Source organism: Rattus norvegicus, chromosome 10 (assembly GCF_021556685.1).
Source record: "Rattus norvegicus strain SHRSP/BbbUtx chromosome 10, alternate assembly SHRSP_T2T, whole genome shotgun sequence".
NCBI classification, from domain to species: Eukaryota; Metazoa; Chordata; class Mammalia; order Rodentia; family Muridae; genus Rattus; species Rattus norvegicus.
The window spans coordinates 102,268,629-102,412,807 of NC_141543.1; the positions used below are offsets into that span (position 1 = coordinate 102,268,629).

At 42.1% G+C, this 144,179-nt stretch overlaps 2 protein-coding genes and 1 long non-coding RNA gene across 8 annotated transcripts; 2 read left to right on the forward strand and 1 right to left on the reverse strand.

Annotated features, from left to right (window-relative positions):
* The first annotated feature begins 10,089 nt into the window (after positions 1–10,089).
* Positions 10,090–70,835, forward strand: Kcnj16 (potassium inwardly-rectifying channel, subfamily J, member 16). Of its 5 annotated transcripts, XM_087571236.1 has the most exons (4): positions 10,260–10,329; positions 28,986–29,783; positions 34,754–34,918; positions 67,042–70,544. In XM_087571236.1, the coding sequence occupies exon 4, from the start codon at positions 67,151–67,153 to the stop codon at positions 68,408–68,410; it is 1,260 nt and encodes a 419-aa protein (XP_087427362.1). In that variant the 5' UTR covers positions 10,260–10,329; positions 28,986–29,783; positions 34,754–34,918; positions 67,042–67,150; the 3' UTR covers positions 68,411–70,544.
* On the reverse strand, positions 56,662–67,654 carry LOC120095205 (uncharacterized). Its single transcript, XR_015631323.1, has 2 exons — positions 67,559–67,654; positions 56,662–57,451 (listed from the first exon to the last, which is right to left on the reverse strand). It is a non-coding gene; the product is annotated as an uncharacterized LOC120095205 (long non-coding RNA).
* Positions 70,836–89,807: 18,972 nt separating the features above from the next.
* On the forward strand, positions 89,808–119,840 carry Kcnj2 (potassium inwardly-rectifying channel, subfamily J, member 2). Of its 2 annotated transcripts, none has more exons than XM_087571215.1 (2): positions 89,808–89,959; positions 114,464–119,840. In XM_087571215.1, exon 2 carries the CDS (start codon positions 114,688–114,690, stop codon positions 115,969–115,971), a length of 1,284 nt encoding a protein of 427 aa, XP_087427341.1. In that variant the 5' UTR covers positions 89,808–89,959; positions 114,464–114,687; the 3' UTR covers positions 115,972–119,840.
* The last annotated feature ends 24,339 nt before the right edge of the window (positions 119,841–144,179 follow it).

The window sequence follows — 144,179 nt, forward strand, 5'->3', positions numbered from 1 at the left end:
AGTCCTAAATATTCATATATTGGCTTACATGTAAATGACACAAAAATATTGAAATTAACTTGCCCACTTTGTTTTTAAGCGCTCTGAGAGGACACTTTTGGAAGAGACTTTAATATTCTAATGTTACTTAAAACTGCATACATTGTATGTCTATTGCTTACTCAACCTACAATTTATTCAATACCAGTAGTCCTGTGTGTGTCTGTGAAAAAGATGGGGGGGGGGAGAGAGAAAGAGACAGAGAGAGAGACAGAGATGGAGAGACAGAGAGAGAAAGAGAGAGACAGAGAGAGAGACAGAGATGGAGAGACAGAGAGAAAGAGAGAGACAGAGAGAGACAGAGATGGAGAGACAGAGAGAGAAAGAGAGAGACAGAGAGACAGAGACACAGACACAGAGAAAGGAGAGACAGAGAGAGAGATACAGAGATGGGGAGACAGAGAGACAGAGAGAGAAAGAGAGAGACAGAGACAGACACAGAGAGAGGAGAGACAGAGAGACAGAGAGAGATACAGAGATGGAGAGACAGAGAGACAGAGAAAGAAAGAGAGAGACAGAGATACAGACACAGACACAGAGAGAGAGGAGAGACAGAGAGAGAGAGAGACAGAGACAGAGACAGAGACAGAGAGACAGAGAGAGAACACCCTAGGTCGAACTGCTTTGAAGATACCTTTTTCTGGATTTAGCAGTCTGGATTTGACCACACACAACAGAGTCCTGGAAATCATGGATACAGAGTAAACTTCTGGACAAACCGTATGTCATACTTTGTACTTTAAACTTTGGATCGCTTATTACTGTGTGCTTCATGTAAATCAAAACACACAGTTCAAGCGCACAATGAGTTGCTTCCTAAACTGGACTGTATACAAGAGAGCGAAACAACTGGCCATTATAAATAGAGAAATAAAATCCATCAGTTTGTTGGGGGCGATAAAAGGGAGGGGAGAAAAAAGGAAACAATCTTAAAATAGCTCTACACAGATCTACAATGAAATGCAAGAATTCTGAGCTTGCAAATTTTCAGAGGAAATTCCTTGGCTTGAGCCTGGCTAGAGATCTATGGTTTCTGCAATTAGATGTGTATTGATAACTTGCAGAGATAGAGATGAGAGTAATAGATGTGTATCACTATATATAACACTATATATCTGTTATTCTGAAGAAAGAATAACTGAAGTCTGGCTGAAGTGGGAGCTCAGTGGGTAAAGTATTTGTTGTGCTAACGTGGAGACCTCAGTGTGGATTCCATGAACACACACACAAACACACACACAAACACACACACACAGACACTCACACATTTACATTTTTCTTAGCATAGTAATATATATCTGTAACTACAACACTGGTTGGGAATGGGGAATGGGGGATGGGGGGATGGGGGATGGGGAATGGGGGTCAAGGTCATGCTTGTCCCAGGTGTTTCCTGAATCCACAAAGGTAAGCTCTAAGTTCAGTCGGAGACCCTGTCTTATAATATGAGATAGAAAATGACTGAAAAAGACACACATTTAATTTTTGGCTTCCACGTACACATGGACTACACAAATTCATTGCATCTCCCCTGAATATATACAAGCTTGGAACACACACACACACACACACACACACACACACACACCTCATACACACACATACACACAAAATTATAGAGCTATATAAGTGAGACTACAAAGAAACAATCAGTATTCTATTGATTTTCTACCTTAATCAAGCCTTGTGACCTGCAAGAAATATTATCCTCAAGGGCATGAATAGTTAATTCAGCAACACTAGAAAGGACAACCTAAGAACTCGTACTTTAATATACATATATCATAAACATAGATTTACTGAGTACACATTCTGCATTAGGCACTATCCTAATTTTTGAGCGTGTGTGGACACAATCCTTGTTCTTCATTAATAAATTATTTGTAAAGATAACAGAGATTATCCAAGCCTCACAGTTTCCATTTTGGAAAAAATAGATCCTCAGACATACAATGTCTTGACAGAGACCACACCTCTCTTTACTCCTCTTCCCTAATGGAAATTCTACTTTCTAATGTTTCCTGAGACTGCTGTCCCTATACCTGATTGTTTCCAAGGAGAGGACACTATTGAGGCATTTTCTCATGAAGAAGTGAAAGATCTTTAGAACAATTCATCCCATATATTCAAATAACAAAACCCCATAGTTATTTTTGACTTCCTATTTGTGTCCTGCTGCTAAATATCGTAAAACCTTTTTTGTTTCCTTTGCTTTTACCTACTTTTTTTTTAACCCTCTAACTTTAGCGCCCTCCTTGACTGTTAGGTAATGAGATACAAAGAGCTGGTATAAAGAAAAGGTTGGGGAAGGGAGCTGAGAGGAAATAGAGTAAGGCAGTCAAGCTGTGAAGTGATGTTTGAGCAGTGACTTATAGCAGGAGTCAAGGTTGTGGTTCTTGTTACCATCAGGGGACAGTTTGATCTGTGATCTGATGGACTGGCTGTGTGAACGCTGTCTTTACAAAAGGAGAAAAAAATATTCCATTTGCATAAGCCCAGGCATCTCAGTGCAGCTGTACTCCCCTTGGAGATTCCGAGGTTCTCATGTTCTCCCTCCTCCAAATGCAAACAGAAACCCGGTCAGCTTCTCATCAGTGCAGGAGTTAAAGGGCACGTGACTCTGCTAGACAAAACAAGAAGACTTACAGACTCACTGGAAACGTCTAGGTTTTGAAAAGTACCTGATGTGGAAAAAAATTGAAAGAGACAGGAATGGAAAATTCCTTTGCTGGCTTCCTGTTCTCCCTCCTGCTAAAGCAGGATTAGTTACCAGCTGTCAAAAGAAATATCATTTCTGATTCTTATTTTGGGGAAAGGAAAGCACTAGAAAAAAAATCTTGGAAGGGGAGTGAGTCGACATGGTCTTGCCTTTTTTTCTTTTTTACAGTTCATTCTCGAAGTTTGAAACAGCAGCAGAAGGTTCTAAATTAGGAAACAAAGAGTGCCACCTCTGTACGAGAAAGGGAAGATAAAGGAGGTGATGTCAGCCATTTTCTTTCCTTCAAATGGTACCTAATGAAAATCGTAATAAGGTCAGGGACTCAGGACTAGAAATGTTGAAGTGGTAATTAGAATTCATCTCTCACAGAGAGGAAGACAGGGCGAATACATACAAAATCGTCCCCAAGATAAGGAAGGCATTTATTGAGACTATGACTGATGAATGCTCAGACCTAAATAGAACAGGTACGTCACTGCCTTCAAGGCCTGGCGAGTGTCACAGAAGAAGATACAGAAAGATTAAAAGAGGCATAGGTGGAGAGGGAGAGGGGAATGGTGTGAACCGGTCTTCTGCATGTGGTACGTCCCTGGCACGCACAGGCAAGATTTAGAGCTACCTGCAAAAGACATGCACTCACACACAAAAGAAACCTGCAAGTTGCAGGAGAACACGTGGGGAGGAACGGAAGAGGGGTCAAAGAGGCAACAAGGGAGACTGTGGTCATAATACCGTAAATATGAATAAAACCAAAAGTAAAACTTGAGAGCAGTAGGGTTGGAGAAACGGCTCCGTGATTAAAAGTGAGCGTTGGTTATGTAGAGGAACTGGAGTTTACTTTCCCGGTACCCAAGTCCCAAACACCTCTAACTTTAGCTCTGAGGATCTGGATACCCTAGTCTGACTCCCAGTGAAAGCTGCACTTCCTTACGCGTGTACACCCCCACACAGACATTCACATAATGAGAAATAGTGAAGAAAGGGTATTTGCCTTTAAAAACTGAGGTCATCTTTGTCATAATGGTCATATAGATACATAGATAATTTTAACATCCAGCAGATATTTTAGATATTTTCATTTTAATCTCCTGGGAAAAGGTAACTTGTCTTACACTGAGTTCATTATGGTTTAGGTATAAGAGGCTCCCCAATGCGTTAATGCTTGAACACTTGATCCCTAGGCGATGGTACTTTCTGGAGGATGAAGAACCTTGAAGGAAATAGTCTACAGGTTGAAGCGCTTTGAGGGCTGCATGCCAGCTCTGATTGCACCGGGCTTTGTTTTGCTTTGTGGCTCACCCGGATATGGAGAAGCAAACAATCCTAGCCAGATGCTTATACCGCCATGCGCACTGATGCCGCCATGGGCACTGATGCCCTCGTGCTTTTCCCGAGGGCAGACTCTACTCCTTTGAACTGTGATGCGAAATAAGTTACTTTGTCAGATACTCAGTCACAGAGATGAGAAAAGAGGCGAATGAAGCATAACTCAACCTCTCAGACACTTCTAATAATGTAGGGATGTCATGACCTTGGTTCGGCCACAGATGAAGTACTATGTTTCATTTCAGCAGAAGTGTGGACAGAGTAGATTGTTCTCTGATGAGGAAAATATAAAATGGGTCTTTTGTTTTCTTTCTTTCTTTCTTTCTTTCTTTCTTTCTTTCTTTCTTTCTTTCTTTTTCTTTTAATGGATTTTTTATTTACATTTCAAATGTTATTCCCTTTCCAGGTTTCCCGGACATAAGCCCCCTATCCCATCCCCCTCCCCTTCTTCTATAAGGGTGTTCCCTCCCCCCACCCCCCACATTCCCTTAAACTGGGGGTCCAACCTTGGCAGGACCAAGGGCTTCTCCTTCCTTTAGTGCCCAACAAGGCCATCCTCTGCGACATATGCAGCTGGAACTATGGGGTAAAGTCCCTGGAAGCTCTGGTTGGTTGGCATTGTTGTTCTTATGGGGTCTCGAGCCCCTTCAGCTCTTTCAGTCCTTTCTCTAATTCCTCCAACAGGGGTCCCGTTCTCAGTTCAGTGGTTTGCTGCGAGCATTCGCCTCTGTATTTGACATGCTCCAGCTGTGTCTCTCAGGAAACAGCTATATCCAGTTCCTGTCAGCATGCACTTCTTAGCTTCATCCATCTTACTTAGTTTTGGTGGCCGTAAATATTTGGGCCACATGTGGGGCAGGCTCTGAATGACTGTTCCTTCAGTCTCTGCTCCAAACTTGGCCTCCATATCCCCTCCTATGAATATTTTTGTTCCCCCTTTTAAGAAGGACTGAAGCGTCTGCACTTTGGGTCATCCTTCTTGAGCTTCATGTGGTCTGTGGATTGTATCTTGGGTAATTCAAGCTTTTGGGCTAATATCCACTTATCAAAGTGAGTGCATATCATGTATGTTTTTCTGTGATTGGGTTACCTCACTCAGGTATATCAGATGATATTTTCTAGTTCAATTCATTTGCCTATGAATTTCATGAAGTCATTGGTTTTAATAGCTGAGTAATATTCCACTGTGTAGATGTACCACATTTTCTGTATCCATTCCTCTGTTGAAGGACATCTGGACTCTTTCCAGCTTCCAGCTATTATAAATGAGGCTGCTATGAACATAGTGGATCATATGTCTTTGTTATATGTTGGAGCATCTTTTGAGTATATGGCCAGGAGAGGTATAGCTGGGTCCTCAGATAGTGCAGTGTCCAGTTTTCTGAGGAACCTCCAGACTGATTTCCCGATTGGTTATACCAGCTTGCAATCCCACCAACAATGGAGGAGTGTTCCTCTTCCTCCACGTCCTCGCCAACATCTGTTATCACCTGAGTATTTTTATCTTAGCCATTCTGACTGGTGTGAGGTGGACTCTCTGGGGTCTTTTGTTTTCTTGTCCCTCTGACTCTTGCTTACTGCATTTTAGATGGTTTGGGGCACAATCAAATGCTGACTGTCATGTGGAAAGGAGACAGGAAGAAATTTCACCAGCCAGGTTGACTGTGGAAGCAGCCTAGGCACTGTGTACTCAGTGTGATACTGGGTGAGCGAGCATCTGTGCAGTGAGAGGGGCTGAGGCTCGAAGAAAGACTCACTAGTTGATATTTACGATGAACAAGTAAGCACTTATCAATCAAGAGTATATCTAGAGGGGCAGTCACCCTGGTTCCTGTGACTGTGACATACATGCGATAGAAATCTGTTAAAGAGAGAAATGGTTTGGGCTCATATGTGGGAGGTCCCGGTGTGTGCGATGTCAGTATCTTCATGGTTTAGCAGCTGTGAAGAGGAGAAGAGCATGATGGGAGGTCTTGGTGGAACAAAGCTGTTCGCTCCTGGCAACCAGGAAGCAGACATAAAAAGAACCATGTGGGTGCCCCAGCTTCCCTTTATAGTCATGATCCCAGTAACCTAGCCCAACTTACTTCCCAAGAATCCCTGTCTTGAAGGTTCCACTATGGATAACCACAGAGGAACACATGACTTTTGACAGATATTTCAAAAACCATCACCCATAACAATAGGACTCTGTGATACAGAAAGGTAAGGCATTTACATTCAACCAGAGGAAGAAATTAATTAACCAGAGAACTGTAGCTTTGCTTTTGGAGAACAAGGACGTAGGTGCTGTGGCTACATCAAAGGTTGGTAAACGTTTTCGTTTGCAAAGGATATTTTAGGAGTCAAGATCACACAGTCTCCATGAGTCCCTGCAAGCTCCTGAATCATGACCATAGAGCGTAAAAGTTATCCATCATGGTTGTGCTCCAATAAGCTTTGTTTATGGACAGCAAGATTGAAATTTTATATCATTTCCACATACCCTAGAATGTTCTTTATATAATTTTTTTCTTTATGGTCATTTGAAAAGTAAGAACTGTTCTAAGCTCATAGCTACTAGCAACATTGGGGCAGGTAATTGCTAGTGCCAGGGATTGGAGAACTCTAATCTCTCTCTCTCTCTCTCTCTCTCTCTCTCTCTCTCTCTCTCTCTCTCTCTCTGTGTGTGTGTGTGTGTGTGTGAGTGTGTGTGTGTGAGTGTGTGTGTGTATGTGTGTGTGTGTTTTTATGGGTGTGTGTTTGCTGGTATATGTATGTGGGTGTATGTATGTACATGTTCAAAAGAGTGTAGAAGTCAGAGTTGATGTCTTTTTTACTCTTTATTATTTTGAGCCGAGCTCTTCACTTTGGCTAGGCTGCCAGGCCAATGAGCTCTGCAGGCTTCCAGGTCACCCCCATGCCCAGCTTTGACCTGAGTGTTCAGGATCCGAACTCAGTCCTCAGGCTCGCAGGGAAGGCATTTTACTGACCCCATTACCTCCCCAGCCTCTAAAGTCCCTGTGAATGGTACAACCTTCTCTCATGATGCCACCAAAGCTCCACCAAGAAATGACTACAGAAAGAAAATCTTTTCTCAATGGCAGCCTATACATTCAAATTGCAAGTACGTTCACCATTTTGCAGTGTAATAAATTCTAAAGAAGACCCTTTGCTTCCATTTACCTGTTCCTCCTTCTGTTTCGGGGAGAACTGCAGATCTCAGAGGTTAAAGTTCAGTTAAACTCATGTTCAGGGGCTGTGAATGGAAGGAGCAGGGCAGGACATCACAAAAAAAAAAAAAACGATTTAAATATCATTTGGCTTTACCGTGTGATTTTGAACTTCCTGGTCAGCTAGGGAACATCTGACATTCCCAGGATCTACTTCAAATGAAGCAATGACATCACAGGTGTACTGGCTGGTTCTGTGTGTCAACTTGACACAAGCTGGAGTTATCACAGAGGAAGGAACCTCCCTTGAAGAAATGCCTCCATGAGACCCAGCTGTAAGCCATTTTCTCAATTAGTAATCAATGGGGAGGGCCCAGCCCATTGTGGGTGGTGCCCTCCCTGGGCTGGTAATTTTGGGTTCTATAAGAGAGCAGGCTGAGCAAGCCAGGGGAAGCAAGCCAGTAAGCAGCACCCCTCCATGGCCTCTGCATCAGCTTCTGCTTCCTGACCTGCTTGAGTTCCAGTCCTGACTTCCTTTGGTGATGAACAGCTATGTGGAAGTGTGAGCTGAATAAACCTTTTCCTCCCCATCTTGCTTCATGATGTTTTGTTCAGGAATAGAAACCCTGACTAAGACAACAGGTCATGGGGTGACTGTTGGGATCAAGAAGCTATCAACGCCCATCTTCCCTCCTGTCCTGCTTTTCTAGATGCTGTGTTACCACATCCTTCATCGTCTCATTCCAATCCAAGCACTCACACACAGTCAGCTTCCCTGAAATAAGTGAATTACTGTCTTCATACTTGCTTAAAAGTCCCTCAAGGACTTCAGAGGTGACTTGTAAATAAAGAAAGGTCAGACCATCTGGGAGAAGGCAGTGAAACCCCCCAGAGCCTAGAAGGTTCTGGTGTGGAAGGAAGGGTTTGCCAGGTATAACCTGTAACATGTAACAGGTGAAGAATGCTGGGAGAACCTGGAAGCCAGCTTGACTTTAACATATTAAATACGCACTGTAGTCATTTGTTCTGGGGTTTGAGACTTAACAGCTTGGACACTATATAAACAGGAGGACTTGAGCTTGAATCCCCAGACCCTCTGTGAAGCAGAAAAAACAAACAAACAAACAAACAAACCAACAAACAAACAAAAAAAACAAAAACAAAAACAAACAAACAAACAAACAAAAACAAGACAACAGCAAACTGGTATTATCAATCCCCAAAACTAGGTAATCCTACCTCCACTCTGAGGTGGCAATAGGTGAGGTGTTCCCTGTGGCTTGCCAGAGGTGAGTTCTAGGCTAGTGAGAGAAACTTTCTCAAGGCTGAGAATAAAAGAAAAGGTTCACAGAACCTGAGGAACCACATCCAAGTTTACTCTCTGACATTCATACACATGCACACACACGTTTTTATGCCACAAGAACACTCATAGAGACAGGTACGTACATGAGCCCAAACTCAAAGTCTGAGGCAGCATAAAGAAGGAAACTCCACTTTTGATCAGTGTAAGGAATAATAACCACTAGACAATGAGGCTGGACTAATTTCCTACACATTACAAATGAAAGTTGTGGCTTTGGTTATACTGAGATGAAGGTCCCCAGGAACCCAAGTCTAGTTTTCAAATTGCTTTGCAGAGAAAGCAAGCTTCGGGCGCACTGTTTGCCAGATATTGATGTGTAGGTGAAAAGTTCTATCTTTTGGAAGGGTGAGATTCTTCTGAGGTATTGTGTTACAGTTTGCCTAGCAGTTGTTTATATTAGAATGTCAAGACCTTGAGCTAGCTTAGAGTCTGGCACAATGTTTGTCTACCTGAGGGAGGTGTTGCTGCCGCTGTTGGTCACTGTCCCTCCCCCACTTTTACAAATGAGGATGTTTGAGATAAAAATTGAGATTAAAAATAAAAGCATCAGAAACTCCCAGAGGGGCTGACAACACCCATGTTCAATTTCCCCAAGCACTGGAGCCTTTGAAAATAGAATTGAAAACCAAAGAGCAACCAGGCTGCAAACAGGGGTGGAAATCTAGAAAACGTCCCCAAAGTTTGGAGTGTGAACCAAGCTTTAGGGTTCCTTTATGCTCTCTGCCTATTCTTGCCCCTTGGAGCAAAATAAAGTCAAATTCCTAGCTAGGAAAAGAGCCCCATTGACCTCTCCTGAAAACAGCTCTCCTGGGGCAAGGAGGACTTCAGAAGCTTGGGGGGTGATTTCTTTAGTTCCTCATGGCTGCCTTTCATAGTCCTTAGCATTTTAATCCATGTGTTCCCTTTTGAGGCTGTGTTTTGTCTTCTAGAGAGCCGCACTGACTGTATGGGTCCGTCAACATTTTATTTGCCTTCTAGGAAACACGTCCATGAACAGTAACTGGCTATCAGAAATTGTTTTCAGATCCTAGACTCCAATCTGAGCTCTAATTACCCATCTCGCTGTTCGGGATCCTGCAAAGAAGCAGTCCCCAGCCCCTATCCACTGTCTTCCACCTTATCAGGGCTAGTCTACTGCATTGCCCAGGATGAGCTACCTTTGATTTAAGTGGCATAGTGGAATGACAACTTGGGTATCTCTAGTTGTCTTGTCCTGTCCATTGGCATGCAATCCCAGTCCTCACTTGCTGAACTATGGGCAAACAGTTCTTCTGAAAAGGGTTCTGTTGTATGGCACTGTCCAAAGCCATAGGACAGACAGGAGCGTTTCTGTAGGTCATGTCTCAGTAAACCTGTCATCTGAGTCCTTTACTGGCATGGTTGAGCATACTTCTGGCCCAAGAGCTCTTCCTCCTCCTCTGTATCCATGACTTAAAAAAATAATAAAATAAACTTGTCAGGGTACACTTGAGTGACCTTCAGAGAAAGAGAACCAGTGAGGTCATCGCCGTCTCAGCTGACCGGTTATTGCTTGCATTAGAAGATGCCAGCGGCTGCTGATGTAGATTCCAGGGTGGAACCAGAGGAGCAAACGGGTGTCAATGGTTAACCTGGGTTCTTGATATGGGAGACTTTTCTTTCCTTTATTATTAACTAAAGAACATTCTTAACCATCACAAGCTGAGAGCAAGCAGCTCATACCTCCCTGTGGAAGAGTCTGAATGAAGGTAAGCATTCCTTTACAATTTGTTTTTATACAATTTTTGCTACATTGATGGTTTACACAGACTGATTTCCCCCCCGTGGGGGTGGGTCTTTAAGACTCCATGACCATCAGTACAAATGTTTAGGCTGAATTAAATGCAATTAAAGTGATTTAATAAGGGTATGTCATATTCCTGCCTTTCTCTTGAGGCTTTAGGTAAAAGCAGTCTCCAGCTGGCATTTATAGAGTCTGTGAAACAGGTCTCATCTATCATTATATAGGTGGCTATTTAAAGTCACTTACCATGTTGATTCCATCTGGGGTATTCTGATATTTCTTTCAAGATCAGAGTATTGGAACCTAAATGTATATATGCATATTTATCAGTGTGTATGCCTCAAAATTATATATTTTATAACATCCAAAAAGCTTTAAGAATTTTTTTCTTCTAAGTATTAAGAATGAGACAAGAGGAAATAAAATATCTATTTCTCTAGACTTGTCTTAACATGATTTCGTACCAGGAACTTACACTTTCATTCCTGTAAAGCACTAGTTCTCAATCTGAGGGTTGTGACCTTTTGGGGGATTGCATATCAGATATCCTGCACATTGGATATTTACATTACAATTCAGCACAATATAAGGAACCATATTAAAGGGGCATAGGACTAGGAAGTTTGAAAATTGCTGCTTAAAGTTGAGTCTGTTTGTTAACGGTCTGTGAAAAATCTTAGAAATTTTACTTTTTAAAAATTTATTCAGAAAATTGTGGACATAATGGTCTATCCTCTGACTTCCAGGAGTTCAAACATATAAAATTGAATTGGTGTTTGTAGGTTTATGTGGCCACCAAGAAGGACATTTCTATAACGTAGTTGATGTTTGCTGAGTGGATTATATCCCTGTGAGGTATATGTTAGAAGAGTGAATGTCCCAGGAGCTGTAGCATGACATTTTAATCTTTTCCTTTACCACTCAGTGAGAGCCAGGACTTTAAAAAGAAAATAATATATTTGTGTACTCTTGCTAGTTACAATGGGAAATGTAAACCATATACTCTCTGTGCACAATTTTAACCCTTCCAAAATAAAAATGAAAATAAAATAATATGAGGTGTTTGAATTGCAGCTGATTTGTAGCACATATGTGAAGGTATTCTGAATTTAAGCCAAAAAAGGAAGGCTAAAAATAAACAAGACTCAGAGTTCAATTCAAGTTAGGAGAGAACAGTGGAGGAGCTGAGAGGCTTGAGAAAGAAAGGGGGGAGGGAGGGAAAGGGAGAGGAAGAGGGAGAAGAAGACAGAGATACATAGAGAAAGAGACACACAGAGATACAGAGAGAAAGAGAAGCAAAGAGAGAGAAAGAAAGAGAGAGAGAGAGAGAGAGGTACACAGAGACACAGAGACAGAGAAAGAGGGAAAGAACTAACTTGATAAGTATCTGATGGACATCATCTTTTATATGAACAGGAAAATTATGATAAACCCAAGACTTCTGTCTCATACAAAAATGCTTGCATGGTGTGAAAGCCTTAAATCTCAGCAGTCAGGAGGCAGAGGCTGGCGAGTTCTATAAATTCAAAGCCAGCCTGGTTTATATTGCCAGTTCATGGCAAGCCAGGACTACACAGAGACACTGTTTCCAAAAGGCAAGCGAATAGGCAAACAAAACCAAATCAGAACAAAGTTGGACATTTGAAAGCATAAAACATCTCAGTATATAAAATATATGAAATGTATTTTATAAAAATATATAAAAGGTACTCAGTATGCTGTTCTGATGCATTAGTTAATTCATTAATTTTGTGTGTATAAGTGCTTTCCCTGAATAAATAAAGATGCAAAAATATATTAAAATAAATAAAATACATGTCTATGCACATGCATATGCTTGGGACCTACTAGTTGTAGAGGGCATTGGATCCCCTGGAACTGGAGTTACAGATGGTTGTTAGCGACCTTAAGGATGTTGGGAACCAAACCTGGGTGTTCTGTGAGAGCAACAATTGCTCTTAATTGACGAACCATCTTTCCAGAACTATTGATGTATTAGTTGAATTAGTAATTTGACTCAGGCAAGAAGTTTTCAAGGTCACTGGGAATTTTTTCTTTCTTTCTCACACAATGCGTACATATGTTAGTGGTGAGGACTTGACTTCAAAATGAATTAAGATATAATTAAGAGATAATTAAAATGGTTGCTTTGGCAAAGTAAGGATGGGCACACAAAGGTCAAATACAGTATACATGTGGTAGTCAAATAATCTGTGCAATTTCTTGGTTTGGTTTGTAAAACCTACCACTTGGAAACTGTTCAGCTTTTGCCCAATGTGAGACACTTGAGTATCTTATGGTGATTTCTAGTACTAAGGGTAAGTGACTACAAGCCTAGCTTTAAAAATTTGGTAAATAATTTGGTTATTCCCCTCACCGTATGGACTACAAATATGCTCAGGGAAAAGTGGGGATGAAAAACTTGGGGTGATTGCTGTGTTCCCGGTGCTGAAGTGCTCTGGTCAGAGACTTCTTAGAGAGGACCTGCTCTGTTATATCCATCCAATGCATGAAGCTTGAGTTTTCTACTCAGGATGGACCAGTTGCTTAACCTCTTCACCTCTCTAAGATGCAAACTGATTGCTGACTGAATTTTGGCATGCCTATGCTTCCTCACCCCTCCCTTCTGACTCATTGTCCCCCAAAGGAAGAGGGTTGACTAAAGAGAACAAGGAAGGTATTCACCAAGGTCTCTGACATTGGTTATTGTGTTCTGATGTGTCTGGTAATTCAACTGGACCACTAATTCATTCTCTCTCTCTCTCTCTCTCTCTCTCTCTCTCTCTCTCTCTCTCTCTCTGTCTCTCTCTGTCTCTCTTTCTCTCTCTCTTTCTCTCTCTTTGTTTCTCTTTCTCTCTCTCTTTCTCTCTCTCTCTCTCTCTCTCTCTCTCTCTCTCTCTCTCTCTCTCTTCCTTTCTCCCCTCTCTCCCCCCTCTCTCCCGCCCCCTCTCAGCTTAGCAGTGACTTTTCTCCACACATAAAGGTTTTAACAATTGATTTAGTGCCTACTACTTAGGAAGTCCCATCACTTCCCATGTCTAAAGCCTTAGGTTTCAAGACTTGTCCCTAATTTCTTTCATTGTTTTTTGTTTTTTTTTTTACCATACCCTTAATTTTAACTCCTAATGATGAAAATAACTTTTCTAATAATATCATAGGTTGTGTATTTTTTCTCCACTACTACAATTTTTGTGAGAGGGAAGATGATTGATTTTTACTTCTTCCTTGACAGCTTCATGCATGGATAGGATATAGTTTGATCTTATCTGCTCAATTTGCTGCCACGCTGCCACAACTTTTCTTTTCTTCATTTCTTCTTGGTTTTTCAGTGCAGGGTTTCTCTGTGTAACCCTGTCTGTCCTTTATTCTCTTTGTAGACCAGGGAGGCCTTGAACTCACAGAAGTCCACCTGCATCTGCCTCTACTTCCTGAGTGCTGGAATTAAAGGCGTGTGTCACCAAACCCAGTGCTACCACATCTTTTAAGGAAAATAATACTTGTATTATTATGCCTTTGAAGAAATAAACACTAAAATTCTAGGGTTTTAAAACATTTACCACAGTCTCAAGTTCTTGTTCAAAATAAACCTTAAAATTGATACCATGGGTTACGGGGTTATTTCCCTGGGCTTGGCTGATACAGTACTTAATAGTACATTTTACCCCCAACAATTTATTTGCATATTGAACTTCTGTACAGACTCAACAGCCTCAAGGTATGAAAGGCTGAATGGAATATTGTCTATTAAAATTAAGCCATTGCCTTGATGAATGCATGGTTAATGAAGGAGAAATATATGTCATAGAGAAATAATTCCATGTCTGCAACAGATATTTATTACTTCCCTATTCTGTGATAAACATTTATCAATTATAACAATATACTAACAAATAAAAAGAGATAGACAATCCCTGCCTTGCTGAACCTCAAATTTTAGTAGGGTTTTGAAAACCTCTCGGTGAGAAAAGTATACAATTAAATAATTATATAATTATTTTAATTAATATGAATAATATAATAATAAATAACACTTTCGATAGTGATAAGTTGTATGAAAGAAAACCGGATAAGAGTGGGGATCATATGGAAAAGACAAAGAACCGAGAATAATTTATTATCCTCTAATGATGTGTAGTAAATGATTTCGAAACAGTGGTTAAGAAGAACAAACATTTTTCTATCCCATGATATTTGTTAGTCAGGAGGTTTGGCTTCTGCAGAACTTCTGGGTCATGCCCAGTGTTTTTTATGTACTAAAGGCAAGATGACTACCGGAGCATTTTACCTGGGATAATCTTTATTTCAAGTCATCATCTGGAATTTAGCAGGCCTCTTCATGCAACTGGATGGGTAAACTATCTCTCCTCTTTGGCTAGAACATGCCTTCAGTTGCTTACAAAATGGGCTTCCCTGAAAGCTGGCTAACAGCACAGCCATGGGTTTCAATTGTAGCAACTAGATTAAAAGTTAGCTAGGAGGCCGAGTCCTTTTCCACATAATTATGAAAGTATAACCCCTATTTTTGGCCATGTTTTATTCATTAAAAGTGGATCACATGGAGCTAAAGAGATGTCTCAGTGGTTAACAGGGCTTGTTGCTTTGGTGGCAGGCATAGGTTCAATTCCCAGCACCATACGGTTGCTCATAATGATCTGCAACTGTGCTAGGGGATCTGACATCCTTTTCTGATCTGTGAATGGGAACCAAGCACACACATTGGTACAATACAAACATGAAGGCAAAACATGCAGACACATAAACTAAGTGCATTAAAACACACTAAAATGAGTCTCTTAATGTAGATCACACCGAAGGAGTAGTTGTGAAATAGAAACATGGATGGGGCAACATTTTCAATGCTTCTGATTATGGCTCGGAATTTGTAGATTCCACTAACAATGAGATTCACTAAGAACAGTGATACCTGAGTGAATACTTGGGGGTTGTAAGAAGTCATGCAGGAATCAATGCAGATTCCTTAAAGAAGAACCTTTCTGGTCCATGGAAACTCCCTGAGGCAACAGGATCCACATCATGGCCAAGAAATAGGAAGGAAGTGGATGGGGCAAAAGCAAAGTTGAAAGGGTATAAATCTGAGTTTCTCTTAAGCCAGATGTTTCAGAGTGAGGTTTTGAGGTGGGTAGAAAGGCCGTGAGAGATAAAATGTGTGGATGAGCAAAGTAATAAGTGGAATTAGTGTAGGCAGTACAAGAGCTGAAGGTGTAACTCTTCTAGCTTGCCCAGTATAGTAAACCAATGACATCATGGAACCAAGACCATGCTGAAGGTAATGCTGCAGACACCACAAAGAGGCTACTATGCATGTACATTGTCTTAGTCAGGGTTTCTATTCCTGCACAAAACATCATGACCAAGAAGCAAGTTGGGGAGGAAAGGGTTTATTCAGCTTACACTTCTACATTGCTGTTCACTGCCAAAAGAAGTCAGGACTGGAACTCAAGTAGGTCAGGAAGCAAGAGCTGGTGGAAAGGCCGTGGAGGGATGTTACTTACTGGCTTGCTTCTCCTGGCTTGCTCAGCTTGCTTTCTTATGGAACCCAAGATTACCAGCCCAGGGATGGCACCACCCACAATGGGCTGGACCCTCCTCCCTTGACCACTAGTGAGAAAAGGACTTACAGCTGGATCTGATGGAGGCATTTCCTCAAGGGAGGCTCCTTTCTCTGTAATACCTCCAGACTGTGTCAAGTTGACACACAAAACCAGCCTTTGCATACATCTAATCAGCAGAGAAGCCAGGCGCTCTCTGGCTTGTCTCAGATGTTGGTCACAGAAGATAATGCAAGTGAATATGGATTTCCCAGATACTAAGCAGAATTAGGAGATCTTCTTCCAATGCCTTCCTGATGGAGACACACTGTGCTCTCATGGGATAATTTGTGACCAGTCAGCATATCCATCAGCTGCAGCACCTCCAAATCATCTCTGTTGGAAACTATGATGATGACTTTTGAAAAGAAGTTCTTTGGGGACTTCAGTCAAAGGTAAAATAAACTAATAGTGGGGGTGGGCTAAAGTTCTTAATTCCAAGTCAAGCTTTGGGCATACGATGGTTTACACTTGGAAAAGTACTCCATGGAATCTCTCTCATCAAGGAGGGTTCCATCCTGCCTTTAGAACTGGCTCTTCTCTACGGACTCCTTTCTCCATCATCCTTCAGATTCTATGTTCCCAGGCTCATGAGTTTTACTTCACTTAACAATGGGAAGGTGGCTGAATTCCATGTAACTGCATTTAAGTGAAAGGAAAAAGATGAAGCCAACTTTTTCCTCTACTTGTTCCAAGGTTTCAGTGTTCCAAAATCAAGTATTCTATACGAAATATATATAACACTCAGTAGAAGCATTTGTCACTGAGTACAACTTCCCCAAGTTCCTTCTACACGAGTTGTCCTAAAAATATACCTGAAACTATCCATAGTAGTTATCTGGAGGGAGAAATACCCTCAAAATAGATTTCCTAGAAGCTCAAAGCAAGATAATGTTAACGTTAGCATGTTGCAGAAATATAATCTTAATTTCAAGTTTTAAAATTCTCACTACATCTATTCTCAGTGAGTCCCATTTTTCCTAATATTTGACACTAAGAATAACTGCATTCTAGTCTCTGCCCTGAACAAGGGCAGGAAAGGCTAATTTGCCAATGGTTAAAGGGAAGACAGTGTTTGAGCATTGTTCAGCAGGAAAACACGAGTCTGTGGCCTTCTAGGTTAATCCAAGTGTACTTTTGGAACTCAGAGCACTTTGAAAAACTGGGAGGGTCTTCTCTGAACCACACTCTTCTCCATCATCACAGGATCACTCAGACAACTCCCTTCCACTTAATTTCAGTCATAGCTTACCAAATGGGGTTTCCTAGAAAACATACCCAGTAGGGTGTATAGAAAGATGAGAAGGAGGAGGGGGAGTTGGAGGAGGAGAGGAGAAGGGATGGAGGAAAGGAGGAGAAGGAAGAAGGAAGATGGTCATGGGGGTGTGGTTTTTAAGGAATTGGATCACAGACTTCTAAGGCATGGCAAGCCTGAAATCTGTTGAGTTAATTGGGAACTGTAATAAGGGTTGATGAATGGAAGCAGACAGGAGACTCATACGTTTCCAAATTGCAGTTTTGAGGATGAATTGGCTGATGCTTCCTCTGGAAGACTGCTCCTGCCCCCGGAGTCTTCATGTGATCTCATGAAATCCACCCACAGTTTGGAGTATGATCTGCTCACCCCAGATCCTCTGATCAGTAGTATTCAAAACAAAAATCCAATTTACAACTTCATGGTGATATCCAGATTGTTCTTTCAATAAAGTAGGCATGACTGCCTAGCTAAGTTGACACATGAGTTAGCCATGATGGTAACTTGGGCTTTTATTATTTCTCTTAAGGTATTTTGAAATCTGGCTACGAAATATAATGCATTTTAAAGCTTCAGATGCTGTTAAAGAAAGAGAGATCCATACTCTACTATGTTTTATGTATATGTTTAAATTGTATGACACGGATGTACCTCCCCAATAATATTTGAATGTAGGAGTGTCCATTGCTCATTTAAAAGCTTCCTGTGATATCTATCTATCTATCTATCTATCTATCTATCTATCTATCTATCTATCTATCTATCTATCTCTATATCTATCTATAGATATAGTTTCCCTTCTTTCTTTCCTTTAAGTGTCTCCACCATCTCCCCCTCCCCTCCCCCATCCACTCCTCCTCCTTTTCTCTTCAGAAAAGGACAGGATTCCCATAGATGTCACCCAGCCATGGCATATCAAGCTGCAGTGAAATTAGTCACCTCCTCTCCTATTAAGGGTGGGCAAGGCAATCCAGTAGGATGAAAGTGTCCCGAAAGTAGGCAACACAATCAGAGATAGCCACTGCTCCCACTGTTAGGAGACCCACATAAGACCAAGCTACACAACTGTAATGTATGTGCAAAGGGATTAGGTCAGCCTCATGTAGGTTCCCTGGCTGGCCATTCAGTCTCTGTGAGCATCTATAGGCCCAGGTTAGTTGATTCTGTGAAATTTCTTGTGCTCTCCCTGACTCCTCTGGTGTCTACAACCCTTCCTCCCCTTCTTTTGCAGGATTCCCCAAGCTTTGCCTAATGTCTGGCTGTGTGTTTCTGCAACGGTTTTCATCAGTTGCTGGATGAAGCCTCTCTGGTGACAGCTGGGCTAGGCACCAATCTATGAGCACAGCAGAATATCATTAGGAATCATTTCATTAACTGTTTTGGTTTTTGTTTGGTTCTATCCTAAGTTTCTGGGCTATCCAGCCTCTGGTTTCAGGCCCTCCAGGCAGTGTCAGTAGACTCCCTTTCATGGTAGTTATCAAGCTGGAACAGTCATTGATTGACCGCCACTCTCACAATTTCTGTGCCATTTATATAGTAGCACATCTTGTAGGCAGGACTAATTGTAGGTTTGTGGCTGGGTTTAGCTTTTGATAATGTAACTTGATCAAGAGAAAGTAATTTTTCTTAAGGGAGGTAGAGGGCAAGTTAATGTAAAAGACATTTCTGGTCCTGCTCTTTAACAGCACTATTGAAGTTTATTATATATTTTAACTGCCATTCTCTCCACTGTACCTTTATGTACTGTATTATTCATACATAGGAATCTTATCTTTGTAGAAGGATCAGTCTACAAAGAATCCTATCAGTGGTAGAAGACTAAAGAGCTATGAGCACTACAGTGTACATACAATACATTATTCATTAAATTACAGAATGGATTTGAAATAAGGAAATATGCTTAATGAAACAATTAGTTTTATAATAAATATGCTATTACATGTCTTATTGCATATTTTACATATTTTATACAACATAATTTATATTCTATATTTATTATATTATGTATATTGCATTAATATTATACATATTATATTATATAACATATATACTGTTTAACACAGACATGCATTAAAAACCTCTAAGACTGGAATATTTTGAGTCTCTCATGTTTTGATAATCTCTAGGGTTTGGGGTTGGAATAAGAGTAATGTATTTAATTTTCTTCCTCTGTATCAAGTCATGTTTCTTTTATGGAAAAGTTTAAGGCACATCAGTAGAGGGAGAAGTTGGTGTGATTTAGCGTGGGGGTAGAGGTAGGGAGGTTGTTCATGTAAGGAAGATGCTGGGTCTCTTGCATGTTCAACTCCTTATGTTATTCCCTTGAGACAGTGTTAACCCTGGACCAGGATGTAGGCAAGTGATCAAGTGTCAGGGATCCTCCTGCGTCTGCCCCATCTCTCAGTGCTAATTTCAATACCTACCAGCAACCATGCGCTGCTTTTCCTATGTGTTCTAACAGCCTGAGCATAGATCCTCATGTATATGAACCCATCTTCCCAACACAGGATGGATTTTATGACACAAAGTTCTTGAGCTCAATTAGTAATTAATTAATTAGCCTGTTTTGCCTACAAAAAAAAGTAACCACTCATCCAAGAGCTTGTCCACTCTTTTTACAAGTGTATTTTTATTTTATCTGCAATGAGACTGGCCCAGGCAATGGGTCCTTTGGGATATTCTGTCTTTGCTCTGGGAAAAGAATCTGAAATGACATTATAAAATGATGTTTGCGATTCAGCCCTTTATCAATGAAGGAAGGACAGTGCTTTGCCTTAGAACTCAATAGCTGGCTACCACCTAAGGGACACAGTGTGCCATTTCTAGGTAGCTCATTTAGTAGGGAATGCAATTTTTAACTTTCATCTCTCTAGAATTGTATTTTGGGTTATAGTTATAGGTTACACCACAAAAGGCTTCCTGGATTTGCAACTGGAACTTGAAAAGTTTCCACACTATTAGCTCAACTTTTGTTTGGACCAGAGATGATTCAACGTGCAAGTTGGTGCGAGGAGAACATGGTGGTGAATGGGCACAAATGATCTAAGACTTATGAGTTACTCATTTTTCAATTTAGGGTTTCTGGGAAGAGCAGATTGTTTCATTCGCTCATGACTGAAATTTAATCAGTAATGATATTGGGGTGAAGATAAGATTGTATAGTCTGTTCTAGGGTTTTACATGCTAAAGACTATACAGTGCAACAAATAGGAGCATAGTTAATGGTCTAGACAGGACACCCAGACCCAAAGAAAACCAGGAAGACTCAAAATACAGTGTGCCTTATACTCATGAACATTAATAGCCTTGGGATACTGTTTCCTGACTTTAAGTTGATGCAGACAGAACATGTGCCTAGACTTTGGCTGTCATCCACTGGGCCAGCTTGTGAAAAGGGAACAGGAACACTGAATAAGCAGAGCTAGCATGCTAGGAGTAGCGCATTGTGTCCTCAGGATACTGTTGTTCAATTACAATGTCTTGCATGCGAGAGAGTATATATAAAATCGGTGTCTGTTTAATGTATGAAGTTCTATCGTGATAATTGCTACATAGTGAGTGCAATTTTGTGGGCCTGGCTATTTATACATCAAAATAATGAAGGCAAAATGCTATTTTCCAGAGGTGAGCAAGTGTCACTTCCTTTTCTTCTAAATTGATGCACAGTGACTCATTCTGTTGGTTACTGGAAGGATTTTAGATTACCCTTTCAGTTCCTAGCTTCGGTAGGGTCAAATGCTTGTAAATATTCTGCAGAAAGCACGGTGCTCGGTATGATAGAAAACTTTATAAGGGATATAATTTTTTGTTACAAATTGAGAGAATTATCTGCCTAACTGTGAGAATTAACAGCCTATTTGGTTCTGTGAAATATTCAGCATGGCTGGAGTGTAGGAGAGAAGCAGAGTTAAAAGAGTGTGATGTACACACAGTTAAATAGTCATGTTGGCTTTCTCCACATGGATGTACAGCCTAGATGAAGCTGCTGCTTCTATCTAACACTAGACCCTGATGCTATAGGGCGAGCAGTTGGATGGACCGATGTAGTGAAGGGGAAGAAGCAATGGGTAAAGATATGATTGTCCACACCATTTTAAAGTCTACATTGTTCTCTCATGGCTTTAAAGCCTCCAACTTGATAATGCAGGTGCTTAGAAGGAGCTGGCGACACAGCAATGGAAAGCAATCGGCAGGTTCTGTTGACATGCAACAAGAGGATGCTTTGGAGAAGCAGTTACAATCTGCATAATTGTCACGGCCTCATGTCCTATGGTGGCCCATTGATGCAGAAAGAATGTAACTATTGGTTCTCTTCTACCCTGCCTACAAGAAGTAACCTATTCCGGGTAGCCTGGGCTACCTGGGAATCTTACTGTAAAGTGTGTGCAGAAAATAAAAATTCTGAGCCTTCCGAGCCTGTTGTATCAAAGTTTGCACAGGACAACTTCAGAATAAAAAAGCAAATGAGAGGTTCACAGTTTTTGCCACCAAGTAGTTGACTGGGGGATAGCAGTGTCACCCTGCTCTTGGCTTTCAATGAGAGAAACGCAAACCGACAAGACTTGAAGCTATCAAACGTCTACTGAGTTTGCAGAGATCCATCCTGCCCATCTGATATTCAATTATTTCCATTTTCAAAGATGAAATGCTGGAGTATGACTCCATCTTAGATAATTTAATGAGCTTGAATTTTGTAGGACTGCCCTCTCTCTCGTCATGTTAGTTGGTGGAGTCGTGGTGCTGAACGGAGAGCAACCCAGCAGCTCCATTAGCCTCGATGCTCTGCTTTACATCAGTGTGCCCACTTTTGAAAGCCACCGTTTACTTTCCCACCACGTTTATACACTGTATATCTACTTTAAGCAATGAAAGCAACAAAGGCATATGGAAAAACGTTATCAAAATTCCTTAACAATTAATAACTGAAACGTAAGGACAGAAGGTAGGATGTGTACTCTCAAAATATGATGCCAAATCCTCATGATGTCAATGAGGTGTTATTATCCTATCCATGTTTGCCTTTCCTGTTTCTGTCCTATTTTCTTCATTTGAATTTGACCAACCTTTTCACTGAACCTTTACTCCAGTTTCCTTCATGCCAGCATTATCTGGTAGGGAAGATTTTGTGTATTTCAAAATTCTGTATTTCCTGATATTATAAAGACAGCATCCAATTAAGTAATTTACTCAAATCTATTATTTCCATATCCCAAATGCGCTTTCACTCATTCATGAAAAGACTAAATTTCTAAACTTTTTTCTGAATAATAATAATAATAATAATAATAATAATAATAATAAACAACTGTGTGTAGATGGCACAGAATTGTCACCTGCAAACAACCAAGAAGTGTATCAATTCATAGCAGAAATTATACTTTGCAATTAGCATTTACTACATTTTTAATTCACAAAACGTTTTGGAGAGTATCATAAGTGCTTTGAAATGTTTACTCTAGAATCCTAAAGGCAGACTTTATCACATGTGAGGAATCGGCATGGGTAGGAGAACAGATATTCTAAATGTCACACATGTATTTTACTTAAAGATGTAGCTAAATGTGAGTCAAACTCTCTTTCTCCCTAGTTTGCATTTCTAGTTGCTAGGCTACACGCTCTGTAGAGACTTAGTATCCGTGAATTTGTATCTGTATAGTTTGTTGGGTATTTAAGAAGCATTTTTACATCACTTTCAGCATTATCTTAGGGAGGCTTGGGCATTGGGTTTTTGAAGTACAGTAGGACGATCTAATTCATTCACTGTATTGAGAGCTCAGACTACCATTCATATTTGTTACTTTGCTGACCCTGTGATAAAATACAACTACAGAAGAGATTTTAAAAAAGGAAGAAATCATTAGTTTGGACCATAATTTCAGAGAGTGCTGATGAAATCATAGAAGAGAGTTCATTTTGTGGCAGTGGGATCATGTAGTGGGGTATGTCCCTATCACAGTAGATGAGAAAGCAGAATGTGACAGGAGCTGGGACCAGAGTAGGCTATCATCTACAAAGACCCACAGCCAGGAACCTATTTCTACCAGCTGGGCCTTTCAGACTTTCACAGCGTCCCAAAATAATGCCACCAGCTAAGAAACAATCGATCGAAACATTAGCCATTAAAGGACATTCCGTTTTCAAATCACAGCACATACCAAGCATTAATAGTTCATACCCTGTCAAGGAATTAACAACAAAACAACTGGACAATCAGGTCAGAAAGGGAGAAGGTATATCTGTATTTTACCGAACAGGTACAACCTTGGAGGCACCAGAGCTTGTCATTTACAGCAAAAGCTGATAACCACAAAAACCAACCAAACAAATAAACAAAACATTCAGTAACACAAATCAATGAGAGTTTTGACTCATTGAGCAAATATAATATCCAACCAAATGGAAGTAATATTTCATTGATGTGGAAAAATCCACTGTTCCTTGTGTTTTTAATGATGAATGCCAACCTGATGGGCCAAATATCAAATATCAAATATCAAAAAGCATGAAAGTGAAGTGCATTAGTGCTTGGTAAGTTAAGTTGCTTTCTTTAGAACCAGAAGTTCCTCCTTAATCCAACACAGTGTTAATAATGCATAAATATTACTTGAAAGTTGCTGGTTCTGGGTTTTCACTTTTCATGAGGAAATAAAGACTAAGGCTACTTTGTGTTGGCATTTCGTCTAGGCTCTGCCCCACAGTTACCTGGCAATAGCCAGGTGTGCCTGATTCGCTATGAAAGAGGCTGCTCGACCCCTCCTCGAGCTCATGCTCTCCGCTCCTGCTTCCTTACCTTCTTTGTCCTCTCTCCCCATTCCATTCCTCCTTTCTCCATATGCTCATGGCTGGCCTCTACTCTTCCTCTCTCCCTACCTCTCTCTCTGCCTTCTTCCAACTCCACTCACTATGCCTGAATAACCTCTATTCTATACTCTATTAATCTTGTCACTGGTACCTCAGGGGGAAGGGATACCTCAGCATGGGCCCACAGAGGGACCCCCTTCCCCCACACATCGTACTGTCCCTTCCACCGAACATACTCCTTCTTCCTTTTCTTGTTATAAAACACAACACTTAATACCTTTGCATGACAATTAGTTATTGGAGAGTAACCATGTGTCATACAGTCAACCTGCAAACGTTTGGCATGAATCTTATAGTCCTGTCCCAGGGTGTATTACTCAGGAGGTCATATGGATGTTTTCTCAGTGTGCTTCAGACAAAAGCCAACAGCCTACAAAAGAAGAAAGATGTTTTGGTGAAAGCCTAGCACCTAGGAAAGCAGGCAGCATGGAATCCAAACGGTTGCCAAAGCAGTCACACTTACACGATCACCTTGGGGTGTGGGAGCGAGGATGTTTATATTTTCAGTTGAAAACAAAAACGTTTTCTTGGGAGAGGCACTTTGTGGTCTACCCTGGAAACCATTAGTTAGGTCCCTTTAAAGATGGCACAACCTCTGAGGTCCTAATAAACTTCCTTGTCATTTCCTTTTACGTCATCCCGGCTTTTAAACCGAAGACCCGTTCCTTTGGTGGCATAGTGGCATTCTCTTTTGGTCCATCTTCACCTCACTGTTGTTTTGATTCCCACTAAAAATAACGAGCAGCATTTGTGGTAGCGCGTTGGAGCTTTGGAAGTTCTTTAACCCCGATGGGCATGTTTTCATGGGCTTTTAAAGTTAGCATCATGACATTTTCATACACACAGATACTTTGTTTTTTATCACAGTCATCCCCTTTAGCTCTCTTGTCCCTCTCATGCCTTCCAAGCCTCCACTAGCTCCCTTCCAATTCTCATGTGTCTCATCCAATTAAGCTAATTAATTCAATTAGGGCTGTTTACAGGACAGTGGGTGATGGGCTGCTTACAGGAGCATGAACAGCAGCTACACTACTGAAGAAAATGTCTTCATGCCGAGAAACCATTATCTGTCTCTAGATCCTCAGGTAGGGCTGTGGTCTAGTAAGCCCTGTCTCTACTAGCAATCATTAGCTTGACACGTTTCATATCAAAACAACTCTTGGTGTTAGAATTCTTTTGTTGGTGATGGAAACACTAATGATCAGATTAATTAAATGATGTGCGAACATTGCAGAGCCAGGAACCCACATTACAGTATCCACTACCCTTCCATTTACCATCTAAACAGGATAGTGCCTTTTCTCCTCTGTTAACTTTTGCACTAATGAACACTTACAGGCAAGCAGGTGCTTTTTGGTGTGGTCTATACTCTTTGCTACGTGGTCTAATTTAGTAATTCTCAGTGTGAAGCAGTATTAGCCTTCTTTAGAAGCTCATAAGAAATGCAGATCCTTAGGCCCTACAACCTGGTCATCTACATCCGGGGACAGAGGTTGGGACATCTGCTTAACAAACCCCAACAGGACAGTGGTACACACTGAACTTTGAAAAACAGGCGTGGGACAAATTACTTCTACAGAGCCTGTGCTCGCTTCAGGAATTGGGTCCATGGCAACCGTGCTGCAGAGCTCTGAGGATGAGGCCATGGTTAGGAAGAGAAACATAGCCAGCAGGTTAGAAATGGAAGCATCCCAAGGCAGCCAAGTTGATTGAAAGGATTAATTCTAATGAATTCTTTAAATTTGGTCTCTGTGGGGAAGGGAAGCAAGGCAATCACTTGGTGATCCTTCTTGGGCACAGCAGTATTTCTTTTTTTTTTTTGTTCTTTTTTTTTTTTTTCCGGAGCTGGGGACCGAACCCAGGGCCTTGTGCTTCCTAGGCGAGCGCTCTACCACTGAGCTAAATCCCCAACCCCTACAGCAGTATTTCTTAAGTTGAAGTTGATTGGTAATTCTAACATATATCTGTCTGGATTATCTATGGTCAAAGTGCTTAGTGGCTGACATTGAAAACAGAGCAAATGAAGCTCTTGGTTGATGCTTTTGTTCTCTCTCTCTTACTTTCTTTATTCCTTCCTTTTTTCTTTCTTTCTTTCTTTCTTTCTTTCTTTCTTTCTTTCTTCCTTTCTTCCTTCCTTTCTTTTTTCCTTTCTTTCTTCCTCTCTTTTCCTTTCTTTCTTTCTCTTTCTTTCTTTCTTTCTTTCTTTCTTTCTTTCTTTCTTTCTTTCTGCAACACAAGCACTTTGGTTGAGGGCAGGAGAGCATGAGTGAGAGGTGACTCTTTTTTTCAACACTTTTTCCTCACGTGCTCTTCATGTGACTGCAGGTTTTGTATTCCAATACTCTGCTCAATAGACAGATTTTAGTCTGATAATTTAAATCACCTGCAATTTATAAACCAAACTATAACCTAAAGAATTAAAGTCCTCATTTTACATAAAAACTACAGATTCAGTTCAAAAACTCTTATTTTTTTTTAAAAAAAAGGCTTTTAGTCTTATTACCCCCCCCCAAACACAAAGGGGGAATCTTTTCCCTTTCTTCAAAAAGTTACTGTGCTTGTCTACAACTCTCATCCTACACCAGCAATAGTATTAATTTTATTGGCATTTTGACACCGAGTAATAGGATAATTCAGTAAAATAGGTAATTTTGCAAATTAGAACGCAGAAACACGCATGCACACATGTTGGGGGCAGTAGACTGTGTCAGGAAACTTGGTAAGGTCAAGCGGTTTAGAAGCCCTGGAATCTCTGAGAATATGGTAGGAGCTTCACCTGCTTCTGACCAGGCCCCTGTCACATGACCACACTCCCTACTTAGGAATGTTCCTATGATCCTGTAGATCAGAACAGAATTCTCCATGCTACTGAGGTATCCAGAGGCCCTGAAGGTTTACCCAGTAAACTTCCCTTCCCAGACATTCCTTCCTGCAAAAGGTATTTAATCTCTGGCCTACCCAGAGGAGGTGGCATGCACCCATTTTTCACGATGAACAATCAATAAACAGTTTGGAACCAAGGGCTGTCTCTTTCATCAAGAATTGCCGGGGCGGGGGGCAGGGGAGCATGGAGAAAGCTTTCGTCTACAGAGCCATCTATGAGCTAAGCTGGAGTTCTCTATCCCCAGGTCCCCACCACAGAGCCCTCTGTGACTTCTAGTGGCTGCTGGATGCCCAGGAGTCAGGGAACCCCAGTTTCAGAACCCCAGCGTCGGCCTCCCACATCTTAGGCTGCATTTTCCCACCCCCTGAGCAGTCTGTTGGTGCTTCCCTTGAGCCCCGCACCTGAGAGAGGTGCACGGTGAATGCGGTCTGGCATCTTTGCGTTTTGCCTGTCCAGAAGCGTTCCCACTCCCCAGTGTTGGGGAGAAATGCATAACCACAAACACAAATAAAACTTGCCAATTTATGCTTCTGATGCTTTCTTTCTGTCTGTCCATCTGTCCATCTGTCCATCTGTCTGTCTTTCTGATTCATCTTTTTGGATGTACAAGGGCATAGAATGGCTGTTAAATGCCAACCAGACTTCAGGTTTTGTGCTGTTTGCTAAGGGCCGTGTTATATCACTTGTGTGTTCGCTTTAATGGCGGGTAGTCCGTCACGTAAGCTGGGGGTGGTGAGCTAAACCACCTGGCTGCCTCCATTTTTGTTTTGGAGTTGAGCTGTGTAAAATTTAAGTAGTCGTTTTGTGATGACAGGCAAAAGGCGGAGTTGTATGTTTTGCTTGTTGTTCCGGCTCCCTACTGTTGGACAAGAAACAACGTTCTCAGTCCCTCCTGCCACATCACTTCGGTATTCCACTCCGTAGTACTCTAAAATGACTCGGGAAGGTAGTGTCCGAATTACTGGAGCATAAAACTACAGTGCTTCCATGACTTTGGTCGTCTACAACCCGAGGGCACACTGTTAAGTACGTTCAACTTGCTTGGAATGAGGGAAAATATTTAGCCATAAACAGGCTTCCAACTGCATGTAACAATTCTTTCTAATCTCTGTTTATTACATTTTTGTGTAGATAAAGAGATGAAAACTTGCTACTCCAATATTTATAGAGAACACACAGCTCTGAATGATTTGAATCTACACTTAACATTATAATCAACACAAAGGAGAATATGACACCACTGATGTGTTAACACTAGAAACACCTGTTCCTGCCCCTCTGGGTCCACTGCTACCTTCTGCCCTGCTGCTTTAATGGAAAAGACCTTGAGAGGGAAACTGGTTGAAGCCACTTCTGCCTGACCTCGCCTGGCTGGTTCACTGTACCCAAAGAATGCTGCCCCAACAGTTGCTCGAGCATTTAGCCTTTGGACTCCACTTAGAATGTAATCCCTTACTTTTCTACCTGTCAAAGAATCTGTGCTGGCGAAATGGGGCAGGCAATCTGGACTGAGCCTGTTTTGGCTGCCTGTGTGGAAAGGGTACTTGGAGAAAGTCTGATGGCAGTGATTTTGTAACTGAATGGGGAAATTGTTCTGAGGGTGCCCCCCCCCCTTTGAAGAAAATTCTACAGGCCTGAAAGCACCAAGATAAAGGGAAAGTTTATCCCCTCACAGGCCTTCAGTGACTAGGAAAGCAGATCATCCTTGTGGCTTGTTGGCTCAATGGAATTGGACACAAACATGTGAGAAATTGAGGTCAATGAAGCGCTAAGACTTTATTTCCCTGGGTAATTCTTTGTGCTGGCTTAAGCTCTGCCTTACAGCCCTATGTGCTAACCATATCGTGTAGTGGGAATGTTCACCTAACGTTTCAAAAAAAAAAAAAAACAATTTGTCTTCATTCTTAGGATTTTATACAAATGCCAGGAAATCTTATAGCCACCCACTCTTTTGACATTCTTTGACCCTTTGTAATGTCTTCATGTGTCTCTTTTTATTATTTTATTTTTAGGACAGGATCTCTGACACTATGCAGCTCTGGCTGGCTACAACATGTTATGTGCAGCATGCTGACCTAAAATTCATAGATATCTACCTGACTGTTGGGCAAAGCACCCATTAAGCACAGAATAAAAAGAAAACAACTATCAAATATGGTCAGAGTCACAGAAGTAAAGCCCAACTTTGTGGTAAAATAATATTAAATGGAAATACTTCTTTTCCTACCTTTGACTTAATTTTTTTTGAAAGAGCATAATTTTTCAGTAATTCTCACAGCTAACTGGATCTGATTGGCAGTCAAAGAACCATCTTCATTCCAGTGATAAACAACATGGAAGGACATGGACAGATGCTTCAGTCCTTCTTACGGGGAGAACAAAATACTCACTGGAGGAAATACAGGGACAAAGACTGGAGCAGGGACTAAAGGAAGAACCATCCAGAGACTGCCCCACCTGGGGACCCATCCCATATGCAGCCACCAAACCCAGTCACTATTCCTGATGCTAAGAAGTGCTTGCAGACAGGAGCCTGATATGGATGTCTCCTGAGAGGCTCTGCCAGAGCCCTACTGGTACAAATGAGGATGCTCACAGCTAAACATTGGACTGAGCACGGGGACCCTAATGGAGGAGTTAGAGACAGGACTGAAAGAGCTGAAGGGGTTTTCAAACCCGTAGGAAGAACAACAGTATCAATCAACCAGACACCCCAGAGCTCCCAGGGACTAAACCACCAACCAATGAGTACACACAGAGGGACCCATGACTCCAGCTGCATATGTAGCCGAGGATGCCAGGGTGTTGAGGTAGGAATGGGTGGGTGGGAGGGGGAGCATCCTCATAGAAGCAGGGCGAGGGAGGATGGGAGAGGGGGAAACCAGGAAAGGGGATAACGTATAAAATGTAGATACACAAAATACCTAATAAAAATGCAAAAAAGGAAAAGAAAATGGAGAATAAAAGGAACGCAGGATCAATCACAGAGGGAACAAGAAGCTTCCTCCTACTTAGTTCTCTTATAAGCAAAGAGAAAATTGTGATTTGGGTGCTGTTTTCTTTCCGTAACTTTCCACACAGCCAGCATTATGAAGCTTCCTCTATATTTTCCATCTGCCGCCTAAGGAGAAATAGCAATAGTGATATTTGCATTTGCTTAAGGCTTTGGAAAACGTCAAACTGTGTTTCTAGGAATGCTGCATGCAATACCTCATTCAAGCAAGTTTTGTTGGTCAAGACTGTATTGGGGAACCTAATTTTCACAGATGCCAAAGTAGACAGCAAGGGGACTAGAGAGGTTAGAGTATCACCAATATTTATGCGAGAGATAGGGTTCACGGGGATTAGTGTGTAAGTCGTAAGAAATTACAGAAGTCAGAAGAACTTGAGCTGGTCAGAGTCAGTAAAGGTGACACCACCTTGATGGGAAGAAAATGAGCTTCAAAGAATTGGACTGATGACAATTATTCAGTGCACAGATTTATTAGCAAAAAATGACCCAAACCAACAGCTATCTTAAATTGGAAATGGTAAGATAGATTTTCATAACCTTTGTGATTGAAATTGTTCAGTTGATAGATTTTTATGAGCCATAAGGTTTTCATGCTATGACCCTCCACAGGTTTTAAAACTTGGGTCTGTTTTACAGAAGTATTCTTGAAAGCAGCTGCAGACCAGACAATTTAATGATGAAATGTGGACATGGGAGAGTTCAAAAGCAGGAGCTACTGACTTTTAAATTTTGCATGGAGGGGTGGTAGAATTTGTCCTCAGCATCCCAAAGTCATGGAGCCGTTTGTTATAACAGATTTCTTAGGATCAGAAGATTAGACTGGAGAGATGGCCCAGTGGATAGAGTTTGCTGTGAAAGAACCACAAACCTTTGGGCAGATTCCTCCCCGCTCCCCTCCCTCACCACGATATAAAGCTTTCCCAAGCCTCCGAATTCATTTGCAACTTTTGCCAAAGAACAATAATACCTGCTTCTTCAGGACAGCAAGCTGGACGTAAATAACCACTGCTCACCTTGATTTGCATGGTTTTTGTCTATTTTCATAGTCTTTTATGCTTCTTGCACAGCAATATGTAAATGGAAGATTAGCTCTGACCAAGTAAGGAAATAAGTGGGAGTCGACTGGATGTCGGGTGTGGCATTGATGATTTTAAAAGGTTAGATAAATGGTTGGAACTGGGCCACCTTTGGAACAAGATTCCTGTGGACTAGCTGAGATCTGTGAGTATGTGGTGTCTATAGACTCGCTTGACTTTCTAGACATCTCAGCAAAGACTGAACTTCTGTGAGTTTTCTGCATGTGATATTATTTGACAGGCTATTTGTGGAACTACTCAAGAATAATAGGAACCCCCCCTGCAAATAATAACTTGGCTCCATTTCTAGTTTTAATAATATAATATTTGTACTCTTTGAGAACTTCACCCAACCTATCCGGGTCACATCCACGTTCTACTCCTTACCCCAACCTCTCTCAGGTCCATTTCTTCCCCTCTTAACTTCCATCCTCTAGATCTTTTTTTAAAAAATTGATCAATAGGAGAGTATCTCAAAGCAGATGGCCTTGCCCTCTGTCTTTTACACTCTTTGGGACCTCTCTCCACCATGCTTCCAGATTCGTAGGGATTGTGTTGTAAATGTAGTTAAGAGAGGAAGGTATTGCATGGTCAGTTCATGACCTGTTGTCATTTTCTATAATGATCTCCATCTGCAGAAAAAGAGAAGAGGACTACATTTATCTGTACACACCGAATAAATAATTTAGCATGCAATTAGAGATTACACTGTTTTGGGACTATGACAGTATTACCTAGGTCTCATGGCCTTGACATTCATGGGTATTTGATGAAGTTTAAAGGACCAGGCATGACTTCCTTCCTACTGGGTGAGTCCTAAGTCTAATTAGACAGCACTCGGCTCCTCCCAGGATATAAATGCTACTGTTATACTTTTTAGAATCTTTCCATATTGGTCACTGTTGTGGCTCATAGGTGGCACGGCTAGGTAGGATTATTGATTTATTTCTCCATTTCTGCATATAAGTTCGTACAGCACTGTGAACTCTAGCCCACAGGGAGGAGGATTCTAGGTCAGATTTAGAAAATTCCTCCAAGTCCTATGTTTGAAGTATGCGGTGTCTAGCAGTAGGGCTTACTTTCTTTTATGGGAAGGCACAAATACAACACCAATAATCTATTTAATTTGGGGGGGGGTTTCTTATCAAAACTCTAAAGGAGATTGGCTCTATTATTTTTTTAAAGAAGGTCTGATCTTTCATTATTAACTGAGAATTTTGTGGATGGCACTTATTAGATGACTTTGATTTCAGTCAATAACTCCTCTTTCTTGCAGTGTGCTACCATGCTGAGTCTTGTGCTTCTCATGTTAAAAATCGGATCGTGACCTCAGTGGATGGTATATGAAGTTTCTAAAGAAATAGAACATAGTCCATGCAAAACAGTGACCTCTGTTCTGATATGCAACACTTATTCAAATGAATGATAGCTGTTCCTATTCATATCATTATCATCAAATCAGAAGCCGTGTTTACATGTCCAAATGCCATATTTTTGAAATGACTCATCCAGTATTCAGAGTTGAGAACTGCTAAGACCTGAAACTTTCCATTAGCTGGATAATGTGTCAGGTTTTCTAAGGTATCAGACAAGACTGCTACAAGAAAATTTAAGTATTGAATGATCTATGGAGTATAAATTTGCTGTGCACACAATTTAGGCCATGAAGACCCTCAGCTATACTCAGAATTAAGTCTTGGGACCAGCACAGTTTGAGATCATGCTCTTGGGGTTTTGTTTGACTTGTCAGGCTTCTATTATTTGAGAAAATGACAGGTAATATGACAGGTTGGGATATTTAGATATTAGCTTTACATTTGGAATGGAGGCGACACTACTTTTGAAATATACTGTTCTAGGAGAATAGACAAGCACAGGCAATCAGTATCATGCATGTCCTGATGCACAAAACATTATCTATTCTGCAGCAATTTAACAGATCATCATATTCCTCAGAATGCTCATCTTGAAGACATGACTGACGCATGCACGTTTAAGTTCTGAATAAAACAAAGGAAGCATTCTTGAGTATTTCATATGTGTTTTCTTCAACTCCAGACACAAATAGCTATTCGATCTTAAAAGAGACATGACCTCACCTGGGAGGAGGAGGTGGAGTTATTGCCTTTTTACTCAATTACAGTTTCCCCACAAAGGACAGCTTCAACCACAGTGCTTTTCTTTGATTGAGCTCATGCCTCTTCTCTAACACCAGAGGCATGCGCTTAGGGGTCTTTAGCAAGCATTTTTGGAACAGATAGTTTGTGGGAGCTTTGTCATTCTTGTCGCAAAGGCTATTTTCCGGCCAATCTGGAAAATGAAAATGGAATGAGTGAGCTATTAAAAGTCTCTAATCTGAAAGTGTTCATTTAGTCTGGGTGGGGTTTCCACAAAGTGGGAGGCACAATGGTGATGGGGAGGGGAACACCCGGAATCTGACTAAATGCAGAGCACCAAAGGAGGATCGTGGACTGGACTTTGCAACTTTCCAAAATTGTTTTCTTCAAGTGCGCTCCCTTCTCTTTAAACCTCTGCCTTTCTTACGTCTATTCGATATCCTTCCTACAATAGCATAATACTGTGTATGAACTTCCTGTTCCTCAGCCTGTGGGTCGGTTGGCCTCCTCTTCCTTTCGGACCACAGACAAACCTATATCTGAAATCTGATATTTCAGAACTACACATAGGTATAGCCAACTGAAGACAGGACAAACCCTAATTTATTCAATGTTGTTTGTTCTGCATTGAACCCGCTACGTTTCAAGACTCTCGTCTTGAAATGGCTCTGTTGTATATATGGTCAACCAGGTTTCATGGAATTATCTAGACTCTCATGACATCCTCTACTCTCTGCTTGCCCACTGCCTTTCCCTTCTGCCTCCTTTCCCTCTGGATTTCTGATTGCTGTGGAATCCATAGCTGACTTGCAAGCATCTTCAGAATTTACCCCTCTGGAGCTATGTAATATTCTCCTTACTCATATCTCCATCTCTTGTGTAGTCAGCTTAATCACTCCTCTAGACCCACGACTTTCAATGTAACGTTAATCTTTTGTACTTTACCTTTGGGGCCAGAGAGACGCTAGACTCAGTGGACTTCCTGGTGTGAAAGCATGAGAAGGGATCCCTGGGACCCACAGAAAAAGTAAATGATGAGGTCTCTAACACAGTGCTAGTTGGGGAAAATGGAGAGATAGGTGAATTCCTATTGCTCATTGGACAAGCAGCCAGGTTAACTGTCTCAGAAAATAAGGAGGAAAACAATTGAGGACGATCCCTGATGTTGACCTCTGGCGTCAGTGCACATAAGTTCTCACCACCACAGAAATGTGTACATATATCAACCTCCCTTGCTTCTTGCATATGCACGCATGCACGCGTGTGCGCACACACACACACAGATACACACACACATACACACACAAAGAGAGAGAGAGAGAGAGAGAGAGAGAGAGAGAGACTTTATCACAATGCTCTTAAGATTGCCCTAGTCTCTTGATCAAAGCCTTTCATTCCTTGTAAGACTAATCTTAGCAGTTCAAGATGATTTACCAGTGACTGCTCACCACCTCAGCTCTCTGTGATATTTCCCCCATGAACTGACCTAGAGATGAAACCAAATAGGCGTGCTTCTTTTGCCCGCTGATTCCTTTTCAGGGCTCACGCCATTTGTCTCTATCATTTCCGTTCAGGATGAAGGGTGTGAATTGCACCCTTGGGAAAGCGTGACTCAACAAGCAGCTACTGGGGAGTGGATACACGGGCAAGCAAAAGCTTCTACATCCACGGCTTTTGAGAATGGAGGAGCCTACTCCAGAGTGGAAAAGACTGGGCATAAAAAAAATAATAATAATAAGGTTAGTCATAAGGAGACATTTAAGTTCAATGTGTATGGATTTTTCATAACTCATGATAAGGGCTTGAGCATTAACTGGATTTTAGGGAGACATTTTAAGACATTACGATCAATCATGAGTCTGTGTTTGTGGTATCACTTTTTGCTAGATGAGCTTTTTGCAAGTATATCCAGTTCTTGTTAAATTTCATTTCTTCTTTTCTCCCCCAACCCTTAGTATAAACAAAACAGCCGTTTAGTTACACCTAGTGCAATAAGCCATTCTGTAGACCTGCAACTTGTCTTTGTCCCTCTTACCTTTCATTAGTATCCCAACAGCTGGGGATTCCAAGAGCGTGCTACTGTGCTCGGATTTCATTCTAGTTTAAGGCGCACCCTCAAGAATTTAAGACAAACTGAGCCCTCAGCTCACCAGACCCAATTCAGATCTCTTACCAGCACTTGCCCTAACCTGAGATCTCACATGTTTACCTTAAAACCAGCCACGATTGCAATATACACAAGACAGATACTGAAAGATTTGTGACTGGCCATGACTCGAATATTCATTCCACAGAAATTGGAAACTTTACCAATCAGCCTAGAGTTGTGTGTGGCTCAGCTGTAGAACCACCCACCATTTGGTTGGGCTGACCAAGACCTTGAGCTCTGTTGTAAATGTGGCCCTAGCCACAGCTCATGAATAAATTGACCATATAACCAACAGTTCTGGGTGGTACCCATTTCCCTAGTGACTTGGGACCATAACATATATCTTATTTAATCTCAGTAACAGATTAAATGATGACTATGGATGTCTGTGTTAGAAGGTAAGCTATGACTATGAAACTCTCGTTTTCATTCAGCCAAGGAGCCAGCTCTTGGAAGTCTCGAGAGACTTGTTTTGCAGGAATTTGGGGACACTGAATACCGGAAAGTCAGTAAAGGCTATAAGAAGTCACACTTTTTATCAGAGTCTGAGGAAGGACGTCCTCTTTAATCATGTAGAGTCATCATAAAGCAAGAATTGAACATACGTGTACCACTGAGATCCTGGTCTATGAAAACTATATAAATCAAACATGCAGAGGAGGCTCAGAGGATAAATTCTTCCATTAACATTCTCATGATTCCTATGATATTTTGAATAATCTCAGGTTACCCCTTGATCTGCCATTCTGTCCGTTCTCAGAATACTTTGCCTAATACTTTCTGTGTTTGGCAGTGAGGAATACCAGCCAGCTGTTTAGAAAAAAAATTATGTAATTTCTTAAGTAAAAGATCTAACCAGAAGTACGTGGGGGCACTTCTGTATTCTGTTCTAAAATTAAATGTTGTCCTTCATCTGAAAGGAAGTAAACATTTCGCCAATGTCCTATGCATGCTTTCAGAGGCCAAAATCTCTCAGGATAACATAGCACAGCCTGGTCAAAGGAAAGGAAATGTATCAGGAAAGAGAAACAGGCTTGAGGATCTTAAGCAGAGGGAAAGAGGTCTGGGAAGGGCGCACTGTTTACTGATGGGAACTTTAACCACTTCCTCCATATCCTAGGGTAGCCCGGAAGCTAGAATAACAGGAAGTTCTCAGGCAGGCAAAACATGGCACCTGCGCAGTTTGTTTCAGTCAGTCAGGAGGAACCTTTCAGCAAGGACTAAGACTGTGTGAACGTCAAGAACGTAAGCATTTTCGCTGGATGTTGAAATCGGGCTAAAGTTAACATTTCTGTCCATTATCCGCACAAACGTGGCACTGTGCATCAGTAGAGGGATTTTGATCTTACTCAGTTTTCTTCAAGAGGGGAGCCACTGAAAGTTTGATTATGCTCTAGACTCTCTCTTTTTTTAAAAACTTTTTAAAAATTAATTAATTAATTCCAGATTTTATTCCCCAGTCCATCCCCCACCCTCCCGGACAGCTTATACCCCCCACCCCACCTCCGTGTCTCTACAAGGATGTCCCCACCTCGCCCACTCCACTAGACCTCAAAATTTCCGGGGGTCTCCAGTCTCTCGAGGGTTAGGTGCACCTAATCCTCTGTCTCTTTCTTTTCTTCTTTCTTTTTTGAAGGAGCGTTACCAGGGTCGGAGGATGGACAAGGGAGGCCTGGGAAGTGAGTGTGATCAGGTGCATGATGTGAAATTCCCAGAAAATTAATAAGAATATTATGTTGGAGAAAATGTACCAAAATATAGGTTTGGGGTCTAGGTCAATTGGTAGACATCATGCTGGCTTACTATGAATGAAGCCCCGAGTTCTATTGCTAGGTCTACATAAACCCAGAATGGCGATGCACTAGGGCTGTGAAGGCAGGAGGATTAGAAGTGTAAGGCATTTTTTTTAAAGCAAGTTTAAGATCATCCAAGTCTCCACAGCAAGTTTGAGTCCAGCCTGCTGTGTGAGACCTTATCTCAAAGGAAGCAAAAATTGCTTTGAAAATAGAATTACTTTATACAAATTGTGTAGTTTTTGTAGCATTACCAGAGGCATAATTGGCAGTATTTTCAAGATCGATGTGTTTCATTTGCACAGCTTCAGTTACATATACCTGATACTTGTCTGCCCATTCCTTCTGCCGTGTAGGTTTTTTTGAGTTCATCCCTGTTTCCTGTCAATCTTTGCACTACAGAAAAAAATTAAACCCACTCACCCCACCACCCACACACCCACACCCACACCCACAGACCCTCTTGTAGGAATTTTTCTCCCTAGACTTTCCATTAGAATAATTTCACAATGATTCTGATAGCATTTACTTTGTCTGCTACTATTTTAACTATTTTGCAAATATTACTTCATTTACTTTTACTAAAAGCTGTATGATATATATATATATATATATATAATTGGTTTGTCATGGTAAGTTAATTAAATGTATATATTTTAATCTCATTTTTAAAAAAGGGACCAGACCACTCTCACAGTAAATAACTGCAGCTATAGATCATTTTAATGCTGTATTTATTCAGATAGTTACTCTGACCTTTGACAAATAGGCATTAAGCACCGACCTTATGTTAATGGATATTTTAAATGAGCATATGGCTTAGAAGATGATGATCAATTTGTACATCAATAATAGAATTATCTTAATGATAGTGAAAATTATGGAATTTATATTTTATCTTATTTTTACATGTATAAAAGAATCATTACTTAAGAAGTAATAATAGTATAGAAAGAATCATTGCTTCGGAAATAAGAACAGTATTTTAAGACGATATAGATCATTAAGAAAACATAGTGTGTGAGATTAATCACTAACTGCACAGTCATTTAAGCAGGTAGCTGAGAACATTAAACTCACTGGGAGATTCTAATGGTGGCTCTAATATCCATGTTGTATTTTTTCTCTAAGAATTTGCAAATGAAACCGTGAGGGTAAAACAATACCTTCTTATTTACCAAAAGATTTGGTTTTAAAACAAATGCTACACAAGAGTCAGGCCATCTACTTAATTAAGAAAGTTAGTCAATTGAAAACCTTTTCAGGCAAATCGTCACTTCTTTCCTAGGGTGGAAGGATCCTCCCCACGCCCCTAAGAAGCCATCAGCAGCGAATGTCTAGCTGGGAGAAATCGTTTTCTTTAGAGACGTCACCACTGGATGCTTATCCCTGCATCAACCCTCAATTCTAGCACATGCTCATGCACAATCCCAGTTAAACCCAGTGGGTCACAAAAACACGAAATAAGGAGGGCAGCTGATGGGAAGAAGAAAGGTTTCAGCAGGTGTGAGAGAGCAAGGCTGGGTATGTGCATTCTAACTGATAGACATGCGTCAAGTTACCAATAAATTAAAGACAAACAAATCTCTCTTTCTCAGAATAGCGAGTTACTCTCCTTTTTCCTACAGGGCTTTCTATCTTTCCCAGTTATCGACGGCGTCACACCATGTGAACACTTCTTGCCTCTTCTCGCTAATGCCTCCCACTCAGCACCCACTTGCTTGTCATTTAATCAGGGCCCTGCCTTCAGATTTATGACATTTTTCATTAAGGCCACCAATGATAAGCCTTCCTAAGAAATGCACACTGGACAGTAAGTAAGTGACTCATTCCTTCTTTTACCCCCAAAGGAAAGAAAGCAAAGAAAACAACCACAAATGAGAACAGTTTCCAGAGAACATTTAATGTCCTTGGAACTAATACAAAGGTTGTTGATAATTTCTCTAGGGTCACCTACCACCTCGGAACCCATGCGAGATGATGTTGGGCAAGAGGCTGTTTGCCTTTGGTATAGGGTTACATAGTCAGACAGGGTGTGTGTTTTCACAGAAAACTCTACTGTGACAGTGAGAGAGCCCACACATAAAAAGATCAGATTTGGATGAAGTTGTACCAGCCCTCAGATGTCAGCAGGAGAGGATTCAGCCTTCTGGGTCAATGCGATGTTTAGGGGGCAGCATGTGGCCACTTGGTAATTTGAGGGATTCTTGTCATTTAACAGGCTCCTAGAGCTGTGATCAAAGACTGTGTTGTAAATGAGCATAGAGAAAGGGTATTTCTCCTAGTTTCTTGTTTTCTGTCAGCCCCCATTGGCAGGCATCTCTACCATGAGTAGGCATGGGAACCAGTTAAAGAAAGTGTCGATTCAGTCAAGTAACGCTGAGAACTCTGGCTTTTGTCTGTACTGAATGTGGCCGGAAAGGCAAAACAGAAGGAGATTCTGCTGTGGGGTTTCTCATCTCCATGGTGGTAGGTGCTGGCAGCCTCAGAAGGGGAACTGGAAGAGCGCAGAGAAGAGATCATGAGGTGTATCTGCGCAGTCGTGTTGTAGATGAAAAGGCCCCAGGGTTGGGATCTGTAACTAAGGTAAGACCTTGCTGTCATGTACAAACTGATCTAAGCCTGGGCTGTTTGCTCATTTGTCTGTCTGTTCCTTTAAGTTTACTCTTTCAGCATAGAGGCTTTTGTTGGGTGCTTGCATCGTCCATGGCCTATGTAGTCATACTTTATTACTCCACAGTCTAATGGCTGGGATCCGTTGTTCTTTTCATATCATCACTAGGGAGGGCTGAAGCAAACACAACGAGAAAGCAAGTGCCATTTAGAGAATTCTTAAGAGAAGTAACATTCAGAGGAAGACAGAAAGGAGCGGCTTCATCAGTGGACTGCTAGTCTGGCTTATTGACGTGGCTGGTGTGGCAGAAGTGAATCTTTAATTTCCTTTGTCAGCAGGCAGGAGTAAAACAAAGCTGTGCTGTATGTCTTTGTCACCCTTCCACTGCCTCTAAGGGACAACAAAGCAAGAGGAAGGACGTGAAATTGTAAGACGGGTCACGCTTCTGCACTGCTTTGTTGTAACTACATCCCCCACCACTAAAAACGTGGGCACACATTATTATGAAATGTATGTTAAAATTAATTACCTGTAGGTCTTTAGTGAGGAGCAATGCCCCATTCCCTAAACATTGAAATATGCTTTAGAGATAAAAAAAATCACCAGGCTTTCTACTAATGTTTTTCTTCTATGAATTCTTTTATTTCAATTTTCATATCTGAGAGTTACTATGGAGTAAATGGCACTCAGGCTATCTTATGTCTATAAGTTTTCATTTCACTTGTAGAAAAGACATCCATCAGAAAGGATACAGTTTGACTGGGTGGAAATTCTAAGACCATGTAGGTTCAGGATCATGGATATGGCCATAAGTGTTTATTATTTATAGAGAACATGAGTCTTTGCCTTTCAAAAGTTCCATTTCCTTCTTCAATGCCTATGAGTCTTCAAGTCATGCTGAGAACTCACAAAAGGCTGAGACAGCATCTACAGAGCTTATGAAAGCTTACCATCCTATCATAATTGGCTGCCTATCAGCAGTGACCTTTCCAAGGTTTGCAGTTTCTAACCACCTCCTTCAGAAAAGCCTTTAACAGTATCTGTCCCTAGATAGTATATAACCTCTGTGGTATAGTACCTGGCACCTCAGGACCATAAACTACACAGAGATAACTGTTATTAGCTCCATTTTTTAGAGGAGGGAAATTCTGGTATAAAGAGTCTCTTGATTCAATGGTTAAACTCAGAGTGACATTCCAACAAATCGCTCAGGTCCGAGCAACTCCGTTTGTTATTTGAGAAAAATACCAGCCAATTGCAAATTTGTAATGGGGAAAGTGGGATAAAAGATAAAAAAACAGGAGGTAGTTCCAACAAAATGTCAACTGTGATGTGTTGCTGCCATGGATTTTGCTTTTTGATAGCTGCGTTCCACCCCTGTGCCTTACTCCGCTGATGAGCACAGTCTCTACAGTTAGTGATGCACCTAAGGTCAGAGACAGTATGGCCTGGCATGAGGAAGAAACAGGGTCAGGTGGATTTAGGGCCGGGCAAATTCTCTTCTGTGTATTGATGTAATAAAGATGAACCATTTTATATTCTGATCTCTTAAGTCGGGCCACATTAAGGCATCCATTACTGAATGAATCTAGCCGGGTGTCTTTCTCTATGCCTATCAGGTGGCTGTTTCAAATCAGCCCTTGTTCGACCCAAGTACTTAAGCTTAGTGTCTGATTTATAAACATTAAGAGGATCTCTGTTATTTCACAGATTTCATATTTTACAATTAGTTTTTTAGAGGGGCAAAATAATTAGCCTGGGTTGTAAGAAGTCAATGCTTATGATGAGATTCAGTTGGGAATCGGTCTGTTCCTTGGAACCGACTCTGAGTAAGTGAGGTGAAGACACTGTTTGGTTTGAGAAATGGCGTATTCGCTGTGTCAGATGATAAGAACACTTGGAGTCCCTCCCAGGGTATAGGTAAATAAAACAGGATTTTGCTCATTTACAAAAGGCAGTACTCCCAGCCTCGCAGGGCATCAGGGACTCCTGGAGTTCACAAGTTACTGACTGACCCAGAGTCATGTGTAGTTCTTGAGCGTTTCATATGACATTATGTTTGTTTTGTCCTGTTTAAGACAGTCTCCTTATACAACCATAGCTTAACTAGAACACTCGGTGTAGACTATACTGACCTTGAACTGTTAGCGACCTGTCTGCCTCTGTTTCCCAAGTACTGTGATAATTATTAGTATGTGCTACCAAGTATAGCATTCTAAGTTCTCCTTCATGATTGCTCAGAAGACCCCCAATCACATGCAAACTCTTTCTCATCCTACTGTTGATTTATTTTTGAGGTTTGAGCTGCAGGCAGATCACAAAATAAAAATGAATACAGCTCATCTAAGCCAAAAATGTCAGCAGTGATCAAGCACAAAGATAGCAAGCAGACACGAAAGGGGACAACTTTTCCTGTCCGTATGACAATAAAGCGCTTACTTCTCCTTTTAAATCAGAAGGTTCCAGTGCTTGGATCCTAATGAACTCATGGAGTTTTTGTGACACTGTTTCAGTTTTAATCTTCTTAGGCACCCACTCACCATTGTTCATCTCTAATACTGGAGTAAGTACCTCCTGTACTTGTTAACAAAAATGTTTAGCCTCTTACTGTTAAAAGAGAACTCCAGAGTTGTCTAGCCCAGCTCCTCACAAATGCAGGAAATTCCTCCACAAATCCTTTGATTACACAAATCTCAAACAAATAGTCCCAGCATGGTGTCTATTGTTGAAAACATTAGTGGCAAAACATTATTTGTTGATGTGGGTATTAAATCTGTAACCTTGCATACTCGGTAAGCAGTTCTTAGACTAAGCATCACGAAGCTGGGCCACCGTGTCTGTTGCATTAATATGTGGATTTGCCATTTCTATATGCAAGGTGCTGGCTGCTTGGAGCAAAGTCATGTTTTTGGTATCTCTGAAAATCTAGCTCGCCTTATATAGAGCTTAGTTGATATGTGTTAGGTAAAGTTTTCTTAGAAAACATAAGGAAAGGACTAAAGTGTCTCAATATATCATCTACAGATCAAAGAAAGACTTCCCTTCCGGTCTAGAAGGGTGAACCTATGAGGTTTCTGTAGTCACTTATAGGAACATGGGTGACTCAAAAGGCAGTTACACTACTGAGAGGTACCTTGAGCAACGGATGGTCAGCTGCTCTACCAAGAAAGCCCACCTCTTGGGTTGGGGATTTAGCTCAGTGGTAGAGCGCTTGCCTAGCAAGCGCAAGGCCCTGGGTTCGGTCCCCAGCTCCGAAAAAAAGAAAAAAGAAAAAAAAAAAAAAGAAAGCCCACCTCAGTCAATTGCCACATTGTCAACAGGGATCACTGGGGTCTGAAGGAGAGAGGCTGGTAGATGTCATGACCCTTCCTGCTCCTTCTGTAGGTTATGCCAATAACCTTGATCTTAAGAGGTATTTTGTGGGTGCCGATAGCCGCTCAACTCCAAGACAGCGATGGGCATCTCCAACCTAGAAAAAGCTGTTTTACGATGGTGCTTGACAAGGATTTTCAATACGAGAGTGTATATCTTCAGTGGTTTCTCCTTCACTAGTTCTTGTATTACTTCCTACCTTCATCTTTAAAGTCACAGAGGCCTGTCTTCAAAAACACAATACCGCCAGTATACCCTTATGTATAAAATATCTCCACCTAAACAACCTTGTAATTATTTTCACTGGAGATTCTTTGCTGATCAAAATCTATTCTTTTTCTTTCTCTGTTTGTTGAAGAGTTGCCTCGACTCTTCTGGCAAAGATGCTTCTTGTTCTCTCGATTTGCCTTTGTCTGTGTTTCACTGTTTGTTTGTTTGTTCTGTAGCTGGGTTTAATTCAGATGAGCAATTAGGGACTCTCTCCTTTAATTTCCTTGCCTGTGACCTCCAGCCCCTTCATTCGAGGCTGTTAGATCTCATGTATTGTTCTCTCAGCTCCTAGTTCTGAGCTGAGCTATTCCAAGACTCTTACCAGCAAGGCTCTGTAGCATATCTCGGGATCCAGCCAACATTCCTAGCAGTTAATTCTGTCCTGAACCTAAGCCTATGTTATAGGAATGGGTGTCTAAAGACAACTGAACAATAATTTCACCTCCAACAACTTCTTATCTTATAATAGCTTAAAGCGGTAGTGACATCACAGAAGGATGGATGTGTCTCAGTGGTAAAGTTCTTCATAGCACAAGTCTTAGGCAATGGAATGAGATGAGTTCCTTGTACTCCTTTTCTCTCCATAGTTTCTGTTGATACTGGAAAGATTACCAAGCCAGTTAAGCATCATTTCTGTATTGGAGGAAGAGGATGGTATTGATGCTGGTTCTCAGGATAATTGGGAAAAGTAAGCATATTCCTGGTCTGGTGTGCCTGACACTTTAGGTCTTCTCTGGCTGAGGATTGTGCCATTATTTCTGTATGGTCGTATGTGGAAATCCTAGACTCAACTTCATGCTTAGGACATGCGGTATGTAATGCTTGCTAGTCTTAATCTTCACCCTACGTGTAGTGAGTTCTCTAAATTCCTTAACTATAGGTTCTTCTTTCCTTGTCCATGAAGTTAATGAAAAGACCTGTCAGTTTTTGCTCCATACATTTTCCCCAAGAAGGTGCATGAATTTTCTGTCCTTCAAGATCTAAATTTTCTGTATGCCCAGTGAATATCCTTCAGTGTACAATGTCAAACTCTAGGGCATTGTCCTTCACTATGCTGGCCATTGTAACATCCATGAATTCAGATGCTTCTGATTTGTAACTCAGAAGATCATTACTCACTTCCCCTAACAAGAGAACTCCTTCCCCACTCCACTCTGCTGAGCTCTCTAGAACCACATGCAAGATTCTGTGAAGACTTTGTACCATAACCTGTGGTTGATCTGCATCAGCAGTGAATTCTTACAGACTCAGGTGGCTGTCTTCTTTCTATTCTCTTGAGAGACATTATCTTTGGAGAAGGTGGAAATGCCTGTCTTTAGGTTATAACCAAACCTCCAGTTTTATTTGTTAATTTTAATTGAGAAATAATGAACACACACACAAACTGTATACTGTAGAAAGGCAAAGTTTCCCATAAATTTTGTGATAAGAGCATTTAAAACCTATTTCTTGGCAAATTGAAACACTAAAACACATTGCTTATCATAGCCCCCACATTGTATGGTAGGTTCATAGACTAAATCCTTCTCTCTTAACTAAACTTTTGCGTGTGTATCATGTGCACATAGAGGTACATGTGTTTCTGATGGTGTTGCATATGTATGTGGAGGTCAACATCTGGTATCTCCCTCTACTGCTTTCCACATTTAACTCAAGGCAGCAGCTCTCAAGAAGCTAAGGCTTACCAAGTTGGCCAGGCTGACCAACCATGAGCTGCAGAAATCCACCTGTCTCTGGCTCCCAGGTCCTAGGGTTAGAGGTGTACACTGTTACTCCTGGCTTTTGTGTGTCAACCTTTTATGTTGGCACCAAGGAATGTATTGATTGAGACATCCAGCCAACCCCATTAAGTAATCTTTTGTGTCATTTGACCTACATAACCTCAGGAATTCTGTCTAATTTTGCCTGACACTATCTCCTCAGTTATCTGTTGTGGGGTAAATATCTTTTTATTTAAATGATGCTGGGCTGACACTGACAAAGAAGACCCTTTGATTTGGGGTCAGGCCTCAGTAACCCCATCTTTCTTGTATATAATAATTCTAAAACATTATTAAATGCCACTAGAAGGTATGCAATCACAATTTGAGAATGTCCTTGTTACAGAAAGTGGATGATCTTTTTAGTTTAGTGAAAATGGCCTTAGGCTATCCACAGAAAATCTTGAGATTATGTGGAGGAGGATTGAGTTGTTGACTGATGCTGAAACTCACAAGTAGACACCAAGGAACCAAAGGCTTGATAGCCCAGAGACCCTGGATAAAACTAAACATGACCAGCAAAGAAATGGTCAATGAAATTATTTCTAATGATATTCTGCTATGTTGATACACTGGAGCCTACCATAATCTTCATCAGAGAGGCTGAGTATAGCAATTGATCAGAGTAGCTGCAGAGATCCACAGCCATCAAAGATCCAGTGGAGCTCAGGGAACTCCAGGGAAGAAGGGGGTAAAGATTGTACGAGCCAGAGGGGTGGAGGACACACAGGAGCATGTCCCACGGAATCAACTAAGCAGGGCCCACAGAGGCTAACACAAATTGAACCAACCACCAGGGAGCCTATCCGGGTCTGAGCTAAGTACTCTGCGTATATGTTATGGTTGTTTAGCCTAGTGTTCTGGTTGGAATCCTAAGAGTGGGGGAGTGGGGCTGTCTCTGACTCTTATGTCTGCTTTTGGGACCCTTTTCCTCCTACCAGGTTGCCTCATTTAGCCTCAATGTGAGGGTACGTGCCAACTCTTAGTGTAACACGTTATGCAATGTGCCATGTAGGGTTGATTTTCCAGGAGGCCTGCTCTTTTCTGAAGGGAAATGAAGGAGTGGATCTGAAGAGAGGGGGGAAAGGAGAAGGGACTAGGAGGACTGAAGTGAGGGGAAACTGTGATTGGGATAGTGCACTACAGAAAATAAAGTGGCAAGAAAGAACCAGTTTTGCATTCTGCATACCTACACACTCACACACATACACATATCACACATCACACACGCATACACACATCATACACATACAAACACATCACATACTCATCCACATATATACATACATATAACACAAACATGCACATACATACATTCCCCACACATACACGGCTGTCCGCAGAAGGAATCGACACCGAGATAAGGCTGTATACTTGGGATGTGTGCAGGAGGAAGCTTTATCCTTGCCACTTTCCTCAGGTCATTTGATGACATCATCCCCATTGAATTGTATTTCCCATTGTGTTTCAATTGTTTTGCTTAACTCCAAAGGGTATCCAGAGGCAAGGAATCTTGCCTCTCATCTCATCACTGGATGGTTTAATCTCACACGGGAAAACACTGTCCATAACAAGGCATCAGTGGGGTAATTATCAATGATAGTGCTGTCTGGGGTCTGAGCATCCTTTGGCCTCCCCTGCCAATCTTTAGAATCTTAATGATTTGATCCACCCAGGGTTTGTGAGCTGATCGTTACTCAATGCATATGTGTACACTGGTGGTGTAGATGAAGCTTCTCACGTAAGCTGAAATAGCTTGCCACAACCTGGCACCCGGAGACAGAAGAACAGAATCGAATCCGTTTAATTCTAGGAACCAGATTCAGTCCCTATATACAAAAGACTGACAATCCCAGGGTGTCAGCATTGATCTCATTGTATCATGCAGTCTAGTTATAGAGAACTGAATTGCAATCCTAGTTTTCTTGGCATACTCTTTAGTAAACTACCTCATTTGGTTTGTAGATAGTTAATTGCCAACATATAAAAATATAACGGCCCCCATTGAAGGAATCAGAGAAAGGATTGAAAGAGCTTGAAGGGGCTTGAGACCCCATACAAACAACAATGCCAACCAACCAGAGCTTCCAGGACTAAGCCACTACCCAAAGACTATACATGGACTGACCCTGGGCTCAAACCTCATAGGTAGCAATCAATAGCCTAGTAAGAGCACCAGTGGAAGGGGAAGCCCTTGGTCCTGCCAAGACTGAACCCTCAGTGAACGGGATTGTTGGGGGAAGGGTGGTAATGGGGGGAGGATGGGGAGGGGAACACCCATATAGAAGGGGGATGTTGGCCCAGAAACTGGAAACCTTTAATCCCAACACTTGGGAGGCAGAGTCAGAGGCATCTTGCCTGGTCTACATAGTGAGCAGCCAGGGTGACATAGTGAGGTCCCCAAACCCAAACAAGAACAAGAACAAGAACAGAAAATTAAAAGGTGCTAGTGTCATAAGTGAGCCTTATTAGTGCTAGATATATCTGTGTCTTACCACAGAAATGGAATTATAAATTCTGTGCCGATTTCTGAGCAGTCTTTGTAAGGTTAGTGCATGGGCACTGGGACCAGCTTCACATGTGTTCTGTTCAACAACAGAGGAAAGAGAGGAATAAATAAAATGTACTGTAGAATTCTTGTGGCCATAAAAAAAGAAGGAAGTCATATCTTTTTGTAGGAAAATGGATACAATTAGAGATAATCATATTAAGAAAATTAAGCTAGTCTCAGACTGATATGTACTTTTTCATATGTGGTTTTTGAGAATTTATATGGGTACATAAAATCACACACACACACACACACACACACACAGCACAACAGTCTAGGGGAACAAAGAGGTGATGAAGGAAGAGAGAAGTAGGGAGGAAAGGGAATGATGGACGGTAATTCAGGGGGTTTGCTCAGTCTATGTTGTGTCTGGGTTCGGTCCCCCTTCCCGCCGTGGAACACAGTACAAGTACAGCAAACATAAAATGAAAGCGTTGTAAGTTCAAAACAATGATTTATTGAAACTCGCCTTGTATGATTATCATTAGGAAGCCAGAGTAAGTGGCTAGGCCCTGAAACCACGAGAGAGCAGCTGAAGATGTGCTGGAGGCGAGGGCTGGGGGCAGTGTCCCTAAGAGCAGAAACAGGTAATGAGGAATCTTGATTGATTTCACCAATGGTCTGCAAGGCTGTCCCACACTGCTAGGTCGTACTTTTTGACACCCTGGCCATCGTTGCTTATCCGTTGATATTTGATTAGTGCTATTATATAGAACTGAAAGAAAAAACTGCTCTGGGAAACAGAGAAGCAAGGCCACGGAGAGGCAAGGCCAAAGGTCTCAATGCGTTGCTTTTATGCAAGGGAGTCTTCGGAGAGAAGGGGACCTTCTCAGAGTGGGAGGTGAGACCTGCCTTACTCCATGGAGTCAGCAGACCCATAGTCTTGCCATGTTTTTGCAGCGCTGGGATCCAAGTGGAAATCCCAGAGGCTTAGGGGCGATAGAGTCAGCTTTATAGTTCTTGGCTTGCAAAAGTTTTTAATGCCATTTAACCAAATGTGAATGAATAAAAGCACAAATATTTTCTTACCCTGCTATGTGTCCTTTAAAAAATGTTTGTGGATGTGGGAGCTGGCATGGGGACAGTCACAGCCAGCTGGAAATCTGCCGTGGAGGGGCTGGTTTCTAATCGTGTGTGTGCATGCGTGTGAGTGTGAGTGTGTGTGTGTGTGTGTGTGTGTGTGTGTGTGTGGTCTCACACATGCTAGGCAAGCACTTTACCCCTGAGCTTTGCCTCAACCCTTCAATTTTTTTTTCCTTTCAATTATGGTCTCCACTTGCTCCTACATGAAACTTACAAGAGATGCAGGAGCCCCAAATGCTAGTCAACTTTTACATCTTAGAAACAGAAACATCAAAACAGTACTTTTCCCTCTGCTTTTAAATTATATGAATGAGAACAACAACAACAAACGAACAAAACAAGACACGAACTTACTGTACTCTTCCATTTTAAGTCTCAAAAGAATTTCTGGACATATTATTAAGTGAATTTCTTGCAAATAATATTCATCCCATGTTGATGTAAAATGGCATTTTGGCTAAGTGATAGCAAAATCAAATTTCATTTCCAAAGAAAATACTTGGTTCATCTCTGCGTCCTTCCCCAGGTAACTTCAAACCAAAAGCAGGCGGCGGTAGTGGGAGGGGAGGCACATGGACTACAGTTGAGATGGTTGTAGCTAATCTTTAATACCATTAGTAGCTAAATGTTTCTGAAGCTTCAAAACACATTAGGATTTGTTCACCAGATTGCTATGTTGTGTAAATTCTTGGCGGGAGAAAAAACCGTTTTGATTGGCACGGAGGGAAACGCATTAATTTGAGCCAAGTATCACACGGATTTTCATAGGCACACTGCCTGCTGAATGAATTAGACTTAGGCATTAAAGTTTGAATTCCTAAACTGCTTTTTTTTTTAACTCAGCAATTTACATTCAAGATCTTTATGTGATCATGGACTTTAGGGAACACAAAGCCAGTGTGAATAGCCTCCCGGGTACACGAATGGGTGTTCTGTACAAACACAATTCGATTTCTTATCATTTTCCTTTTACAGTTTATCTATGCGTGGCCATGCCTAGGGAAGCAGAGTTAGCCACACAGGCATAATGTTAAGATGTGCACCAGAGTCTTAGATGCTGGGAAGGACTCAAGCTTAGCCACCCGCCTTTTTTCTGCATGGAGCCTTACCCGCAGTCACTGTGATCCTATTCTCCCACAAAGGTCTGCCTTTTGAGAGAGCTGTTTGAACAGAACACCTCAGGTAGACTAAGACTGAAACTTCTCAGAAGCAAAAAGAATCGTCCCAATCCTTAGTCTAAAGCATCACAGATACAGTTGAGAACTGATTAAGTTGAATACATAAAACCATTTCTATGCTCTTTAAAACCACTTATAGGCATAGGGACATTGGGCTGTGACACAGACACTCCGGAGAAAATTTTGCCCCTTTACATGCTGATATAATTCAAAAGTGCCTGTCTCAACCCTTACACTGACTCTCTAGTTACCAGGATATTCTAGCCTGAGAAACACTGGGCCCAAGACATATATCACTTGCCTTTCTAAGGAAAACAGCACTGATTTGGGCTGTCACTTTGTGCAGACATTCACGAAGAATGAATTCAGACTTTTGAAATCAGGTCAGGCCGGGTTAGTCTACAGCACCACCATGGGACTAAACCTATGGTGAGAAGCAGCAGCATAGAAAATCAGATTCGTGGAAATTCAAGAGTCGATCGAATGTAGTTTAGTCTAAGCATCTACCTAAATCATCTGTAAGCTATTCAGGGCTCATGCCTCCCACCTAAGGAGGCATGAGAAGGCACACACCGATAGAAAGCTCATCCCAATCGCTAACAGTGTGCACCGCACAGAATCCTTAAGAGACCGTGTATCTGGATCACCCAGGAAAGGTATCTTATCTCGTATTTTAAGGCCTCTCAGTTTTCTGTGTCCATGGGGAAGAGATGGGAGTTGAGCCAACAAACGATAACAGTTGCTTCATTTTCTTCCCCAATAAAGATGTCCTGACTTTTCATTTTGACAACTTAAAACAGAAACTGAATCATTTAAAGGTCAGAGAAGTTGTAGACACTATCCAGGGAGTTCCTAGTCTACAAGCATAACACATCTGTGAGTTCACCGATTCCCGGCAGATACAACAGACTAATAAATACCCTTCTCGTTGCCAAAGAGGACAGTTCGCAGGCCCTCATCACAGATGAGAAAATAGAAACAGAGACCCAGGAGTTCGGTTTCTGTTGGAATACCGTTAATACTGAGCCGGGAAGGTCAAAGGTCGTGGCCACATGTGCTTTCCATAAGGTACGTTTGTTTGGGAATGCACTCGCAGGTCTAATCAAAGCAGCTTTCAAATAAAACGGTCTGGAATCTATTACGGGTCAGTCCTAGGCAACCTGGCGTTGGAGCCACAATGAAGACTGCTTTTTTATCCTTGGGGGCAGGGGGAGTGAATGCTGGGTACCACATGCTTTCTATTCTTAGCAATCCTAGGAGTTTCTTCTGGAGTGTTCTGTCACTTCTTCCTGAAGGAACCTGAAGGCCAAGACGATTAGATGTGAAAGGGAACTTTTAAACAATTCTTTGAAGTTGCCCGTCTTAGCATTCACTGTGGATATGCTCACCATAATGGCACCTAACGCTCTCCACGTAGAAACATATACTTGAAGAGACTGATGTTCTGCAAAAGACGACCTCGATTCGTGTTGTTGGATTCATCTGAAGTAGTCGTAGCTGTGAGCTCTGCTGTTGAACCTGTAATAAGTTCCGTGTCTGTCAAGAACAGGGTCCATAGCACGATTTAATTTTCTGCCCAGAGTGGCACTTCCCCCAAAGGTGCAGGCGAGCGAGCACCGGCTCGTAAAGGTCAATGCAAAATCCAAAGAAGCGAACAAACAAACAAATTCAATTCTGGACATCCTAACCTCGTCTAAAAATGCCAAGGCTGCCCAGGAAGCCATCAAACATTTGAACTGAAATTCTTATCTTTCCATAGCTAGTCTCAGTAAAAAAAAAAAAAAAAAAAAGTTAAGAAGTCGAGGAGACCGCATCATAGCACAAGGATGAAGCTAAAACAACCCCAGAATTGGCGAGCGCCATGTACTCCTCTGGGAATTTAAAGGCAAGTTGTGAGAGGACCACACATTCAAACACAGCACAATGCCATCCTCTGTGCGGGTTTGTACAGGAACAGAGTGCATCAAGATTCATTCAGTAAGAACTGGCTAATTTCGACTATGTTGACCAATGCACATCTTAACTGAGGGTGGCATTTTTTCCACTTTCTTTGGAGTTTCAAAGTCTGTCCTTATAGACTATACTGCTGTTCAGTTACCTGAAGGTTTCTAGTATTATTTATTACATGTATTAAAAATAAGTTTTTAGTATTTTATTTCCTAAGATAAAAGATTCTGAAAACAGGCTTGACTCTATTAAGTCAAGATTCAGAGGTATTAGCACTTTAGTAGGGTCTGGAATGGGGCAAGGCAGGGAAGTTAGTACTAAAAGGGACACGTGTGCTTCCACGACCCTTAGAACCGACGCTGCTCTTATGTAGACCTGATAGGTTACTGACAGCTTGCATGGGTTCCCCAGTTGTTCTCAGTGTCCAGATGAGATCAACTCCCTCTTCCCCAACCTCTGCGTTTCAAAGGAGATCTGGTTTTACTTAGAGGAATTAAATGTCACTATATTTGTTTCTGCGAATTGTTCCAGCAAAAATTACCGCATCGATGTCTGACTTTAGATGTCTGTAAGGCTGTCTGCTTCTCTGGGCTATTTATAGCTTCCTTTTTAAAAAGGTCTAATAAATGCTTGTAGATTGCTCTCGGTTTGTATGTTTTTCTTTACAGGGCTTCAGAATTGGCAGGTTTCAAATTTGAACTGAAAATACCTGGATTTCCTTTTACAAAGGATTTGTTTACAGTAAAAATCTATTCTCTCAATTTCTCCCTCAATATCTCTCTCTCTCTCTCTCTCTCTCTCTCTCTCTCTCTCTCTCTCTCTCTCTCTCTGTGCACGCATGGTGCAAGTGTGTGGTATACGCACATGTGTGATAGAGCAGAGTGGACGTGTCTTGATATACCACTCTGCCTTATTCCATTGAGACAGGGACTCTCACTCACTGATTCTGGATCTAGGCTGGTGGCCAGCAAGTCCCAGACATCCTGCAATCTATCGTTCCCCAGTCACAGTGCTGGGGTCAAAGGTGCACTGAAATGTCCCATGTTGTTTCCGTGGGTTCTGGAATCTGAACTCGCCCAGCAAGTAGCCTTACTCCCTCAGGCCTCTCTGTAGTCTCTATTGTAAAAGTTCAGCTATATAAACACACAAATCACAAATATAGGTAAAGAAGAAAGGAAATAAGCATAACTAAACTGATAGAGTAACAATTTATATTTTGCTGTATATCACACCTGTGGTATGTGTAAACACATTTAAAATTGCATCGTGCAAACTGTTTCCTAACCGTGTTTCTGTTTGGGAGAATCACGTGTTACATGCTTTCCCGTATCACTTTTAATATTTACAGAGTAAGTGTGATTGTGCCAGCTACCCATGCTTACCAGATGGTCTTGTTAAAAACCCAGAGTCACCACAAACAGCCTTCTGATTTGGTGTGATTTTTTGCGCCCATCCATGATAAACTTTTAGAATGAGATTTGTCAGTAGAACTGCTAGATTAGTCCACATTTCTGTAGTTTAGATTTGTAATGTTTTTTTTAATTTTTAAGAATTAAAATGTAATTATATTATTTTCTTCCCTTTCTCCCTCCAATTCCTCCCAGGTGCCCCTTCTTTGCTTCCTCTTAAAGCAAGGCCTGTATTTTTTAACTATGATTGGTGTGTGTGTGTGTGTGTGTGTGTGTGTGTGTGTGTGTGCATATATGTGTACTTATATCTGAATATATGCATATTTACCATACACATATATAATATATATATCTCACATATAATTGGCTAAATATATACATACAACCTGAAGAACCCTTTTGCTATCACTTGTGTGTATGTCTCCTGGTCTGAACTCTTGTTTCTGGGCATCTAAGTAGGAGGCTCATCCCTGCAGACTTTGTCTACCACTCCAATTGTGTAGATTATTTTTACAAATACCTGTTTTCAAAACTAGTTCCAATAAATGTACATGTGCATATATAAATGTGCACATACGGATCTATCTCTACAAAAATTAATGATTCGCATTGGTATCAGAAGTATCCGATTTCTAAAGATTCAGTGATAGACCAACTTAAAGACCTCTTATTTTCAAGTTTTACTTATTTGCTTATTTAGAGACATACTTGATAGAGCACAGGCTGTCTTCAGACTTCCTATGTAGCCGTATATGGCCTTGAACTTCTGGTTTTGCTGCTGGCCCTGCTCCAGTGGCAGGAAGATTCCAGAAGTGTAGGTGTGTACCACTACACCCATTGTATGTGATGCTGAGGATTGAACCTGAGGTTTCTTGCATGTTGGACAAGAACTCTACCAACTGATCTACACCCCTAGTCCTAGGCAAACACCCTTTACTACCAAGAACATACTTCTGGGGAACTCTGTAACACAGTGGTACTTCACTGCTACGCTAAGACCTAGAGTTGTTCCAAATAAATTTGCGAAGACATTTATTTTTATATCTGTAGAGTGATAATTAAAGAGTGACAAGTAAGGATCGTTGGGATTTGGAATTTGGAAAAGTGTCAGTATTGACAGGGTGTTGGTTATCTTCTTTGATAGGAAGTAATGTCTTTCCAGTGTTTGCTCACTCTCCCCACTAAGCTACAATTAGTGAGCCCATGAACAACTGCCATGTCTTGTATTAGCTACAAGGAATATAGGCATGAAAAGATGAATGAAGGTCTTTCCTCTGGTAGCTTACAGTCTTTTCCGTGGTGCATTCTGGTCATCACTTCAACCATGTATTAGGTCAACAAAGTAATCATGTATTGGAACAGGTCTGGAGACAACTCTATAACAAGCCAAAAATTGAGAGTGTAGACCTCATAGATCGCATGTCCTTTGTTACAACTACCCTTTGTTGCCTGATGTAAGGCAGGGAAACTGACCTTCGTAGAGAAGAATAATGGAGTCTGAAATGCAACAGGCCAAGTTAACACTAGGAAAAGCATTTGCATATGCCCGTCAACCCACAAAGAGTAAATGCTGCCCTTCTACCACTTATAGAAAATGGGAGAATTCTAAAGGTCTATGAATGAAGAACTAAAGTGGGCCAATAGTTGTGTTGCTCTGACATGCCTTTCTTGGGGTTGGTGTGCATATCTAGTGTACTTTCCTGGGATAGGAGTTTCTCTTTCTTAATAGTGAAACTCTTTGGAGAATACTCCATGTCAACTAAGTCTCTTTTGGAAAACCTATCCTTGAACAGATAGGGAGGTTCTATAGAAACCATTGTAGGGGCTTCCTATCCCCCAAACTAGTTAGTACACTTCAAATTAATCACCACATTCAGGTAGTATATTGGGAGGTAACACCCCTTGAAATATTGCTGAGTACGTGGGCATACACAATATCTACAAAGTTGTCTGCGTTCCAGTCTGAAGGCCACACCCCTGTGTTAATGAAAAATGTGTGGGGCTGAGAAATGGCTCAGGGAGCAAAAGGTTGCTTCAAAAGCATGAAGAACAGAGTTCCAATCCTTAGCACTCAGAAAAGCCAGAAGTAGCAGCAGGAATGTGGAGCTCCAGCACTAGAGAAGGGGTCCTCAGAGTGTTTTCAGAGAGAAGCTCTCCAGCTAGTAGCTTCAAGTCCTAAATTCCATAACAGATCTCATCTCAAAACCGAAGTGGAGAAATGTTTAGGAAAATTTGCCATTGTCAAGGTCCAGACTTCATCCACAGCTGAGCACCCGCGCGCGCACACACACACACACACACACACACACACACACACACACACACAAATGCACACACATTCAGGCACACACACAATGTCACCTCTGACACTATACCACACACATAGAGAAACAACTAAAGATGCCCAGAAGTACTCTTGCTATTTGAAGACGAGTGAGAGGTAGGTAGAGATAAGACACCAGCAGTCTGTGTATAGTAAGGATTCTACAAAATACTCCACTCTCAGTGGGAAGATTGTTTCTTAAGCCAACACTGACAGGCTTTGACCTTGCCTGTTACAAGAGAATAATGTAGAGAACAAAATGAGGAGACCTATTAGGAGGCTTTCATGAAACGGGGAAGGACGATTCAAATCCAGGAGGTCTTGAATTGCCAAGGTAGTTATGTATCTTTCTTAAGGGATGGATTTCTGTGGGCAAATTTATCTTATTTAGGTAGGTGGTTTATGACCTTATCAATTGGTTGTGAGTTTATTGTGTGGATGTATTGTGGACTGAGAATATAACATATGAATCTGATGGATTACAGTTTATTGACTCATCATTTCACTGGTTTATTGGGAGTGTGAGCAGGGTCCGTGGCAGGGAACCGTAATAGGCCAGCCCATGCTGGACTTCTAGAGCCCTGATTTTACCAGGTACCTGGAACCAGAGAGTTTGAGGCTAGCAGAGAGCCTCCAGGAGAAATACTAATCTGAGATAAATCATGGTTAGTTCCTTTTGGCCCCGTAGATGCCAGAACTGACACCAGAGACCAGCGGCACCTGGGTCCGAGAGTACTTGGGGGAAGCATGTAGCTGCTGAGGCAAAGATACCCTGCAGTGCCGTGCAGCCCCACGCGTGTTGGTGCTAGCGCAGGATAAAAAGTTTCTGCCAATTTATATTTTTTACCGCAACACCTGCTGATAGTTTAAATGTTGCTAAGAAAACTGATTAGACTACGTTCTCGCAAATGGAAGATATTGGAAGATATTTTCTGTGTGTGTCAACTTGGTTTTCTAAATGCTTGGTTATTGTTCAAGCAACAAAATTTGTCACTGGTTGGTATGAAGATGAAAAAAAATGAACAAAATCAGCTGAGGGAATCAAAGAATGTTTATAAGGAACTCTGTACAGAAGCAGAAGACCAAGAAGCAATGGCTGAGACCGTCTCCTATGAAGTGGTAGCTATGCCCTTCTTGAACACTTCAGTGTGTGCTGCTTCATCACTGGCCCCCTGACCCCATGCCCTGGCCTAAAATAATGGCCTCTAAAACTTTATGTAATTTCTTTAATTCGATCTTGACTGTGGAATTCTGACTGGTCACCGTTATCTCAAATGATTCTGCTCCAGCAACTTTATAGTGAGTGGAGGCTTCTTCTACATCTCTCTCTAATATCTCCCTCCATGGAGTTGTTCCTTACATCGTTGGGTTGTAGAGCTTTTGATGGTGGGTTTTCCTCCTCCTGGGAAGCAATCATTCTCTTACTTAGTTCACATCCTCTTTTCACATCACAGCTTAATCATCCATCTCTACAGACTAGGTGAATACTCAGTACGATGAGCTATGGGAGTATAGATACTTATTCAGGTTAGGAAATTACAGTAAAAACTAGAGAATACCCACGGTGTTGGTGACTTTGCCATTTGCTACTCACGGAAACCTTTTGAGAAACATCAAGTTCTATTCTCAAATTTCATATAAATTCAATAAGCTGAAAATATTTGTAATGCGATAGTATTTTGCTAAGGTGGTAAAAACAAAGATAGATACAAGTCTCTGGTTTTCGTGTTCTTGTCCTTCACACACTGTTACGTAGGCTCACATTGCTGTTTCGGTCTGTGCCCACAGCAGCAGGAGATTTTATTTCAGGTTTAAAATGTTCCCTGGGAGAAAAAAAAGCGAGAGATGTGTTAGAAGGCAGGTGTTATACAAGCCAGGTGAAACCAGGTGAAAGATAGCAAAAAGCCTGTGTTCAGATGCAGATGGATTCCTGTAATATTGGGTTCCTGTGAGAACCAGCTCTTCAGATTCATGTAGAATAATCAGGCAAAACCACCCCTATAAATAATGAGAGCCTTAACAACCAGATAGTGACTAGGTCTTTGATAAACAAAATAGTATGGAGAGCCAGGTCTGTTTGGAAGCATTTTACCTGGGGCAAAGAGTACAGAGCACAGAACCAGAATGACAGCTTCTGAGGCAGAACCTTTCTGGTGGCTCATGTCACACATTAATTGCCTCTTTGCTCCTGTTCCCCCTGCACAGTGACATACACTGTTCCTTTTCCCTAGAAGCTATCAGTTACATACGTTGTGTCCTGTATCTCTTTCACAGCTAGTGTCTTGCGAAACTCACAGATGTAAACTCCGTACAAATAGCAGGATGTCCTTCAACGTTCATACGTGATTGTACCTGGTAGATAGTAGAAGGCACCCGAGTAGATTCTCAATGAAAATTTAGAAGTCGGAGAAGAAATGCTTTCATTACACAACAAAGATTGAAATGTATCTTTTAAAGGGACAACTGATCTTATCTCAACTGGCTTCTGCACCTCCCTCAATCCAGATCGAACTGAGGTATGAGCAAACTAGGCTAGCATCCAATCAAGGCAGAGGTGGGCTAGCATCCAACTAGTTGGGGATGGGCTATCACCCAACCAAGACAAAGATGGGATAGCGTCCAACCAAGACATGGATGTGATAGCATCCAACCGAGACAGGGATGGGCAGCCTGGTTTATAAAGATAAGAAAGATCATGAAGATCTGTTTTACCCAAACAGGTGTTCTAGACAAAAAAATAAGGGCAGGATCACCTTGAGAATTTTTTAAATTGTTTTATTTATTTACATTCCAAATGTTACCACCCTTCCTGGGCACCCCTCCAAGAGCTGTTCATCCTATCCCCTCTTCCCTTCACCTCTGAGACAGTGCTCCACCCACCTCTCACTCCCTCTTCTCCAGTGCATGGAATCTCTACAGGGTTAGGCACATCCTCTCCCACTGAAGCCAGACCAGGTAGCCCTCTGCTACATATGTGCCCGGGGCTGCAGGCCAGCCCATGGTTGCTCTTTGGTTAGTGGCTTAATCTCTGGAAGCTCCCAAGGGTCCAGGTAAGTTGATACTGTTGGTCTTCCTCTGAGATTAACATCCCCTTTTAGTTCCTTCTATCTTCCCCCCTAAATTTTCCATATGGGTTCCAAACCACAGTCCAGTGGTTGGCTTGTAAGTATCTGCATCTGTCTCAGTCAGCTGCTGGTAGAGCCTCTTAGAGGGCAGCCATGCTAGACTCCCACCTGCAAGCACAAAATGGCATCAGTAATAGTGTCAGGGTTTGGATGGATCCCATGTTGAGCCAGTCACTGGGTGGCCTTACCTTCAGTCTCTTCTCTATTTTTGTCCTTGAATTTCTTTTAGATAGGAACAATTCTGGGCCAAATTTTTGAAGATACTTTGGTGATCCCATCTGGTGAGTTTTCCAACCTTGGGAGCTCTTGCTTCTTTTTGGCTGTTCTCAGAAAAAGTAGCAATACAATTCTCAAATTGAGTTGAATGAGCATGTGTATGTGCATGTGTCCATGTGTGCATGCATGTATATAAGCATGCCTATATATGTATATGCATATACATGTGCATATATACATATATGTATGTATAAAAGGAAAAGAACAATTTCCTATATGAGATATTTGTTATAAAAAAATTCGCCTGCTTTCTGGGCTTTGAGGAGCTAGTCTAGTAAGAGGAAAGAGAAGCAGCTCTGTGATATAGCGCCAGAACAGTGGTGCTACCTTGAATTTACTTAAAATTGTTCTCTGTGAAGCACACACAATTTGCTACTGTCATGCCAGCCGTGGGTTATTTTTGGAAAGAATGAGAAAATAAATGCTCTGACATTTTGCAGTAAGTAAACACCTCTCCCACAATCCCTAGCCAGGCACTGATTACAGAACAGTGACTCCAGACCTGTAACTGTGGGCTGGAGTACATGTTGACTCCACCTTCATTATTTCATTCAAACCTCACAGTAAGTAACCCAGTGATGTGGGCCATAACCTCCCACATCCTAAGTGAATATGTTACATTTCAGAAGAGTAGCTTAAACAAGATGCTCTTGGAGCTGAGGATAGACCTTGACTTGAAGTCCATCTTAGAACTTAGGGTTTCCCTGTGATAACCCCCTACTCCCTAGTATACACTTAAGCTGTGCAGAAGCATGCAAAGGGTATTGTAAATGTCAACTATTCTACCCTATCATTCTCTATTCTCTGCTGGAAACAGAATCTCTTCCTCAGCTTGTACCTCCCATGATCCTTCCATCTCTGTCCCATACAGGGATGTGGTTATAGGCCTGTGCGTAGACATGTTCAACTTTTTATGTGAATTCTGGCTCTCGAGCCATCTTTTAAGCTTATATATTCATTTCTCGTACTCATACATGACTTCAGCTTCTAAAATACCTGTTAGACATTTCCAATTTCTGTAACTTGATTTTTATATTAGATTATTTGTAATTATATATCATCTTTACATTCATTTTGATTTTAAAGGCATGTTGCCAGTTTATACACTGAACTGACCTTTCGGCATGTGCAGGGAATCTGTAAAAATCAAATTATCTTTGATGTAATGTTGACAACAAGAAAACCGGAAACATGTCCTGGCCTCAAACTTTGTGCTTGTTTATAAAGCGGCAAGGCAGTTGGGCTGATGGGGCAGCTCAGAGTGTAAGCTCAATCACTGTGCAAGCCTTGTGACCCGAGGCTCATCCCTGGGACCCGTGTAAGAAGCCAGGGGTGGAAGCAGCAACTGTAATTCCAGTGCACTTGTAGCAAAATGAGAAGTGGCGACAAGAGGATCAGATGAAATTCTTGACAAGAGTCACAAGCCAAAGGTCCAAGAGATAGCTCAAAATAAGATGGGTAGAGAGAACCACCGTATTTTGCATGCCATAAAGTTTGTCTTCTGACCTCAACACATCATGGCATGTGTGTCCTCTCATAGTCCGCACACATAGACACAGAGCAAATAGCCAAGTACGTTCTTAAAAAATGTTTAATACCATACAGCAGCATTGGGAGTGAGGAAGGATTTAAATTAGATTAAGCATGTCATAAACTGGGACAGAAGCAGGGCCTCAGTGAATGTCCCCATGAGTTCTGTGATGCAGCATTCTCCCCTGCTCCCCATTCCAGGATGTTTGTGGTGAAATGAGGATACTTTCATGCAATAGAAAGCTATGGGCATACTCCCCACAAAGGCCTAGCCTCCCAGCCTCCCAGCCTCCCAGGCCTCCAGCCCCCCATTCCCACTTGCAGTTCCAGTCCCCTGTGAGTCCTGCAAGCCAGAGATGGAAGTCTTAGATGAGACTCCACTGAGAAGAAAACAGGAATATGAACCAAATACATCCTGAAAGAGAAACTGTTTGAGACCAGAGCTGAGGGGATTAGGGGAGAAATGGACAGTGCGTATTAGGTTTCAGATAAAGCACACATTTAGTTGCTGAATGGGGAGATCAGTCAGAGCAGGTCTGCAGGACACATGCTCTACTATGTTCATAGCAGCCTTATTTATAATAGCCAGAATCTGGAAAGAACCCAGATGCCCTTCAACAGAGGAATGGATACAGAAAATGTGGTACATCTACACAATGGAATATTACTCAGCTGTCAAAAACAATGACTTCATGAAATTCTATGGCAAATGGATAGAACTAGAAAATATCATCCTGAGTGAGGTAACCCAGTCACAAAAGAACACACATGGTATGCACTCATCGATAAGTGGATATTGGCCCCAAACCTCGGAATAACCAAGGTACAATTCACAGACCATATGACACACAAGAAAAGGGAAGACCAAAGTGTGGAGGCTTCAGTCCTTCTTAGAAGTGGGAACAAAATACTCATAGGAGAAAATATGGAGACAAAGTGAGGAGCAAAGAGTGAAGGAAAGGCCATCTAGAGACTGCCCCACCTGGGGATCCATCCCGTATACAGTCACCAAACCCAGAGACTGTTGGGGATGCCAAGAAGTGCAGGCTGATATAGCTGAAATAGCTGTCTCCTGAGAGGCTCTGTCAGAGCATGACAAATACAGAGGCAGATGTTTGCAGCCAACCATTGGACTGAGAGCTAGAGTCCCCAGTGGAGGAGTTAGAGAAAGGACTGGAGGAACTGAAGGGGTTTGCAACACCGTAGGAAGAACAACAATATCAACTAACCAGAAATACCAGAGCTCCCAGGAACTAAACCACACAACCAAAGAGAACACATGGAGTGACCCATGGCTCTAGCTGCATATGTAGCAGAGGACGGCCTTGTCAGGCATTAATGGAAAGAGAGGCCCTTGGTCCCGTGAAGGCTGGATGTCCTAGTGTAGGGGAAAGCCAGGGCAGGAAGGTGGGAGGGAGTGGGTGGGTTGAGCAGGGAGCACCCTCATAGAAGCAGGGTGAGGGAGGATGGGTTAGGGGGTTTCCAGAGGGGAAACCTGGAAAGGGAATAACATGTGAAATGTAAATTTAAAAAATCCACTAAAAGAAAGAGAGAAAGAAAGAAAGAATGAATGAAAGAAAGAAAGAAAGAAGGAGAAAGAAAGGAAGAAAGAACGAACTCTAGGGACAAAAAGAGGAGATTGAAGGAAAGGAGATCCAGTGACTGGCACAGCTTGGGATCCATCTCATTATGGGGGTGGGGCAGGACCAAGGACTGACACTACTATGCTATGATGTACTTACAGACAGGAGCCTGGCATGGCTGTGCCCTGAGAGGCCCTGCCAGCAGCTCACTGAGACAGATCCAGATACTTGCAGCCAACCATTGGACTGAGTTTGGGAACCCCCATGGTTGAATTAGGGGAAGGATTAAAGAAGCTGAAAGGGAGAGCAATCCCTTAGGAAGACCAGCTGTCTCAACTAACCCAGACCCCAGGGAACTCCCAGAGACTGAGCCACGAACTCAGAACATGCATGGGCCTATCCAAGGCCCCTGACACAAATATAGCAATGGTCTACATAGTTTGGCCTCAGTGGGAGAAGATGTGCTTATGAGAGCCTTGAAGCCTAAGGGAGGTCTGGTAGGGGGGAGAGCACCCTCTCTAAGGCAAAGGGATGGGATGAGGAACTGTGGCAGGGAGAGGACTGAGGGTTGGGTAATGACTGGGATGTAAATAAATAATATAATTTAAATTAAAAAAAGAATTCCAAGAAAGATAAAGAATTTGAACAAACTAGCAAAAGCCCTCCTTTATTTTGAGATCAAATTCAATTCCCCTCTCCTTTCTCCAACCAGAGCCCACCCTGTCCTCACTACAGCCTCTCCCACAGAGTGTGTTATTCACAGCCCTGTTTTGCCCACTTTGCTTCACAAAAGCGGCTATTTTCAAGCACTGAGTTTCCAGGGGAATGAAGCCATCCTTTCTCCTCTTTGCCCTACCAACTCTCACATTTCCATCAAAAACTTATCTCATGTAATGGTTGCCAGGAGAGTAATTTGATTACTGATGACTTAAGTGTCAACCGCCTCAGATCCATTATGTGGGGAAAGAAAGTGTTTGTTAACCTCAGAAGCCACTGGCTTCAATAATTGGATCTCACCAAAATATTTTAGGACATTTTTGTGGTGTATGATGAATTATGCAAGACAGATAATGAATGTGTTTATGCAAAGGGGGTGGAAGAGGCAAGATTGCATTTTCGATGTGACACAAGGTGGCAAAGTCTCTTTGTGCTGTACAGTCAACCTGCTGGGGGAAACTTATTTTTGAAGACCTAACTGTGAAAGGCATTCACTTGGTAAGCAGTAAAATATAGGAGGATGTGGCTGAATGGAGGAGAAAATGTTTTAATTTTATGCATTGGGAAGCAAGAACAAATAAGGGGGTGTTTGTGTGTTTTTTCTAAATGCCCCCTACTATGTCTACTGGCCATTCAAAATGCACTAAATTAGTACAAATTGCCCCCTGACTTGAATCCATGCAAAACAGAAGTCTAAAAAGCAGAACCCAGTGTTCAAAGTGGGTTAAACATGTTTTCCAGTGTCTACTCAATATAATTAGCGAGATATCAGAAAAATGCCTATCTGGAAGAGGAATGCTCTCTCCAATTGTCTGTCTTCTCTCCATCCACCCACCCTTAGCTATCTCCACAAAACAAAATACGACTGAGTACCTCTTAGTAGCTTTCTAAATACCTTTGGATGGATTTATTTTATTGCATGTGTATTGGAGTATTTCCTTCATATGTATCTGGGCACCATGTGCCTCTCTGGTACTCATGTCCAGAAGCAGACATAGAACTGGAGTTACAGAAGTTGAGAGTCACTGTATGGTGCTGGGAATTGAAGCAGGGTTGTCTGAAAGAGCAGCGGGTGCTCTTACCCTCTGATTTATCTTGCCACCCATGACTTTTGGATATTTTAATAAAGGCCGACAGTAGTTTAAGGATCCATCATTCAGATGGTGAACGGTCCCCTTTGTATAGATCCCCAGCTATAGAGAGAGTCAAGATAGCCTCTATCTTCGACCTTCATATGCCAGCATTTTATAACTGTCTTCCAGCTAGCTTTGCAGGACAGAAGCTGAAGCTGGGAGATTGCAACTCCTTCCTCTTGATGGGATTCGTGGTGGCAAGGAGATTATAAAAACATCGAAACAATTCAGAATTATTTGTTACACTTACTTGTGTGCCCGTGCCATGTGCTGTGTGCTGGGCGGAGGTTGGAGGACAATTTACAGAAGTCAGCTTTTCACCCCCATTCTGTGTATCTCGGGGATCCAGATATGTAGTCCAGTCTTGGTGGCAAGCACCTTTCCCTTCCTGAGGCACCCTCTCTAGTGAACATCACAGCACTTTTAAAGGCTCTATCGTCATCCTAAGAGACGCACCTCAAACAGAATCCCCATGAACCCACAAGCCCACTCCTCTGATGGTTATTGGTAAGCAGTTGAAAAATTTATCAAGTTAGCACAACACACTTACCAGGCGATGAATACATGTTTGTTTTGTCTAGGCATCTTGACAATGGACCCTCCATCAACCCCTTTATTAATTGTGTAGGCTGAGATGAGAGATGCCCAAGGTTCATGAGGCTGGCCTGTCTTTGCCATAATTTATCACTTTAGATTACAGTGATTTGTTTCAGAGCATGTCTCGCTGACATGTTTAAAGAGTCAGAAACTACATAAAGAAAGAACGGGACCTACACAGGATCTGGATGCCCGTAGCTCTGGATAAGTTGAACTGTATGGCTGCAGTGAGCAACCCTATCAAAGACCCGGAGGACTTGGGGCAGAGATCTCAGCCGTTATTTGAATCTCTGACATTCTTAATAGTAGTCGGCAACAAATTTTCTACATGCTCGAATTTGCTCGCCTAAAACTTGTATTAGTCGCAAATCAATTCACCAATTATCCTGTTTTGGAAGGTGTTTTCAAAGTGGCTTGTTTATAACAGTTCCTAGCACCACTGGAATCCAAATTGGATGCCAGCTGAACCTCATTTCAAGTAAAACTTTTTCCCCTTTTGGCAGCTGCACAGTAGCTCTTGATCTCTAAACTTTTTTTTAATTGTCTGCCTCCCCCGGTGTTGGGGAAGTTCTCCTTAAGGAGCTCTCTTGGTTGAAAACATTTAACGAGAAAATAATTCCATCTCTGCGTGTGTTTTTTGGTTTCAACCCATCTGATTCTTAGTATAATTTATCTCAGACTCTTGACTTCTATAGTCAGAATAGAGCAAAGAATGGGCAATACCATGAGACTACCTTAAATTAAGCAAGCATACCTCTAATGACCAATGAACTGATATTACAAAGAATGTTTGGGGAAAGATTTTATGCCCTGTATTCCTATAAGTGTTTTGGGAGATGTAGATTATATCTTGAAATTACTGAAACAAAGTCAAGAACTGCCCAGAGAGAAGATGAAACCATTTTAAAGAGATCCCGAGGATGAACTAGTAGTGTAGGGAGTGAGGCAGAGAGAGAGAGAGAGAGAGAGAGAGAGAGAGAGGCAGAGAGACAGACAGAGACAGAGAGAGAGACAGAGAGAGAGACAGACAGAGAGAGAGAGAGAGAGAGAGAGAGAGAGAGAGAGAGAGAGAAGGGAAGATGCTTTACAGGACTTTTGGGCACAAGCACAGTTCATCCTTGTGAGTGGTCCACTAGACAAAGAGTTCTTTGTAAAGAGACTCTGATCCCTGGAGAGAGGGAAAATGATTCTTTCTGGCTGGAGAGATGTTAACTCTTTCTTCTCTTCTGCAGTTCGGAAGGCAGTTGATCCAAAGTGATTAATTTCCTAATGAGTTTTAGAGAGTCGTACTTTATAATATTCGTTTCCATGTGACTGTGTTTGGAATAGTACAATCTCATGGCCCGTTTCTGCCTATACCCCCTTGCTTCAGTCTGGCAAAGGTGCCTCACATCAAAGACCCACTCCAATAACTACTGAACTGTTAAATGCGCTGACTTTATTACCCAGGAAAAAGCTGAGGACAATTTTAACCAATCATATTTTTAAAGTTTACTCTCAGACTTGAGTATCCTTAGACATGGATGCCCTGAAATGAGACGTGCATTCTCTGCTTGTCAACTAGTTTTGTCTGGAGAAGGTTGTACACACATCAGAGAAAACACTCAGAACTGGAGGGGCGAGGGTCTATCGACTGGCAGTATGCTCCCTTTAAGAGGGAAACAAGCGTAGCAACTTTGGTGATATTTCAGTTCCCATTCAGGGGAAAGAGAAGAACTGTTAGTGTCAAAAATAAAAGAAGCTGTTGAGTGGATAGAGACTGAGAGACAAAAGCAGAGGGAACTTTACACCTACAGAGAGCCTACCTGGGAGTGGTTTGAACTCCTCTGGGGTTAAGAAAGCTTTCTTTTCCAATCAGGGTAAAAGGCGGAGCTAGGAGAGAAGGGGTTTAATCTGAAGTTGATGTCAGTATAAGTTCTGCCCTGTTTTGGGTAGTAGACAAGAAGGAAAACCCAAGTGGGACAGAGAAGAAGCCACAGAAAGGGGCTGCCTACTCCCGGAACCAGGGTAACTGTCCCATTATATGTCAAAGGTAGAAACGATTTACTGTTCTGGATTTAGTGATTGGAAAGCTGGTAACTAAATTGTACTTCATCTCTGTATATTATAGATTGTTTTGTTTCCTCATGCAAGAGAAATATGTCAATATAAACTTACTATTCTATCAGGTGAGAAAGGGTGGTAAGGTAACATTTGCAGTAATCATAGTGTTCACTCAAACACTATGAAACATAAAAATCTTATTTTCTCTAATTGGAGATTTCGTTCCTTTAATAACTGAGCTGTTTTCTACATCAAAATGTTGAATCAATACTCGATGTCTCCGTGGTTCAAATGAAGTCTTTGCAACTTTAGATAGCGGAAAATTGCTCCCAATTTGTCAGACTGCGAAGATGGAAATTGGAATCTAAATGTTGTTTAATTGTCCTTTTCTTTTGCTCTATCCTTTTAGGCTTTAACAGAAAATCTTTGAACACGTAAAAGTCAGAATATACCTAGAACTTTTAACTGACTCCTTTGGATGCCCTAAAGACCAAAAAAAAAAAAAAAAAAAAAAAAGAATGAGCTATTACGGAAGTAGCTACCGGATTGTCAACGTGGACTCCAAATATCCAGGCTATCCTCCAGAGCATGCCATAGCCGAGAAGAGAAGAGCGAGGAGGCGCCTGCTCCACAAAGATGGCAGCTGTAACGTGTACTTTAAACACATTTTTGGAGAATGGGGGAGCTACATGGTTGATATATTCACCACTCTTGTGGATACCAAGTGGCGCCATATGTTTGTAATATTTTCTTTGTCTTACATTCTCTCCTGGTTGATATTCGGCTCCATATTTTGGCTCATAGCCCTTCATCACGGAGACCTATTAAGCGATCCAGACATCACCCCGTGCGTGGACAACGTGCATTCATTTACGGCGGCGTTTTTATTCTCCCTTGAGACCCAAACCACCATCGGGTACGGTTACCGTTGTGTCACGGAAGAATGCTCTGTGGCCGTGCTGACGGTCATCCTTCAGTCCATCCTGAGCTGCATCATAAACACCTTCATCATTGGGGCAGCCTTGGCAAAGATGGCGACCGCCCGGAAGCGAGCCCAGACCATCCGCTTCAGCTATTTCGCACTCATCGGCATGAGAGACGGGAAGCTTTGCCTCATGTGGCGCATAGGTGACTTCCGACCGAACCATGTGGTGGAGGGCACGGTGAGAGCCCAACTTCTGCGCTATTCAGAAGACAGCGAAGGGCGGATGACGATGGCGTTTAAAGACCTCAAACTCGTCAATGACCAGATAATCCTGGTAACGCCAGTGACCATTGTCCATGAAATTGACCACGAGAGTCCTCTGTATGCCCTTGACCGCAAGGCAGTGGCCAAAGATAATTTCGAGATTCTGGTGACATTTATTTATACTGGTGACTCTACTGGGACATCCCACCAGTCCAGAAGTTCCTACGTCCCCAGAGAAATTCTCTGGGGACACAGGTTTCATGATGTATTGGAAGTGAAGAGAAAGTACTACAAGGTAAACTGCTTGCAGTTTGAGGGAAGCGTGGAAGTCTACGCCCCCTTTTGCAGTGCCAAACAACTGGACTGGAAGGACCAACAGCTCAACAACTTGGAGAAAACGTCCCCTGCCCGAGGATCCTGCACCTCGGACACCAACACCAGGAGGAGATCCTTCAGCGCAGTTGCCATGGTGAGCAGCTGTGAGAACCCAGAGGAGACCAGCCTGTCCCCACAAGATGAGTGTAAGGAGGTCCCCTATCAGAAAGCCCTCCTGACTTTAAACAGGATCTCCATGGAATCCCAGATGTAGCCCTCCTCTCTGACCCTTACCTGAAGGCCCTGAGCTGCAAGCACGATTTCTTAACAAAATGTTAGTTCTGTAATTTGCAGCGGGAACAGAAAGCAGAGCCAGTTAAACTTGGCATAGAATCATTTGAAAGTTCCACAGTTTTCTAATATGAAAATTCGGCTTCCGTAGCAGAGTTTGTATTAGGGAAGCGATTAAGAAGCCTAATTGATTACAATTAATCTCATTACTGCGCATGCTTGTGTCTCCTCTTGAAGGTGAGATAATTAGGAGTATGTGTGAGGGGAGGGGAGAAGAGGCTGATAGACTAGATAAAAATAGAGAAACCGGTAAGCTAGATATTTGCATATAAATTAATTAATTATGGAATGAGGACTTATAACAATATCTTATCTCCTAAGCACAACAGATGAGATAAACGCCTCAGCTTAGGAGCGTTGTGATAAGTAAATAAAATCCAGCCTGGTTTGAGTTACTGTATGTGCCTCTCATTGTATCACAGTATCAGGTACACAGAGACGTGGTTCCAAGACAGTGAAAATGCCATCCAGTCACAGATTTCTTTCAGTGCTACTTGCCTAAAGGGTGGTTGGTGAATGCTGGAAGCCAGAACCAACCCTGTGACAGAAGAGAAGGGGTACCATTGTGTGAAGAGGTATTTCTCTCTGAAACACCTAGGTTCCACCAAACCAATGGGGAACAGAAGGGAGGCAGGGGATCCCTTCTCTGTGCTCCCTGGAGACGTCTCCTGGGCTCAGAGGCAGGATTCGGGAGTGGGCAGCACTGTATGGAGAATAGATGCTGTTGGTTTCTGGTCCTGTGAGGCTTCAGTGTGGGTTGAGAAGAATTCAAAGAGAGAGAGAGAGAGAGAGAGAGAGAGAGAGAGCCTTTTCTGAAGGCAAGGGAGCTGTGTGTATGCTGGCTTGAGTGGCAGGTTGGAATAGTTTCGTCAACAATGCAGTGATGTTGATCTGATGACCTACTAGAGGAGTAAGCTGCATGACAGAGGGCTGCTTCAATCTCAGACCAGGAGATAAATGTGCATTCTCTGTTTTCACGTTAAAGGATGAAGTTAGCTCCTGATTCCTTTGAGCATAGACCCAGCCTCAGACACTGAAAGCTTTATAAACTGAAGAATTACTAGCAATGGCTTGGCATCATTTGTGTAATTTTTTCCCCACTGTTGCTGAGCTAGGAGCGAGTATATTATACAGCTGTTGTCTAATTTAAGCACACACATATTTTGCTTCTTTTAGTCACCCCCCCCACACACATACACACACTTAAACTTAATCCCATAAGCACCTTGAACGGAATCACACAACTCAAGGTTACCAAGCTACGTCAAGTAAATAGGTATTCGAAGGGGTCTCTTTTCCTGTCATATTTTTCTCCCTTTCCCTTTCTTGCTTTGCCTCTCTCTGCTACCCAGGATCAATACAGAATACAGAGTATCTTTTCTAATGCACATGTGTAAATAAATCTCTCATTCCTGCTGTCTTATAAATAAGAGGTCTCTCTGTTCAAGGGGCATGTTAAAAAAAAATAACTGTCCTGAAACTTAATATCTGAAACCTAAATCATGTTTCACCTGCACTGCTTGGGAATGGAGAATCCATTAGTTAAACCATACAGCCATGTATTTATGTACCCACACATCTGGCACGCAGACACACACACACACACACACACACACACACACACACACAGATACTCACACACCCATGGTGGGATGGGACATGGGAGACAGACAAAGACAGGCAGAGATAATTTGGATTTTGTAGCAGGAATTACTTGTCTAAATTAGAATATTACTCTTTCCAAGCCTGGTAAAGCATAACAATGTTTTCTCCACCGACTTGAATTTGTTTACCCAGAAGGCAGGTGCACTTCAACGCACTGTGCTTCCTTTGCTCTGTCCTCCCATGACCAGATCAGAACAGGGGAGTGGGGTTGGGGGAGCACGGGTCGCTGATTTCTGATTAAACAGATTCTCATACACTGTGTGTTCATGCACAGAGTGGAATGTGTGGTTAGCATTCATGTGCCCCATGCATCGCTCATTCTCTGTGCAGATTGATAACATGCTTTGGCACGCCTGATGAATTACTTAATAAAGATCTTAGACTGGTGCAAAGGCTGTGTACATCCCTCTGTTCTCTGTAGTGTCGACCCTGCTTCCCCAAAATGAAAATTGGTGCCTCCTGTAATTCACGGAAAAAAATGGTTATAGGGCTTTTAGCAGCACTCAGAGCAGCTACATCTGAAGAGACAGTCACTTCTACACACAGCACAGACTGCCTTTGTGCAGAATGTATTTCCCGTCTTAAATGCACCGTTGTTGATGTTAAATGAGTCAGGTTGAATATGTCATCTAATGTCATCTAGCTAAACATTAAATTATCCATCAGAGTTAATAGAAAACAAATTGTGGCATCAAGTCTCTGCTCCGTCGGGTACTGTGGTCTGTGTGCAGGAAGAATAAATGGGGAGGGGGGGTGGGGAGAGGAAGAAAGAGAGAGAGGGAGAGGGAAAGGGAAGGAGAGGGAGGGGGAGAGAGGGGGTGAGAGGGAGCAGGGGGGGAGGAAGCAGAAGAAGCATTGGGAGAGGGAGGATAGAGAGCCCCCACTTTACCACTTCACCAAGCTCTGTCAAGAGCAGTCGGTCCATGGTTGTACTCAGTCTCCATGATGAAATGGTGAGCATTTAACAAGTGTCCTCTTCTCTGTTTTTCTCCCTCACAAACAAATTCCTAATTGGGGCAGCAGTGTTCTCAGGTGAGAACATGCAGTAGTGCTCCCCAGTTTCTCTTTCCTCTGGCAGGGGTGGAGTATGGGGTGTGGATGGTATTAAATAGCCCCAGTCTGGGCCACGCGCTATCAGCGCAGGTCTCTCAGTGTGACTTTTATAGAGGCAGACTTAGCAGGCAGGTATCTCTTCTCTCCCTTGTCACCCCCCTCCCCATGTAAACTTCAGACTGGACAGCTTTTGACGCCGCCGCCATGTTGTATGAAGACAAGTGAAGTACATCTTCTGAGGCAGAGTGGAGGGACAGAGGGACCGTGACCTCCAAGCGCACATGTCTATACAGTCTTAAAGGAATTCATATACGCACATGACATGTGTACTTTGGTCATAGTAACTCACCAATTTTCCCCCTCTTTCCAGATCCCTCCAACACACCCCCTCCAAACTTCATGCCCTATTGTCTTTCTTTAACCCACTGAGTCCAGTTATCGATGCCTACATATGGTGGTGTGTGTGTGTGTGTGTGTGTGTGTGTGTGTGTGTGTGTGCGTGTGTGCGGTCATCCACTGGAATCAGCACAACCTACCAGAGCATGAAAACAGGATTCTCCCTACTCCAGTAGCCGTCAGCTATCAGCAGTAGCTACTCAGCTGGATCTAGCTTTCTTCATGCACTCATGCACAAGTAAAAATAAACTCTTCCTAACCGTCACAGGGAGAACCATGTCTCAGGGGGAATGACTTTGAAAACAGGCTAGAAAGGAAAAGAGAAAGATGTAGAGCTTCAGACCAGTTTGTACTTGTACATGACATTTGTTGGATCTGGTCACTGGAAATTACATATTTTCTCGGGACTTGAGGAAATGCCATCATTATTGTAAAACAAACACAAAGGAATTGCCTTTGACCTGGAAATCCCTTTGAGACACTGGTGGCTGAGTGATCTTGATAACAGGATTCACCAGACCTCCTATTGGGAGGTGGGGAGTTTGGGGACATGGAGGAGGGGAAGCTGCCTTTCCCACAACCCGATCACATAAGTTCTATGTCACTGTGGGACTTGTGAAGAGCTAATTACCTGAAAAAAATTTACAGGCCTGGTAAGCTCTATAGTGATAACAAACAAACAAACAAAAATGTCCCCCTCAACCCTGGTTAAATTCTCAGTAGACCTCAGCAAGACCAAATGTCTTTAACTTAGGACATTCAAAGAAACCTCAAAGGTATTCTAAGGAACCTGAATTCTGAACATTTCGACGCCGAGCATGTAGCTCGGCTGACTGAGTACTTGCTTATGTAGCCTGCAGTAAAACATCTCTACCATGTCCAGCAGAGAAACACAACAGGGCACGGGGGTGCACACCTGCAACCCCAGCATTTGGGAGGTAGACTCATGAAGATCAGACATTCAAGATCATACTCAGCTGTTTGTAGCCTGTTCTGTGCCAGTTTGAGCTACATGGAAAACCTTTTGTAGAGAAGGAAAAATAGGGGCAGGAGAGATCTAGAGCAATAGTTGCTCTCCCAGAGGACCTGAGTTTGATTCCATTCTCCAACATAACAGCTCACAACTGCCTGCCATTCAGTTCCAGGGACTCAGTGCATTCTTCTGACCACCATGGACATCGGGTAAGCACGTGGTACACAGACAATACTTTGCAAGCAAACTATGTTAAATGTACTGGAATATACACATAAAGTATGTTTGATATACTGTAAAATTAACTTCTTATATCAGAGTTGGCCACAGGATACAAATACATCAGGTTCTAACATCTACCTGCATTTAAATCATGGGGCAGCAAATCCTCCTCATGTTCTCTGGCCTCTCTCTAACAGGCCTGCCGTAGCTGTTCTAAAGGCTTTGTCAGGCTGTCCTATTGTTCCGTGACCCAAAGACTTCTAGAAGCCATGTCTACACACCCAGAGTACCTGTTACCCCTCTACTCTAAACCCATCTCTGCTCTAAAGCAGTGAAGCTTCCTTTCTCTCACTCCCACTTCTCAAGGAGCTACATAGCTCACATCCAGAGGAAAAGCATCCAGTCACGTGCACAAAGTACAAATGTGGTTCACACAGAGCACTTGGATAGTGCAAGCGGGAGGCATGTACTTCAGCACACCCCCTGCCAAGATTCTCCTGCACAGTGAGAAGTGGAAACTAATGCTCGTGGTTTGGTTTAGAAAGGTGAGTGGTCAGAGAGCAAGCATGGTCCTCAGCAGGGCTTCTTCCTGAAAAGACATAATCCCAGAGGGTTTGTGCGCCTCTCTGCGCTGCTATGAAGACTTTCTTTCCCAGGGTTTCTCCCGTTGTTCTTGTAGCACGGAAATGGTTAACGTGACTCTTCTTTCAGGACTCCGTGGTGCTGAGGTCTCATTGGTGCTGAACTGCTTCCTGGACACCAGTCCTTGGGAAGGTTCAGGACCGTAGTTTAAGGTCCATCACGCAGTGTCCAGAGATTGAGTACCAAACCGCAAACTTATAGTTAGCTATAAGTTTGAAAGTAAAGGGGCACAGGATCAGATATGGGAAGAGACCGGAGAGAAGTACAGAGGGTCAGGAAAAGGAATAGAAATATATAGCAGTGGGGTGGGGTAGCCACTAGAAAGTTCCAGGTGCCAGGGAAGTAAGAGGTTCCCAGGACCCAACTGGACTGACATTAGCTAGATAAGGGGAGTTAGACCCTTTAGAGACCACCTTTAGTAGATAGGCACAGCCCCCCAAGTTGAGGGTTGGGGCCACACACCAGTCTCAAAAATTTTAACCCAGAATTGCTCTTGTCTAAAGGAAACAAACAGACAAAAAAACAGCAGAGTCTGAAGGAAAGGCCATTCAGGGACTGCACCTAGGGATCCATCCTATTTGCAGCCACCAAACCCAGATGCTATTGCTGAGGTCAAGAAGCACTTGCTGAAAGGAGCCTGGTAAAGCTGTTCCCTGAGAGCCTCTGCCCAAGACCTGACCGATACAGATGTGGGTACTCACAGACAAACATCAGATTGAGCGTGGGGACCCCACTGGAAGAGTTAGGGGAAGGACTGAAGGAGCTGAAGGGGATTACAACCCCATAGGAAGAACAAAACTATCAACTAACTGGATGTCCCAGAGCTCCTTGGGACTAAACCACCAAAGAGTATACATATGCCAGTCCATGGCCCCAGCTACATAGATAGCAGAGAATGGCCTTATCTGACATCACGGGGATGGGAGGCCCTTGGTCCTGTGGAGGCTTGATGCCCCAGTGTAGGGGATGCTAGAGCAGTGAGGTGGGAGTGGGTGGGTTGGTGGGTAGAGGCCACCCTCATAGAGGCAAAGGGGGAGGGGGATGGAAAAGCACTTCCTTAGAGGCAAAGGGGAGGGTGGACATGATAGGGGATTTATAGAAATGTAAAATAAATAAATAAATAAATAAATAAATAAATAAATAAATAAATAAATAAATAAAATAATAATTGAACCCAGGTCCCAGCATTCTAAGTTGGCTCCTCTTGCAGAGGACCTGGGTTCAATTCCCATCATCCCCATGGTGATAAATAATAGTCGGTGACTATAGTTCCATGCGTACCAAACACTCTCCTCTGCCATGCACATGGTGCACATACATACATGCAGGTAAAATACATGCGTAGAATAAAAACAAACACCTCTTTAAATAATCCTTTAAAGGAGCGCCATGCCTGGAGAGCGCCTATTGTTTCAAGAGAAGGCGGGTGGCTATGGGGAGACTGCCCAGTGGTGAAATGCTTGCCTTGTGCTGTAGTTAGGGTTTTACTGCTGTGAACAGACACGATGACCAAGGCAACTCTTCTAAGTACAACAGATTGGGGCTGGCTTACAGGTTCAGAGGTTCAGTCCATTATCATCAAGGCAGGAACATGGCAGTGTCTAGGAAGGCATGGTGCAGGAGGAGCTGAGAGTTCTACATCTTCATCTGAAGGCTTCAAAAGAATACTGACTTCCAGGAAGCTAAGATGAGGGTCTTAAAGCCCACACCCACAGTGACACACTATTCCAACAAGGCCATACCTACTCCAACAGGGACACACCTTCTAATAGTACCACTCCTTGGGCCAACCATATAAACCGTCACACTCAACTCCCTGGCCTCCACTCACTTGTTCAAACATGTGAGTCTATGGGAGCCATACCTAAACATAGCATGATTCAAAGCATAATACATGTAGTCCATCTTCAAATGTTCCCATAGTCTATAGCCATCTCAACAATGTTAAAAGTCCAAAGTTCAAAGTCTCTTCTGAGATTCATCCCATCACTTCTCTGTGATCTTCAAAGCAAGGCAAGAAACCAGCTGGGCATGCTCCAAACTTTGCATCTCCATGTCTGATTTCTAGGAGGTCTTCAGATCTTAAAGTCCTTTCCCATCCTTGTTGACTGCAACAAACTTCTTTCTCCTGGGCTGGTTCTATACTCCCTGTTAACCGCTTTCCTCAGTAGATATCTCATGGCTCTGGCTTCTTGAACATCTTGGGGCCTCCAAAGCAACTTCAACATTACAGCTTCTTGTTCCAATGTCTGGGATCTGCACATGATCTTCTGGGCTCCTCCAAAGGGCTGGTGTCACTTCTCTAGCTCTGCCTGCTGTAGCACTCTAAGCTCAGGTTGATCCACTCCATTGCTGCTGCTGTTCTTGGTGATCATCCCATGGTCCTGGCATCTCCAATACACTGGCGTTTTCCACTGCAACTAGGCTTCACCAATGGCTTCTCATAGGTTCTCTTCATAGTATCAATTCTCAGCTCCTTTGCTTGATGACTTCAGTCCTGGGTTGTCAACTGCAACTGAGGCTGCACCTTCACCAATGGCCTTTCATAGCCTCTCCCAGTGCCTGTACTCATTTGCTCTTCATGACCCCTTTGTGCCTTCAAAACCAGTACCATCTGGGTGACTCTTACACACTACCAAATACAGCTGCAGCATAAGGTACAACCTTGGCAATCTCTGAAACACAGCGTTTTTTGTGCTCTCAGAAAACACTTCCCAGATTTCACCTCAGTGATGCTGGTCTCTTCTTAATCACCGCTAATTTCTCAGGTCCAGCTAACCAGCACCAATTGTCCCAGTAGTCCCTGTCTATTCCTGACTCTGAAGCCAGAGCCATACGGCAGAAACTGCTGAGTTTGGCTGCTTGCTAGGGCTGGAACATGCCCCCCTCCTCACCTTGTTCAGCTTGATCAATGCTTGGATTAAAGGTGGATTTAAGATATTCTTTACCTAGGACCTGCTCTGTCCCAGGCTGGCCTTGAACTCAGGGACCTGGTTAGCTTTATCTCCATGGATTAAAAGCATGTACCACCATGCCTGGATCTAAACTTAATAGGGTAGGATCTTGCCACAAACCCTACTCTCTTAATCTTTTGTCTCCTAGAACATAGGATTCAGCTCCATTCTACTTCCTGGTGCCCATTTAATAGTTAAACCACATATTTAATATGTCTCCTTTCTAAGCTTGTTCAAAAAGCTCTTCGAGAGACTTAACCAGAGAACAAAGTCTATGCTGAGCATTTCTGAGACTTAGTTTGTCAATGTAATTAATATAAATCTCTTTACCTTAGCTTCAGGTAGACTCAGACAAGGGCAAAAAACAGTCCCATTCTTTACCAAAATATCACAAAACCAGTCTCTTGGCCACATACTAAAATTCTTCTCCTCTGAAACCTCCAGAACCAGGTCTCTACAATTCAAATCACCCTCAGCAACAAAGTCTTCCGTATTCCTACTAGCCCCACGTAAAGAAGAAATCCCCACTGCTTTCCAAACCCAAAGTTCCACAATCCACATTCTGCCAAACAAAATACGGTCAGGCCTATTATAGCAGTATCCCAGTCCCAGTACCAACTTCAGTCTTAAGGTCTTATTGCTGTTAGCAGACACCATGACCAAGGCAACTCTTATAAAGACAACTTTTCATTGGGGTTGGCTTACAGGTTCAGAGGTTCAGTCCACTGTCATCAAGGCAGAAATATGGCAGCATCCAGTCAGGCATGGTGCAGGAGATGAGAATTCTTCATCTTCACCTGAAGGTTGCTAGAAGAATAGTGGCTTCCAGTCAGCTAGGATGAGGGTTTTAAAGCCCATACTCACACTGACAAACCTACTCCAACAAAGCCACATCTTCGAATAGTGCCCCTCCCTGGACTGAACATAGACAAATCATAAAATGATTTGTAAACATGAGGACACAAGTTAGATCCTCAGAACCCAATTAAAAGTAGTAGGCATGATACAGGGCATCCATAATTCTAATGCTCATCATGATGACGTAGGCTGGTCTCTGGAACTCATTGGTCATAAGCCACAAGAGAATATGAGATTCTGTCTCCAGAAACAATGTTGCCAACACCTTTTGAACATTGAGAGCTCAAAACTGTCCTCTGGCCTCCATGTGCGCCCACACACATATGTATACAAAACTATAGGAATATGCCTACATGCTCACGTCAAAAAAGGGAGACGGGTAAAGATAAAACAGGCAAACAGAGGTTCCCAGACTTATTATAAGCCTATCACTCTGAAAACTTCCCAGGCTACAGAGAAAATCGTTACTTTGAGCTTTTCCATAATCCCAATGGGTGCAAACTCAAGCAAATTCTCTTGCTAAATTACATAGTCATGGAATGATTCTGTCTCTACTGCTATGTCGACCCCAGGGGCCTATAAAACATCCTTAAACACCATCTAAGCAACTTGAACTTGATACAGAAAGAACCCCGACTCAAGAAGGATTCACTGTGGAGTTTTCTTGAGATAAAAAAAAATACTGTAGAAGTCTTCACATTTTCATATAAAAGACTTCATCACACATAAGCCTCCTGGTGAGTAAATGTGCTTCGTGTTAATTAGAAGCACATGTTGGAGATCAATTATTTGCTTTTACTTCTGTTGATTTTTTTTTTCTGACATGAGTTTGTCTGGATAAGAGAAGGCTGCCCTCAGGCTGAGTTTATGGAATACCTCAACCATTCCTGCTGCTAATTCACATGTAAAGGTGGTTATGCTATCACCCCAGTCTATCAGATGCCTCTCGTATTGCAGATAAGGAACTCTTTTTTTTTTTTGCAGAGATGAAGTGCAGAAGAGGAGAGATACACAATGATCGATGACCTGAGGTGAATCACACCTGTTGACAAGTGGTTATGACCTGGCCTAAGACTGATAGGCCAATACCTCTCTAGAATAATTAAATGAAAGACAGGACCATACAAACATCCTCTGTGAATCTGAGGACATAATTTTCTTTATTCCTCTGTACATTGATTTCGTGTTGCTGATAATGTCCTACAAGAGCACTATATTTATTTCATTCATAATAGGTTGCAGGGACTTTTTCAGGTCACATTTTGCTTGGCTTTGCTACTAAAGTCTGAACCCAGGGTTTTGAGTAAGAGAGGGAAAAGAGATGGTTTGAATGGCTGAGTGAACCATTTGTCAAAAGATAGCCTACTGAGAAGGAGACGGAGATGCCTAATATCTCTTGGCTTAGTGTTGCCGAAGGGATTTTCAGAGTTGGGAAAATTGCAATGCTAGTGTGGCTATGCCTTATAAAACCTAATCCTCCGCAATGGGGCATCACAGAAGGCATGGCCTGCGCTAATCCTCCAAGATGCAAAAACACTGCGGGGCACCAGCACATTTGACGAGCTTTGCTGTCACACTTGCCCTTGTGCCAGACCTGAGGGTTGAAGAAACTGTTGCTCAGTTAGATGAATGAAATGCCATAGGTTTAAAATTGGGTCTAAAGTGGCAGGGACCAGGTGGCAACACAACACTGAATCGGCAAAGGCAAGGAGATAGGAATTATCATAATGGGTAACACAGACAAATATATATACATATAATATTATTAATGTATTATATATGATAGTATATAATAGGTAATATCATATATAATACTATATACTTAAATATACATTCTATATTATATATTATTATATGTATACAATATATGCTATACATTGTATACATGTATACACAATTGATGAGAACACTTGAGTCATATAGACAATGAGTTGTCACAATTGTATATCTAATTAATTGATACAATCTGGATGAGAATAGCTAATGTTGCTGATCTGTCCTCCATCTTTATCTACTGCTGCCGTATGAAGCTATAACTGAGAGTGTAGAATTAAGCACCAATTACCTAAGTCTGGATAATGTTATTTCTCTATTCTGAAACAAGAGGCTCCGGGAAAACCCTTCTGTATGCAAATTTTCTCAACTGTGAAATAAGGAAAAAAAACCAATCCCAGCCACATCATAATTGCCATAAGACTTATTGAGGGAATATTTCAAAAGGGTTAAAGCGGTGCCTTGGTATGTAATGGGTGCTCATCAAATACAAGCTACTAATGCTATTCAAGTAGAACCAACTCCTTATTTTTTAGCGTTTCGGTAAGTTTTAACTATGATCAGAACCAAAACAAAACAAAAACTAAGGCAAACAGTTTCAAGAATGAACTGAGGTGCAACCATTTGTAGAAAATCCAGTGGCTGTTGCCGTCTGCAGGTAAGTGGTTTAGGAACGGTGCTACCAAAATCATGCTGGGCTTTCTGTATTATGCCTCATGTTTCCTCTCAGCATCGGTGTGCAATAAAAATGGTGACTTGAAATTCTACTCTACACAGATAGCATAAGCTTAGCGAATAGTGCCAAACCGAGGGAGGGCCAAGCCTCATCTCACACAGGACTACATGTCTGCTTGAAATACCATTGGACATTAAATTAGAGCCACTACTAAGTCAACTATTTTTGTATCGTATATAAGTGACTTTCAAACTGTCCAACTCCTTCCAGTACTTTAGAAAGTTCCTGGGAAATGCAAGTTTATGATCCCAAACTGTTCCTCACAGCTCAAGTACAGAGCTCTCATCGAATCAGGAAGCGGTTCACTACCTGTGCCGTCCAGGTGATCTCCAAAGGTCTACGGCTCACCTGGGAGGCTTCCAGACACACTCACGGCAGTGGAAAAGAAAAGAGATGTGGGATTCATAACACATCGAGAAGAACAATTCCGTCCCACTGCCGAGTACTGACCCCTAGGTCACATCCTGTTTTTTGGGTCATAGTCTTTTTGTCCTTATTCTCTCTAAATAAGGTAGGCTGGGTAGTGAAGCTCAAGGATCCACCTGTTTCTACCTCTACAGCACTGGGATTATAAATACAGACCACCGTTTCTTTCATACATTGCTTCTGGAGATCAAACTCAGGTCTTATGCTTGGGTGGCAAGGACTTCATGGACTAAGCCACCTCCCCAGGTTGTGGCTAGTAAATTTGTAATGATTGGTTCTGGAAAGTAGGAAGTCACTACTGAGGATCTGGCAAGGGTCTCCTTACATTGTATCACCTTGTAGCAGAAGAGCGGAAAAAAGGAGAGAGAGAAAAGTGTGCGGAGTTACCCTGCATAGTTAAGAACTACCATAATAACAGTATGCGTGCAGGTCCAGTTCCTGTATATAATTACCTTGTAAAAGTCTACCTGTGGGGGTTGGAGATTTAGCTCAGGGGTAGAGCGCTTGCCTAGCAAGCGCAAGGCCCTGGGTTCGGTCCCCAGCTCCAAAAGAAAAAAAAAAGTCTACCTGTGATAGTGTTATGAAGGCAATTAAATTTCAGTGTGGTTTGGAGGGAATAAGTGTTCAGATTATAACATGGATTGGGAGGAGTATTGTGAGATGCCTACACACACACACACACACACACACACACACACACACACACACGTGCCCAAGAGAGAGACAGAGACACAGAGCAAAACAGAGAGACAGAGACAATGACAGTGAGACAGAGAGTGACAGAGATATGGACAGAGAGTGACAGAGATATAGACAGATAGAGACAGAGAGTGACAAAGAGATGTGTGTGTGTGTTTGTGTGTGTGTGTGTGTGTGTGTTCAATATATCAACATTTCCTGTTACTTCAAAATGTATGAGTAGCAATACTATAGTTCATAGACATTTGGAAGCTAAGTTATTAGGTACCGCAGAGTAATATTTGGATGGAGAAAGACCTACAAATTCTCACCCATAGCAAAGATGTCCTTAACAGTTGATTGCTGTGGGGAGGGAAAGAAGCAGTTTTCCTCAAGGATTGAGCCTCTGAGAGGCCATCTGTGCTCCAGTAGGTGGTCCTATGCCTATGTACATACAGGCTGTGCTAAGTGGATTCAGTGGATTACATAGAGAGGAACACATGAAGTTGGGAGGGAAAAGCCATCTCGGGGCAAAGGGGAGGAACAGAAGGCAAAGTGATCAAAACACAAGATATGTGAATGAAATTCTCAAATGATAAAATGATAAAAAGCTAGGTGATGTTTGTCACAATTGTTAAATGTTCATGATTTCCTCTTGATGCAGCCGTTAATGTTTTAAGCCTTGCTTCTAAATGGATGTTGACGGCTCTAGTTCCAACCGAAATAGACTCACATCTCAGTGCTACCAATGATGAATTATGAATCTGAGGGAAACTAGTCCAATTTCCCTGCCTGATGCTTTTGGAATACTTAAAATACAGATACTATTTTAAAAAGATTTCTGGGCTCCTTGCAGTCATTAGTTGTCCTGGTTCCTCCTTATTCTACTTCTAATCTTGCCCCCTTTGTTTCTTGCTTGTCCTTCTTGAATCTTTTTGCATGTTGCTAGCATTCCTCTGGTTTGCGTGTCTGTGTGCCCCTAGAAGTCATGTGTGGGGATCTCAATGCCCAAGTTGATAGCAGTTGAGAGGTGGGACCTTGGACCAATGTTAAGTCAAGAGACTTCACAAGAGATGACAGTGTCCTTGTAGAACAGAACAGAGATTCCTCAACTCTCCCACTATGTGAGGTTCAAAGAGAAGCCTTCTTCACAGATCAGACACACTCTGACTTGATATTGGACTTCTACAACTCTAAAGATAAATTCCTACTTCTGATTGGTCAACTACTTTTAGGACAATGCCAAAAAAGGCAGTATGTAGCTCATGAGTTCTCTTCTCGGGATTCTGGCACAATGGGAATTCACCTGGAAATTTCCAGTGTCCAGTTCCTCTCTGCACCATTGGGAATCTTCCCTTAATGAGTAACTTGCCATGATTTACTCTGTAATTTGTACAGTAAGAATGTGACAGTTTATGTAATAATGCTGACCTTGTTTTTTCCGATCTGCTCTTCTTGTCCTTTTCTAAGGTGGCATGTATTTTCTTAAGTAGTTTAATGCCACAAAGTCTGGAAAAGATGGGCATATTGATTTTCCACTGTGACAAGAGGAGGTTCTAAGAAACAGCGTGAATGCTGTGACAGGACCACTTATACGCCTGACACGAACCAGGAAAGGCGTCCATCACGTATGCTTCTGCTTGTGCTGTTCCCTCAAATTTCATTTTTACTGGTTGAGAATGTCATTCATTCCTGTGGCGATGCTTTGATCAAATCCACCCCTCATCCCTTGCTCACTGATTTCTTCTCCATCACTCTCTATTGTTCCTTGACAAGTTCAGGTGCTCCTTTACAAAACCCACTATGTTCACTTATTACTGACTATTTACATGGATGTAGGATCATGTACAGGAGCCAGGGTAGGCACTCAGGGGCCTCATCTCCCTCTTCTAGTAGCCACCACTTGCCAGTAGCTCCTCAGCTATGGGTTGGGCTTAGTCAGTCATTCTCCTTCCTGCTGGGATAATAACAGTATTAATAATTATTATGAAAATGTCTCGAGTAATCGCTTTTCTATTAGAGGTTGAGCATTCTTGGTCCCTATTGTGCCACCTTGTGGTCACAAGACAACACAAGTTTTCCCGTGAAGTAAATCTGGCATGGTTTTCGGCTTTTCCTCCTCGCCAATGGGACAATATTTGGAGTGTAGCTTAGCAGTAATGGCTATAATCAGAGTGTGACCATTCGACACAGGGAATAGTACTCACTGAAGGCAAGTGGCATCCATCTGAGTATGGATTGCATGTTCTCTGCCCCCCTTGGCTCCCTCAGCCTAGATTGTGTCTTTATTAGAAGAAGAAACTGGAGTTCACACAGGCTGTTTTACTGGATCTACACATATAGTCAAGGACGTCTGGATAGTGTCCATCGAGAATCTAATAAATTATTTATCATTCTATTTAATACAAGGAAAGTAGTGAGAATTTATGCAGCAATCACCAGTAAATTGCAGGATGATTGTGCACACGCAGATCATTACAGAGTAGGATTCGCTCTGGAGGCATGCACATTTATTCCACTCCGGTACGTTCTACGGACCTCACAGATCTGTGATATTTGCTCACAGAATATCTTTGTTCTGTCTTGTCCTCTAAATTTCCACTTTGTCAGCATGCAGATCTGAAGAACAGGGAAAGTCCATTTGCCTACAGAGTGCTGCTTGCTTAGGAAGTAAATATTTGCATTTTCTAATTCAGAAATGAAATAGTTATGGTCTTTTTGCATCAAAGCCTATTTGCTTTGGCAGATACAAACAAGGATCAAAGTATCGGCTAACAGGAAAGTCCAACAATTCTCTCACTTTATGGAGGAGAGGGGAGAGGGGATAAGGGAGAGAGAGAGAGAGAGAGAGAGAGAGAGAGAGAGAGAGAGAGAGAGAGAGAGAGAGAGAGAGAGAGGAGAGAGACTATCTCGGGTGTATTATCCTATGAACGTGGGCTTTAAGTATTTATCCATCCTTCTATCTGTCCCTGTCTGTCCATCCATCTATTTCTGCTCTCTACCTCTGTTTCTTTGACATTGTATCTATCCCATTCCCTCTCTGTTGAGACAATGTTAATTATCAGCTTATAGACTCTCAAATTACCTTGGAGGTGGACTTCTCTCTCTCTCTCTCTCTCTCTCTCTCTCTCTCTCTCTCTCTCTCTGTGTGTGTGTGTGTGTGTGTGTGAAAGAGAGAGAGAGAGAGAGAGAGAGAGAGAGAGTGTATCATCTTTGTTCTGTTAAAGGAGTTGGAGAAGATCCATCCACAGTGGCTGGTGACCACTCCCTGACTAGAATTGTAGAGTGTACAAATGGAGAAAGAGGACTTAGCATTAGAGTGCCTTCCCCTCTCTGTGCTCTCTGTGTTTCCTGACTCTAGATTTCTTGTGACTGGCTAATTGAAGACCTGGACACCTTCAGTCCCTTACTACAGTGAACTGTCCCTTCAGGTTTGAGCTGGACTAACTGCTTTCTCCCATAAATTGCATTTGTTACAGTATTTTTTTTAAATCATGGCTACAGATAGAAGAAACTAAATCATGCGCCCTCTTCATTTGGTTCGTACATGCCTTAGTCTCCCTGTGCAGTTTCATTTCTCGGTTGCCTTCTTTCTTGTTTTTACCATCTAGCTTACACCGAAATCTCTAATTGTCGGTGATCTTGATGTGAATCCAAACTCTTCAGATCCTCCATGTGTGCCCCAGGCAAATGAATGCAAACGTTCAAATCCTTTCCTTACCTATTAAATGGGGATTAAAGTAATTCCACACAAGATTATGACTATTAAAGTGATGCATCAAGTAAAAAAGAATTCGAGCTGGTGTAATTATATTTTACTTAAAACGTAAATAAATTTACCAGAAATACAAATTGTAAAATAAAAATATATCAGAAAACTGAAAAGAAAATAAATTTAAGTTAAAAAAATACTTTTAAAAACTGAGGAAATTGTCTAATTATATAAAGCCTATTTTGGTTTCTTTTTATATGAAAAATGTAAGGCGTTTTAAAATCTCAACCATTCAATATCTTAAGTCATTCTAACAGCCTTGTTTATAGGTCTAACATAACCATAGATGAGAACTGTGTCTGAAGAATTTTGAAACAGAATCTTGCATCAAAACTTTGCTTTTAACCTTTCAACCAGTTGCCTTATGATTACCAGCATATCATGTTGGAGAAGGATGCCCTGTCGATAGTCACAGGTTGTTAAGTGGCAAAACTAATTAAAGAATTCGTGCCTTCTACTTCTGCATTCTTCTTGGAATTCATGGCAATGAATACAAATTGTCTTTTTGAGCCATAATTATTTCTCCCCATCTTTTTCTCCCTCATCACCTCTCCTCTCCTCCTCTTCTGCCCTTTCTTTCTCCCTTCCTCCTATCTTTTGTTCCCTTCCTCATCTCTCCACTTCTGCACTTTCTCTTCTTACCTTTGAGTTCCAAGTTGGACTTAACATAGCTGAAAAAACAAAAAAGAAATCCCCTTAACCGGTATGTGATTTTTAAACGTAATATATTTTTTATATATTCATTATATATTAAGGTTATACAATATGTTGAGTCATTCACGGACATTGTAAAACAATAAAGAACTAAATAGAAACAAATCTTGTGCCTTTGCAACCTAAAGTAAGAAAGACAGAAAACAGGAACCATATACATATTTATGTCAGAGTTATTTGTTTAAAGGAATTTACTCATTCACGGTACAATGGGCTTAGACACCCAGACAAGAGAGAGTTAAGTATACAGAAACATGAAGAGTTCCAAACAAGTCCAAGTGCCTGAAGCGGAATACAAGAGGCTAGAACAGGAGAAGTGTTTTGAATGGGATATATTTCAATATGAAGTTAATACCAAATGAGAACTAAAAGTGCAAAGAATATGCATGAACCAATGTGGCGGGAGACTGTCAGACCTGATGCTGTAAGTTTAAAAGCTATTTGCATAAGCACTTGCCTAACAGTGTAAGTCTGGCTTAGATCTAAGGATCAAATAGCAAAAGGGAATCAGAGAAATCTATAGAGCCAAGACCCTTGAATGCTGTGTGACTCACACATAAGATGATGTACTGAAGAACAGTGAGGAGAGGAAAGAGAAGAGTTGCTTAAAACCCAGATAAAGAATACAATAGGAAACAGAATAATGGGTTGCTGTAATGCAACCACAATGTCTTTGAAATAAAAATGTCTGAAGCAAGTGTCTGACTGAAGGACTGCACTGACAGAGAGGTTGGAATGTAGAGACAAGTTTTGAAAAATCCAGATATCAAAATAGAAGCACCCCCCACCCAGTATCAATGCTTGAGAGATAGATGGACAAGGGACACTTGCAACTTTTTATATGTAAATTCCTCCCTTTGGTTAATTGGAAGGTAGTTTATTGGATTTGTGAAGTGGGAATGGTGGCCAGCTACGGAAAATAGTTCAAGTGGGAGAAAAACGAAACAGAAACAAACGATACCCTTTGAACTCAGGAGGAGAAAGAGTACTAATGACCTCGTCCATAAGTCACAGAGAATGGCGTGTCACCTTAGCTGCAGATACCACAGGGAAACAACATCAAAAAGTGGATGCCTTTATTTTTTTAAAAGTTCACTGAGAAGTAAGATAATCATAGGAAAATGAAGAAGATTATCAGAAATGTAAGGGGCCCCGCAATATTCCCATACTCATACTCATCCTAGAGATCGGGAGCTTGAGTGGATTAAGGGCAAAGCAACAAGACTGGACTGGGGTGAAAGGTCACGCCTGTAATCGCAGGGCTTTGAGCTTGAGATGGGAGAATTGAGAATTGGTCACCAAATGACTGCTGGGATGGAGGCTGATGAAGACAAGTCCTACCCATAAACCACCTTGTTGGCTGACCAACCTGTGGTGCAGAAACGCAAAGAGCTGGGCATGGCCTCTCTGCACATGAGACTCTGGTACAAAGGAGAAACAAAGATCAAGACTGTTGAGTCTGGGACCCGTTAGCCCTCATGTGTGACAGTCACTGTGGGATGAAGAGAGGACAGATTGTGGATGTTACTCCCATGTCCCCTCTAACAGTAGAAAGAAGGCTTGCTATGGCCATTACCCATGAACAATTCTTCTCAAATTCTTTTCTGTTCATGTGTTGCCTTTATGTAATCTAATAGATAAAAAACAAATAAGACTTAATTTCTTAATACTACTGATAATTTCAATAGGGATCATCCCTATCCCTCCCCCACAACCCCCGTTGTTTTTCTCTGTTTCTCTGTCTTTATCTCTCCCTCTTCATTCTCCTTCCCCTCCCCCTCCCCCATCTCTTCTCTCTTGCATTGCTAATGATTGAAACCAGGGCTTTAAACACAATAGAATAAGTGTCCTATCCCTGAAGTACAACCCTGGCATCAGGGATCAGCATTTTTCTCCATTTTTGTTTGTTTTGAAGCTAACTTACTAAGAACTTATCCTATGAATAAAGCATTTAACATTCTATATTGTCATGCTTCATATTGTGTAAGTAGCACAGGTGTTAAAACTTCAATGAACAAGAAATGACTTTATCTGCTATTGAAGCATTAATTGCAAGGATCTAGATATAAGTAGTTAGACTACCATTGGACTAAAGATGTTTTTTCCCCATGACTTTAGTAGCCATGTGAGCAAGAATTTCTACCTCTGCCAGAGATTCTAACTCTTCCTTTATTAGGTCATGTTTTTTTCTTACAGTTGACTGTTGTAGGGGAACTGCAAAATGTATGTGGATTCGATCAAAAGCACTTACCCTAGCCTCATGCTTCTATGCCATTTCATAAGCTTTCTGAGTACATCATTTTGAGGCATAATAAAAGGAGTCTGGGCTGAGAATATGTGGACTTCAAAACAAAGAACCAGTTTAAATCAAACTCAACAACATGAACAGTAGCTAACATGTACCAGATAGAAACAACCCTCAACTCACAAAGGAAACATCCTTCATGATGATTTAACATTTTGCCATTTATGGATGTGAATTTTTTTCTTATACATTGCCATATAAGTGTAAAGCTAACCCTTCACTTAAAACCCCATTCCTACTGTAAATCCCATTAAGGATTATATTCTGATCAACTGACCTGTTCCCCTACTGACCCTTAGGAGGCTGGAAAGGGATGAATGGAGCAGACTTTAAAGTACTCTGCATTAGTTTGCTGTGTACTCTTTCATATCCCTTTAGAACGATGCCACTTCAAGGTAAGAGTTTAAATGTATTTTTCATGATTTCAAAAGTCCACTCTTAAAGGGCAAACGATAATTTTAAACCCTATTGGGATTTTCTCAATGCTCCTACCAGAACATGAGACTAATAAACGAGGCTTACTTTTCAATAACAAAGCTATCAAGTCCAAAAAACAAACTCAAAACAAAACCCAAAAAAACAGAAACAAACCAAACCATACCCCAAAAACAAGACAGCAACCAAAACTACAACAACAGCAGCAGCAGCAGCAGCAGCAGCAGCAGCAGCAACAACAACAGCAGCAGCAGAAGCAACAACAACAACAACACAACCAAAAACTCCCACTGGACTATTTTCAATATATCTACCAGAATATGAGATTACTACAAAAAGGCTTCCTTTTCATTGGCAAAGCTCAAAAAGGACACTGGTGGATTCCAAGCTTGTACTAGCCTTTTTGTGATACAGGATGTTCGTAAGTGTATATCAGAGTATATACTCTGAGGACGTGTCTGTGCTGGCATCTTGTGACTGATGGTTGACGTGGGAGGGCCTAGTCCACTGTAGGTGGTCCCAACCCTAGACAGGTGAAAAGAAAGGTAATTCAGTAATGCAGAGGAAGTATGACAATAAGCAGTGCTCCTCTGTGGTCTGTGCTTCAGTTGCTGTTCTGAATTCCATTCATACAGGACTGTATTCTGAAAGCCCAGTGAACCCTTTCCTGCCCAGGTTGGTTTTGGCCAGTGTTTATCACAGGAAAAGAAACTAAACTAGGACACTTGTCAACTTGATTAGATCTAGGATCTAATCTAAACCAAGAGACACGTCTCATGGTGGGTTTTCAGGGCATTTATGGATAGCATTAACTGAAGGGGAAAGACCCTACCTCAGAGTAGGCAGCCAACTGTGGCTACAGCTTAGATATTCAGAGGTCTGAGAGAAAAGCAATGTTTCTCTTGAGTGTGACCACTTTATTGCTGTGGCAGCCATCTTTCAGTGATATGACAACCCACTTTCTTGGCTTTCCGATGTGGACTGACGACCAGCAACTCTTCAGCAATCTTCCATGCCTTCAGTACCAGATTTGGATTTCTGAAACATCTAGCCTCCTAGACTGAGGGAAGCTACTTAGTTCTCTGCACTTCTAGTGTGTAGATCCCCATGGTTGGACTACAAACTCTTCATCACTTAAACTAATCAAATATCCATTCCCTGTGTGGTATATATTCATTTCTACATGTTCTTTTTGTCTAGAACCTCTTAATACAAGCCACTATATGTAAATAAGAGAGCCTAACAGACAATTATTCACAGGCTCATTGACAAACATTGACAACAGACCACTCTTGAAAATACCAAATTCCTTGCATTGTTGGCTGTTAACTACTATTGGTCCTATCCAATAGTCAGTATTTCCAAGGTGCATCTGTAGTGAAAAGACAGGACACAAGTGCTTTTTAATTCCTATATAGTTTTGAGTCATGATACATTCAAGTAATAGTCTTTACTATAGCATCATTTGTCCTAAATATTACAGCGTTAATAATGTTGACCACAGTAGCTATGATGAAGGCGTCCTTGGATCCACTGGAAGCAAGAATAGAATGAGGTCAGATAGAATGTTTCTTGTATGGGACTCCCCCACCATGTGACACCCAGAGAATGAAAGTTAACTGCCTCCCTATAATCCCTGCTTATAGGATAGGGTACTCAGAAATCTTACATTTGATTAGAAAACTTTTTGAACAGAGCCTAAAAATCTTTATTTCCAGTACATGAAATTCTTCAGAGGATTGAATCACATCTGGGAAAATTTCTGAACTTTCGGTTGTGCCAAAGACATCATAGAACAAATAACTCTGAAGCAAGCCATGAGGAGGGCCTTGATCCACACCCTCTCCCCTCATCACGGCATGAAAACAGGGTAAGATAAATGAACAAGTTTGCCCATGGGTCTTGGATGAACATTTAACTTAAAACTCACTGTGTTGGGGGCGCTGGAGTGATAATCAAATAAATATTAAGAGCACTTGATACTCTTGCAGAAGATGGGTTCCACCCCCAGCCTCTGCAAAGCAATTTATAATCGCCTCTAACTCTAGGTCCAGAGGGATCCAATACCTTCTTCTGGATTGTATGTGTTCCTGTGCACACATGGTGCACCGGTATTTGTGCAAGCTTGCACTAAAATCTAAAACTTGTTTTTCAAGCAAAAAAGTTTAATCCTAACTGCACAGACTTTAGAGGGATCCTATTTTGTTTTACATAATTAGTGTTTTATTTAAAATTCTCTCTGTGTGTGTGTGCATGCACATGTGTGTGCATGTGATGTAGGCATATGTATGGAGGGAGTGAATCTGTCTTTTCACGAGTGTGTGAAGGTCAAATGTCAATGTCAGGGTGTCTTCTTCTATTGTCCTATTGTATTTGTATTTGTCAAGGCACGGTCTCCCACTAAATCTGGTATAAGCCATTATGGCTAGACAGGCTGGCCAGCAATACCCTGGGATTCACCTGTCTCCCGCTCTCAAGAACCGTGGTTACATGTATACTCATATACTGGGCTTTCATATGGGTTCTAGTGATCTGACCATGGTGTCTCAGAGTCACTAAGGACTTTATCCATTGAGCCATCTCCACGGATTTTCTTTTGTTTTTATTAGAGACTTTTTGAAACTCAAGCTTCCACCAACATTATTGGGTAGGTTTTCATTTGTTTTAAATGTGTGATGAATATTTCCTTTAAGTTTTTTCGTGGATTTCTATAATTCATTGTTTTTGTAAAATCCCATTCAATAGACTTTAATTCTCTAATTTGTGTTCATCCTAAAAGTAGCTGTGAACCTTTTTGCCTGCACATGCTACATGACTGTGATGGCCAGATATCCTCTGTGGAAACAGACTAAACTGACTATTCTTCACAGCTCTTTTAAAGAAGATCAGATGGGGTAATATATGATCTAGTTGAAAGTCAATATTTTTATGAATATTTTCACATGTCAGTCTCTGTCTGTGATAAGCAAACCTAGTTCAGTTCCCTCACTTTTCAAGTAAAATATTCTAATGAGAACTTAAAATGCTCTATTATTTAATACTGAGCTGTTTTATAATGGTATAGGTTTATTATATATAACATTGACTTTCATAAAAAAGAGTTTAATACATCCATGGAGCATTCTTTGACCATAGTCTCTCCCATACCCCTTGTATTAGTTACTCTTAGTTTGCTGTGATAAAATGCTATTATTGAAAACAACTCATGGAGAGAAAAAGAGAGAGAGGGAGAGGGAGGGGGTGAGGGGGGAGAGAGAGGGAGAGAGAGAAAGAGAGAGAGAGACTGACAGACAGAGACAGAGACTGAGGCAGAAAGACACAGAAACAGGAAGTTGGGTGAAGCTATAAGTCCTTAAAACCTATCCCTAGTGACATAACTTCTTATAACAGAAGTAGAACCCTAAAGGTTTTATACTAGGCACTAAACAGTACCACCATCTGGGCACAGAGTATTTTAATACATGAGTCTATGGAGACTGTTCTTTTTCAAACCACAGCATCCCTGTACTTTCCTCTCCACCTCTCCCTGTTGGTCCTCTTTATGCCCCTTCTCCTTTCATGACATATACATACATGATTTTGCCTATCCATAAATAATGGAAATGTGATATTTGTCTTTCTGGTCTACCCTTACTTGCTTAGTATTATCATCTCCAGTTATAACCATTTTTTTTCTCCAAATGGCAGACTTGCATTCTTTTGTTTGTTTAATAATTTTTTTGAGAACCTCTCATATGAGTATTGAATCTACATCATTCTCACCACTCTGTCTCCCTCAACAACTCTTCACATGTTTCTGCCTCTCAAAAAGAAGCACGATTCTTATTTATCATTGCTATATATATACACAAACACACACACACACACACACACACACACACACACACACGAACCTACTGCGTCTATTTAGTTCTGCTTGTACATACACACGTACAGACAAGAAAGCAATCACCGGAGGCAGAGGGAGGGAGGGATCTGGGTGGGAGACAGAAGAGTGAGGGGAAAAGAGGAAAATGATCAAGCATGTGGGGGATGGAGTGCAGGAGAGAAGCCTTGAGGGCCAGCAGAATGAATGGAAATATACAACCTTGGGGGATGGGAGGTGGGGGACCCTGTGAAAAGTTCCAGAGACCTGGGAGGTAAGACAATCTCAAGACTCAAAAGGAAGAACCTTAGTTGAAATGCCCAACAGTGGGGAAAGGGAACTCCTAGAGTCCACCACCAGGAGAAAGTGGAGGGATGGGGTTTCCATTCCACAGTCAAATATTTTGACCACAATTGTTTCTGTCTAAAAGAACTGAAGAGACAAAAAATGAAGAAGAACCTGAGGGAAAGATATTCCTGTGATCTGCCCAACTGGGGATCCATCTCAAGGGGAGGCTCCAAGGCCTGACACTATTACTAATGCTATGGTGTGCTTGCAGACAGGAGCCTAGCATGGCTGTCCCCTGAGAGCCCAACAAGCAACTGACTGAGACAGAAGCAGATACACCTAACCATTGGACTGAAGTCAGGGACCCCAGTGGTTGAATTAGGGAGAAGCTGTAAGAAGCTGAGGAGGGAGAAGAGACTGCACTCTGTGCACATCCAGACGCCAGAGGAAAACACCAAACGCCATCTGGAACCCTGGTGCACGGAGGCTCCCGGAAAGAGCGGCGCAGATCTTCCCGGTTGCTGCCACCGCGGAGAGGACTTAGGCAGTACCCCACAAGCAAACTTGAGCCTTGGAACCACAGGTAGGACCAACTTTTCCCCTGCAAGAAACCTGCCTGGTGAACTCAAGACACAGGCCCACAGGAACAGCTGAAGACCTGTAGAGAGGAAAAACTACACGCCCGAAAGCAGAACACTCTGTCCCCATAACTGGCTGAAAGAAAACAGGAAAACAGGTCTACAGCACTCCTGACACACAGGCTTATAGGACAGTCTAGCCACGGTCAGAAATAGCAGAACAAAGTAACACTAGAGATAATCTGATGGCGAGAGGCAAGCGCAGGAACCCAAGCAACAGAAACCAAGACTACATGGCATCATCGGAGCCCAATTCTCCCACCAAAGCAAACACTGAATATCCAAACACACCAGAAAAGCAAGATCTAGTTTCAAAATCATATTTGATCATGATGCTGGAGGACTTCAAGAAAGACATAAAGAACTCCCTTAGAGAACAAGTAGAAGCCTACAGAGAGGAATCGCAAAAATCCCTGAAAGAATTCCAGGAAAACACAATCAAACAGTTGAAGGAATTAAAAATGGAAATAGAAGCAATCAAGAAAGAACACATGGAAATAACCCTGGACATAGAAAATCAAAAGAAAAGACAAGGAGCTGTAGATACAAGCTTCACCAACAGAATACAAGAGATGGAAGAGAGAATCTCGGGAGCAGAAGATTCCATAGAAATCATTGACTCAACTGTCAAAGATAATGTAAAGCGGAAAAAGCTACTGGTCCAAAACATACAGGAAATCCAGGACTCAATGAGAAGATCAAACCTAAGGATAATAGGTATAGAAGAGAGTGAAGACTCCCAGCTCAAAGGACCAGTAAATATCTTCAACAAAATCATAGAAGAAAACTTCCCTAACCTAAAAAAAGAGATACCCATAGGCATACAAGAAGCCTACAGAACTCCAAATAGATTGGACCAGAAAAGAAACACCTCCCGTCACATAATTGTCAAAACACCAAACGCACAAAATAAAGAAAGAATATTAAAAGCAGTAAGGGAAAAAGGTCAAGTAACATATAAAGGCAGACCTATCAGAATCACACCAGACTTTTCGCCAGAAACTATGAAGGCCAGAAGATCCTGGACAGATGTCATACAGACCCTAAGAGAACACAAATGCCAGCCCAGGTTACTGTATCCTGCAAAACTCTCAATTAACATAGATGGAGAAACCAAGATATTCCATGACAAAACCAAATTTACACAATATCTTTCTACAAATCCAGCACTACAAAGGATAATAAAGGGTAAAGCCCAACATAAGGAGGCAAGCTATACCCTAGAAGAAGCAAGAAACTAATCGTCTTGGCAACAAAACAAGGAGAATGAAAGCACACAAACATAACTTCACATCCAAATATGAATATAACAGGAAGCAATAATCACTATTCCTTAATATCTCTCAATATCAATGGCCTCAACTCCCCAATAAAAAGACATAGATTAACAAACTGGATACGCAATGCAGATTCTGCTGCCTACAGGAAACACACCTCAGAGACAAAGACAGACACTACCTCAGAGTGAAAGGCTGGAAAACAACTTTCCAAGCAAATGGTCAGAAGAAGCAAGCTGGAGTAGCCATTCTAATATCAAATAAAATCAATTTTCAATTAAAAGTCATCAAAAAAGATAAGGAAGGACACTTCATATTCATCAAAGGAAAAATCCACCAAGATGAACTCTCAATCCTCATCTTCGGTTGGTTTATATACAAGTGTGCAATTTCTAGGCTTGAAAGTAAAATGATGCTATCTGGTGCTGGATAGAGGAGCCTTATTTTTTATTATGGCAGCTTGCTATTTTTGTAATATGGTGATTTGGTTGAACACATTAAAGTACAGTAGTAACTGATCTCCCCCTCTTCCTGGATGAGTGAGGAGATGATTAAATGTTGATGTCAGTATCCATGAGCATATTCAGATGAGCTTCTGCTTCTGTTGAAAAGGATGCTGTGTTTGATTGTGGTCCGAAGCTTTGAAGCACTACTTGGCATCTCCTTCCTTGGAGGTCTCACTGTTTAAACATAACAGATTTGATAGCTTGTTGGTAAGGTGAGGTCCAGCTTGTCTCCACTAGGTCATCTTCATGTGAATCCGGTGGTTATACGGTTTTGTTCTAGGGATATTTCATTTTTTTTAATAACGGTTTTAGCTGACATTCATGGAGAGAATGAATCCTTAGAAGTGTGCCACTAGTGAAAGGAAATCCTGTCTAGAGTATGTTTCTTTACAAAGCTGTGTCACACCATCCTTTGGGCCCTCTGCTGGAAAAGTAGAATCAAGTCTCAAATAATGCCTTTTAAATTGTGTCCTCTAGTATTATAGATGTAGGACAATACTGTATCATACCTCTGTGGATGTAAAATAGCTTGTACCTGCTTTATGATACGTAGTAGTGACCATGCTTTATCAGAGCTGTTTTTAATGATGTTGCTCAGAATGTTTTCTTTCCAGATGATGATTGAGAAGCTAATTTAAAAAAAAATGGTGCCAGGTACCACAAGAGTAACAGAACTGTGCTGTTTTCTCGGGTTTTGTTTTTTTACTTTTTTTTTTTTTAAATGGAGTGTGCTGGATGTCTCTACAGTTTTGTTCAGATGACTGCAGAACCTGGAAAAGCTGTTGCTGCTGTTGATGCATAACACACTGCTATTATTGGTCTTTTTATATAAATATAAATATATATATATATATATATACAGATATATAATTTGAATTTTTTGAAACTTTACCTGTGCTGTCAACTTTCGAAAAAAGTATCCCCGTTTACTGTGTTGAGTTGGCACTGTACAGAAATTAACAGCCATATTGGTCTAGAAATGTTGAACTTAAGTTTTTTCCATTTGTACAGGGGTAACACACTGTATTAAATATGTAAGGTCTTATATACGTGGGTTTGATTACAAAAACTAATAAAGTATTCTCTAAATAAAAAAAAAAAAAAAAAAAGAAGCTGAGGAGGAAGGCAACCCCATAGGAAGATCATCTTGTATTGTTTGTCATGAACCCTGGAAGTATTCTTGAGTTTGTAAGCAGATGAACAAAGGATGTTAGGAGAGGAACACAGCCACCTCTTTGTGGGATATCGCTGCGGCCCACCTGTAACATCTGCGTTGGCATCTGTTGGCTCCCCACTCAAATTCTTGGCTCCTCAGATACACCTTAGACCAACGACAAAGGGGCAGAGGTAGAGTTCACTCTGATCTGTCAATGGATGAAACATACTAGAGAAAAGATGAAAGCCTTAAGACAGCATTTCCATGTGAAGAAGGGAAGAGTTGCAATCTGCCCGATGCAGGCTTCTGGGAACCTTCTTACCGAGAGCTCGGTTTGCAGTCAGCTCCATCACCTGGAAAAGGTTCTCCTGCATGGTTAGGGTAGCAGACCAGGGTAGCCAGTTTGCGAGCTCATTGGTTCATCTGACAGCCACAACTTCTCTATTTGCCACCCTGCTCCTCCCCCACCCCCCATACGCCAACTACTTATCACTTGCGTAGGCAATACTCAGCCTGTAATCTGTAGAAAGCATACCACGGCATCTGGTTTGATGAAAGATGATAGTGTCAGGGTCATCATCCTGGTTTGTTTTATCAATATGCAAACTCTTCTAGGAATACTCCTAGGGTTCAAATTTCTAGGTATCTGATATGTAGAAAAGTTGTCTTTTGGACTTTTGAAGACTGGTCAATTCTATTAGCTACGCTAATGAAGAATCAAATTAAAATAGAAACGATAGCCAAGACAGAACAAAACATACTGAAAGGGTGAGCAAGAGAAGCACTGGGAGACTCTTTAAAATCCATTAACATATCCCTTTATTTTTGTTCCTCACAATACAAGATGGAGACTTAGAGGGGTGCTTGGAGTATCTTTGTGAAGAGGAACCATAGCAGAGATGTGTGACTTACAACTTGATGGAAGCTAGAGTCATTTGAGAGGAGGGCCTTTCAACTGAGGAAATGCTTCTGTAAGATTTTCCCTTAGGTAAGTCTGCAGTGAAAGTATTTAATTAATGGTCCATGGTGGAGCTTGACCCACTCTGGGTGGTGCCATTCCTGAGTAAGTGGTCCTGGATGTATAAGACAGCAGGCTAAGTAAGCCAGGGGAAGCGAGCCAATAAGCAACAGTGCTCTATGAACCCTGCTTCTGTTCGTATCTCCAGGTTTCTCCTGTTTGTGTTCCTCCTTTGATTTCTCTAAAAGATGCACTATAAGGTCTAAGATTAAATCAACACTTTCTTCCCCATGCTGAATTTGATCATGTTGTTTATCACAGCCATAGAAAAAAGACTAAGTTGGTCACGGTTTTTCTTTGTTCTAACAGTAGCTTTCCTGTAAGACTCCTAATCCAAGCCATCAAGTTGAGATTGAGACAAAGTACTCATAATGCTCCAACTTGTTAGCCAGACTCAAACCACCAGCAAACAAACCACAGAATGCGGCTTCTTGCAGTTCAACCCTGGAGATTATTTTTCCATGATGTAATAGACCTTTTAGATGCCTTTGAACGAGAGCTCACTAGCAGATCTGTCCTAATTGGAGTGTTACTGAGATCATCTGCACAGGCAGAAAACGTGTCCTGCACGGACAAGGGTTTTGATACCAGAAGCATTAGTTGCAAGGGCTGTCCTTGTTGTTGTCCCTTGCAAGGAAGAGAACGAAAGTATATTCACACTAGGTCATGTGTAAATTTATGCTGTTTTTACTGGCTCTTAACCCTTTTCCTTCCAGGAACTGTCAAGTTCCTCTGCAGTCATATGTCAGCTCTTGGGTATGTTCTCACCAAGGGTGACTGTTTGACGGTAAGGCCTCTCAGTAGCTCAACAGAATAGAAGTCGGGTCATGCAACTGGTTCTCTGGAAATTACGTAAGAGAGATAAATACCTTGGTATTTCAGAAAGGAAATTATGAAACTCTCATCAAACATGGATTCATATACTCTCTTAAACTCTCTTGTGAGAAAAAAAATGTCCTTATTGGAGTTATGGATGAAGGTTTTTGCAGAAGAGAGCTTCAAGTCTTAACTGCTAGTAATAGACTGGGTCAAATTGTCTTCAGAGGGAGACCTGGAAGGGTGTCAGAAGAAAGAAAGGGCATCTGGCAATTACTAGTGATCTTTATTCTATCCTGGTCTTCTGTGTTCCCCTTTCCTTCTTGTTTCTGATGCACTCCTCTTCCCCTCTCTTCCACCCCCCCAGCCTCCTCTTTCCCAGTCTCCTCCTTCTCCTATCGTCCTCCTCCTCGCCTCCTTCCCCTCTCTCTTTCTCCACTTCTTACCTACAAGTCAATTCATCAGGAATTGTTTTCCAGGATGACGAAATATTCCCAAACCAATCTATCCCCCCCCCCCAGGCTGAATTGCTTCATCCCGTGAGTCTGGCTGTGCTTACTGTGTCCGATGCGCCTGGTGCTTTTCTAGCATGTCCCGGTGACATGTGACGATTTTGGATAAAGCTCGCATCGTGCAACTGTTGAGCTTCATCTGCAGAGATGCAAAAGTGTAGTCCTAGTCGTGAGTAGGGAGCCTTACCTGGATCTCTGCTACATTTGAGTTTTAACCTTCTTTGACTGGGTCCTAAAATAATGCAGGGGCGTGGAGAGGGGAAAAAATCAATGGAGGTGAGTGATGGACATATAAGGAAAGAAGGTAGAGTACTGCAAGCGGTAAATGAATTTCCCTTTGTGTATCAGTGAGGGAGGGACAGTGATTCATTCTGAGACCAGGATTAAGGAGACTTTTAGACATCTCCATCATGTTGCCTGGATTTTGCAACTATGGATACAGCAATGCTGACTAAGCTAGAGCCCACAGTGCTAACTGACTGCCGCTGTGGCCAGCCAGATGTTCTGATAGCTCCCTAAAGGAAATGGAAAGAATACTGTGGTTGTGCTCTCCTGTATGGGGGCTGCCTGAGCTGCCTGTCCTTCGCTTGTGTGTTACTGGAAGGTTGAAATCATTTAGCCTCAGAATTTGGTAAGTGATTCAGCCTTCCAAAAGACTTCTGAGGGAGGTGTCAGGATCTATTTAGAGTTCTTCACACTTTCAGGGTAGAAGGAGTGTATGCGCGGTGGTGCACTGGGTCAGTAGGCGACTTTGAAAGTAATGCAGATTGCGAGATGTAACTGGGCTTGAAAGCATCATGAAATCAGATTTCTTGAAGGTCATTTCTCAAATGGAGACCCTTTGAGCTGACCACCACTTTTCTGTCACAATGTAACACTCATTGCAGAGTGAAGTCTGGCTGTTTGCTTTATTTGTATATGTCATTCTCTCACTCTCTCTCTCTCTCTCTCTCTCTCTCTCTCTCTCTCTCTCTCTCTCTTCTCTTCTCTCTCTCTCATGTATTCAGTATATCCCTTCCTTAATGCATATTAAAAAGGCAGCCTGTTTTTATATAAACTTTTGTACAGAAAGAGCAATAGCTTTGGGGTTTGACATTTACTCAAGTGGGAAATCCATCATTTCTCCAGAAGTTATTTGGAAGCACGAAGGCACGTGTTAACACATACACAACGTTTAATTGCAGCCAATGCGAGAGCCAGTTCTCCTAATTGGGTTCTATCGGCCAAGGTGCCTCCACAGCCATCGTGCATCTTCGTGTCTCTCAGACGGTTGGCAGGGAAATGGCCATCAGACTGCAGAAGAGGCATTATTTATAGTGTCAGTCCCCGCTTTGCTAAAACGTGGTGACTCAGTTATGCAAATCACACGAAGGAATAGACTGCTGTACAAATGAACGCTTGCAAAGAGACGGTTGCCGATAAAAACAATCAGAGGCTGGGGTGCTGGCGCTAGAATGTAAGTCTGTTGGGAATTTGGAGTTCACTGCTAACCTCTGAAACACCTTCTGAAATGCTCGCCTCTGGGTGGGACTCACTTAAAGGTTATGAACACTCAGAATGGTGACACTTCAGCTCAAGCCTGAGTACAAGAGAAGAAATTTCTGGATCAGATCTTCCTAAGTCCATTAAAAACAAACCAAAGTGCTTTTAAAACGAGCAATGATGTCGTTTGAATCTTTAAAATCATTATCATGATGTTACAGTTACTCTGCTACCACCAGGTGATAACTGAGTACACCTCTCTTATTTTGTACAGTTGTGATGCCAGTTTTAATGGATGCAGCTTATACAGAAGGGCCTTGGCTCGGGCAGGACGTGTGCTCAGGGTATGGAGACCGGTCAATGCTAGAGAAAACCCGCAGGAATGGAGAAGATTCATTTTTAACATAGGAAGCATGAAATGTGAGCTGTGTACGGTATGAAGACTGTAGTCTGAGTTTGTGTGTTTCAGAGTCATGGAACATGGTTTATGGAGAAGTGGTAAGCGGTTATGTAGAAGTCATCAATGTTTGCAGAGTTGCACTAATAGGGATACCATGAGGCTTATGTACTCCACGGTGCTGTGCAGAGCATGGCTGATGTTAGATTCAGAATCAGCAGATTTAGAATTTGTACCATCAGGATCCATACTTGTGAAGGTGTTGATCGGAGAATATTCTTTATTTCTTTTTTTTTTAACTTAAAATGGGGATTTGGGAAATTATACTTAGCAAAAGAGAGAACAACATAAACAAGACACAAAACAGGAAAATAATATGCCATGGCTCTAGCCAGGGGCCATAGATGAATAAATGCCAGTCAGTTTCATTGCCCCAATTTCCCTGCACCCACCCTTATTCTTGTGATTTGTAGAGTTCATGCTCTGTGGAAAAAGAAACTGTCAGTTGGCTGTCCTGTGTATTTAGAATCTACTCAGTTTGTGTTTCTGTGAGTGCCTCTTTAAGAACACCCCCTGGGTATGTGTTACGTGTGTGTATGTGTGTGTGTGTATGTGTGTCCATGCATGTGTGTGTATAGGTGGGGAGTGTATGTGTGTGTATGTGTGTCCATGCATGTGTGTGTATAGGTGGGGAGTGTATGTGTGTGTATGTGTGTGTGTAAGCACCTGTGTGCACGTGCTGTGTATGTGTGTTTTGTGTGTATGCGTGTGGGGTGTGCATGCTGGTGTGTGTGGTGCTGGTATGTGTATGCATGTGTGGATTTGCATGCATGTGTATATGTATGTCTTTGTGTGTGCCCAGGTGCATAAAAGTGTGTTTGTATGTGTGTGTGCGTGTGTGTGTGTATGTGGGGAGTAACAGTATGTGTATGTGTGCATGTGTGCAAGAGCTTGCCAGTGTGTGCATGTATACATGTGTGTGTGTGCATTTGCATGCAAGTATATGTGTGCATGTGGGTGTTGTGTGTGTGTATGTGTGTTGTGTGTATTGTGTGGTGTGTGTGCATGTGTGTGTGGTGTGTGTGTGTACATGTGTGTGCATGTGTGTGTTGTGTGTGTATGTATGTGCATATTGTGTGTTGTGTGTGCATGTGTGTTGTGTGTTCCTGTGTGTATTGTGTGTTGTGTGTTGTGTGTATGTGTGTGTGCATGTGTGTATTGTGTAGTATGTATGTGTGTGCTCATGTGTGTTGCATGTGCATGTGTGTTGTGTGTTCCTGTGTGTTGTGTGTTGTGTGTATGTGTGTGTGCATGTGTGTATTGTGTAGTATGTATGTGTGTGCTCATGTGTGTTGTGTGTGTTCATGTGTGTGCTGTGTTCATGTGTGTGTTGTGTGTTATGTGTTGTGTGTGCATGTGCATGTGTGTATTGCGTAGTATGTATATGTGTGCTCATGTATATTGTGTGGTGTGCATGTGTGTGTTGTGTGTGTGTGCATGTGTGTGTGTATAGGTGGGGACTGGGAGTGTACATGTGTGTTTTGTGTGTTGTGTCTGTGTGCATGTGTGTGTGTAGGTGGGGACTAGGGGTATGCATGTGTATGTGTGTGTGTGTAGGTAGGGACTGGAGTGTGCATGTGTGTGTTTTGTGTGCATGTGTGTGTTTTGTGTGCATGTGTGTGTTTTGTGTGGTGTGTGTGTGTGTGTGTGTGGTGTATGTGTGTGTGTGCTGTGTGTGTGTTGTGTGTGTGTGTGCATGTGTGTGTGTGTAGGTGGGGACTGGGGATGTGCTTGCAGTCTAGATGCCAGTGTCCATTGTTTCTCCTCATCATGAGTCTGGTTTGATGTTTTGCTTTGAGGCAGAGTCTCTATTGAACAAAGCCCAGTGATCTCCCTGTTTCTGCATGCCTAGAACTGCGATTTCAGGCATGTGCTACCATGCTATGTCCAGCTTTCTACATGATCACCGAGGATCCGAGCTTAGGTCCTTATAACTAGATAACGGGCACTTCCCCGCTGGGCTGTCTTTGTAGCCTCTATGAAATACGAACCATGAACTGAACGATGTGTTTTGCCCTCCTCCTTTGGTTAGCTTGCCAGCCTGCATCTTTGGCCTTGCCCGGGATCTATTTCTAGGCTCCACGGGTGTTTACCCTTCATTCCTGATTGGGACATTTGGTTGGGAATTGCAGGAAATTTATGTGTTGTTTCAAAGCTCGTTGTACACATAGTTTTAGACCCCCGACTAAACTATCGATCTGGTAACTTTCAGTGTCATTAGATACATCTGTAGTGTAAATAGCTCTACCATTATTTAGGCCATCAGTGTGTCTCATTAATTTTAAATATGTGATTTCCGATACCAGCAAAAGAAAATTTTCGCCAGATATTAAGTGGCTGACTCCAATGGTTGATTCGCACTAGGGTGACCCTCTTTCCCCGAATCTCCGTGCTGGGTGGAATTTGTACCTAGCATCAAAATCCCACAATTTAAAACTTAAAGTTAATTTAACATGTTTGATTTAAGGTGATAAGAATTGAAGCTAAGGCAGTTTTAAGGGTTCACAGCCTTTGGCCTAGTGACATCACATGTAGAAGTCTACTTAAAGAAAATGAAAAATATGAAGAAAAACACCCAGTTGCCCAGTGTTTATCCCAGATGTTTAACGTTTTATTTAACTAATCTCCATAGTGTTTAACCTCCAAAGGAGCACAAGCGTAGAACACTCAGGGGGTGACTGTCATTCTGGTGGGCTTTGAACACAGGATGCACTAAGTCATTAAGGTTGCTTTTGGGTGATTTTAATAGCATCTTAAGTAAAGTATTAATCGTGAATAAGAAAAGAAGACCCCTGTGCCCTTATATTTAGTTAATTTAATGACTAAAAATGATACAGAAATGCAGGAGAAGAGGAGAAAGTACTACACACCTTAAGTGTGTTTATCACAATAAAGGAGGTCAGGACTTCTTGTACTTTTCTCATTTTCCCAACACAAATCTCTTTCATTTTTTTTAATCTTTTAGATTTTCTGTGTGTGATATTTTACCTGTGAATGTGCAGCCTGTGAGAACAGTAACCCTCACAAGCCAGAAGAGGCACACCATGCCCTGGAGGGAGAGCTATAGATGGTTGTGAGTCACTATGAGGTTGCTGGGAATGAAACCCAGGTCCTCTGGAAGAGCAGTCAGTGCTGTGAACAGCTGAGCCATCTCTCTCTCTCTCTCTCTCTCTCTCTCTCCCTCCATCGATTGGTTTTAAAATCACGTTATGTTTCCACAAGGAGCATGAACTCTCCTTGTAAAGAAAGCTTCAAGGTGTCTGCATCAGCATCCCCAAACCTAAGCACGCAGAAATAGAGTCTTTCTTTCCAAACATTACGGTATGATTGGTTGCTTCAAACTAGATTTTACCCTTTCCCTGCAGCCTGGAGCCTAAACTGTCTCTCTTCTTTGACGTTAGTCAAAGCCAATTTGGGTTTAAGTCTTACAGTGCTCCGGTGAGTTGTTTTCAAAGCACAGAGGCATCATTTAAAGTGTGTTAGACTTGGAGTTGTTGCTTCTGATTGTAAGGGAAGTTGTCGTGTATCTTCTATAGGCAGCCGAAGGTGTTTGTGTCTCTATAGAACCAGTTTTCTCCAAGAATGTTCCCTTGCCTCTTTTCCTCACCCCTTCCTTCTCTCCTTCCCATTTTCACACTTTCCTTGTGTGCACGTGTGTGGGACACACAGCTACTGTGTACTTGTACCAGGCACTGGGACATACAAGAACAGTGACAGGTTCTTGGGAAGTTCTCTGTCTACCCTGGCTTCCTACTGCTCTTCTTACTAAACCTCCATTGCTCTCATCAAGTGATGGCACTGAACCCCAGCACTAAGGCTTGCCTGTCCCGAGTGGCAACAGTAGTGATGAAGCAAAATGATTAGCATTGTTTTCTTAGCTGGATGCTCCTCAACCAGTGACCTGTGCTGACAGCAGAATGACCCAGTCTAAGAAGCTACCATCCATGGGCAGAGGGGGAAAGCAATGGATATAAGGGTTCATTGTCCTTGAGAGAGCTAATGCTCCACAGATAACACGGGTAGAGCAGTCCTTGTAATCACTGAGTTATAAACGGTAAATTAGGAGTCGGCCCTGTGATGAATTTGATATTTTTGGAGTGTAATTGTCTCACCTATCTGAGGTAAACAAGGGCTCCCGGAGCATGACAGGAGAGCTGATTGACTAAATAGTAACCCCTCTGCTCTGGAGGCAGAGGCTTCTTAGAGAAGAGGCCCGTCTGTCATTGGTGTTAACAGATCTGGTGGGAAATGAGGGCCTTTAATAATACATCACCATGGTAGGCAAATAACATTTGCTGAGAGAATAAGTATGACGTTGCTGCACATGTACCTATTAACACACAAATAATTATAAACACGCAGACTCCTCCTTACCCAGAAGTCTTCCTGAACAATTCACTCTTGAAACATGACAAATGCCAGAGCCTCTCATTGGTGTGGGCGTCTGTCTGAAATAGATATCTTAGGTAGATCCAGAGAATGGACCAAAATAAGGCAACTTGAAATTTGGCATCTGTGCAGACTATTTCTTAAAAAAAATACATCTTTAACTGTGTTAGATCATATTTGTTTTCCTTTGCCATGTATTTTTAACAACCTTGGTTATATAATGTCTCAGCCTCGTGGAGATTAGAGTCAAGAAATTAAACACAGCACAGTGGCGGCCCGCCGATATATTTGCAAGGAAAATTCTGTTGAGCGAAGGTTCTCTCTGATGAGGTAAGGTCTTTAGAAAAGTATCGCATACATTTAGTCTGGCCATTTAATGTAGGGAAATGACTGCCCCAGGCACTGCAGGTAAAAATTAGACAGCATCGAGTAGTTATCATGTAACCCTGTCACGGGCAGGCGCTGGTGTCATCCTTCGCAACAGGGTATTTGACATGAATTTTCCTCATGGTCTCCCTCCATCGTGGTTGCCTCCAGTGATTCCGGATTCAGGGTGACTTGGGACACAACAACACCAAGAATCTGTGCCCACAGTCTACTTATCTGATGGTGGAAATACACAGAGGCAAAGAGATGAGGGGAGGGGCAGGTAAAGAAGACCCTTTCCGTGACAACGAAGTCCCACCTTCTAAAATTTCCCCTGCCACTAACTAAGGACAATGGTTTCTGCATATGCTCTGTAGAGGACATTGCAAATTCAAACCGTAACCCGGAGCCACTATGTAAGCCATTTTTGTTAAAAAAAAAAAACAAACAAACAAACAAAAAACCAAAAAACAAAAACAAAGCAAAAAAATAATTTCTATTTCTCTGTTTCATTTCATCAGGGAATTGACTTTTGTGGAGACACACTTACACACTTACACAGTTGGCTGTGTGCCACGTGATCGGAATAGCGAGATAAAATGAGACAATAATGTGTTTTGTAAGTCCACCTACCAATGGGGTGGGCGTAAACAAGTATATGGAAAGTATTTGCAGTAGCATAAATGGAGCAAAGCGAACTACATGGGAGGTAGGTTCGGAGTGTGAGCGAGACAGCCAGAGAGCCATTACAGTTCTGACAAAATATTCTTCAACCAACCGGGTTTCAGTCCTATAAAAAAGCCAGGGCAGAAGATACTATGTTTCCAGGTAGGGTTTCAGTCCTATAAAAAAGCCAGGGCAGAAGATACTATGTTTCCAGGTATGCGAGACGCAGAGAAGCATCTTCACAGACCATACTTATGAAGGAAGTTCACTCTTTCAGTGCCTCTGAGTAGATAGAGGATGTGAAACTCCAAAGTCATACTTACGCCCGCCATTCATTAAAACACAGAGTCAGAGGTCATGGGTACATGGGCATGGGGACATTAACATAGTCAGGTGACAAGTTTGTCTTTCATATGTCCCTAGCATCCTCATTGCCAATGAATGTGACAAAATATTTCTTGTGGGCTTTCCCCCTCCCACCCCCAGCATTGGATCATTTCAGTGTTTTGTTTAATTGTTTGGCATCTAAGGCAAAAAAAAAAAAAAAAAGAACTCTGAAGGGGAAAAGAAATATTGTTTCTTTGACTAGGTGCTGAGTAGGTATTTTAAAAGTCTATCCATAAAGATCATTATAAAGAATAGAGCTATCATCATAATGGTAAGTAATAATGATTAAATGATTAATTTTCAAAGACAAAGGGGATTTCCAATAAAGAGTCGATTTGACCTTTTGAAGTGCCACTTTAGGTGGCTTTGTTCTATTGCAACTCAAACGAATAGTCTATCACTTATATTTAATTTATCATTATTATTGCAAGTTAGTGGTTCTTAACGTGGAGTATGTGAAACTGCTAGAGGTTGGTGTGTGTGTGTGTGTGTGTGTGTGTGTGTGTGTGTGTGTGTGTCTGGACTATGAGTTTGAAAATATACGGGCAGTGGATGTCTGAATGTGTTTCTCCTCCTTCAGGCAAGTGTGAAGGGAAGATTTCTGCTTCCAGTGAGACAGGTGCTCTCTCCGTCACATGGCCATGCACAGTCAGCCTTCTCTCTCATCCAGAGTCTGACTAATATTGGAGCTAATATTATAGATGGTTGCCGTGGAGGGAGTCAGTAAGAGCGCAATTGTGGTTTCCTTGGAAAAATTTAATCCACAGATGGATCCCAACAGCCAACTGTCACAGTGTCCAAAACTAATGGCTCTCTACCTTCTATCCCTGTGTGCGTGTGTGTGTGTGTGTGTGTGTGTGTGTGTGTGTGTGTGTGTGCATGTGCTCACGTGCTCATGTGCTAAATAAAGCCTAAGTCAGCCAAAAAAAGGTAGACCGACTAGAGCAATCTGTATCACTCACTGCTCCAAAGAGAGCATATTTATCCCAACCCTGATACTTTGGCACGGTAGAGATTTCCTAATAGGGATGGGGTAAAAAGCCATTTATTAATTAAAAGGTGCAGTTACAGGGAAGCTATGCAAATCTAACAAATGCTGAACACGTTTTAGTCAAAATTAAATCCTTGGTGTTTGGTAAACTAAACAATGAAGGGAAAGCCTCTTCTTAGCCTGGGAAGCTGCTCGTAAAAATCTAATTTCTGTGAACTTTCTCCATCTAGATACCTGCCCTGTGGCCTGTCATTTACTCAGTCCCTGGGAGAGGACTGAGAGTAAAGTCTATGATTGGCAGAAAGACTAGAGTCATTATTTTATCTGCCTCTACAGCAAAATGTACACAGCCAAACAAAGGCGAAGAGTATTGCACTCGTTTCTTTAATGACCCTTCCCGTTCTATGAAACTGTCTTGGCTTGGAGCTTACTGGTTTTCCTGAGAGTGGACTGTTAAAATAAAACAACGGTGAACTAGAAAACACTTCCCTTTTCTGGGTAGCTGGGCTATTTCAAACAGAGAGCCTTACCTATGGGGGAAAGGGGGTGGGGGTGTTCCTACAGTTTGGAAAATTCTTTACCATCCACTTATGAAGTGAGCCCCAACCCAGAAGAAAGACAAGGAAAAAAAAATTAAAACATAAATGAGCTGTTAACTCCTTCTCTATGCCTTGGCTAATGAAGGGTTAATTTTTCTGTCGCCGGATTCTTTTCGCTTCAGGCTACAGCCTGGGTTCTAAGCTATTTATAAATAATATATGGCTTAATATATGATAAGGAAGACCTCCCCTGCGGGGAGACAATATCCCATTATAAGAGGTTTTAAAAGGCGACCCTCAGTATCAGGGCTTGACATAGTCAGCCTCAGCAAATGAAACACCATTTGTATATTAAAACAGTCCTAGGGCTTGCATGACCTACTGTAGAGCCCCTTAAGTGACTTGCTCATGCTGGAGGGGGGGGGCAGGGGCGGGGGAAGGCTTCTTAAGGCAAAAGCGAAAATCTATGCACATTTCACCAGCACCTCCTAGGGGCCAAGTGCGGATGTGGGACGAGGAGGCGGGCATCCACGCAGTAACTCAGAAAGGTTCCTTTCAACTCTGCTACACAGAAAAGCGCGCCCTGCTCCTACCACCTAGAATGCGAAATACTTTGTAGAAGTTGTTTGGTGACTCAAGGAGGTCTTCAGGGGTTTAAGTTAAAGGTAGGCAGGATGCTTTGGGGGCGCTTGAAGCATAATCATTAAACCGGACTGCAAACTTCGTGGAAGATAAAACAAGAAAAGACTCCTAAACGTATCACGTTCTTTTAAAAGCAAAGCTTCGCTATGATCCCAATGTACTCAGAGATAATATACACCCGCTTTACACACAGTCACTCGGGAATTCATTTATAAACTGTCAGGATGCAGGTGCTAACCGAGGCTGGCTTTTGAAGGTCTGCAGTACTCTTGCCTGGTTGCTGGGAAGGAGGACTGGGAGGCGCTGGGGCGAAGGCAGAGCTGAGAGTCTGTAGGAGTTGCTGTTCCGGAGAATTCATTACCCTCTAATTGTTCTGGTTTAACGTGAGCAGAGCGTGCCGGGCGGTGGTGGAGAGAAAGATTGAGGGCGGACAAGGCGAGAGAGGAACCAGCGGCTCCCTCCCTTCCCCCACATATCCCGGAGAAGTCCAGGAGCTTTTTTGCTTGTAAGTGATTCACCGCCATTCGCGAGGAGAAACAGCTCAGTCAGACAAGCAATCGCTAGCACATCTAAATCTCGCCGGCTATTGAGTGCGGGTCCGGGGGAGCCTTTCCAGGTTTAATATAAAGATTATCCGCGAACTGCAGCTGAATGCTCTGTGGGTTTCGACAGCCTACAGGCTGGAGAAGGGATAGAGGGAGACGCACCCCAGTGATCATTCATTCCGTCCCTGCTGCAGACGTCTTTCCCAGGCACTGCCACCTCTCCCGGGCCCTTACTTGAACACGTACAGCAGGCCTCCGCCTTGGAAAGAAACCGGGAAGTGTGGGTCTCAGAGAACCCAGTGGGAAGCTTTGCCCAAGGCCAGGCTGCAATTAGGCAGCTGCATGGCGGCTGAGCTTCCCACCTGTTGCTGTCCCCTCTGGGCCGCGACTTCCTCCTCCTTGGCCCAGAGCTGGACTCTCAGACCAGGCTAGGCAGCTGGAGGAGGTAGAGGAAGCCACCGCAGGTTCCGAGGCTGGCAGAGCCACGGGCCGCGGGTGTAAAGATCCTCCTCCTCCTGGTGGCGGTTCCCCGGGTTGGCAGCGCAGTCAGGTGCGCTCCGATTGGTCAGCAGTGGGCAGGGGGCGGAGCCAGCAAGGCTGGTTATCACAGGGACCGCCTCAAAAGCTTCCAGGCTATCGCAGAGCGCACTGGAGCCCTGGCCAGCGCGCAGCCTTCCCGGCGCCGGCAAGCAGGGTCTTGGGAATTCTCACTTGCTTCGGCTCACTCTCTTTCACAAAAACCACTGGATCTTACATGCTTCTGTAACCCCCACTTCCACTCCATGTCCCCATGATCCTGTGCCAGCAACAGGTAAGGGCTTCTGTGTTTTCTTCCTGTTCTCCTCTCGGTTGTCTGTGTGTGTGTGTCCAGGGCAATGAACTTGCGCCACCGTCACAGCTCCGGCAGCTCCGGAGGTGTCCAGTTGTCAGACCGCTGTATTGCTTTCCTCCCGCAAGCTTTGGAGCCCCGGCTCGTTGCCTATATAGTTTGTGTGCGCACCAGAACATCCTCCGAGCTAAAAATACTGAGACACGCTTGGAAGAGTTGAGCAATAGAAACAGATTTCTCTGCAGCATCTGTTTGTGCTCATAACTTCCAATGCACCAGCTGTAGCTAGATATTGGGTTTAGAGTCAAGCGTGAGCCTGGCGTGGATTCTTCCTCTTATTGCGGTCGAGAGGGAGGAAGAGAAGGTGGCTAGAGATTGGTCTGACCGAGAGACTCAGCACTTAATCTAGATCCTTAGTGTTTGGGGAGGGGGTTTCCTTGCTACAAATACAGCACAAAATTCGAGAGTGAGCATCTCAAGTCTCAAAGTTCCTTTGCTGAAGGGGGGAAAAAAAGAGTAGCAGCCGGAGTTGGATTTTAGCCTCAAGACCGCAAAACTTTCCCATCCTGTCAGTCTCCCCTAAGTACTTTGCTGTTCTTAGTAATAATGGTGTAAATCCCTCATTTGAAGACGATGTGGTTTTAGGGAAGCAATGATCGAAGCAACTTGATTCTAGGAGGAAAAAAAGACTGCTTCGAAACGTGTACTCCTATGACAGTTGAGGGAGAAACCAAGATAGGAAATGGGTTGTCGCATGTCTGTCTGGTTCAGTCAGTCAGTGGAGACTTGGATGAGGCTGTCTATTCCAAAGATCTTCACAGACTCCGAAGATACCTGGCATGAAATAAAGGCGTTGCTTGAAAACCTGTTTTGGTTAAACATAGAAGAGAATTAATATCTCCTTTTATTATTTGTTGTCCCTTCCTATTAATAATTAATAGACACTCATATTCCCTTTTGCAAACCAGCTCTGTACATGCACTGTGAGCTATCACCACATTTGTCTGCCTTGTCTTGCTCACATCCAGGGCTTTTATTTTTATTTTCACTGCACACGCACGTATACACACACACACACACACACACACACACACACACACACTTCCTGATGCCCAGGAGAGATAGGTTACTTCAAGTATGGGGGAACAGTGACAGTTGGGGTCAAGGTCATCTCAATTTGTTTTGTGCCTCTCACTCCACATTGTGGTATTCCATATATATATTATATATATTATTGATATCTGTAAAGGATCTTGTTTTGTACCTCTGTGAAATTACTTAAACAAACAAACAAAGCAGTCAGTATCTTTCACACACTCCTTATCAAAACCCTCTGGTTAGGTGGCCTTCTTTGAATTCTGAGTAGTTTAGAAGCTTGCCCACCCCCACCCCACCCATCTTTCCCTGAATGGTTGTACCCTTTTAAAACGTTTAATAAAAGATGTAAATTCTTATTTACTAAACACAAGCTGCCCTTGGCATGTACACGTGCTTCGAGTTGCCACAAACAGGGCTGTGTGTCAACGTTAGAGACAGCACTCGCACAGATATAAATGGGTGTCTTACCACTGCTCCCCCCCCCTGCACTTGTCCTTCCCCCTCCTTTCTGTTTACTGAGTCTCACAGAGGTTGCTCTGCAGCCATAGGACTCACATAGCAACTTGTGCCCAGAGCACTCTGGGGCTGGTCTACATGGCGTCAGCTGGGGAATAGCTGCTCCAAGCACTCATTAGCGGTCTTCTCTCACCCAGCACCTTTTCTTCTGCTATCTCCTATCTTTAGTTAGAAATGTATTTTCTCACTGAGATTCAATAACCCTCTGGTGGGACACTGTGATTATCTGATTATCATATATTCTTCCCAAGCATCTTTATCTGGTTTTCATGAACCCTACTGGAGGTGTTTCATTCATACGTATGTGTGTGTATATGTATATGCATATATATGTATATGTATATGTGTATGTATATATATATATTATTTCTTCCATTTCTCCCTGCATATCCCTCCATATCTCCCCTCTCTCTCCTTTAATATCTACCTAAGATTGAGACGCTGAACTGTTTTTTCCATTGCTTATGCTTAATTTTGGATCTGCCTATAAATAGTCTTATCATGAACAGCAGCACATGTAGGCTCTCAATTTCCCAGAAATACTTTCAACCTCATTGGTCATGGCTTGGCTGAAGTGATTATTCATGGCCATGGAGTAGAGATCTAGATCCTTACGTATTTTTGCTTTAAGGGGAGGGGGTGCATTTCTATATCCTCTACCAAATCCAGTATTGGCTCTCTAGACAGCCTTCAGGGAGGCAAGAGTATCTGAATACATTATGAGTTAGCTGTTTCTCAGAACATCTCTTTGGAATAATACTGCATGGAAGGCCTTTTCCGAGAGGTTTCGGTGATCCCCACTGAGGGAGGACAGGGCCAGGGAACTTTCTGCTTGTTTGACGTCACCAGGACATGTGGATCTGTCAACAGCAAAGACAAGTGCACTCTAAAGACAGTTAACCTGCCAGACTGTAGCAGGTTCTAGATGTTTGCAATTGTGAACAGCTCCCTAAAAGTCCGAGGACATATGTCACGTGTGTGCACATAGGCACACATTACTCTGTTTGGGGCATATGTGTTGGAAGTGGTGAAATTTTCCATTTTGAGGGAAAGGAAAAAAAAAGAAAGAACAGTTATTTTTCCCTTTCCAGGAAGCACTGGTAAATCCTGAAAAGGATGCTCTGGCATGAGGAACACGTTCAGCCATTAGCAATGGAAAGGAGACAATGACAGCCCTCTCAGTACATGCTATTTGAAAGGTTCTGAGTGGGAAAAGCTACTCGAAGGAAACAGCTATTGTGTGATGTGTGGAAATCAAACAGATGTCCCAGGGTTGAGGATTTGGAATACCTTAATTGGGCCTGTAGAGGTCATAAGGTTGTAAGGTTCTTATGTGGAAAGGGGCAGGAGTCAGTTTGAAAAAATCTGAGAGAGTCAGTGCATGGTCCCTAATGGTAATGCAGGGAAAGGCTTCTTTGGAAGAGTGCAAAGGGAATTTATTGGCATTGGTTTATAGTAAAATAATTTACAGTCAATCGGAGCTCAGATACATTCTTTGAAGGGACTCCTCTGTCTCATTCCAAAGTTTTAAAGGAAAAAGCACACCTGCGATTGCTGCTGTCTTTGTGTTGGTGAAACATTTGGGGACATTATGTAAGCCAAATCTCCTGAAGGCGCTGTTACATTATTTCTTTCCAAGCCTACGATCTAGGCCTCTGAGGAATAAGATTCTTTCTCCCTTTGTCCAGTGCACTGCTCATGGGAGAGAGTAGGCAAAACAGTGAAGCAGGTAGAAGGCTGGGAAGGTACTGGATCTCCTTTTTATAAAGCGATTCAAAGGCATTTTCGAATCCAGCATCATTTAGGTGTCAAAAGCTGCCAGAATGTAATACATGGTGAAACTTTCACAGATGACTCATCTCAAGAAAAATAAGGTGGGGTACATCTTCATTATAACCTGGATGTGGTGGAGAAGACAGAAGACAGTTATGCGGCATTTCCAAAGACAGTATACATTGCCCCTCATTTCTATGTGAGCTTGGCTGAAAATGGTCCTCTTGGTTGAGCAGTATTTATGTGCTTTGGGGCGGGGAGGGAGGGGTGATCAAAACTAGAATACTCTGACCAAGGTCTCAACCAATTCCTAATCATTTTCATTGTCCCACTTCAGAAGAGGACATGGATTCGGTGGTTTGAAAAGTTGGAAACCATTCTCAATTTTTAGTTCTAGGCCATGTGAATATCAAGCTACTGCTGGACTTGGTTAATGCACATTACATAACAAAAACACCTTAGACATTTTCTTAAGCATTCTTTCCTCCTTCCCCCCCCTCTCTCTCCTCACAGAGGACATGTAGAGTTTTGAGGGGTTTATTTGTTTGTTTTGTTTTGTTTTGTTTTGTTTGAGTCAAGAAGGAAAGTCAGAACAAGTAGCTAAATTTCACCTGGGGGCAGAATAAAGCAGTGGGAGGAAGCTGGGAGGTACTATTTGTTCATATTAAGTAAAGGTGAGTGCCTTCTCCATAGGAACCTACAGCAAACAACCGCACTAGAAGTGAAAGTAAGCTGACTGGCCTTTATGAGCTCCTTTGATTACAAAGTTGTCTCTGTTTGAGAGCACACAGCCTTGGACCCACATGAAATGAGCCCCTGCCTTATCTCAATCCGCTAAAGACCGGGGCCTTGGGCAGAGAGCTGCTTGCTTTCTACCCTGTCATTACACATGGCAATCCCATCTCTGGAGAATTTCAGGACTCGCATTGCTAGGCAACAGAATGGCTCTCTATCCCCCAGAGCAAATCTGCGTCTTCAAGTTCAGAGTCCCTTGCATTCTGGGAGATGGTATCAGGCATTTTTCTGCACACTGCCTGCTTTGGGTGCGTGGAGTGATGGAGCAAGCCCCAACGGTATCCGGAAAGTTAGGATCTATTTCAAAGGACTTTCTGCCCAACATTATTACCAAAACGAAACTGTGTGACTGTGATGTCAACCTTGTCAACATGGGCTGGGACATTCTCCCTTAATACACACATAGCTGGATTAATATCTAGGCCGTTTATATTCAATATTCTCTAGACCCATCCTACCGTAAAGAGCTGGTACAAACCTTAGAATCAGAAGGACTCTTCTATTACCCCGAGAAGCTGGAAGAGAGTAGGAGCTAAAAGATAGATGTGAATTATAGAATATTCTAGACTGCTGACAAACAGTAGAAGAAAAGGGAACTGAAATCTTTGTAGAATGACCAACCAAGGGACTGTGACTTTTAAATAAAAATTTAAAAGAGCATTAATAAGAAGAAAGAGAACTTCACACAATTCAATCTAAAGGGCATTTGTGTGTCTTTTTCTTTCTTTCTTTTTTTCTGTTTGTTAAGACAGGGATATTGTCTTGGACAGTAGGACTCCTTTAAGTCTGGCTGTTTTGTAACGAATGCTCTCTTTTCTTGTAGGACAAGTTCTCTGGATGTCAGCTGAGTTACTAAGTTAGCTCTGCTGGTCAAAAGAACCCCGAGGTTCTTGGAAGCATCTATCTCTCCTCATTAAAAAAAAAAAGAAAAAAACATTTTTTTTTTGCTGTGTCTTCACCGAACATTCAAAACTGTTTCTTCAAAGGGTTTTGCAAAAACTCAGACTGTTTTCTAAAGCAGAAACACTGGCGTCCACAGCGGAAGCAATGGGCAGTGTGCGTACAAACCGCTACAGCATCGTCTCTTCGGAGGAAGACGGCATGAAGCTGGCCACCATGGCCGTCGCCAATGGCTTTGGGAATGGCAAGAGTAAAGTCCATACCCGACAACAGTGCAGGAGCCGCTTTGTGAAGAAAGACGGGCATTGCAACGTTCAGTTTATCAACGTGGGAGAGAAAGGACAGAGGTACCTGGCGGACATCTTTACTACCTGTGTGGACATCCGCTGGCGGTGGATGCTGGTAATCTTCTGCCTCGCATTCGTGCTCTCCTGGCTGTTCTTTGGCTGTGTGTTTTGGTTGATAGCTCTGCTCCACGGGGATCTGGATGCTTCTAAAGAGAGCAAAGCGTGTGTGTCTGAGGTCAACAGCTTCACGGCTGCCTTCCTCTTCTCCATTGAGACCCAGACAACCATCGGCTATGGTTTCAGGTGTGTTACAGACGAGTGCCCGATTGCTGTTTTCATGGTGGTATTCCAGTCAATCGTGGGCTGCATCATCGACGCCTTCATCATTGGTGCAGTCATGGCGAAGATGGCGAAGCCAAAGAAGAGGAATGAGACTCTGGTCTTCAGCCACAACGCTGTGATTGCCATGAGGGACGGCAAACTCTGCTTGATGTGGAGAGTGGGCAACCTTCGCAAGAGCCACCTTGTGGAAGCTCATGTCCGGGCACAGCTTCTCAAATCTAGGATCACTTCAGAAGGGGAGTACATCCCCTTGGACCAGATAGACATCAACGTTGGTTTCGATAGCGGAATCGACCGTATATTTCTAGTGTCCCCAATCACTATTGTCCATGAAATAGACGAAGACAGCCCTTTATATGACTTGAGTAAGCAGGACATTGACAATGCAGACTTTGAAATCGTTGTCATCCTGGAAGGCATGGTGGAGGCCACTGCCATGACAACGCAATGCCGGAGTTCATATCTGGCCAATGAGATTCTCTGGGGTCACCGCTACGAGCCGGTGCTCTTTGAAGAGAAGCATTGCTATAAAGTAGACTATTCAAGATTCCATAAGACTTACGAAGTACCTAACACTCCCCTTTGTAGTGCCAGAGACTTAGCAGAGAAGAAATACATCCTCTCAAATGCAAATTCATTTTGCTATGAAAATGAAGTTGCCCTAACAAGCAAAGAGGAAGAGGACAGTGAGAACGGAGTTCCAGAGAGCACAAGTACGGACTCACCTCCTGGCATAGATCTCCACAACCAGGCGAGCGTGCCTCTAGAGCCCAGGCCTTTAAGGCGGGAATCGGAGATATGACTGGCCGATTCTGTCTTTGGAATATTTACTTCTTCGCTACACAGTCTGATGTTGGTCAGAGATCCGAGACAGTTATACAGACAGTGGTACTGGCCCAGAGGTGGGTGAAAGCAGGCAGCCACAAGAGACTAAGGCTAGCACAAAGGTTTCAAGAAAAGACTGTAAGCTGGATAACTGAAGTAAAAAGCGCTTTGCAGGCCTCCGAGAGACCCGAAGGCACATACCTGTTGCAGAATAAGTTATGGGGTTTTTAATGTATTGTTTTGTGTTTTTACAAAACTTGAATATGCAGGCAAGCCTCAGTTTGGGTACATGACTTACCTGGATAGCTTCTCTTTAGGGGGAACAAGGATGATTTTAATGGCATAACATAGGCAAGACTCTGCCTTAATTTTTTTTGAAAAGCTGCTAACTACATGAACACAAACTGTATTTTTGTTGCAGTGTAGTTTATCTTTTACATAACGTTAAAATGTCAGTGTTGAGCATTATCGCAAGTGCACGGTGTGCTTCAAAGCGTCAAGTATTTGGCTATTGACTGCCAAAATGGGAGCCTGATTTTCTGAGGCCAGTAATTTCTTTGCTAAAATTGATATCTCTCCTCTCTCTCTCTCTCTCTCTCTCTCTCTCTCTCTCTCTCTCTCTCTCTCTCTCTCTCTCTCATTACATAATAACATTATGTAACACTAGCCAAATGGTAGCCTCTGGGTTTTATAGTTTTCTTTTCCAGGATGCTAATAGGTTATCTCAAATTTTCAGTTAGACAACCTTAAATGAATACCAAAGATAATGCACACTTTCTTTCTTTCTTTCTTTCTTTCTTTCTTTCTTTCTTTCTTTCTTTCTTTCTTTTTTCTTTTGCACGTGGAGGTTATATTTTTTAAAAGAAACAAAGCCCCATGGGCTTGTCTTGGAAGATGTGGAACAGTCGATTCATTTTGTACTACAGTCTGAAAAGAACACCAAAGTCTGATCAATGTAGTGTGTTTTTCAAGTCTGTCCTTTTGTGCATCTTTCTTATTTGGGGGGGGGGGCGGCAAGAGGGAAGCAAGGGTCATAATTACATATGCACTATACAAATCTTTCTTTCCCTGATAGGTAGTGCTAGTCAAGCTAATGTACTCAAAGGGGGTGGGGGAGAGAGAGAGAGAGAGAGAGAGAGAGAGAGAGAGAGAGAGAGAGAGAGTTGCTTGGACTTTTCTGAGCTTTTCTTTCTTTGCACATTCCAAAGTTTATTCCATAAGATCAGATCTTGGTTGAACTTTGTTGGTAACCTGGCACCCTCCAGTCACCCAGCAGCGAAGATGAACAGATTTCAAATTTTGCAGCTGAGTCATAGCCTTGACTGCCAGGACATTTCTAGCTCAGTGTCACATTAAGAAAGATATCTGGCCTCTAGGCTTGTCCTTTTGAGGTCTCTGCACGGAGACAGAGAGAGAGAGAAAGAGAGAGAGAGAGAGAGAGAGAGAGAGAGAGAGAGAGAGAGAGAACTCGAGCCACTTCAATGTGACTATCCACTTTACAGGGGGGAGAGGAAAGTTGCTTTTTTCATGACAGATGATAAGAGGGACTGTTTCAGTATTTTAGGTCTTAGTGAGCCATATAAAAGAACATAATTATAAGTTAATGAGTTAAGAGTTTAAAGGGTTATTTCTCTCTCTGTAAATGCTCATGATTAATGTGAGCTGGTCATTGTCTCTTGGAAAAGTCTCAGAGCAGGTTGCTAAGGACATGCTATTTTCTAGAGGCCTCTTCTATCTATTCACCTGCCTTTATAGAAGTGTCTCTCCCCACCCCCACTCTAGCTCAGTAATGCAATTCTCCCTCCCTTTCTCTTGGTTTTTAATGTCCTCTACTTATAAACCCTAGGGCTGCTAATTTTCCCTTTCAGTTGGCGTCTCAAAAATCAACTCTCTAATGGTATTAACACCCTAATATGCCATTAACAATCAGCTTTGTTCTAGAATCATGTATTTCATTTCAGTTGTTGTTTGTGTCAGTCTGTGGCTTGTGAGCCTCCGTGTCTGGATGCAGTGCCTGTAAGAAACAGTGACAGTTTCTGCTGTTTTCAACTGTCTAAGTCAATGGATTTGAAAACTGTTGGCGTTATGGGAATCAAGGGAGAAGTGCTGAGAAAGTGGTTCTTATTGTCCATCCAGGTTTGAAGGCAAGGTTGCAAGTTGCTTAAAAGAGTCAGTGGGGTTGGGGACAGAGGGGAGTCACAGAAGAGAAAACAGACTGGCTTTGGACCGTGTGAGGCTATGGAAGGCTTCAGATGCTGCTATTAAGGTGATTTGCAAAGGAAAGTCATCAAACCAAAGAGTATTCAGTGGAATGTAAATCAAATGAAGGTGCAGTAGAGAGTGGGGGAGGGGTGACAACCCAGACTGACCCCAAACACATAGCGCTAACCACTTAAAAAGACTTGAGTCATTGGAAAAAGGGGGGGGGTACAGAGACAAGGAAAGTGTGAGGGCAATCTTTCAATTTGTTGCTTAACAAGAAGAAACCATCTAAAATTTCTGGTGCATAGGTTTGTTTTTCGTTCGTTTGTTTTCGTCCGTCCGTTCGTTCGTTCGTTCGTTTTTCTTTTTGTTTTCCAAGAAAATTTTTTTTGCAGGAGCTACATTTTTAAAGTGTACATTTTATAAAGTTTATCAGATATTTTCATATTTAAAGCCAAATGTAAATATAAGTCTGTAAAGGAAAAAAAAGTACCCTAAGAGGTATAACTACCCGCAGTGAGTTCTGATAGCTAGCACCTATAATGCTACCGGTTAGCATGGTTTTAGCTGAGACTACCAGCCTTTTGAGGTTCGATTCAGTATGTTTCTTCTGTTATTTATTTCAGCATGGACTGTTCCTTTGAGAGCTCTTTGTAGTTATTAGCATCTTAATAGTTACAAGCTTTAAACGGCTTTCTGTTGTGTTCTGCCAAGAGCCAAGACATAGGTAATGCATGGCATCTCTCCCTGCATTTGTACCTTCAGAATCTCTGTCTTTATCGACTGGGCCTCCAGGACTAGTGCACACACCTGCCACTAGTATGCAGATGGGGGGACTCACCTTGAACATCTGGGGTTCGTCCCCAGGTGCCAGTTGCTTCTGTGCTGCGAGCAAATCCCTCTAGGATGTATTCCCTTTTAAAGAATGTTTGCCCATATCTGAGTGGGCATTATATTTTTTTGGAAGGGGGGAGGAATAGATTCCTGGTTATTCTATTTTTAAATAAAAAGGTAGACAAACTGAATTCTATTTTGATTATTGAGAAAGGAATAGTTTTCTATCCCTCTAAGAGTATACTTGAATCAGACATTTTTAGAATGTCATATAGCACTGTAGTCATTTCTAAATCCCTAGAGAAGTTTGTTTGACTCCTTTCCTGTTCTGTTGATGCACCATCCCTTTTCTTTCACTTCCTTTCTCCCTATAGCTTCCTTCCCTAAATCTCGATGTGTCTCTGATGACCTTGGTTCCCCAAAGATCTTCCCCTTGCGGATAACAAACGCCAGCTTTTAACTTATAATCGGCCACCCCATAAAAACAAAATGCTCATCTCGAGGGGTGGGTTAAGCTCCTTATCACTCTGATGTCAAGGTGGAAGGTATAAAAGTGTTGCATTACCATATCCCCTCCCACAACCTTCAGCAAACTAGAGTTTCTTTCCTGAGAATGTTAGGTTTCAGCTCTGGGCTCTGGCGAGTTGAACGTTCCTAGCCTTTGACAATCACGATAGTTATTATTTTTTTCCCATTTGCCATCTTTTTGTATCTAAAGTCTTCCTATTGTACTGCACAAACCATGGGTTGTATATATTTTTTATATATTATGTCTTATTTTATTATTTCTAAATAAAAATTGAAAATAAATTTGTGGAAGTGTCATTGGACCTCTTGTTTGATCTCTATAGTAACATACGTGTTCTCAGACAATGGGACATAAACTCTGACCATTTGAATGAATAGAGCCATAGAAATTGAACACACAAATCCAGGGGACTGGCAGATTAGTTTAATCCAAGTTAGAGGAAATCGAGCTTATATTTTGGTTTGGGGCACGGCAGTTTAGAGAATAGGAAAGAGGAAACAAAACAAAGCTAACAAAAAAGAATTATATTTTGATTACTAATTTATAGTTATTATATTTTGTTGACCCTTGACTATAAGTGGATTCTGTCTTGCATGTAATCTTTTCTTCTTCTTCTTCTTCTTCTTCTTCTTCTTCTTCTTCTTCTTCTTCTTCTTCTTCTTCTTCTTCTTCTTCTTCTTCTTCTTCTTCTTCTTCCTCTTCCTCTTCCTCTTCCTCTTCCTCTCCTTCTCCTCCCCCTCCTCCTCCTCCTCCTCCTCTTCCTCCTCCTCCTCCTCCTCCTCCTCCTCCTCCTCCTCCTCTTCTTCTTCTTCTTCTTCTTCTTCTTCTTCTTCTTCTTCTTCTTCTTCTTCTTCTGATTAAGGTTGTGTCTTTCGTAGCTAAGATTGGCCTCTGAATTAGATATGTAGTCAAGGATGACCTCGAACTTTTGATTTTTCCCACTTCTATAACTGTGATGAGATTCCATGTGTGGGCCAGGAAGTCTGCTCTATTTGGTGCCAGTGGTGACACCCCACTGGGCTTTGTGCATGCTAAGCAATCACTCCTATAACGGAGGGAAAACCCCACTGTTTCATCCCATGCCTACCCAACACAAAATCAAGATACAGTTGTTCGTCAATTCTATGAGAAACCAAGAAGACTAGAATGAACTTTAAGGCTAAGAAATCAACAAAGGCGGGATTTGAATCCAAGTTTGATTTGCTTCCGCTGTATTACATATTATCTCGCAACGCGAGTCGCAAATAAAATGTTCCAAAGCGGGAGACAGAAGGGAAACTCCCATTTTAAAATATGTGATTCTTATTCTCAGAGAACTCTTTCAAATGTGGTTCTGAGTTCCTGGCCAATATTAAACGATTTCATCTTAGCAGCAGAATTCTGTGGCTTCTGTTCGATCAGTGACCAAGGCTTGGAGAAGCACTTGCGCGAGGTCATAGCCAGAAAGCCCAAGAGGGGCGGGGCAAAGCTCTCAAGGTAGAAGGTTCTGGAGCTGAGTCTGAGACCTGAGCGCTTTAGCGCTAATTCTTCTTGCCCTTTGCAGCTGTCCCTCAGGGGTTTTCAGGGTATGAAAAATCATCTAACCTGAGGCCCTTGTGCCCTTTCATTTTTATATACCCCTACACGCACGCGCGCGCGCGCACACACACACACACACACACACACACACACACACACACACACACACACACGACCCAGGAGCAAAGGCTGAATAGGAATTGGAACCATATTATGAACCTCTCTTTCTCCACTTTCATGATCCGAGCTAGGAAGGAGAGCTCATTTGCAAGACGTAGAATCATCGTCGCGTGTAAAAACATCAATTTTGGGATCGGCATACATTTCAAACTTCAGATTCATTTCAGTTAACTTCAAATAGCTCGGGCTGTCTCTTCTAGGCAAATCCTCAAAGCTCTGCCACTCAGCACACAGCAGGTACCTAGCCACCTCAGACCTTTCTGCCTTCCAGATGCTGTGGCCAGACAGAGTAATGATGTTTCTGTGGTTGAGGAGGGCAAGCAGGACATGCCACAATAAAGCCAGGGCAGATGCGATAAAGACCGCATCTGGGTTTCCACTCATCCATTTGTTTCTTTGTATGTCCTCGCATATGTGTACACCTTTGAATGCACTCAGACATTTAATATAATAATGGTCATAGGTAAGCTTCCCAATTGAGTGTCAGAGAGGTTTTGTTGATCAGTCAATACAGTAAAGTCGTCCGAGCGCCAGACTCCCTAGGACACAGCTTTTTGAATAATGTTTATAAAGAAGAGAATGCATTGGATTGTATTTTTATTTTTATTTTTATTTTTTTTATTTTGCTTATTTTTTTCCAGGAAGGAAAGAGTTTATTTCATTGTATGGCTTACACTCAAGGGCTGGGGCCTTATGCAACTTATAACTGCTTCTGGAAGAGGCAGAGTGTAGAACTTGCTGGTCGCACATCCATTCAGGGCAGAGTTCACAGCAAGGAACCCAGAGATGGGTACTTAAGCAGAGGTCTAGGAAGAGCACTGCTGACTGGCTTGCTCCTAAGGCTTGCTCAGTTTGCTTTCTTATACAACCCAGGACCACCTGCCCAGGGGAGGCACTAACTGCAGTAAGCTGGGTCCTTCCACATCAATTACTAATCAAGAAAAAACCAAACAGACTTTTCCACAGGCCAATGTGATAGATGCCATCCCCAACAACGGTTCTCTCTTCCCAGATAGCTCTAGCTTGTACCAAGCTGACAAACAAACAAAAAAAACTAGCATAAATGTTGTATTATCTTCAATGTCTAGCTTCCTTGTGGGTTTTCTGAGTCATTTAACGTAATCTCCAGTTCCACCCATTTTCCTACGAAAGCATGATTTTACTCTTCTTCCTGTTTTTATGTATTGCATCTTAGAAGCTCGCTTTAGCTATTTCGGTAATTATTGCAAATATATAAATGGATGAATGGTATCTTTTATCCCACGCTCGTGCCAACACCATAGGGCCACATGACATCTGCAGGGTACCTTCATCTCGGTGGTGGCGGGTTCCAGCAAGTCACTGCTTAGCTCCAAAAAAAAAAAAAAAATGGTTAAATCAACTGGAGTCGTTCTTGTGAAGTTACATAGACACACACATACAGAGGGAACGCCAGCCCCTCACACGGAGTCCACCATGCATGTAGCTTGAGATCTGTCTGATGTTTTCCCCAGGGACCCTTTCCCCAGGACTCAAAGCTCTGGCTGAGGTTTCTCTGAAAGGACTTCTAAAAACATTAAAAACAAAACAAAACAAAACAAACATCATCACAGGCTTAAGGCCTTTAAGATAAAGACGGACTGAAATGATCAGAGTGTTTAGCTCTGAATTGAGCATGGGTTCCCAGGGTGCTGGGCTCTCAGAGGCAGATGAGGAGCATTCAGTGAGGACTGGGAGGGGCGGGCCGACTATGCTGATTTGAAAGCTGGAGTTGTTGACTCCCAGTGAACAGGGGGAGGGGGCGTAGGGGGGCAGTTTAAAAGAATGCGGAAGAGAGGAGATTAAGCCAGGTGAGCCTGCTCCAGCACAGGAGAGTTAATTAATCCCAAAATTAATCCCAAGGATAATATCGTGAATTATTATACATATAAGTGGCTCTCTCCAAGTAACTAAAATGTGTAGCCTAGGGGACATTCATTGTTTGGAGGGATGGTTTTCTTAAATTATAATTCTCCCCAGTTTAAAATTATATATATCATTTAACAATTCCTTTGATTATTGAAGCTAATGTGACCCTTTCTTCAGGTGGACATCTAAGCCTCAACACATCTTATTTACTGTGACACTGCCACCTGATCCTTGGTCCACTGGCAGAAGTCTATTAGCACAATTTAGGCTTTGCTCCTGATCTTTTGGATCAAGGAAAACAGATTCATACACTATTCTGTGCCAACCGTACATTACCCATCGTAGGTGCTGAATTCATCCATCCCTTGGCATAAGGCGGAAGCTATAGGTTACCAAGAAGCTCTGTAAGATAATACAGAGGCGGATGCTCGCAGCCAACCATTGAACTAAGAACGGGGTCTCCAGTGGAGGAGTTAGAGAAAGGACTTGAAAGAGCGTAAACCTAAACGGGGAGCCGCGTCTCTCGCTCCCTGGCTCTCCCTCAGGCACGTCCGGCCCTGCACATCCGGACTCTGACAACAAGTAACCTTTTTAAAACTCTAGTTCTACAGACTGAAGGACCTGAAGGGGTTTGCAACCCCGTAGGAAGAGCAACAGTACCAACCAGCCAGACCCCCCAGAGCTCTCAAGGACTAAACCACCTTCCAAAGAGTACACATGGATGGAACCATGGCTCCAGCCTGAGCATCCAGCCCAGACGATGGCTTTGTGGGGCATCAATGGGAGGAGAAGCCCTTGGTTCTGTCAAGGCTAGATGCCCCAGTGTAGGGGAATGTTGGGGCAGAGAAGCAGGAGGGAGTGGGTGGATGGGTGAGGGAGCAACCTCATAGAAGAAGGGGGAGGGAGGATGAATAGGGGTTTTCCAGAGGGGAAACCAAGAAAGGGGATAACATTCGAAATGTAAATAAAAATATTCAATAAAAGGGAAGAAAGAATAGCAACAACAACATGCAAGTCATGAAGTCTGGGTAAAATGTGAAAGATATGGTTCAAGGAATGATTCTAATTCTCTTCTGAACCCACCCACCCTTTTAAGGTTTATTTATTTTATGTGGGTACACTGTTGCTGTCTTCAGACACACCAGAAGAGGGCATCAGATCCCATTACAGATGGTTGTGAGCCACCATGTGGTTGCTGGGAATTGAACTTAGGACCTCTGGAAGAGCAGTCAGTGCTCTCAACCACTGAGCTGTCTCTCCAGTCCCTTCTGAAACCTTTTGTTTTCCTATTCCTCCTCTCCTTCTCACCTTCACTCCTGACCCCCCATCCCCTGCTTTTTCTTCCTTTCTGGCACCAGAGACTGAATCCAGAGTCTTGCTCATACCAGGAAAGCAGTCTACCACAGAATGAAATTCCACCCCTATTTACCATTTTAGATTTGGGGCAGGCCTTTACTAAGTTGACAGGGCTGGCCTTGAGTTTGTACTCTTTCTGCTTCACTCTTGAGAGGAGCTGGGCTTACAGGACCATGCAGCTAGGCCCGAGGTTGAAGCTAGTCCTTATTTCAGGTTTGGGCTTCTAGTTTGAGATCTTGAGACTGTTCAGAAGTTTGACTTCTAGAATGTTCTATTCAACCCAGCCAAGAGGCAGAATTACTGTATGTTGTGGGCATGGTAAAGTTTTCTACATCGTATTTTGAGTACAACAGACTGCCATGTGGAAAGTGGTCAGTATGACTTTTTTTTTTTCTTTTTTGCTTTAAAATTAAGAAATGTAGCTGGGCTTAGAAATAAAAAGTGTAGATGTGACCGTAAGTAGGATTTCCTCAGAAACTATTATTTATTTGGCCTTGTGAAGGTAAACCCATGACTCTGACCCTCCGTATTTAGAAACATTCACTGGGAAGTTAAGGGATTCTAATTATCACACCCTGGCTTTAAGTGTTTATGTAACAAGATACTGGGAATCATTTCTTTTCTTCCTACAGAGCAGATCTTATAAATATGTTCTATTTTTAAAAACCTCCCATTCAATTCTACTACCAATGCAAGGCATCGAGAGCCTGGCCGACATGACAAAGGTGAAAGGTGAGGTGTCAATCATCAAGCTAGGGAGATGGCTCAGTGGGCCAAAGGATGAGCATGTGAGTCCTAATCCCAAGAGCCCTCGGAGAGGACAGCCAGTTAACACTGACTTCTACCATCATGGAATTACTACAGAGGCATGGGAGATGGAGACATGAAAATCCTTGGAAGTTTCCAGGTGGGATAGCCTGGTGTGCACAGCACAGTTGGTGGGCTAGCCTGGTGTACACAGGACAGTTGGTGGGCTAGCCTGGTGTACACAGGACAGTTGGTGGGCTAGCCTGGTGTACACAGGACAGTTGGTGGGCTAGCCTGGTGTACACAGGACAGTTGGTGGGCTAGCCTGGTGTACACAGGACAGTCGGTGGACTAGCCTGATGTACACAGGACAGTTGCAAACAAGACAGCTACTGTCTCAAACGAGGTGGGAGGTGAGAACCAACACCCATGGTTGTCTTCTGACTGGGACACACGCTCAATGGTGTGTCTGTACTTGCAATCACATACATCACGAGCATGTACCTACACACATCGCACACAAATGCTTTGAAGATGACAAATGACCTTCTTTTCCATAACGTTCAAGATAAATCGTTCATGCTCAGATTTCAAGTGGGTGTTTAGATGACTGTGTTTCTATAGACAAATCTTACCTCTCTTCGTTCTAAGTTTCCTTCCGAGCCTAGATTCTGCTGGGATCACTTTCTGTCCCTGATCCCCAAGGGGAAGGCCAAATAGCTTTATTTGAGTAAGCATTTGGGTCCATGTAACAAACAAATGAACCAATCCTCTCCTTTTATAAACTTTGTTTGCCTTTGGTTTCTCACATTCTCTTCCTAAGACAGTTCTTTGTTTGAAGCCTCAGCTAAACAATATTTTTTTTTATGTGATGCTATAGCAAGTAGGTTCGCGCTAAACAGCATGTAGGAGTTTATTTTCAAATATGTAGTTAACTCCTTCAAAAACCTACTTATAGGAACACATTATTTACCAATAGAGACATTTCAAAGGCAAGTTTATACCCATCCCGAGCGACACACTCTTGGCAAAAGCAGTCTCCAAGGGCACCCACTCACAGCCAGGTGAAGAAAGGAGGAGCAGACACAGCAGAGCTTTCCTTTGGTCCTCTTGGTAGACGTGCGACCAGCAAGACCCACTCTCTTGTCTCTTCCAGAAGCAGTTCTAAGTTGTGAAAGGAATCACCCCCTTGAGTACCCTCATCGTCAACGAGGCAGATGAATTAAGATGCCCCGGGTTGCCATAGAAACGGGAAGCAGCATAGGAGCACCTTCTCCTTCCTGCGCGCTCTTTAATTTCATCTGAGTGACTGTGTTCAAGAACCAAAAATAAAAAGTGCACAGAGATGTAATTATATAAAAAGCTGTGTTCAATTATAAATACAGTGTGTACTTTTGCCTCTGTCTGCTGCTCACTTCCTTCTTTCTCCCATTTGAACTGTTCAAGGGAGAGTCTCCATTTTCTACTTCACTCAAGTGAGGCCCAGATTTGCCAAGATAAGAGAGTGAGCCTTTCTTCTTCGTTCCCACCCCTGCGCACACTTGACATCTGTTTGGTGGTACTTCTGATAGGAGGGTCCCTTCCCAGCGAATGCTCGTGCCGGGCCATGGGGGAGCTCCCGAACTTGCTCTGCTATTAGGCACTCTTGAATATCTAGATGTCTAGAACATTCTGCAGGTTTATAAACTTCTTTTTTTTTTAATAAGCTAATAAAAAGTGGACAGCCGAATGCCAAAAAAGTGCTACTAGTAGAGAAAGCCAACAGATTCTTTAAAAAAAAAATCCTGTTGCTACTTGTAATTAGCAGGTAATTTCCCAATGGCGGAGCTACCATAAGGGCCTCGACGGTAACTCCATTGCAGCCTGCTCCTTGGAGGACACGTTCAAGGATGCAGAGCGCCTGCTTCTCTCTGTTCACCTTGTCACTGGGCTGATGGATTAAGATTTCTGACAGGGAAAAAAACAAATGCCTTCTCTTCCTGATGAAGCCAGGCAGTCCTGGACCTGCATGCTGGCATCATTTGAAAGTTAATTGTGCCCAGGCAGTGGCTTCCTGCTAGTGATTTGCATGAGGCTGTGTGCACTATAGAATTCACTCTCACAAGAAAATGCAAGAGTACAGGGTGTGGCGGCGGGGGCAGGACACAGCTGACTTGTTGTCTCTGACTCTGTCTCCTGGGAACTCTTGATTTAAAAGGACTATCTAATCGGGGCACTACGCCGGGCCTCTCTGCAAGGCAAACAAGTCCTTTACATGAAGAAATATGAAAGGATTTTTTTCCCTTTAGGACAGTTGGCAACCTGCAGGAAGAATTGCTGCCGGTTTATCTAGTGCCACTTGGAAAGCCAGACTGGCTGGATTGCTTAAATGCCTACTGAAACCAGGTACATGCTTGCCAAAAACAAAACGATCCCCCCAAAACAAACAAACAAACAACCCTCCCTCCAAAAAAATCACTTGACTGTCTATGGCTGAAATTTTTTTACTATAATTTCCAGACCTATATATCCAGGACTACATAAAACAAATGGAAAATAAACTTTTTTAAAAAATAGCCTAGAGTATCAGAAGTAAGTTTGGAGTATGTTGCTTTAGGATTCCTCTTGGACTTCTGTTTGTTTAGGGTTCTGTTTCTCTTCATTGACTTAGATGAGTACTCAATTCCAGTTTGGGCTTTCCAAAAATAATACAGACTTCTAGACTCAATCGAGGACTTCACACCACATGCTTCATGGTGGACATCAGACTGATGTTTCTTTAAGAGTCCCCTCCCTTTCTCTCCCTTCACTGTGTATCAGCCAGAACAACACTGGACACCCTTTAAGGAGCCTCATAAAAGAAGAAGCCTTGTAGTTAACGAGACTCCCATTAAAAATGGCTAGGTGCACGACCTTGAACTCAGTATGTAGCTGAGGTTAGCTTTAAACTTGCGATCTGCTACTTAGGAGTAGATGCTGAGATTCTAGGTATGTCCCACTGTGACTGGTAGGTCCAGTGCTGGGACCTGAACCCAGGGCTCTGCATGCTAGGCGTGTAGTCTACCAACTGAACTATGTGTCTCCACTTCTATCTCTTACCTATGAGTTCCTAAAATTCACTCATCCCTTTACAGTGTTGTTACACACACACACACACACACACACACACACACACACACACACACACACACGTGCACGTGCACACCTTTTGTGACTTCCGTAAAGTGATGTGCTCTTCCTGCAGTTTCAACAGTCAGCATGTTCTTTTCGATTCCCAAGCCTCTTCACTCTCCTCTTTCGGAAAACCTTACAACCTCAAACCACACTTGACTCTGGAAAAATCCCGAATTGATTTTATTTTAATTTGAGGATTCCCTACACCAGGATTGCGCTCATCGTTTCTAGTGCCCCGCCTCTCCTATTTCTCCCCTCCTGTGTCTTCACACTCATGTTCATAAAGCCCCTTTCTATAGCTATGATTGTCACACACACGTACAACTCACGGATTCCATCTACTGTTGTTTGAAATGGGAAATTAATTTTGTCTTTTCTAGAGATCCATTGTGTCCTCCTTTCAAAAGCTCTTAGTACATCGGCTTGGCTGCACCCTGCCTGCATTCCACCTTCGAACTCTTAGAAGAAACCCTTTCTCTCTCGAATTTCCAAGATCCTGGGAACTTTGAATATTTAATGTACTGATCTCCCCACCTTTCTAGTCATCTGCCTCCCAGCTCAGCCACTCTGATCACTGTTTTTGCTTAATCTTTAACATACTGTAGAGAATCATCTGCATTCATTTTTTTTGTGTGTATAAACACACATATATAATGTATGCTATATAAGCAAGCAGACATTTTGCTTTAAGGAAATCTTCAACTCCGAGAAACATTTCACCAGCACCTCCTGCAGGTTTTACGAATAGATTTACTTTTCCTCCATCCCTTTATTTTGCATGTATAATATTCTTAATTGCTCATCACAAAGAACTTCTCACCCCCCAATTCGTCTTCCGCGAAGATGCGGTCGAGAACAAGTTGCTTTTTACCTTGGACAGTTTGAGCATCATTGAATCATTTGGAAGTAGGGATGAAAGGGATCATTTTTGCAAAAGTGTTTTATAAATTATGAAACGGGCTTAGTGAGTAAAACGAGCAGGAGGGCCTGAGTTCAGATCCTGAGCGCTCAGGTAAAGTCTGGGTGGATGTGGCATCCTGGCTACAATTCCAGTGCTCAGGAGTCAGGATGTGGGAATCCTGGATCGAGCTGTCTCTTTGGACCAGCTGATTAAGACAGCCACAGTTCAAATGAGAAATTCTGCTTCAATATGGAAAATGGAAAGACATCAAGAAACACAGCTGATGGAGGACATCCACATAGGCTTGTACATGTTAGCACAACCACATGGGCTTGTGAACATGAAGACACACAGACACTACTCATACATACATGCAAAAGAATAAACTGCCATATATATCTTATTCAGACATTTACAGAAGCATTTTTTTGGCCATTTTCTGTGTTATTCTTCTCCTTAACTTCCAGATGCTGGGACTGGGGAAAAATTTTTTTTTCTCTTTTGCAAAAGGTTTTTCTTGCACCAGATACCTGGAGCCGTGATAGCTACTGCGTATTCAAAGGTGCTCTTTGCAAAGAGCTTGCGGCAGAGTTAGGGAGAAGGAGAAAAGCAATTATAGTAATCTAATTTTAGATTTCTATATTTGTGCTCTGACCTTAGCAATTAAGCCAAAGGCCTCCGATGAAGTGTCTGTGAAGACACAGGCGAAGCGTTCTTCCACACAGTTGCCGAAACACCCCACCGCTCTGCCTGTCACGTTCGGTCGAGTGCTAAGTGGCGATTTTCTTTCTTACGTTTTCTTTCCCTACTTGTGTCTGTAGGATTGGAGCTTGTGCACCTGGACTCCGGCCCTGTGTGAAGGGAAGGCGTTGTTCCTGGCAAAGTGCTCGTAGCAAGCCTATCAGATTACGGGGTGGATTTCCTTTATCTTGGGGCATTGGCCTCTATTCAGGGGGCAAGAAGGCTAGGATTTCACATCTTGTTTGGACATGCTACCTGCTCCTTACTCTTGTCCTGCTAGAGAGAAGGTAGTCTCTTGGCGTACAGTCTTCCGGGGTCAATGTCCATTTAAGAAAAGCATCTGAACCATCGCATGCCTTTGGCTGAACGAACATGACCTTACTGTCCAAAACCATAACTACTGCCGCAGAGCAAGAGCTTGGTCCTTCTTAGAACTTGCGTGGAGTTAGCATCCCTGAAGTGTGGCAAGGTTTGGCAGCATTTTAACCAAGACAAAAGAATGTGTCCTCTCCTGCGTTGTGCCAGTGAGGGTACTTTTCCTCATCAGACTCTGGGGACAGAGAGAGAGAGAGAGAGAGAGAGAGAGAGAGAGAGAGAGAGAGAGAGAGAGAGAGAGAGAGAGAGAGAGGAAGACCTAGGGATAGAGATAGAGAGGCAGAAAGGGAGAAACAGAGAGAGAGAGAAAACAGAGGCAGGCAGACAGACAGGCAGGCAAGCAGGCAGGCAGGCAGGCAGGCAGCCTGCCTTCCCAGAGGATCTCCACAGTCTCACTCTCAGAATATCTCTTAGGACATTGGTAAGACCAGAGGACCGAGTCAGACTTGAAAGGATACAGACGTCATGATTTGGGGCATTTAGTTCCATTCCTTCATCATGGCTTGTCTGTGCTCACATGGCCTGAAAAAGAAGCAATATAGGGACTGAGGAGAAGTAGCATTTGCCCCTCTCATTTGTAACTTGCCAACTTGCTACAGTGAAAATATGTAGCACTGTTTTATACTTCATCCAAGATGGCATTGGATTTGGCTGATTTCTTTTCTAACTATCTGTTTGTTTTGTGTAACAAATGTGTCCTCTCTAAAATTTCATACGTAGCATTTTGTTAAAATCCATAGGTTATAACATTGTGTAGGCACAGCCATTCTAAATATTTCCTAATTGGATTGCTGCAAGTTAACCAGTGTTTAGAAGTGTTTACAAAATGTGTCCAGTCTGTGTCAGGTGTGGGTGGTACAAAGCCATAGCAATCTGTGCCCTGAGCAGGCAGAGGCAGGCACATTTCTATGACTTTGAGCTGGCTTAGTTTACAGAGTGAATTCCAGGTCTGGCAGGAGTATATAATATGATCCTATCTCAGTCACTTGAACAATCAACCAACTTGTAAATTATATATTGTTTTCGGGATTTCTAGGCATTGTAGTGCATTTTAAAAACACGAATGAAATGAATTTTCGTGTAGTTTTATTTCCAACGGGATGGAAATTTATTATACCTGCTTAAGACGAAGCAGACACCACGGCAATAAAAGCAGATTACATATATTTTTACTCCATCGAGACAGGAACCATGGATTAAGCGGCGAGTTTCAGGAAATAGGGCATGTTGTTAATTTGATATTGAGCACAGCTGACTTTCCATCTGCTTGCGAGAGCCCACCATGGCTTAATCTTCACCTGGTATGGCAGCACGTGGTCAAAGTTACCCTGTCCTTGAACAGATCCTTCAAGTCTCCTGTCGGGCTGGGACTTGAGAGGGTCAGCAATCCTTCAACCACAGGTTGCCACCCGTGACTCGACGTGTACACTTGGGACTGCTTTTTTATAACCCTACAAATGAGCCTTTTGCAATGAATTCTAATCAGGGGCTCTGGGTACTTTCCACAACTGGGATGGGCACAGGAGAGCCATCCAACCGTTTAATGTTCCAATGACTTTGAGAAGCCAGGCCGAGTCCAAGTGAAGCCTAAGCTTCAGCTACCTCCAGCTCTTGGCTTGGGCTTTGCCTCTCTCCAGAGGGGTGGAGTTTATTGTCTTCCTCGTTTCCTAAGTGAGCATGGCAGAAAGCGTTACTTCTATCTGTGAGATAAATTGAAATAAAAATCCTTTCTGTATTTATTGGGCAGTGAAATATTTACACAGGAAAATGAGTGTATTTGTCAGCGACATGGAAAAGTGAGGGATTAGGTTTAAATCATATACACAATTGTTTGCTTAAGTCATGACATTTTCGTATGTATGTATGTAAGTATGTATGCATGTATGTATGTATGTATGTATGTATGTACGTACACATTTATTTATTTAAAAACAAGCCAGGAATTTGCTCCTGCATTGTTTGTTTGAAATGGGGTTTCCAACAAATCTGAGCTCATAGACCCTTTGCTTAACTTCTTGCGATTATAAGCATGTATACGTGACATTTTAACTTTAAACTTTTTTTTTTTAGAAACCAAATTGAATGAACAAAGTCAAGGTGAAGATGAATGGTCTAAATCCTGTTTTAAATTCTTTATGTATCACCTTTGTGATACAAAGGTGGAGGAAAATATTTATAAACCAGTATTTTTTTTTTAATTAAAAGGAGGGCAGGCGTGGTGGTACACATCTGTACACCCAAGCTTCCACAGCATGGGAAGAAAAGGCAGTAGAATCAAGTGTTTAAGGCCGGAGTACACAGAGAGTACAGTTCCAAGAATTCTAGTGCAATAAAGAGACAGGGGTGTGGACATGGGGGTGGGGAGAAATATAAGCCATATCTGGATAACAAAATAAATCTGTGTTGTCTAGGACAACATTTTTTTCTCTGAGATATGTGACAGTATCTTCTGATATTTTATCATTTGTTACTAGTTGGGGGTATCAATAAAGCCCTCCACAACAAAGAATTATCCAGACTGTCTTTCCCACACCCCTGAAACTGGGAAAATCATTCTGGATTATAGTTAAATTTTCTCATCTACTTTATAAATGTTCAAACTAAAGGATGTGCTTTGGCATTTCCATATATAAATATACTGCACTTTCACCACAATCACTCTTCTGCTATTGTTATTCATTCCCCATCCCCCACCCCCATCTTCTCTCTTTGTGCATACCTAATAGTCTGTTCTATTCTGACTCCATTGTCAGACCCATCCTTCCATGTCCTCAGAGTGCACATTGAGCTAAAACCCTGTGGGACCTGTCTTTCTGATGTTGGCTTAATTCACTTAACGCAGTGATCTCAATTTGACTGACCATGACATGACTTTCCCCTTCCTTGTGATTTATCTCCTTTGCCTTATCAATTCATATATTGGTGAACAGATGATGTGACTCATGCCTGTTGAAAACAGGGTAGCAATTAAATGGGTGTGCAGAGATGGGAAATAAGACTGGGAAAGTGTCTTAAGAGGTTTAGTGCCAGGGTAAGGAAACTATACTGTAAATAACACAGTCAATGAAGTTTCATTGGCAGAGAGAGCTGAAGAACTATATTGGCTCTTAAAAAAGATGAGGTGTCAAATATATACAGTTGACTGGAGGACCAGGAGATGTAGACAGAGATAAGGATACCTGTTACAAGTCTGTGGTGATATTTCAAGTAAGAGGTAATGACTACTTGAACTTCAGAAGAAAAAGGAAGCTATCAGTTCTAGAGGCATTGCAGAAGGGGAGTCTCCATGACTTGATAACTGTTTAGATTTGGAGAAAGGGTAAGTGGCTATAAAAGTCACAATGTAGATACACTGATAAGGAGAAGAGTCAGGAGAGAGGACTGATCCCAAGCAGGAGATACAACTCTTGACTTTGAAGGTTAGTTGGACACGTCAAACTAGGCAGGTAGACTCAACTTACCGTCTGTCAACATTCCTCAGCACTTCCAATTGAGTTGATTCCAAGTTACCACCCTCCTTTGCAGCAGAGCCATATCCTTCTCCTCTCCTAGGGAGAAGGGCGATGCATGTGGCTCTCTCTTGCTCTCACCCCTGGGGCTAGTTCATCCTGCCTCATCCTAACAGCACCGGAGTTCACCAAATGTCAAGCATTAGGGAAGGATGCTTATTCTTTATTTATTTTTTAAATTTACCATCAACTGTGTCTGGATTCTGTGTACCGTTTCCTTGATTCCAGAGCTGTAAAGCTGTGAGTCGCACTTAGGTTCTGGGCATGAGTTCACATTTATGCAAATCTTCCACATGCTGCTACAGATCCACTCAAGCTGACTGCTCAGCACATCCCGACATGTACATTTGAGAGGTTTCCATGAATTACATTCTTTGTTTTAATCCAGCATTGACTCATTCCCATGGATTTACCATCACTCCTGCTGCAACTTGACCCATGGTTCCTTGTTAGCCTCATTACAAATGTCTTACTTTAGAGGGGGCACTTTGATACGCTCAGAAGAGGGAAATTCTGGCTAGCATGATTCCCTCTGACTTAAGCAAGGTATCCCTGCTTCCTTTGCAGGGTTTTCTCATGTTTCTCACTCTACTGGATTACAGAGGGAGAGAATCCGGGACTTCTATTTATCCTGATCATATTTATGTCATGCAATTTGAGTTTATGCTATAAAGAAGCAGTTCCCAACCTTCCCAATGCTGTGAACCTTTAATACAGTTACTCATGTGGTGACCCTCAACCATAAAATTATTTTTGTTGCTACATCATATCTGTAACTTGCTATTGTTGGAAATCATAATATAAAATATATCATGTGCAGGATATCTGCTATGGGACCCTTGAGAAAGGATCATTCTACCCTTAGAGGGATTGTGACCCACAGGTTGAAAACCATTGCTAGAAATAGTAAACGCAAAGCACTTAAGCTCTGTTACATTACAAACTTTTTTCTACTTCCCATAACCCTTTTCTCAGTTGGTTTCCTAGATATAGCACAACTGTATTTGCATATGCACTCCTGTGTCTACATGGAAATAGTTTATGAGTTTTATTGAGTGAACTAGATTTGGTACCTCGTGTTTTAGAGTTAATCCTTTTCATGCCCCAATAACCAAATACATGTCCAAGGAAGTGCATGTTTGCCCATGCATCCTGCTTAAGAGCATGTACGCAAAGTATCTCCCCAGGAATGAATTAGAAAGTCCTTTATTTATAATATATAATATTTCTTTTTTTTCTTTTTTTCAGAGCTGGGGACCGAACCCAGGGCCTTACGCTTGCTAGGCAAGCGCTCTACCACTGAGCTAAATCCCCAACCCCATAATATTTATTTTTAAATTATTTTATTTGTTTACATTCCAAACGTTGCCCCCTTCCTGATCCCCCCACCCAGGTTTTTCACCCCATCTCCTTGCTCCTTTGCTTCTGAAAAGGTGCTCCCTCAGCCATCTACCCACCCGACTCTCCCATGCCAACACCCCCCCTCCTGGTTCATCAAGGTTCTATAAGATTTAGTGCATTCTATCTCACTGAGGTACCTATGTACCAGGGGCTGTGGACCAGCCCATGTATGCTCTTTGCTTGGTGGTTTAGTCTCTGGGAGCTCCCAGGGGTTTGGGGTAGTTGATACTGTTGGTCTTCCTATGGGGTTGCAATTCCCTTCAACTCCTTAAATCCTTCTCCCAACTCTTCTGTAGGGGTCCCCAGGCTCGATCCAATGGTTAGCTGTAAGTACCTGCATCTGTCTCAGTCAGCTGCTGGTAGAGCCTCTCAGAGGACAGACATGCTAGGTTCCTGTCTGCAAGGACAACATGGCATCAGTAATAATGTCAGAGTTTGGTGTCTGTGCATGGGAGGGATCCCAAGTTGGGCCAGGTCACTGGATGGCCTTTCCTTCCATGTCTGCTCCATTTTTGTCCATGTAGTTTCTTTAGACAGGAACAATTCTGCATCTAAAAATTTGAAAATGGGGGTGTGGCCCAATGCCTCAATTGGGGCCATGTCTATCTACTAGAGGTGGTCTAGATTAGAAAAATCTTACCTTCAGCTTCTCACCTCTCCTACAAAGACAGATTACCTAGGACCTTTCGTCTGCCATGTGCTTACCTAGGATGTTTATTATAATGGACTCTGCTGTCTCTGACTGACTGAGTGCTCTGAGTCACTGCATCCTTTTGTCACCATTAACAAATCTGCCTTGTGTGTACTTATTTGATTGGCTTCTAAGTTCCAGTTCCTTCTTTAACTACTTCCACTTCCTTGTGCAAAATACATGGTATGCATCCCCAGAGGTTCACAGAAGTGGACAACAGATGCTTTGGGAATAGGATCGAATACAGAGGAAAGCTTGAGGGTAGGAGAGACAGAGACAAACACAAAAGCATTGTAGAGCATAACAGTTCGCAGGAACTGCACGGCTGACTTCAATTTGAAATAGTTAACTGATTAGTATTTTACAAAGATCAAGTCATAGACAAAATATGGACAGAATATGGATGATTGAAATTTAATAAAGAGTAAGACTATTAATATTAAAGAATTCATCTAGTTTAGGCCAAGCTTTAGTGTGTGCTTAATAGTACGACAAAAGTTTCCCTGAGTCCCCAAAAGGGCATTCAAGAGTGGGAAATGCTGAGAGTTAGTTCATAGAGGCCTCAAATTGAAGACCATCTAAGCTTGCAAGTCTTTCACCTAAGACCTAGTCAGTCACATTATTTCTTCCTGATTACTTTACCAATCTGGAACATTCCATTGTCCTGGTATAGTTTTCAAGAGAGGAAACTGAAATAATTTCAATAACAACATTTTAGAAATACAATGAATGTCTGTCAGGGGTTTTCTTAATCCAAGGAGAGTATGCTTTTTTTTTTTTTTTTAGATTTTATTAGGAAATGATCATGAGGGCTGAGTGGGCAACTGGTACCCATTGGCACCTAGAAATCATCTGAATTCATATTGAGAAGATGGAATAGACTTCTCAGCTTTGCACTCACTACCCATAGTGACCGCCCAGAGACACACAGGCACACAACATCAATATTGTGCTTTCCTGTGCTGGTTCTCATCGTGATTTAACAATTTATCCATTGCACATTTACTCACTGTATGTAATAGGCTGGCTGCACACATAGAGAGATCCATCTGCCTTTGCCTTTCGGGTGTTGAAATAAAGGGTTAGGGTGCCACCATGCTCTACTCATCTGTCCTATTTACTCCAAAGACAGTCTTAGCTGAAGAAGCTTTCATCCCTAGCTGGAATGAAAAAGAAAGTTCTTAATCCTACCATTTTAATGCTATTAACTTGAGAACTGTACTAAACAGAACCAGTTGTCAGTTTCCCCTCAGCAATTTAAGGAGATTCTTAACAATCTACATTGATTCAGAAACCAAGGGAAAAATGAGGTGTTACCTCAAGTCCCATGAGGATGGTGCCTATGCTAATTCAACCAAATACATTCAGTGGACAAAACTTGTTCCATTTGGGGATAAAGTTGCGAGTTCGCTGAACAGCTTTCATTTATATACCATCTGGTGATGACTTGGTGTGGGAGACTAAAGATAATTTTTTTTATGGCAAAAAAAATGAGTTTTCAAGATATTGATGCTGGGTTAGGTGGACAGGTTATTCATTCCTCCGAGAGACTCACGGGAAGGTTGCCGTTGTTCAGATTTAATTCTGGAGAACGTTTCCAACATATGCAAATGCTCAAGAACAGGTCGCCCTTGAAAAGGACTACCGTCGTGCTGAAAACCCATAGTTTATTACCTGTTCCTGGAGTTTCTGTCGTCTTATCCATGCTTCCTCTCTTAATTCACCAAGAAGTGAATCATGTGGACATTTGTTATGAAAGAGGACCTCAATGATTAGTCCATGGACACCGGTGTTAGAATAAAGACAGGCTGTGCTCTGTAAACTAAAGCTAAAATTTAATGGGTGTTAGCTCAAACACTTTCTGGTGGCTGCTAAAGTCTAGGTGTTTTTTTTTTACATACCAGTGTATCACAATGAAACCTGAATTGGATTTTATTCCATGTACTGATCATTACAAAGTGAACTATTTTTTCATCTTTTAATTATCATTATCGTGCAGGCTATCCCTACACTAAAACCTTTGTTTTCTAATATGAAAGAAGAAAGGAAACTTCTCTGATAGGTATGGATTTAAATACACACACACACACACACACACACACACACACACACACACACACACACACACACACTATTTATCAGTGGTAACTAACATGCTTTTCAGTTTCTTCTTCTTCTTCTTCTTCTTCTTCTTCTTCTTCTTCTTCTTCTTCTTCTTCTTCTTCTTCTCCTCCTCCTCCTCCTCCTCCTCCTCCTCCTTCTTCTTCTTCTCCTCCTCCCCCTCCCCCTCCCCCTTTCCCTCCCCCTCCCCTCCCCTCCCCCCTCCTCTTCCTTCTTCTTCTTCTTCTTCTTCTTCTTCTTCTTCTTCTTCTTCTTCCTCCTCCTCCTCCTCCTCCTCCTCCTCCTCCTCCTCCTCCTCCTCCTCCTCCTCCTCCTCCTCCTCCTCCTCCTCCTCCTCTTCTTCTTCTTCTTCTTCTTCTTCTTCTTCTTCTTCTTCTTCTTCTTCTTCTTCTTCTTCTTCTTCTTCTGCATTTAGTCAGTTAGATACTCAACACAAGAGCAAATGGATGGACCAGAGAAAACTTTGCAATGTGCTACACACAGTTGTGAGCATTTAGCACACTCTTCATCCTTGTTTCTCTACATCCCTCTTCTACATGCTACACATTTCAAATCACATACACCATGACTACCTTAACCAGAAGAAATTGAGTTGGAGTTATGTCAAGAAACTTGCTCCCAATCAAAATAGTGACATTCGGTCAAACTAGGAGCTTCTCACTTATTTATTTTAGTTACTTGAAGCAGTATCTTGTTATGTCGCCCAGACTGTTCTGTCACCTACCAAGTGGCTCTGGCTGGCCTGGTATTTATGAGTCTTCTACCACACTCACCAAGTTCTAAAGCTAAAAGTATATAATATAATTTTCCACTATCAAGCTAAGTATTTAATCTAGTTCTTATAAAATATTAAAAACTCGTATTTATGTAGAGTATGTGTTCAACAAATGCCTCAGTGTGTATGTGGAGGTCAGAGGACAGGATTTTTTTTCCCTCTCTTATTCTGCCATGTGAATACCCAGGGTCAAACTCAGGTTATTACAGATCATTAGGCTTGGGACCCAGCTCGTGTACATATTGAGCTATATCAATGGCCTCCTTACTCAACTCTATTTTACTCCACTCAGTCTTAAACATTATTTTACACTGCAAAGGAACATTAGACAGGTAAAATTATATTCTCTTATATGAAGTATATACGAATTGATATACATTCTTTTTCCATTTTTTCTATTTATGTTTTTGGACTCTATTATAAATGTCTGGTCTTGTTTTTCCATGATTCATAGAGGTTCCAGCTTTTGTGTGAAAACAAGATCTGCATTATTGAACTTTCCTGTCAGCTCCCGTTTTCCATGTGTGCATGAGTCTGGCTCAACCTTTCAACATTTGTTTGCATTCAAAGTAGAAAGTAATATAGGAAAGAGTAGCTTTAAAAACTTTTGGAAGTGAAAGAATAATGTAGCATTATAGGGCACAGATGATAGAAAGTGTCACTGCCTGAAATTCTACTTCTAAGATATTTGCGGCTATTCTATGAAGTGAATGGTTATGAAGCTAAAATAGCTATATTGCTCGCTGATGTCTGATAATCATTAAGAAATGTCATGCATTCAGCTGCTCTTACTTTTTTGTTTACGTCATTGCCTTTAATTCAGATCTTTTGAATAAATATTAACTATAATCCCTTACTTCCTGACACCCTTTAATGATGACATATAGCTCACATTGCAACAGGTATGATTCCTTACCAATCAGGCTTGAGACCATAATGTTTATTGTATTGCTTGTATGCAGACTGAGGAACAGTTACCCTAGGTGACACCGACATGTGATTCAAAGGCTTGTATCTATTGAATTTGCCTAAATAGTACTTCTAAAGGAGAGGCGAAACAAAAGAGATCTCATGTGGCAATGTGTCACAAAAGACAGGCAAAATCATGAAGGGAACAAGGAGGAGGAAACGTGTTGCACAATTCTGAATGATGAAAAGTGCACCAGCAGCCATGGGGAGAGTCCCTAGCATCCGCCAAGCACAAGGAAGGAAGTCTCTCTCCCAATCCTCTATCTTTAGAACTTGACCCAAAATGACTTTTAAAGAGACAGAAATCAAGGGTTCAACAAGATTGCTTTCTTGAAAAAGGAAAGCACAATACTAACTTTTTCTAACTTCCAAATTCAGGCATGGGTCATAAAGAGGTGTGAAGCATCGTTTCAGCAGGTTTAATGTCTCGGTTCTGACAGACTTTGAGGGGTCAGGGGATTGAGAACAAAGCCATGGAATGTCTTTACATCTGTTGGTCTAACAAGCAGAGTAGTGGAAAGAAAGTACCATTTGACATAGTTAAGGGACAGAGAGCCTGTGGTACTCAGCCCAGAGGCAGAAGGACAGAAAAGCAGAGGAGCTGTTTCCATATCTGAGGCAGTCAGCCAGATGAAGACTGTTCTAAGGAAGGATGCTCAAAGGGACTGCAACTCAGCCGAGGTGTGAAACCCCACACTCATGGCTACCAGAGTCCCCTTCATCTTTTACTCTCTGCCTCCAGTACCAACAGTAGTCCACAGATGTTTAATGGAAAGGATGAGAAATAAACAATTGACATGATTTAAATGGAAAGGATGAGAAATAAACACAATTCACATGATTTAAGCAACTTAAAGTACAATGTATTGCTACAGTAATTCTGTGGTTCTTATCATAAAATCTAAAGATGTTTATTGCATTTAGTTTATAACTGAAACCAACACAGGTCTCATATTTAGGAAAAAAGCATATGTTAAGGATTTCGTGATAGCCTTGATTTCAATTATTTGATGGTGGTCTTGGAATTTATTTCCTATGGAAAAGGGAGTGAGGACCGTACTCAACATATTTGGGGATGATTAAAAGAACATAAGCAAGAATGAATGGGGAATGGAAACAGGACGGGCAGGTAGAGGCATTTATTCATCTCTATAACCAAGTGTATAGATTGCCATGCATTTCATGGATCCTTTCCTTTCCTTTCTTGTTTATTCTGTTTTCATTCCCTGCAAACATCCAGAACCCATGCAATATTCTGAGTCCACCTCAGAATTGTGTCTAAGCTTACCTCAGTTGCAATAGCCCAAGTCTTAGAGCAATAGCTTAAGTCTCCAGAGGAGGCCTAAAATAATCAACACACATCACTTCTCTCTCACACTTCTTTGGGCAATTATGGAAAAATAACTGAAGTAAATTTAATTTTAACCCACAGGCTATCTTTAAACACTTCAAGTGTAGGCTAAGAGAATATATATTTACATTTTTAGTTTCAAAAATATATATGTATTGAGGGTATCTTAAAAATACATTAACTTTTAACTTATGTTTTCTAAAACTGATATATATATATATATATTGCATGGGAATATATTTTAAAGAGTTTTCTAATTTTTCTTCAATTCAATTTTTGTATAAAAATGTTGATGATAATAGGATCAGCTTGCATGTAGACCTGATATAAGATTACATGGAGAAAAATGTATTTTAAAGCTTTAAACCAATCTGTGGTACACTGTAGATCTCTAACCCATTTTAAATAAAGCACTAATTTGTTAATATTTATTTTGGGCCTATCTAAAATACTTTAGGATCACATTTTAAAAATCATGTTCGTTTAAAAGAGTAATATTAAAATCATGTTAACTTGTGGTCATAAAACAAAGAAAGTAAGCCTCCATTACTGTCTAAACATGCAACAAACAAATACAATAAAAACAGACATGCTCATGGGGAAGGATGGCAGGACCTCAACCCTCCACAAAGGACCAAAGGCAGCCGTGCAATACGAGAGTGGGAGAAAGAGTCTTATCCGGGGAAGAGCACACAGATTGGTGTCCCAGTACCAAATGGTCAGTCCTGAAAATGTACATACAGGTAATATCATACAGGCTAATCAGGTTATATTTAGGAATATATGTGCGTATACCTACACATATGTATATGTAATAACAATCAATGAAAAATTAGAAAGCTAGCAAGAAGGGATATATGGAGAAATGTAAAATTAAACAGGATGTAATAATGTTATGTCAATTATAGCATATATAATAATGAAGTATAATCTCCAAAACAGAAGTCAAACAGTAACTTTCATAAAAATCTGGGGAGAAAACTCAGTTGATAGAATGCTGCTTTGCCCAGAAGGTCTGGGCTCCGCCTCCAGCATTTTATAAAACGTGGTCTAGGAACTGGAGAGATAGCTTAGCAGTCAAGGACATTTATTATTGCTTTTGTAGAAGACCCAGGTTCAGGTCCCAGCGCCCTCATGAAGGCTCCCAGTTAAGTAACTCCAATTCAAAGGGATCCAATAGTCTTCATGGTCACTGGACACCTGTGGTACATGTGGTACATTCACCTGCATAAAATTAAAATTAAATGAACGAACAAACAAACATATGGCCTAATGGCGCATTGCTGTAGACCCTGTCATCAGGGGGTGTAAGTAGGAGGGTTGGAACTTGAAAGTCACTTTGAAAGTAAGTTTGAAGCTGGCCTGGTTCGTAAGACTCCATGTCTCAATCGTTATCATCATTAACCTCATCGTCACCTTTGTCACCATCAACCTTATCAGCATCATCCTCAGTATCATATAATTAAAGGAGGCCATCTTTACCTTATAATCTAAAGGTATAGTATATATTTGGGTAATTTTTGTTTTCTTTTGCTTTGTACTTGTTGTTTCAACAAAATCCAAAGTTGAAAGTTTTATTTTTCTCTTTCACGCATGTGCTTTCTATTCACTCGTTAAGGGTGGGGATTCTGGACTCCTGGTCAATTTCAAGCACGGGCTAAAGCAAACCCTGGAAGTTAGGAAATTTGGAAAATGGATTCTTAGAGAGCACAATCACCAAGGTGGAAAGAACTCTTTGCAAAGATCCCTTGGGCAAAGAGACTGTAGCATCCGACGACACCAATCCAGGTTACAGGGCTGCAAAAGAGGTCCTGCATCTTACTTATCAGCCCTTCAGGACGTCATTCCAATCACGTTTTATGACAGAGCACTACTCATCAAGCTTTGGGGATATGCCTGTGCAGGTTTGAGAACTGCGATGAACTGCAATGCCAAGGCACCAAGGATGCTAAGGCGCTTCCCAATAGAAACATATTACAACCAATTTGCATATGCACGCATTTTAAAGCACTGCTATATGCTCATAGATTTGAGTGCATATTTGTCTATAAACCGCATGAATTTAGTATGTACATGCACATCAAAATGCTTTCTATATTGGTAGCATAAGCACTTTTAATATTATTGATACCAGTAGCATAAGCCCATAGGAAGACTGATGCATTTCCTAGTGATTCACTTTCTTAGAGATGAATGTCGCCTTGCTCCAAACGCAGTAAACATAAAACAGACAAATAGTGTTATACACTCCCACCAACCAGCTCCTATTAAAAAATTTAGCATTGCGTGAGATATTTAGAACTCATGTAACTTGCCTTTAAAGATAACCAAAAGAAACAAACAAATAAGAAAACATAGTGGGTTAAAGGATCTCCCTCGAAGAAGAAACAGTGAGCAGGCCATCTGGGGTAGGTAGTAACGTTTATGTGAACCTACATGTGAAGCATGTTGCTTTTTAAAGGAACATTTTCGTAGGTGGTTCTTTTTTATCCACCGTCGCTTTATACTGCAATCCTCCCCCACATTCTTTCATTTAGTTGCACTTTAAGAAAGCCAAACTCATGAAAAGATATATATTTCTCTCTGTCCTTTACTGAAGTAGAACTGCTTCTTCTTTTTGGACACTGTCTTAAGGAGATGTTGTAAAAACAATAAATTATTTTTTGTGGTGGTGGTGGTGGTGGGAGACACATCGTGTTCTTCCTAACTTCAGAAAGACCTGAGGGAAACCAAATCCTGAGACTTTCGAGATCCTTTGGAAGGAATGGGAATATTGCTGTTTTGAAGGTGATGTGGTTGTGGGTCTTTTGGCCATGATCTTCTGGAGTCTCGGGGTCCAGGAAGTTCTGGTTATTCTAGGTGAACTCTCATTAGCAGTAGCAGAGCCAGACATGGTTCTTTATAGCCAAGACTCACACCATTTGAGGAAAAAGGGATCTATTCCC

Coding starts and splice junctions, on each gene's coding strand:
- Kcnj16 (XM_087571235.1), top strand. CDS start 67,151: ATGAGCTATTACGGAAGTAGCTACCGGATTGTCAACGTGGACTCCAAA.
- Kcnj2 (XM_087571215.1), top strand. CDS start 114,688: ATGGGCAGTGTGCGTACAAACCGCTACAGCATCGTCTCTTCGGAGGAA.